At 35.4% G+C, this 105,685-nt stretch overlaps 1 long non-coding RNA gene across 9 annotated transcripts; it reads right to left on the bottom strand.

Annotated features, from left to right (window-relative positions):
- Positions 1-122: 122 nt before the first annotated feature.
- Positions 123-75,214, bottom strand: LOC309654084. 9 transcript variants are annotated; one of them, XR_014259818.1, is made up of 6 exons: positions 75,028-75,214; positions 54,581-54,651; positions 48,602-48,660; positions 42,471-42,533; positions 33,084-33,234; positions 123-221 (listed from the first exon to the last, which is right to left on the bottom strand). It is a non-coding gene; the product is annotated as an uncharacterized lncRNA (long non-coding RNA). The 9 variants fall into 9 exon arrangements; XR_014259816.1 differs by lacking the exon at positions 48,602-48,660; XR_014259817.1 differs by lacking the exon at positions 33,084-33,234.
- Between the last annotated feature and the right edge of the window lie 30,471 nt (positions 75,215-105,685).

Consider the following 105,685-nt stretch of genomic DNA (forward strand, 5'->3'; position numbering starts at 1 on the left):
ATACTCCAATAAAGATCTATTTAAAAATTACGTATGATTTAAGTGAAATTCATTAAGACTAAGTACTTAATGAAAATTAGCAAGGTGTTTCATCTCTCTTCAGAAACAAATATCCATTTTTACCTTTACTTGATATATCTGAAGTAACGTATATAGATTTGCCTTTGAATATTACATTTCTTCCATCTGGTCCACTACTATTTTGGAAAGCTTGGTCCTTTCTGAGTGAGAAACATAAGATTTGAAATGATTAAGGTCCATTTATAACATTACTATTTGCTTAAATTTTATATCATTATCTGTCATTATTGAGTAGAATGCATCACCCCTGAAGGAGGCATATGAGTCTAATGGTAAAAATATAAGGATGAGGCATATATTTAGGTCATGGATAACTCAGCAGGTAATGAAGAACGGAGGAGGCATTTAAAATCCCCTACATTTGAAAATCTTGTAAGCCAAAAGATGATTCTTAAACTACAGAAAATGTTATGTGTTTATCTAATTGCTTGATAGTGTTTCTTGTTTTCTTTCATAAAGATGCATGGTACTGCTATTGGGGAAATTAAATTTACTTAGACCGCATGAAATCGTAAAATAAAACAGTACTAATTATTACTAATACTAATACTATGAGAAGAAGAAGGAGAAGAAGGAGAGGAAGAGGGGAAAATTCAATTGTAATAATTTCCATTTTTAAGTATTTTATGTCCCAAGCTCTCTGCTATGTGGTATATGTGAATTAACTTATTAAATCATCTCACCAGACTTGTGGGTAAGTACTGCACTATATAAGATTCTTTTGCCTGAAAAAAATAGAAAATCCCAATTCAGTAAGAAAAATTTATTACCTCATATAGCAAAGACTCTAAAGGTCAGGCACCCCCAGGGTTGTTTAATTCAATGGCTGAATGATGTCATCAAGAACCCAGCTCTTTTCGTTATTTTCTGACCTGCCCTCCTCAGCACCTTTGTTCTCAGCCTTCCTCCCTTCATGAGAGTAAAATGGTTATGACTCTGTGTGTAAGCATGAGAACGTGTAGTAGAAAATGTGGGTAACTCTTCTTGCGTGAGTTTTCTTTTTTAAAGGGGAAACTTTCCCCAGACTCTTTCCAGCAGACTTCTCCAAATGTAAATGAAGATGAATACAAATTTAACCATGATTAAAATATATTTTTTATCTTTAGGGTAGGATCAAAGTTTCATAATCATCCCTACATCTATCACTGGCAAAGAGAATAAGATTTTAATGATCAGCTTAGAGTACGCAGGATTTAACAGTGAGTCCTATGGGAGAGAATTAAAAACATGAACAAAATAACCAAGTAGGGAGATTGAAAGTGAGGTAGGCAACCACTTATGTCTGCTACAGATATTATCTTTACTTTCTAGATAATCAAACAAGGGATAAAAGAAATGGTGAGATTAACATTATTGGGACAGGAAGTTGCAGAATATGAATTCAATGACACGTTGAAGGGTTGGAGAGATTTAGTAGCTTGTCCCAATAAGACAATGCACAGTAATGTGTTAGAGGAGGAAAAAATAAAAGAAAGACATTTCCCTGGACTTAAGAAGGTGATGCCTGTGCCAGAATTCATATCATTAAGTTATTTTCTGGACCAGACATTTATTTCAGAGATCTAACTAATATTTTTACTGTCTTTTTTTTTTTTTTCTATTTGAGGTAAGAGATTCTAGAGCATATTTGAATGTTGATGTGATGATCCAATACACAGGAAGAGATTAAGGAAACAGAGAAAATCAAGTAACGGCAGGAGAAATTTCTTTCATAAGTCACTAGTAGAGGATAACAAGAATAATTACTGAGAGATTTAAAAGAAAGAAAGCCCTTCCAATGTTTGAGAAGAATGAGAAAACATGGATATACTCAGTAAAGTCTGGAAAATTATTCATAGAAGACAATGCAGCCAGTGTTTTAGTTCACATCCTCATTATTATCCTCAATTTTTAATTTTTCATCTTTATTCACCTCTTTATTCTTCACATGTTTCTCCTCATATACTAACTATTAATTTTCAAGTTCCTTATAAAAATTAAAATACTATTCTGGGGAAAATGCTACTAGAAATCTTTATACACTTACACAAACCTTAGAACTCAAGCACATCATAATGAAAACATAAACTAAGACAAATATATAGTGTTTGAATGGCATCAAATTTTATTGTGTTAAACTGTGTAAAACTTTCCTATAAAAAAATGTAAAGGTTTATATTAAGAAGTCAGACTGCCATTGTACTTTAATCAGGCGCTCATCTAAATGGACATGAGCAAGACTAATTTTGTAGAATTTAGATGCTGAGCTGAACCAAACTTATTATAAAAGAACTGGTGAATCTATCACAGCAAAGGTAAGTAACTATCTTGTAAAGTAAATTCATCTATAATGCAATAAAAAGATGTATTAAATCCAAGGATGAGAGATTTGTTGCTGCCCTTGAATATACATTCAAATAGCTTTAAAAAAATCTGCCTGAAGGCCCCCCCAGGTGTGTGGTTAGACCAGGAGTATAGGGGGGAACTGAAGCCTTAAAGCCCACTTAAAGCCAACAAAAGATCAGAAAGAAAAATTAAGGAAACAATCCTATTTACCATCACATCAAAAGAAATGAAATACCTAAGAACAAACTTACCTAAGGAGACAAAAGAACTGTACTCTGAACACCATAAGATGCTGATTAAAGAAATTAAACATGACACAAACAGTTGGAATGATATACCATGTTCTTGGACTGGAAGAATCAATATTGTTAAAATGATCATATAACCCAAGACAATCCACAGATTCGACGCAATCCCTATCAAATGACCAATGGCATTTTTCACAGAACTAGAACAACAAATTTTTTAATTTGTATGAAAACACAAAGACCCCTATTAGCCACACCAACTTTAAGAAAGAAAAACGGAGCTGGAGGTAACAGACTTCCTGACTTCAGACCATACTACAAAGTTACAGTCATGAAAACAACATGGTACTGGCACAAAACAGAAATATAGATCAATGGAACAGGAAAGAGAGCCCCGAAGTAGACCCAGCCACCTATGGTCAATTAATCTATGACAACAAAGGCAAGAATATGCAGTAGAGAAAAGACAGCCTCTTCAATAAGTGGTGCTGGGAAAACTGGACAGCTACATGTAAAAGAATGAAATTGAACATTCTTTAACATCATATGCAAAAATAATCTTAAAATGAGTTAAAGACCTAAATGTAAGAATGGATACTATAAAACTCCTAGAGGAAAACATAGGCAGAAGACACTTTGACATAAATTGTAGCAAAATCTTTTTGGAACCACCTCCTAGAGCAATGAAAATAGAAACAAAAGTAAACAAATGGGACTTAGTTAAACTGAAAATCTTTTGCACAGCAAAGGAAACCATAAACAAAACGAAAAGAGCCTACAGAATGGGAGAAAATATTTGCAAACGATGTAACCCATGAGGGATTAAACTCTAAAATATACAAACAGCTCACACAGCTCAATATAAAAAGAAAAACTCAATGAAAAAAATTGCAGAAGATCTAAATAGACATTTCTCCCTAGAAGACATAGAGATGGCCAACAGGCACATGAAAAGATGCTCAAATCGCTAATTATTAGAGAAAGGTAAATCAAAACTACAATGAGGAACCACCTCGCACCAGTGAGAATGGCCATAATCAAAAGGTCTACAAACAATAAATGCTGGAGAGGGTGTGGAGAAAAGGGAACCCTCTTACACGGTTGGTGGGAATGTAAAATGGTACAGCCACTATGCAGAACAGTATGGAGGTTCCTTAAACAACTAAAAATAGAACTACCATATGATCCAGCAATCCCACTTCTGGGCACATATCTGGAGAAAACCATAATTCAAAAAGATGCATGCACCCCAGTGTTCACTGCAGCACTATTTACAATAGCCAGGACATGGAAGCAGCCTGAATATCTATCGACAGATGAAGGGACAAAGAAGATGTGGTATATATATATATGTATATATATAAAAATATATAAAATGGAACACTACTCAGACATGAAAAAGATGAAATAATGCCATTTTCAGCAACATGGATGGAACTAGAGTTAATCATACTAAGTGAAGTTAAGTCAGACAGAGAAAGACAAATACCATATGATATCACTAGAGTGTGGAACTTAAAAAAAGAAAAAATGATACACATGAACTGATTTACCAAACAGAAACCAACTCACAGATAAAGAAAACAAACTTATGGTTACCAAAGGGGAAAACAAACTTATGGTTACCAAAGGGGAAATGTGGGGGGCAGGAATAAATTATGAAGTTGGGAGTAACATATACATACTACTATATATAAAATAGATAAACAACAAGGACCTATGTATAGTACAAAGAACGATACTCAATATTTTGTAATAAACTGTATTACAAAAAAAATGTTACTTTGCTACACTTGTAACTCACACAACACTGTAAATTAACTATACTCCAATAAAATAAAAACTGCCTGAAATTAAAAATAGTAATAATACTTTAAAATCATCTGTAGCCATGATTCTTTATGAAATGTAAAAAGTGACCAATATTTTTGTATCATTGTTAATTACATATATATTTTTTGCTCTATTTCTTTGACGTGATTTGGAAACTTCAGACAAGGATATTCATCCCCTCAATGCTTAGTCTAATGTATAGATAGACCTACTATAATCAATCTTTCAGGTAACATAAACATACAGGTCTACTCGTGTATAATTAATTTTCAAAAATAACACTTTCTAAATACAGACATAGAGGAAATATTTACAGGGAATTTTCATTATAAAGAAAAACTCAAATTACAATTTTAAACAGACCACTGAGCAAATCATTTTGAAATACTTGATCAGGTATTTAGAGGTTACTATAACAATAATCAGATCTCCCTCAAATACAGTAGTATGTATGTGTCTATATATCTATACATATATATATATATATATATATATTATATTAAAAAACTTTAAAGTAATTTTTCCCACCCCAGTGGATAGTGTATATGTCCAACCCAGTTAAATCTTACCCTCTTTCAACAAAAATTAAACAAAAAAGTGTTTGTGGTTTCTAACACCTTGTCTTCAAAACAAAACAACAACCAAAACAACAGAAACAAAACAAAAAATAAAAGCAGCGTACCTACTAGTTATGTCAGGGTCATTAAAACCCCAGGGAGTCCAAAACCCCAAGGGGCACGTCTGGATGGAAGCTGCCTCCCTTTGCCGGAAGCTCCAAATTACAAAAATATCAGCTGCAAAAATTTTCCTTGACTGCTGGAAGATTGGAGCATTGTAAATTAGACCACAGAGTTCCAATAAACCTTAACTGGAAAAAAAATGTCTAGCACACTCTAGTGAATCTTGGTCTCTATTTTGATGATTCATCTAGTGAGTCATATTCCTGGAAAGATTCTCTAGGGTCCCACAAAGGCTCACGCTTATTGTCCAAGGCTAGAACTCTTATGCACAGTCACATCCAGTCTCTGTTTTGGGGGTCTGCCACTGTGCCTGGGTGGCTGGTGCTGCAAAGACTCAAAACATAACCACAGAGGAATAATCTAGACAAACCAACAGGTCCTGGAGATATTTCTGGATCTCAAATAAAGATGCCCTCTTGCTTCCTCGTGAGTTCCCCTCTGAGGTCTTTGGAGCCTTTAATGTGAGTGGACTTCATTCTGGACAATCTAGAAAGAGGTTCTAATCATGTTTTTCGTCCAAAGAGAAGATACCAGGTTCATAATCTGTGATAACATCATCCCCTCCTCTCAAGGAGTATCTGCAACAGGATGTAACACTATCTGTTCTAGCTATTGCCACCACTGTTGTAACTTTTCCTGGGGCAAAAAGATCCCTAATCCCTTTAAGCCAGCATCACTGAGAAGGGTCCAGGCCATGGAAAAGTCTGAAAAAGAATGGTAATCCAAAAGATAGTTTGCATTTTCTCCCAGACACAAAAATACTAGTGACTTCTCTACCAATTGATACAGGAATATTTTTTTCCTGTCTTCTAAATATTCCATTATACTTGAATAAATCAAACTCCCTGACTCTTCATTAGGGGCCCAGGGAATAACACCCCGTACTTCCCATTCTATAATAATGGTTTTGACATTTTTATTTCTATCTCTTTTCCATAGTCTACAAGCTTTAAGAGGAAGCACACAATGTACCTTATATTTACCATAATTTCATTGTATAGTACAGTGCCTGACCTGATATAGTATACACAAAAAATACTTCTTAGTTAAATGAATGTATCAAGATTTTCCCATCAGTAAGTTATGCCAACTAGCTAAAAGTTTAGGGTTTTGTCATTCCATACTTCTTCTTTTCCAAAGTGCATGAAGTAGAAATTAGCCCTTTCTAAATATTATTGCATGTCTTTACATAACAAGAAAAATAAATAATAAAAAGCGTAGATTGAATTTTTCTTCACGAAACAACAGTTCTCAGTATATGAAACAACAGGAATGGAATGCACAACTTGCTTTGGGGACCTCACCTGACTCTCCCTCAGATCATCTTGAAAAATGCACTGTGAATTATATCTTATCAGGTTAACTGACTACTCATTTTAGCTCTAAGTAAATGGCCAAACATAGCTGACATTTAACAGAGAACACAGAAGTAAAGACTGCAATCTTTTAAGTAAGTTTCAGACTTATCAAACATAGCATTTTTCTTGCATATTGCTGTCAGGAAAACTATGAGTAACACTTTTTTTTAAAAAAATCATCGTTGCCGTCAAAAACTGAAAAACTTTGTAAGTTAATTGGGAAGTAAATTAAGAATCAGCATGTGAAAAATATAAAATCAAAATATTCATTTCACACAAAACCTCTGTGTCATGATTAATAACACTATTTTATAATAATCATGATTTCTCACAGTTTGATCTTTATAGGTTACCATAAGAATGCAGTTGATTAGTGTTTGCATGTATCTTTCTTGGTTATTACCTCTTAATCTCCTTTCTACACAAACAAAGGCATAAGGATATTAAGAAGAAGGAGAAGGAGAAAGAAGAGAACAGAGAGAAGAGGAAGGAGAAAATGAAGACAGAAAAAATATTACATAAAGGAATAGTTACTTTTCTGTATCAATTTAGTTAGGCCACGGCAACCAGATATTTGGTCAAATATTATTCTAGATGTTTCTGTGAGGGTATTTTTTAGATGAGATTAACATTTAAATCGGTAAACTTTGAGTAAAACGGATTACCCTCTATAATATGGGTGGGCCATAGCTAATTAGCCTCTTAAGGGAATTCTGCCAGCAGACAGCCTTCAGAATCAAACTGTAGCTCTCTCCTTAATTTACTGTCACCTAAGGAAAAGGCCATATGTCTCTCTGCGGAAGAACTGAAGAAATCCTTGTCATATGTACTGACTGCATTGTTGCAAAAAACCCTTTGTTCTAGCTATCTGGCTCTTCACCAATAAATGAGCTATGGATCTTCAAATAGACACAGTTCCAGAAACTGAGTAGAGAATTATGACTTTTTACTGGAGTGACTACGGTTCTCTTTCTGCTCCGCCATGCGTGCCATTTTCTTGCTGTAAGACGTTAACAGCACCCAAGCTGGCTGCCTGTCTCTTTTGCCCTTTGGAACACGATGCTCACTATCTTTACCACCACCTTTAGGTCACATGAACCTTAGCTGCTTTTCTGACATTGGAGGTCACTCCTGTTATTTTGAGATCCATAGATTAACAATTCCAAGTTTGTTACTGCCTCCCTCGTCATCAACTCAGCCTTACGGAAGAGCGCTACCACTTAACCTGTTGTGTTGCCGATGCCGCTCATCAATGCAGTTTGGATGGCCCTGGCGAATGGTATGTATTCTGGCTCCTCCTGAAAACCTCTCCTCTGGTAGGTTTTCTGGACTCACGTAATTTATTCTATCCAGCTTTCTCTCTTCCTGTAGCCTCTTTATTCTGTCATGGCAACTCAGCTATGTCTGTTGCTCAACATGGGACATTTCTTTCTTCATTCTTCTAGAGTGTTGAGATAGCTCTATTTTCTGGGGCCCTTGCCTGAGTGTTAAATCCTCATGTCCTGAGAATTCTTGCTTATGCAGTCTTATATTCTGGCCTACTCAGCAAGTACCCCCAAAGTGCAATCCCTGGGTCATTCCTTGAACTCCTGCTAATATAAGCTAATTCTTATATCTCCTCTATAAGTGTGTATGCTCTTTCTTATCAACACATTCCAGTTGGATTAGGTTGCAATTTAATGTTAATTCCCAGCCTGTGACCCACGGGAGAAGAAATGAATCTCTCGAGGAAAGGTGTTCACCTGTTGCCCTTGTGAGAGAGGCTACTACAGTGTTCTCTGTCAGGCATAAACTGTTAGCTTTCACTAGGAAGGACTTGGTGAGTCACCTCTGTGAACTCTGAGGATTCCAGGGCTCCAGCACAGACAACTTCTTCAGGATCATCTGTCTAGAGAGTCTATCCAGATGTCCCCGTCCCCCAATTCAGCATCCTAGATTTTACCAACAATGGCCCTAGTTTCTTATAATCTCTCTGCTGGACATCAATACAGGTCATCAAAAACCAGTCAACTCCTCATTCCTTAAAGGCAGTATTGTCCCCCAAATCTTTCAAAAGCCTGAATCACTGTAAGTGTAATGGCAGTCCTCTTCACTGGACCATTTTCTCCAGTCACCACAAGTGAAATCATGAGCATTTGGGACTCCATCTTATACTGGAGACAATCCATAGCCCACTTACCACACAAAATGACATTTCCCTAGCTTGCCAGGCAGTAAGTAACCCAAGAATAATCTACCACCTTTTTCTTGAACCATTTCCTGCTACCTAAGTCAGTTAAGCTCTTCTAAAGGGAATTAAATGTGGTTTTATTGAGGAGATACCTGCAAAAGATAAAGGCGAAGAGGCAGGAGCAGGCAAGGAGAGGCTCCAGTCTTTCATGCAGGGATGTAACCCTTAAAATGAGACAGAGAAATAAGGGGAGTTGGGCAGGATGTGGCTCAGACTGTAGTTTAGATTTGAGGAAGCTTTGGCCAGGTCCATGGGAAATCTCAAACCATGCTTTTTAGAGTCAGGCGTGTCTTGGCTCTGCTGTATCTACCATCCTCAGTCATTGATTGGTGGGCAGTCTGGGAAGCACATCCTAGACATGGGTATGGTAATGCTTCCAGAAGTGTGAACCCACAGCAAGAGACCTGAGAATTTTCATGACCATGATATTGTTGAAACACTAATAAATATCCTTTCGGAGTATTATTTAAAACATGTAATTCTGAGGAATATATATAGCTCTTCCCATAGAATTGTGAGCAAGATCTAGAAACAGTAAATAGAATGACATAAAGGAAACAGTGAAATCATCAGCAATGCCACCAAAACCGTAGTTTTGGAGTTTGAAATTTGGTTATTTATTATAAATGAATATTTTAATTCTAGATTTTCTGCTGAACTTAACAAAATTCTTGAAAAACCACTGTTTGCTATGAAGAATAATTTGTACATTATAATTTTTTATATACATAAATTAGTAAAATTTAATTTCTAAAAATTTTTATATTTTTCTAGAAATTTTTAGTTTCTAAAATTTAATTTCTAAAATTAAATTTTAGAAATTAGTTTATAATTGTGTTATCACTGACCTGAATTTAGTTAGTCTGAGTCCCACATTTCTGTATAGATACAATGTGTAGCTTTTTGACATATTAGGTTAACAAAGTAATACTAACAATATCATATGGTTATTGTTTCAAATTTGGAAAATATTGAAACAGTTTACTATTAGCTATCCCTCTGTTATTTTTATATATTCTTGCACAATGAAAGCTGATAACTCTACTGATCTACCATGACAGGATCTTGAAGGAAAAAAGACACAAAACATAAGCTACAAATTTCAATACTAGGGGATGACAGTTGTCATCTCTCTCCATGGGAAAGCTATGGAATTCAAACATTCCTAGACTTAGGAAACAAAACAAAGTTAAATAGATTTCTTTCATTTCACTTTTATGTGCCAGTCATCTTACGTTAACTAAAAATAATTTAGTCCTATAAGATCTACATTCTGTAAATGTTCAAATCACGCACTTAAATTCTAGGTAACAGAATTTAAATAATTATAGTAGTCTTTAACAAAAGCCTTTTCTATGGAGGATGGAGTAGAGGCTGCGTGACATACATATCCTTTCAATTAAATAAATATAGTTTATAAAAGAAAACATAGCATTATTGTTCAGCTATAGAACTGCATATATTCCTTTTTTTTCTTTCTTTTTCAGTTTTATTGAGGCATAATTGACAATAGGTACAAATTTCAGTTATAAGATTAAAAAGTTCTGGGGCTCCAAGGTACAGCATGGTAATTATAGTTAATAATACTGTATTGTATACTTCAAATTTGCTGAGAGAAGATCTCAAGCATTCTCATCACAAACAAAGAGTTACTATACCTATTCTTTTAAAAGTAGTACAAACAAATCTATTCTTGGTTTTTTTGTGTGTGTTTTCTCTTATTACAGTCAGTATTTATATTTTATCCAATACTTGCTCGTCTCTTTTGTGAAGTAGGATTATATCTCCTTATCTATTGCAATTTGAAAACATGTTCTTTGAGGTAGGGCCTTGGGCATGTGACTTGCTTTGACCAAAGAGCTTTGAGTAGGCATGCCATGGGACAATTCTGAACTAAAGGTTTAACTTATTGCAAATTTTGCCAGCTTTCATGCTCTTTTCCTCTACAAAAAGAATGATACATCTCAAGTAGGGGATCACTTTAACTTCTATCCTGGAAGGTCAAAACAGTAGAAAATGCTACAACAGGTAGTACACAACCTTGGCATATAATGAGAACAATGTATGGATGTTTCTTGTAAGATATGGGATTTGGGGGGAATTACTTGCTACTGTAGAAAAATTCACTAACATATACTCTTTACCTTTTCATAATTTTTCTGAGAATTTTGCCTATTTTTCTATTTTTTTTGAATTGTGAAGTTGAGATTTTATGATTCACAGCTACTTTGCTTATGTCTGCCACCAAATATTGCATATTTTAATAACCAAATTTCAAATGATTAAAATGAAAAAGAATTGCAAAATTACATTTTTTTTTTTTTTTTTTTTTTACCAAATTGAATGCTACATACCATAAGGTAATTCCAAATTTGGAAAGAAATATGTCCTTTCTATTGATAAATTTATAAACTAATCTGAGATTCTAAGGACACACTTTTAGAATACATTACAATACACGCTAGATGAACAAAACATACAAATAAGTACAAACTAACACATTTCTTTGGAAGAGTGTACATTAAAAATTAAGTGCTGCTTTAAAATCCGATTGTATGAGTTCTAAAAAGTTGAAAATATTTCATTAGCTTATGTTTGAATTAGTGATTTTTTTAATGATAAGTGGTGTTTTATTTTACAGGAAAAATTTTTAAAATATCAGAATTTATATTGCTTCAAATAAATATGTAGATCTTTTTATATATGGTAATCACACTAATACTAATCCTAATCACTCCTAATATTATCTAACATATTTTGTTTGCTAGTAGGCAGTTGGCCACATACAAAGATAATTAAATGGGTTTGGTACTATATCTGGCAGAACAGACACTTTGATAAAATATTCTGCTTTTGAACACTAAGTCCTAAATAGTACATAATGTTGCCTTATTGCAAATCTGGTAAGAAATAAAAGGTGAGCTAAAACATGTGGTGTTAATTTTGAAGAAAATGCAAATATCAATATTATAAGTGGCAATGAAGATGAGGTGGGAGAGAAAAACTAGTCTATATTAGGAACCATAAATCAGTGAACAGAGATGAGTAGAACACTTTAGTTATAAAGAAGCAACTTCAAATTCAAACTAGGGCAAAAACAACATCCTTACTTAGTTTTTTCCAAGCTTTCACAAAGTAAATTCAAGCAAATGTAAGTTCTCCAGTGAAAGTCAGCAACACAGAGAGAAACAACACAAAAGAAGTGATAGCAGAAAAAGAAATAAAAAATGAAATTATTATTATAGAATTGAGAGTAATAATTATGGATTTTCAGAAAGATAAAATATAATTAAAATATTGCTCAAAGAATAAGATACAATCAAAAATAATCCAGGAGATTTTAAAAATAAGACAATATTTAAGTTGTTTAAATAACTCAGGTGAATGATAGCTGAATAGAGAGTAGTTAAACTGGAAGATATATCTGAAAAATTACTGAATGCCAAGTAGATAAAGAAAATAGGGAAGAAAGTTTAGAAATGGAATAAAAGGAAAAGAGGGCAAAGTGAGGTCCAAAATATCTAGTTCAAACTACAGAAGGAGGGAATGTAGAAAATATAGAAGTGAGCAACAATATGTGAAGTGAAAGTGGCTAAGAAGTGTCTAGAATTGGTGAAAGATATCTATAAAACAGGTTACACACTTGCAGCAAAAGAACATATGAGTGGAAATATATTTTAAAAATTAAACCTATAATTATCACAGAGAACAGATGAAATATATTTTGCAGTCCTGAGAGGAAATAACGATTAACCTAGAGTTATGTACCAATGAATCAGTAATCAGTTTTCTCAAGAAAGAAAAAACAAAGGCAAAGGAGAAAGAGAGTCAGGGAGATCAAAAAAGAGAGAGTACAAAAATACAAATATCTCCACAATGCTCGGGAAGTCCTAAAGGACAGAATCCAGAAAGAAGAAGGAAATGAACTCAGAAGGAATTCTGGAGATGTGAGAATAAATAGTAAGCAAAAGAGTAGGTAGTATGTAATAAATATTAGTAAATATTTATATTGAAATAAAAATAAAATCACCAGTAATAGCACAGATGATAATTTGTGGGGTTAAAAAAAGGGTAGAATTAAAATACTGGATCAGAGTGATCTACAATGCAATGTGGAGATTATTGGATTTATTGAATAATGAAGCTCTGATAAAATGAAAAATAAGGTAATTTTTATTAAATGGAAATAAAATCATATTTAAAAATTTGTAGTTGGAAAAAAGAATAAGAATTCAAACCCACAAAAATAGCTAAATACACTTTCTTAAAATTAAGGAAGTACAATGAAAAAGTTAGCTAAATATAGAAGAAATAAAAGTGTAAAATAGCCACCTTTTTATATGTACAAAGATAAAAATGAAACAGTAGTTGTAAGAAGACAAAATAGGAAAGGAATTGTTGAGTTCTGCCCTTGCTTCCTCTCCATTATTGTTTAAAACCACAGACCTCGCCCCCAACTCAGAACATAGCCCAGGTATACTAGAAGTGAGACAAATATGTGTGGACAAAGTGATAACTAGCAGTCACCCTTATAGTCCAATTATGGTCAACTGCCATTTAGTAAGTTTCACCTCATAAACTGTCTAACTTTGGGGTGCAGGGAGAAATTCTGAATTTAAGTTGTTTTATGAATTGAGATCTAATTAACTGTGATTTCCTCTTCAATTTTATGTATCTTCCACCCAAAGACTCATCTACTTTACTACAGACAGCTTTCTGGGGATGCTATGAACAGTACGATAGCTTTCCTTCCTGTATGTTGTTGACAGAGCAGTGTCTAACACAGTATTCTAGATTATCTATTTCATCAGCTGTAGCAACATTAGAATTAGTCAGCCAATAATTATAAATTAGCAAATAATCAGCTTTAGAATACATAATTGGAGAGGTAGAGCACACAATAAGTTGTCTGTATAGCAAACAGAGTTAAGATATAAGTGAATAAGAACACAAGATTGAGGAAACCACCCAGAATGAAGCACAGAAGAACAAACCAGGAAACTCAAAAGAAGTAAAATTTAAGACAGACAAGAAAATATTTGAAGAAAAGATGGGGATTAATTACATAATTTTTTAAAAGTAGCTGTTAGAATTAAAGGGCCCATAGACAATTAAAAAAAAAAAATCTAAGGAACAACCCACACAAAGGAATGTTATAAAGAAAACAAAATAAACAAAACAAAAACAAAAAAGAACACTAAAATTTTCTGTGGAGAATAAATGGATCACTTATGACAAATAAAAATTCTACCAACATTAGCTTTATGGTGAGTATAATTTGATTCAAACCCACAATAATATCGAAAAAGATGAAAATGTAATAACAGATTTAACAAATATGTATAAATATGTACACTGCAAATTACAAAACCATCCTGAGAAAAAATTAACAGGACCCAAATAAATGGAGACATGTACTGTGTTCATAGATTGGAAGACTCAGCATAGTAAGACTTCAATTCTCCCCAAGTGGATCTATAAACTCCTTGCATTTTCTATTTAAACACCACCCACTTTATGTGTGTGTGTGTACATGTGCACGCGCGCACACACACACACACACACACACACACACACATATATGTGATTCTAAAATTTATTTGACGATGCAAGGGACCTTGAATAGTTAATAACATTTTCATTAGGAAAAACCCAGTAGAAGAACTTATATTACCAAATTGCTATTTAATAAAAATCTCCATTAATCAAGATGGTGATTTTGTTAGGGGTAGGGGGATGGGGTGTATTAGGATGAACATAAAGGTACACAGAGAGGAACAGAGAGGCCAAAACAGATCCACATATATCTGGTCAACTTGTTTTCAACAAATGCTACCATACAATATAATTGGGAATGATTAGTCTTCTAAAAGAATATTGCCTTAACAACTTGATGGGAAAACACTAAACCTCAACCCAATAATCACACCATAAAACAAACAAATAAAACTCAAAATGGATTATAATGTGAATGTAAAAGCTAAAACTTATAAAACCCCTATAAGAAAAGATACAAGAAACTGAGAAAATCCTTGTGACTCTGGTTTGGACAATGTTTCTTATCACTGAGTCGGTTACTCTTCAAGCCCCACAGTTACTGCATATGTCAACAGGTCATTTGCCAAATGTACTGATCTCAATTAATAATAGTTGAGAATGATAATAATCATGACTCCACAGATGCCAGGGGTTAACTAAGACCAACTTGTTGCCATCAGGACCATGAGTAATGTAGTTCCAAAATTCCACCCTGAGGGTTTGGTTTTAAGAACACTCCTGGAACCAACTGTCTTGGCCTATATGCCCCCCAACAAGCAGAAATCACAGTAGAAGTTTATATACTACCATTCTATTAGGAACTATAATTCCAGGGAATAGAGGTAAGGTGAAAAAAAGCCAGTGAGGCAAGGGAAGTAGGAGAGCCAAAAGAAAAGCAAAGAATTAATTTGCTTGTCTCCAATTCTCATTTATCAAGAGTTCACCGCATGGTTAATAACTCACCTATAGTTTTGGTTGTGCAGTTATGGGTGGATCCCAGGGGATCTCGCATCTCAAATCTACAGAGAAGCACCAGTGAGAGAGCCAAATGCGGGGGGGTTATGAACATAAGGCAGAAGCATTTTGTATTTTACCAGTTGAAGCCAGTTAGAGTTCAAGCTGAGACTGCACCAGTGAGAGCTCAAGAACTTAAATTGTAGTGTAAGGAATGACTGATACAGTTAGACAGGAAACATTCTATATCACAGTATTGTTACTTCAGTCACCCACTTTATTTACTCAAAGTCAATCCAGTTATTAAATTTCTTGTGTCATTCTTGGTGATATTTTATGCAAGTGTGATTTTATAATGTACTGTCCACTTTATGTATGTATACATGTCTTAATATGTTTACATATATGTATATATGTATATGTGTACTCTGTGCATGTGTGTACACACATACATATTTTACAATCAACCTAATGTTTTATAAATAAAAATACAAATTTTGTCAATAGGCTTACATTTTTTACAACTAAAGCAAAAAAATTACAAATGCATAAAAGTCCATAATAATATTAATATTTTCTAGCATTCTAAGATGATTGTGCCATTTACATATTTATTCATATTTTTTTCATTCTTTATATGTCACCAATGTCCATACCATACTAATATATTTAGTTCATAATCATAATATGCTCTTCAATTTCATAAATAGTTGTGTTTAGTTATAATTGAATTGAATTCAGGCAATAGTTTACATTTCTTATCTATGTGAAACCATACTCTGTATATTTCAAATGTCTACTGAAAGAAAGGCATATCTGGAATCATACAAATTGAATAAAATATTTTGGCGTTTCACATAATTTTAAAATGCAAAACATAGTATATAAATATTTATAACGGAGAACAAACTGTTTTAACAAAATTTGTGAATATAAGGTGAGATCATTAGCAGTTAATGTTCACCGTCTTCCTCAAATGAGACAGACATATACTATACATACATATTTCCTATGTTTTCCGGACATAAGGATATGCTCCCCAAATTAGTATTGTTTTTCTATTTGGACAACCATCATGAAAATATTTCTCATAGCTTTCTTAAATATAAAGAGATTTCTTCCACCATTTTTCTTTATCCTTTGTTAAAGTTTTAACTTACTAATATATCTGTATTAACAAAAAATAGAAAAGCATCAGACATAAATCACCGAGATTTGCTTCTAAAATGTGTGTCCCTTACTTGACATTTAAGATAAATGTCTTCTAGCTTTTGAATATTTTATAGAAGCTGTTACTGAAAAGTCTAATTCTGAACCTAAATATATGGCTTTGATTCAAACTAAGATAATCATTTCCTTTTGAACTATGAGGCTATCTGAGAATATTGACCTTAAATCTAATTGATTAAATAACTTCTAAGAGCTTTATCTTGATTCTATAGAAATAAATATTCCAAATAAAATTATAAATGATTAATGTTAGAAAGTGGATTGTGTAAAGAAAGATTATTTATGCCCAATATTTTTATACCAAATATTTAGCTGGCTTTCTTTATTTTTCAGTTTCCTCATATTATGGTAAAACCCCCCCAAATTTATATTGACATATAGTAAAATAAAGCAATATTTTTTCTTGAACAGTACTTATTTTTTAAAAACTCACTATGTCAAACAGTAAACTAGTTATGCTCTCTAGTTTTTATTACTTCATCTTCATAACAATACTCCAAAATAATTTTTTTTTGTCTTTTTTTTTTTAACATCTTTATTGGAGTATAATCGCTTTACAATGGTGTATTAGTTTCTGCTTTATAACAAAGTGAATCAGTTATAAATATACATATGTTCCCATATCTCTTCCCTCTTGCATCTCCCTCCCTCCCACCCTCCCTATCCCACCCCTCTAGGTGGTCACGAAGCACAGAGCTGATCTCCCTGTGCTATGAGGTTGCTTCCCACTAGCTATCTATTTTACGTTTGGTAGTGTATATATGTCCATGCCACTCTCTCACTTTGTCACATCTTACCCTTCCCCCTCTCCATATCCTCAAGTCCATTCTCTAGTAGGTCTGTGTCTTTATTCCCGTCTTGCCACTAGGTTCTTCATGACCTTTAATATTATCCATTAAAAAAATATTTGAGGATAATTTACCAAATATCTCATTGCCAGAAACTGGAAAAATGACATTCAAAACCACTGTTTTTTTTCCACTAAGTTATCCTGGTTACCTCTTAATTACTTTAAATGAGTTAAGTACTACTTTAAATTATTTAAGTTCTTTAAGGAACTTTATACTTTTATGTTCCTGTTTGCATTTCTGCAAGTTCTTCATTACTCCATTCAACAAATGTATGTTAAAGTTGATGAAAATATTGACATTTGAACATTTTTTACCTTAAAAATGACAATTTAATATGATTTTCCTAGTATTTGCTGAGTATTTCCTCTATGGAGGGGATATAGCACTTCATTATTTATGCTCTGTGTACAAATACTACAAAACTTATTGGAGCAAAACAACATTTTTCTCACATTTTCTGAGAGTCAAGGGTCTTAGCATGGCTTACCCAGGTCCTCTACTTCAGAATCTCACACAGGCTACAATCAGAATGTCAACCAGGTAACCATAAGTTTCTTTTCTACATCTGTACATCTGTGACTCTACTTCTGTTGTGTAAATAAGTTCATTTGTACCATTTTTTTAGATTCCACATATAAGCGATATCATATGATATTGTCTTTCTGTGTCTGACTTACTTCACTCAATATGACAATCTCTAGGTCCATCCATGTTTCTGCAAATGTCATTATTTTGTTCTTTTTTATGGCTGAGTAATATTCCATTGTATATATGTACCACATCTTCCTTACCCATTCCTCTGTTGATGGACATTTATGTTGCTTCAATGTCCTGGCTATTGTAAATAGTGCTGCAATGAACATTGGGGTGCATGTATCTTTTTGAATTATGGTTTTCTCTGGGTATATGCCCAGGAGTGGGATTGCTGGGTCACATGGTAGTTCTTTTTTTGTTTTTTTAAGGAAAATCCATACTGTTCTCCATAGTGGCTGTACCAACTTACATTCCCACCAGCACTGTAGGAGGGTTCCCTTTTCACCACACCCTCTCCAGCATTTATTGTCTGTAGATTTTTTGATGATGGCCATTCTGACCACTGTGAGGTGATACCTCATGATAGCTTTGATTGCGAGATTGGGACTGACATATACACACTACTATATATAAAAGAGATAACTAATAAGAACCTGCTATATAGCACAGGGAACTCTACTCGATACTCTATAATGGCCTATATGAGAAAAGAATCTAAAAAAGAGTGGATATATGTATATGTATAACTGATTCACTTTGCTGTACACCTGAAACTAACACAGCATTGTAAATCAACTATACTCCAATAAAAAATTTTTTTAAATGTCAGCCAGGTCTTTGGTCTCTTTTGATGACTTCACTAGGAAAGGATCCAATTTTAAGCACATTCATGTGATTCAGGATTCAGTCCCTCAACGGTTGTTGAACAAAACTCTCAGTTTCTTATTAGTGATTGGCTAGAGTCCATCCTCAGTTCCTTGCCATATGGGTCCCTCCAGTTTGCTCTACTAGAGCAAGTACCCAAGAAGAACCAGAGAGAGAAAGAAACAGAAAGACAGAGAGAGAGAGCAATGTGGAAATCAACTGTCTTTTGCAACCTAATCTCAGAAGTAACATCCCATAACTCTTGTTACACTCTATTCATTACAAGCAAGTCACTAGGCCCAGTTTGCACTAATGAGAAGGGATTATACAGGACATGGAAACAAAGAGGTGGGTATCAGTGGGAGCCATCTTAGAATTCTGCCTACTATGAGCCCTGAATTACAGTGTTTGTTTTCATGGAGTTTGCATTTTACTGCTGGAGGAGAGGCATCAAAGAAATATATATATACATACATGCACACACACAAACACACAAGAACAATATACCAAGTGACCATACAGGCAATTTAAGAAATGGAGATCAAAAGCAAAATGGTATTTGACATAGGATATTGAGAAAAAATGTGAAGAAGTGAACCAGACATATTCTAGGAGAATAGCCCAGCAGAGAGAATAGCAAGTACTAAGTGCATGAGATAAATGCAAGTTTGGTATTCAAGGGAAATAAAGAAGCCCCTCCTGGCTGGGGCAGGATAAGGTAGGGAAATATGAAAAGAAATAGCTGGCTGTTCATGTAGGGCTTTTAGTCTGTGGAATGAATGACTTGGCTGCTCCTCTGAGTGAGATATGAACCATTTAGAGTGTTTGTTGCAGAGGAATAACACAACCTAACCTACAGCTTTTAAGGCCCATTTTGAATTCTGTATGAAGAATAAAGGGTAAAATTGGTAAAACATGGGGAGACAGTATAGGAAATTGTCTTGGTAATCCAGGCAAAGTTATTATGATTACTTGGGTCAAATTGCTAGCTGTGATTATAGTGACAGGTGGAGAGCCTCTGAATGAATTTAAACATAGATCCAGCAGCCTTTCCTGGCATATTTTCTATTAAGTATGAGAGAGAAAGAGATCAAGGATGACTCCAAATATTTTTGCCTGAACATGAGAAAATGTGGAAATACCATTTAGAAAGTTGGGTAGTTGTGGAAAGATCAAGTTGCTTCAAGCCCAATACATTTGAAATAATCATTAGATATACAAATATAGATGTTGAGGAGACATTTCTATATAAGTCTTAAATGTAAGGGGAAGAAGGTTTGGAGATATAAATTCGTGAATCATCAGAATAGAGATTGTGTTTAAAACCATGGGACTAAATGAGATTAGTTGAAGAGCAAGTAAAGACAAGGAAGAGAAGAGGTCTGAGAACTGCAACCGGGAAGGTCTCAGATATGTAGAGATTGCAATGATGAAAGTTATTCAGTGATGGATTATGTGAATTCATGAAGAGTGGAGGAAACAACAGAGTGTTACAGAAAGTTTCTACTCAAGGGTTCAGAGAGATGAGAACTAAAATTTCATCATTGTTTCTGGCAAAATGAAAGCCACTAGTGACTTTGACAAGAACCTGATCTGAAGAAAGGTGAGGGCGAAAGAGTAGGGATGACTCGTTGTGGATTGGGTCAAATAGAAAATTAGAGAAGAAATGGAGACAGGGAGTGTGTAAACTTTTCAGCTGCAGTAAAGAGTTGCATAGAAATGATGCAGTAAGGATGTGGAATCAAGACAGCAATTTTATAATTAGGGGTTTAGGATTTTGTGGCAGGAAATAGAAACACTACACAATGATTTTAAGACTAAAGAGACATGTAATTAGATATTGAAACAACAACATCAATCTAGTAGAAGACATCAGCTCTTGCCGAGCAGAGCTTCCCCGGGGTGGAGCTCTCCCAGGGCTACAGTAACACTTTGTATTCACCTTGCCTCCTCAGCTCAAGTGACATAACTAATGCTGGGCGCATCAACATCCCTTCTGTGATCCCTTACCCCTGCCCACACCTCTGTTATTAATCCATTTACAGTTGTTCATTTGAAATATTTGGGGTGAATTTTCTTCCCAGACAGTCCCCTCCCTAAATGCAGGGAATCCTTCCCAGACAGTCCCCTCCCTAAATGCAGGGAATCCTAAGTCCTACATTGGAACTACTGACTTCAAGGTAGCTGGTATTTAACGATTACGAAGCAACCACCACTCTTGCAATCACCACGTAACAGCAATGAAGCTAGTCTCCAGACTAAGCTAATGACGTGGTGGACACTTTGCTGTCAAATCCCTCCAATTTTTCTATGACTGTGCTTGCCTGACAGTAAAAGAGCTAGAAGACACACTCTTATCCCAGTGCTGCTTCCAAATCTCTCATGATGCAGCAAGGTGGTAGAACCTACCTGATATCCAAAACACTCATTACAAGGGCTCTGGGAAATAAAATGTTTAGTATCTCAGCCTCTCTAGTTTTGGAATTTACACTAGAAGGAGGTAAAGATTGATTCTGAGTGCTACCTCAGTCATTTACCATATGCACTGCAATATTTCATGGAGTTTCTAGGATAATTATTGTATAGAAAGGGAAGAAATGAAGAGTGAAGAGACAACTGCAGGAGAAAAGCCCTTTGGAAGGAATGGGACCAGTGCTCAAGTAAATATTCCGTGTATTATTATTATTACACCCAGTCATAGCTAGGAATACCATCAGATGCAAATTTAATGGGGATGGTAGCTTACATTATGGCCTCTGTATCTTCAAGTTTTCAAACAAGTCAGGACTACATGAAGTGAAAAAATAAAAGTTGGATGAAAGTTTGAATATATCTATAAATGTTCCTCTTTGTCAATTAAGATATTTAGCTTTAAATTTGATTAAAGTTGCTCTTCTTTGCAGTCATCTTTATCTACTGCATCTTTTTCCAGTTCTCTAAATATTTTGCCATTCTATATTTCCACATGTAACCATTAAAGTGTTTCATAGAAAATAAATTGCAGATCATGTTTGTAAGTTTTAAAAGTTATTTTTTGGTTTTGTTTATATTTGTTTGTTAATTATAGAACCTTCACCTATATTGTTGGGTATGTGAGTTAAGCACATTTATTATTGTGTTAAGTATTATAATGAGGGTGTATCTGCCATTTTATTTCATGGTTCTCTTTATTATCTTTTTTAAAAAATAGTATTTATTGTCTTATTTTCTGGCTTAGATACATTGATATTTTTAAAATGTAAAATGCATTTAGCTGAAAATTTTAAAAAATCTCTGCTACAGTGGCATAAACAGAGAGGAATTTATGTTCATCATGTAATAGTAAAACTGAAGGGAAGAATACAGAATAGTTCAGTGATAATAGCAGAACCCAGACACTTGCCATATTTTAATTATGTCGTACTTGTGAGTACATCTCACAAGTCCAACTCTTTGTTGCTCCCTAGTCTTAATATGACTGGCGAAATTTTCCCAATTTGCCTACATTTCAGGTGAAAACAGAACATTTGAATCAGGCAGGGGTTACTCTATTAGCAAAGTAAGGATCTTTCTGGATAAACCTCACCTTTCAACTCAATGGTCAGACATGTTTTCCAGCTACCCCCTCTCCCCCTCCCACCCAGGTAGGTAAGTCTGCATAGGCAAGCATTTTTAGTCATCTATATTCTATAAAATGGTACTTTAAAAAATCAAGAGGAGAGGCTGGGTTTTGAAAAGTTACTCTTTAAATGTCTTAATATTATCAACGTGTGTGTGTGTTTATAAATATTCTTGTTATTTTATTTTACTTTTGTGACTGGAAAATGAATCAATTATTTACTTTTCTCACAACTGCATTCTTGTAAATGCATTTCTTTTATGACTGATTTTCTCCAAGCTTTTCTATTTTCAAGAGGATCTTGTGTGACTTAGAATATCTTTTTATTATTTTCAGATTTAAATAATTATTTTGCATGATATAAAATTGAAGATGTTTTCCAGTATTACTTTGAAATTACTAGTCTACTGTCATCTTATATCCATTTTTGCAGTTGATTAATCTTATTTCAATCTGATTCTATTTACTTTATATGATCTATTTTTTCTTTAGAGGCTTAGTGATTTTTCTCCAATTTTTTTTATTATTAATTTTCACTGTAGTGTGGTTCAGTGATGTTTTATTATTACCTACTAGAAATACATTAGCTCTTTCATTTTGAGGGCTAATATCTTTACTAAGTATAGGCCATTTTTAGTCATTTCTTCAATTATTTCTTCTCTGTCATTAATATTTTACAATATATTAATGTTAAATCTAAACTCCAGTCACCTAAGCGTTCTGATGCATATTGCCTCTCTTTTTCTCTCCCTTATACTTTCTAGGATAGGTCTTCGGACTATTATTCCACTTCATTCCTTTATTCTGTGTGTCTATTCTGATATTGAACCCACCCATTACCTTCTTTGGTAATTCTTTGACTTCACTTTTTTCTTTTCTTATCCAGTACTTTCTCCTTCATCTTTTGGATGTTCTAATCCTACTTTCTAATTTTTCTAAACTCTGGGAATATATGAAAATTTATTCACAATACTAACTTGTCCTGGGTACATGATTCTGCTTCATTTGCTATAGGTTGTTTCATTTGTGATGTTTCTTTTAGGCCAGTTGAGTTGCTTGGTATTTTTAACCATTAGACTCATATTACTCTGGGGCTATATGCTCTCTCAGTGGGTTATGTATGAGGGCCTAGAGCTCAGGTCCTGGTTAGTATAGCTGCTGACAGAGCAGAGAATATTTTTGTGGGTTTTAGCTTGGTTTAGCTGCTCTTATTTTATAGTCTGGCTCAACCACTTGCTGTTTTTCCTCCCACCCACAAACCAAAGAATAAACTCTCCCTGTGCTCTGTGAGAGGAATTGCTCTTTCCAAAAGTTCTCTTGAGCTGCAGTACCCTAGAGGTAAGGAGAAAATGCATTTGGGCTGAGCAGTGGGCCTGTGTCTCTTATCAGCTCCCACGCCTGCCATGCTTTGTGAGTTGGCTTGGTGTGACGATTCCACTCCATCACATACGGTTGCTGCTGCATTTCTGCTTTGCGGTAGTGATGGGGTAGAAGCACAATGTAGAGAAAATAAAATATATAACTAAAATATTTCTCTTAATTTCTTATCATTGGGAGCTTTTCCTCTTACACTTTGAGCAACAGATCATGGAGTCTCATAATGGGCTCTGACTTTCTTTCCTTCCTTCCTTGTTTCCTTGTTTCCTTCCTTCACCCCCACCTCTGTCTCTCTCCCACCCCCTTCTTTCCCTCCCTGTCTCTCTCTTGCTTTCTTCTTTCCTTCCTCCGTCCCTTCCTTTCTTTCTTTTTCTTTTTTCTTTTTGGTTAAACTAAGCTCTCATATTAGTTGCTTTTTGGCGCCTATGACATCTTCAAATATTGGACTGTGGAAGAGAAAAAGCAGCAATAAGTTTCCTACCTTTTTAAGAGGTAGAAATCTGACTACCTGATAAAATTTTTATCATTTTTTTTAACTACTAAATGCAAATATAATATGTTAGGAATGTTTTAAACTCAAGGAGACTATATTTAAGTTGTTTTTTCTTTTCAGTGTATTCCAAGTGGGTTTTTTTAATGTATTGAATATATGCATGGTCAATAAACACTAAGACACTAATATTTTCTTAAACTTGAACATCTGTTATAGTTTTCTAATTTACAGTTATTGAATAACTGAAATGAGAATGAATCAACAAATAATTGAATAAAAATATTTTCAATTGATTTCTATCATTCGGTGTGCCCACCCCAAATTCTCACACCTTGTTCTTTGTGCATAATATTTTTATTCTTCCAAGCTTCCCTGTATCATAGATAATCTACTATCTTCCCCAGTCTAAGAACCAGAAAAGTAATATAGGATCTCAGCCATCATCATAACTTTGATGACTGCAATTACAGCTGATGCAACCTTAGTTCAGGTATCTGGTTGTTTATTTAATTGCTAAACACATCAAATTTATTCAGTCAAATCACAACCAGCTGCTCACTAGTCCATTATATGGAAGTCTTTTATATCATTAGTAGAAGTTGCAACTTCCAGTCTCAATACAACAGAGAAGAACAAACCTGACTCCATATTGGATCTATTACTTTAGCTCTAACCTTTGTGCTCTGTTGCCTGTGATTAGTCATGCAGGCTCAGCACCTTGGTCTCTTCAATCAGTCAAAGAATATTGCCTATAGCCTGAAGGATACATAATAGCCCTTTCTCAACGCTCTGCCTCCCAGGCTTGACCTTTAAAGCCATAAAACGTTTCATTCCTATAGAGATAAAAAGTGGCAGAACAGAAAATAACATTTGTCTTGTTGGAGGTTTACAGAAACATGATGACCAGATCTACATGGGCAGCTGCAAGAACAAAGGATTATCAGATCCACTCCAGGACCTGGCCGGCAACAAGAAGTCTGCAAGGACCAGCCACACTCCCTCCCCTTTTAGTATAAAAGAAGCCTGAATTCTAACTCTGGTGAGACAGTTCTTTGGGACACTAGTCCACCATCTTCTTGGTCTGCTGGCTTTCCAAATAAAGTCGCTATTCCTTACCTCAACACCTCGTCTCTCAGTTTATTGGCCTGTCATGCCATGAGTAGTATGAGCTTGGACTCAGTAACATAAATGTTCTTTTCATTATGCAACCAGAAATGAGAAAAATAAAAAATCCTATTGACTCAATAGTTGAGTCTTAAGACAAGTTAAATATAAAAACATTTGTCTAGCTTTGTTCTATTACAACATAAAATTATGATTAATTTTAATATTTAATTTGAAACAAAACCCACTATCTACACACTATACATAATTTTTTGTTTTTGGTGGATGAGTTTTTGTAGGCAGAGATGTGAGGTCATCTAAGAGATTTAATATAAATTATACAAAGTTATGCACTTTACATTTTTATCTCACTTTAAGGTTAAAAAATATCAGATAAGTTACTAATTATTTGTTAATATCATCTATATATCATACATATATTAGAAATTTAAGCATTCAATTATTAAACTCCCTTATAAAAAGTATGATGTGTCTCCAGCCACACTTGTGCTAAATGCTAGGAATCCAGGATTTAAAAACACATTATCTATCTTCCAGGTAGTGGCAGAGAAAACAAGTAAATATCAGCTACATTATAATTTATATATACGCATATAATTTATGCATATTTATGTATATATATAGCCAGATATATATGCATATCTATATGTGTGTATAATATATATATCTCTCTCTCCAGATATAGGAAAGAAAGATAAGATTTAGAAAATACTTCCAAGAGGATGAAGAGTTTAATTTGGGGTAAATGTAAAGAAATGTCAGAAACTGTGCCATTTACAGATGTTGAGGCATAAGAGGAAATGGCTCTAGAAGAACATTAATTTAGTTCATGTAGTAGGAGCTCTTGGTGAAGATATAGTTAAGGAAGGTTTAGAGATAAAGTAAATTGATGGGAGACAGAGACTTCTAGAGTGAATCGAGGAAAATCAAACTATATCAAAGAGAATATTATTTGCTTTAGAAAAGAATGTTAACAACAGAAAAATTATTGTGACTTAGAAACCCCAGTTTCCAGAATTTTGGAAATGATTTGAATAGTCAAAAGATCCAAGGCAAAGTCAGGAATTTGTCAAATTTTCATTAAGAAGTGATAACTGATAAACCAGTTTGTATTTAGAAGGAGGGTAAAGGAGCAGACTGATAAATATTGATTAAATGAAAAGAAGTTCTTATGTAGATGGAAAATGAGCTAATATTTTGGCATGCTGAAATTGTTGGCTTGCTCAAGAGACATCCAAATTGAGATATATTTAGGCAATTATATGTGGTTTAGAACTCAGGAAAAACTAAAAGGAATTAAATAGAAATATATGTGTACATTTTATCAGCTTATGGGTACTGTTGAAACAAAAATTATGTGGATGAAATCAGCCTGGGAGGACCAAAAAAAAAAAAAAGTTGAAAAGATAAGGTGACTGATGATTGAGGTCTGAAGAATACTAACATTTATGATGAACATGAGATATTGGTCTGAGATGGGCATATCTATCTTCACTCAATATCTAAACCTGATTTTTTTTTAAAAAACCTGAAATTCATCCAGGTATACAATGAGGAAAGCTAAAGATATCATGTAAATTATATCTGTGGTGTACAGTGAGAAGAGCTAAGAGAAATGTGTGAATTATGTCTGAAGACTAAATAAAAAGTTTGAAACATTTACCTTAATGTAGGATAAAAAAGGAAAAATAAACATACAAACAATCTGTTACTAAAGTGAACATTACAAGTGAAAGAATACATTATGCCAGAGAATTGCAGGAAGTAAATACTTATATTTTTTAAAAAATCTACTGAAGTATGAAATATAAAGATGACAAAAATTATACCTCATCTTCAATATTAAGTGACATTTACTGCAAAAAAGAACAGAGAGCTATCCAGAATAGAGAAACACTAAACTGAGAAATGAATACATTAAAAGCAAATTCAAAATCTAATAGAAACTCTTTTTTAAATAAAGGAAAATTTCTGTATAGTATTATTATTTTAATAGAGTTTCTTTTTTACCAGTATTATGTTCACAACAAAACTGAGGGGAAAGCACAGGATTCCTAACCACCCCTACCCTCACTCATGTATAGCTTCTCACATTATCAACATTCCCCACCAGATTTATACATTTGTTACAACTGATGACTCTACCTTGGCACATCATTATCGCTCAAAGTCCATAGTTTACATTACCTTTCACTCTTGCTGCTGTACATTCTATGGGTTAGGACCAAGGTATAATGATATGTGTCCATCATTATACTATGGTACAGACTATTTTCACTACTCTAAAATCCTCTGTCCTCCACCTATTCATCCTTCCCTTCTCCCCAGGCCCTGGCAATCACTGATCTTTTTACTGTCTCCATAGTTTTGCCTGTCCAGTGTGTCACAGAGTTGGATCATACAGTAGGTAGCCTTTTTAGAATGGCTTCTTTCACTTAGTAATGTGCATGTAAGATTACTTCATGTATCCTCATGGCTTGATAGCTCATTTCTTTTTAGTGCCGAAAGGGAAAAACAGCTTTTAAAATTAAATAGTTTAGGGATTTCCTCAAATGGAGTATTTTAGGAAGACATTCTGGTTAAAATAAGGATGAGGAGGAGACCTGGGTGCCACCTTACTTCTATGTCTAGAATCTCTGAGAAGGCCATTTAAATCAATGGGCTTAAAAAGAGGGGAAAAAAAGGAAGCAAAACTAAGTAATTGGGTATTAATATATTTTTCAAAATTTCTGAATAACACAAGCTTTAAAAATTAGAGTTGAAAGTGTCTGAAAAATAATTTCTTTTATATATTTATTAATTTATTGTCACTAATTCAAACTTTTATTCCACAAATGCACACGTTTTATTGTAGTCTTCCTCACTGCTCAACACTATTTTAGGTTCACAATCCCTGGGCATTTAAACTAATTAGAAATTTTGTTTTCAGACTCATATGTGAATGAACATTTAAGTTCTTGACAGATTGTACACACACACACACACACACACACACACGCACACACATAGTTAGACATTCTGATGAAAATATTTTCAAAATAATAAACATCTGAATGTCAAAATTTACACACATCATATTATAAAGAGAAGAAATAATTATTTCTATACATAAGTATGGCTCCAAAATTTTTCACAAAGAAGTCTATGTACTATGGTTGCTAATCTTATTCAATCTTTTCCTCATCATCAGAATTTAAGTTCCATCATATTTACCAATGTGTGTATCTTTGTTGCTGCTGACACAGTAAATGGAGTTGAGGCAGTGATTTACAGGAATTTATTAAGCTGTTCAAGGCTCTTCTTATATTTATTCATGATGGCTTGGTTTCTGCACTGTCAGGTGGATGTATTATAATCTATCATTTTGGATCAGCAGTGTTTCTGGGCTCATTTTGATTTTATGTGGTCTCTACTCTGAATTGCTATAAATTAATTTTTAATTTATTTCCTTAGAAAGACTTATGTGCATTCCTATACTGGTCAAATGCAAATCACTCAAGTATTTGTAATATTTTGACTTGAAACCATGTGAATAACAAATATAATTTAAAACTTGACAGTCAAAGATTTCGGTTCTAGTATTTATGGTACAACTCTAAGTTATAAAATTATTAACACTAATGAATGTAAAATTTTGTGTGGTGTGTAATATTAAATTCATTCATTTTTGTTTAACATCATTACTTTTTATCAATATCATGATGAGTTAAGTATAGGTATTTTTATTTGTCTGGTATCATCAGATAATTTTTTATTTCATATAGATAAATTAGATGGCAAGCTAAAAGTAATTCTTTATGTGCTAAAGCTTATGCTGTAATTGATATTTATGTTCACAATGTTAAAATTTAAAAGAACAATATTTTTACGCTTAGAGAAATATAGTAAACATACTCCAGTACTTTTTATAACTTTTTATGACTGAAATCATCTAATAAGTACCAGTTTTTGGCTTAAAAAACAAATTAGGTAATTTGATTTTAATTGAGCTTGCATATAAATTTATATAGGTCTTTTCTTAAAAGAAAGGGGTCCACCCTTTCTTATAAGCTGCCAGGGCTGCCCAGTGATTTTGAGTTTATTTTGTGAATATCGTGTATTATTTGTGGGTGAGTTTAGGTCTGAGAGCCATTCCATGAACCCATTAAAGCTCATGTGTTTTAAGACATTTACAATTTTTTCCTACGAAGATTCTTTTTAGTAAACCACTGAATTCACATTTCTGTTATATTTGATTGCATTATAAAAATATCTAAGGGGTTCCACATCACATGCCATCATGAAAATGCAAATTAAGTCAACAATGAGATAACATTATACATCTATTAGAATAACCAAAAATCCCAAACACTGACAACACCAAATGCTGGTTAGAATATGGAGCAATAGGAACTCTCATTTATTGCTCATGGGAATGTAAAATTGTACAGCTACTTTGGAAGACAATTCTTACAAAATAAACACACTCTTACCATACAATCCAGCAATAACTCCAAAAGTTAAAAACTTATATCCTTACAAAAATCTGCATATGAATGTTTATAACAGCTTTATTCTTAATTATCAAAATTTGAAAGCAATGAAGGTGCTCTTCAATAGGTGAATAGATAAATAAACTGTGATACATCCACCCACTAGAATATTACTCAGCACTGAAAAAGGCACTATCCAACCATTGGAAGACAGAGGAAATTTAAATGAATATTATTAAGAAAGAAGTCATTCTGAAAAGGTTACATACTGTATGATTCCAACTATATAACATACTGGCAAAGGCAAAACATTGGAGACAGTAAAAAGTTTAGTGGTTCCCAGGGTTTGAGGGGAGAGAGAGATGAATAAGTGGAGCACAGAGGATGTTCAGAGCGGTGAAAACAGTGTTCATAATGTTATAATGATGAATATATGTCATTAATTACACATTTGTCCAAATCCATAGAATGTACAACACCAAGAGTAAACCCTAATGTAAACTATGGACTTTGGGTGATAGAGATGTATTAATGTAGGTTCATCAACTGTAACAAATGTACCACTCTGGTGAATCTAAACCTGCTCTAAAAAATAAAGTCTTAAAATCTTAAGATTTTTTTATATGTGTGTATATATATTTATATACACATACACACACATATGTAAGTGTGTGTTTTGGAAAAATATTAATTTCAAAGGCAGCAAATAAAATCCCATTCACTAGGATGCCATAATCAGTGCATAATATTACTGCAGTGGATTGAAATTAAGAACAATAATTTAATCTACTACATGTGGTGATACATTATAATCAAAATGAAAACATCCCTTTACTAAAATGTAATTGATTTATGTCTTATAACCATGAAGATATTCATTAGGAGTATATGACAGGTACTCAAAAGCAGTTAGCAAACCTCAACTTTAGAAATATTATTGACTCAAAACTCATAAAAGTTAATTCAAATTGAACCTTTATATCACCATCATGTTACAAATTCTTTCAATGGAAACATTAGAATTTTGTAACAATTATAAAATTTTATAGCTAAAACATTATATAAGCAGGAAAATTTTTTAAAAACTATGTCTATGCTGAGAATTAGTTATAGAGTTGTGATAATATGTGATGTTGGAATTTTTGTAGCTAATTTCTGATATTGCATGAGATCCTTGTCCATGGTAATTATATTGCACATAGTTTGTTATACAAGATATTTTGGATCATCAAACCCCCAGGTGTCTGCACCATATGGCATGGCAGAAATGCAAGATTGCCATCTAGTGGCACATCCAAAACAAAACAAAACAGATGCCAAAACATCACTTCTCAAAATTCCAAGAAGCAAATGGTAGGAGTAAACCATATGGACTTCCTCTCATCAAGAGTGATCTAGCTACAACCAAGGAGTTGTGGGGAAAAGATACATGGATAGAGCTCTCAGGGTGTATATAATGAGTGATGATCTTTATGGCTCAAATCTAAGCCCACTAGAGAGTATGCACTGCAGAGGCTGCACACACCAAGCAGGTTTAAACCAGCAAGCCAGCCTCTCTTCTTGCCTATACCTGTGCTTGCTCTATAAGCCAAAGATAGAGTGTTTTGGATAAGTGGGCAAGGGGTCTGCGTGGGTTAAAGCATACAGGCTCCGTTTCACTGAGCTTGATCTACCTATTGCCATTGCCTGTGTGTGTGTGTGTGTGTGTGTGTGTGTGTGTGTGTGTAGTTTACCAACACTAAAATCTGGAGTCCTACAAAATGCCTTAAATACCAGCATGGTATGCTATACAATTTTCTCAGAACAAAAGCAAAATTTTATATTAAAGGAGCAGTAACAATAGACTTCTAACTATAGAGTTAACTTTCAATGCATACCAATAGGGAAACATCTGGCTAGATAGAGGAAGACTCAGATGAAGAGTATCTTAAGGAGTTTAAACATGTGCAGTCTTTTATATAGAATGAGATAGATGCACTGAACTAAAACAAACAATAAATTAGATTGTGTCTCCAACTGCTATTACACATGGTTTTCTAGACCAAAGAGTGTAAGAATGATTAGCTTATCTCACTGTCAAACTCAGTTTTCCATGTCTGGCATTTGTGCTCTCCATTCTTAAGAACTTGGGTCTGTTGGGTTACAAAAACTGTTCATGGAGGGGAGGCAACACCTTATAAGAGGACTGGCAAGTGATTCATTGATCTGGAATATGTGCAGTACTCTGCTACTTTGGGTTCCTCATGATAGTGGATAAGCAAAGGAAAAAAAAAATTACTTGCTAAAACAATCAATCCTCATTACCACGAAAAACTAAGGTTACTACCACATAATGAGGGTAAGAAGGACCACTCTGGAATCCAGAGAATTTACTTAGATGTCTTTTTGTGTCTCCCAGTCAAGTAATAACTGTCCCTGGGCACTATAAAAATCCAGACACTAGCAGGAATTAAAAAGTTCAGACACTTTGGAGACTGAAGACCTCAGTCTCTCCAACAGGTAAGCAAACTAAACCAGTCACAGCGTTGGCAGGAGGTGAGGGCTATTTAGAACGGTTTGGCGGAAGAAAGATGATACATATCTGTTACGTAACCTTGAGACCAGCTGAGTCAGCAGGGACTGTGCTTTTGTTTTTCTATATCCTTAAATTTTACAGGGGATTGTGACTTAGAACCACCTTGAAAGAGACTCTGTGATCTATCCTCTTAGGAAAATTGAGTATATTTTGTACTGACAAAAACTAGTGACACTAAGTTGTACTGTGGAAGCTTGTTATAATGCAGACAAACAACTGGATCTGAGTGGTACAAACAGTACATATGATCAGCCTCTTCAGATTGCCGAGGTCCCTCCAGTAAACCCTCAGCTGCCTACTGTGCCTCAGGTGATTTCACAGCTGATGGACTCTGCTTGCCCACTGGTGCTGAACCCTGCTTCTCAGGTGCAGCCAGATGACCAACCAATGCCCAGAGTCTTTGTTTTCCAAAGGAAACAATAAAGGAGATGGAAACTGACTTCCTGCCTGGTAAGGAGAGGAGCCAAACCATAAGACTTTAAATTGCAGTAAAGTTGTCAGTCCATAAGATGAATCTGGACCATGAGAATTAGGAGAGAGGAAAGAACTAGGTTAATAAATCCCTTCTCTTTTCTACCACCTGTGAACTGATCTGAGGCATAGATTATGAATCAAATTGTTTGATAACATCTTACTTGGCTGAATAGCCTAGAATACCTTGCTCTTCTGTGCAGGGAGAGTCTATCCCAGCATCCAACAGATCTCCTTCTTTCTCTATTTTTCCCCTCTTTTGTCCTCATTCTCAGTGTCTTGGGTTTGTCCTCACCAAATAAGAATGAGCACTTATCTTTACTTCAGGAATTGTTTTCTAAAAATCCCAAAATTGAAAGTCAAAGATGTTACAATTTTTTTCCATAGAAATTGTACCATTTTGTATTTTCAACAATAATTGGCTCTTTCTTCACAACAGAAGGGTTTTAAAATTACAGATTTTTTCAACCTGTAAAGTGTGAAAATATATCTCACTGTAATTTTGATTTACAGTCTCAGTTTTATAAGAAATCTGAACATACTTTCATTTATTTAAAAGGCAATTGTGTATATTTCTCTGTGAGCTATTGTGCATATATTGAGCCCATATTCTTCTGGGTTGTAGATCTTTTATTAATTGTAAATTTGGATCAGGGTATAAAAATGTTACCACACTGGTAAAATTTGACCTACATTGCATATGGAAAAATTGTATTATAAAAATTGAATTTCAATAATTTAGGCATATTTTGTTGAAGAGACATGCATTCTGTAGGGTATTATAATTTTTTTATTCTCTATTTTTATGCACTGTTTCTCGGAATGGAACACTACTGGAATCTGTAGACTATTTCACTATTATAAGATTTCTCCCTAGCTCTTGGGGCTTTGTAATTTTTTTTATTTTTAAATTTTCTTTGATTTTGTATAAATTGATACAGCAATTATGTTATTACTTAAAATAATAATAATTTTTTATTTTAGCATTTGTAACATAATCATATTTTGGGGCATAGAAACTTCAAATTTCATTAGTTCGTCAATAAAGCTCAATAAAGTTATCCTTATGCAAATTTTGCTGTATCAAAGCATAGTCACATTTTAGTACCTTGGCCTTTAAAACTGGAGTCTTAAATTTAGGAGTTTATACTGTTTTAAGTGCTATACATAAGGGCAAACCAGTTTTTAATACATGTTTTCCATATGATTTTTATGATTAATACTTCAGCAAAGATGGCATCTGTAAAAATGTCTAATTTTATAAACCTCTAGTCTGAAAGTCAGTTATTGTTTCTGAAATATATTTTATAGACTCTACTTTAGTTTGTTGCTTTGAAATTCTCTTGTTTTGTTTCTGGAACAGACAACAGGACCCTAGAAGTGATTTTATTCATTCACCCAATGCTTTCCTCCCTTAATCTAGAGGTATAAACATTTTGCTGCTCAGGACAGCAGTCAGAGATGGCTTCCTAGCAATTTAACCCTCTGCTGAAGTATTTTAGTATTTTTACAAACAGGACAGCTCCATCCGTGCACACAGGCTAAACATCTGCCCTGCACCGGAGACTTAGGCAGCTGAGGATGGAAAGACAGGGTGGAGTTAAATTGTGAAGGGCTTTGAATGCCAGGGGGTTTGGGATTCCCAAAACAAACATGACTGTCATTTATTTTTAGAGACAAACCTCAGGGAACTCCTCCCTCTATAAATATCTAATAATAAATGAGTAGTTAAATAAACAATAGTATATCTACATAATGGAATAGTCTGTAATTATTAATATCAAGTTTCTGAAGACCAGTTAATGACACAGAACAAGTGGAAAAAAAAACCTGTATAGAGTATAATACCAATTTAGTAACTACAAATATGAAGATAAGAATAGAAGAACCAACATCAAACTGTAAACTGTGGTTATTTTTGGATGGTAGTATTATACTTGATTTTTATTTTCATCATTACTTTTCTCTATGTTTTAACTTTTTCTATAATGAGCACATATTACTTTTATAATGAATACACAATAAATTTTATTTTTCAAAAAAAAAAGAAAATTTTATGAGTCTGTAATATTTTTTAAAATCTTTCAGATTGCTTTACTTTTTGTAATAATTTTTAAAATATATGATTCTTAATCTAAAATATTTAGTAGACTACCATGCATTAAATCAAAGTTCTGTAAAACATTCTGGTTTTAGATTGGAAATTTATTGGATTTGTTCTCTACACAGTTTACTTATATGATTCTTACAAATTATTTGAAAAAAGATATAACAAAATATTTTTATATTAAAGTTTTATTTTTATTTTTTTCAAAGTTTGCAATGCAGCCACATTATTCTCAGAAAAGGATATATTTAAATTATTTTTTGATCCCTATTTGAAAACGCATTGCAATGGATTTTATAATTTCAATGGCAAAATAAAGGTTTCTGTATGAAAAGAAATAAAAATTTTAAGTAGACAAAATTGATTTATTTACAATTTTGGAAAGGACTTGTTTATATAAGTTTGAACCATCATGTTTAGAAAAATGTGTTTTATTATTTTATTTACAGTTAATAAAGAAAACACAAAATCATAACCAAAATTTGTGACCCAGAGAATCATTTTGATACCCAAGCCCAGCAGGCAATAAATGCTTATGAGGCTTTTTTAGTACAGAGTGATAAATTATTAGAGTGAAATACTATTAACTTCAAGTTCACACATAGCAATTAAATGCCATGAAGCTCTTTCTGGTGCTTTGCCCATGTTAAAAAAGCAATTGCTATTTCTTTACTCAGTCTGAGGTTAGTTCTGATTTTTAATTAACATGAAAACAAGGACCTTCCTTTAAAACACTCTATTCCCAGGAGTGTGTTCTTCCAATCTCTAATGAAAAAATAAACACCAGGTCTACTAAGCCTCATGCTAGGTTTAATTGGGACTCATTTAATTTTTCTTTTCACAAACTCCTGGACCAAATATGTGATTTCACCTCTACTATGGAGGGTTTCCTGTCTTATTTTTACACACTTATGTTAACTGCTTACTATATTTATTCTATCAATCTTGCCTTATTTTTCCAACTTCATTCAAAATGTAAGAGAGGAAGGAGAAGGGAAAAGTGTTACAAATTAAGAAGATAAATCTACCAGTAGATTAACTAGATAATTTTATTAATGCCTAAGAAAGCGAGTTAAGGTGATACATTTCTCTGATGGGAGAGAGGGGGAAAAAACCCATACGAATAAATAAAACATATGTCATTACAGTTTTAAAATATTTTCTTATGAAAAATTGTAACCATACAGAGAAGGTGAAATAATGCACCTATATATTTAGCTCCTTGATTCTAGAATGAACATATAATTTTATCATCTATCTATCTGTCCACTAATACTTCTGTTCATTTGTCAATCTATCTCAGTTTTCTGATGCATTTCAAATGAAGTTGCAGACATAATCCATTTCAACCCTAAAGAGTTCAGCATGCACAAAAGTAACTAGAATTCAATATTTGTTTACATGTTTTTTCATCTGTTTTTAGGTAAACTTTATACACAGAGATATGTACAAATCTTGGGTATACTCTTCATGAGAGGTTTGAGAAATGCATATATTATATAATTGAAACTTCTATCATGATAAATCATTACCATTTCCTTGGAAAGTTCCTTCAATCTCTTTCCCAGGCTCCTTGACCCTATTTCCTCAAAGGCAACCACTAATCCAATTTTTTTCACTGCAGATTAGTTTTGCCTATTCCAGAAAGTCAAAAATAGAACCATTTATCTTTTTACATTCTGTGAATTGTTTACAGGTGCTTTGCATTACCCACTTTACAGAATAGAAAAAAATTGGCCAGAATTATTATATTATAAAATATGTTCATAATACTATCTTCCTTAAGTGTTTTGGTTTTATAAAAGTTATTATTGTTGATTTAATTTTTTAAAATTTCCCCAAAACATTCAAGCTTAACTAATGCCCTGGGCTAATTTTAGTAAGTAATATTTTTCTAGGAATTTGTCTAAATTGATGATTTCAAATAAGTTTTCAAATCTGTAAGTTTATAGTAGTTTATAATTTTTCTCTTATATGTTAATTGCTGATGTAAATGCCATTGTATTCCCTTTACATTTATGAATTGTTTGTGCTTTCAGTATTTTTTTCTATATGTCTATTATTCTGTACAAAATAGGTTAGAGTAGCTTTAACTTCACAATTTTAAAAGTTCTTTTCTTTATTTACTAATTGCTATTTTTAACTTTAAATCTTCCCTTTCAAGTGATTTAGGTTTTTTTTTTTTTCTAATTTATAAATTTGATGTTGAACTTATTATTATTACCCCGTCTGATGCAGAATGTAAGGCTATCAATATCCATGAATGTGTTTTGACTTAATTCTAGACATTTTGTTATCTAGAATTACATTATTATTTTCTGTGGATGTTCAGGTCTTCATTATGATCTAATTGTATCATGAATTATTAAAATTACTTTTATTAATTTTAAAAGTTGATGTATTCTTAAATTTTTAAAGTTTTCATGTTTGTTTTGTTTTACTTATTGATTTCTCAACTGTTTTGTAGTCAAATAATATGGTCTGATGATAACAGTTACTAGAGAGTTGTTATCAATCCAGAGATTATCATCTTGAGCAATCTGAGTTTGAGATATTGGATACAGGACATGCATTTAGGACCATGAGTGCATCTTCCAAACAGTTTCAAGTGGTTTCCCCCTGAGTAAGATCTGTCCCTTCTTAACTTCAATGTTAACTCACTCACTGCTTTAGGGACTTCCCACATAATCCAAGGCTCTGGCCAACTGAAAATACAGTCACTGTTTCCAAATATTAGATTTAAAAATTTTGCTTTATAATTATTATAATAATGATATCATATATCATAATTATATATGATATATCATCATATATGCCAATTTCTTATAAATTGACTCTGGTCTATTTTAGATAAACATATAGACCCTGGTCAATTTATAATCTCAATTATTTTTAAGTTCTGATCTTTAAAAAATAGAATATTGTGTTTCTCAGTTTTAGTTTTTATGTTACTCTATTTTCAGCGGTGTCTGTTTTCCTATGTATTGCCTCTTACATGGGGTCATTTTCTATAATCATTTCCACTTCTCTTCTATATATTTCTTGAACTTTGTTAGCTTATTTTTCACCCTCTTCTGTTGTCAATCAGGAGTCTTTTATATCTGTTTTGAGACCATTCTTACTTTTTTTACAAAAAATTCTTTCAATCAATATTGATATTTTTGACAATTTTCACCTGCTTGGGAGCAACATTTGTAGAGATTAGAAGGTGGGACTAGTTTTCCTTACCTGCAAATTTTCCATGTTCTTTTATATTTTTGTATTCATCCACTACTGCTTGTGTAACTGTTATTTCTGTGGTGAGGTATTGTTTTGTTTTATTTTTGGTAGTGCAGGATTTTAACTTTGATTCCTAGCAGGAGATGCCTTTGGATACATTCTTAAGATGGAGTGGGAGATCTCCAGTAGCTTAAAGTCATCTATTTGGATGTGCTTATCTAAATATACATTGCCCATTTATTCAGTGATCCAACGTAGTGGTTTTGCCAATTGGTAAGCATCACTATTCTGAGTATAAACTCAATTACAAAGAAAGTAAGCACAAGATGCAGTCTTTTTTTTTTCTAGGCTTTCTTTGGGACGTATTCATGTCAAAACCGTCTATGTAATCAGTCCACTATAAACCCCACCTCTCACCAATATATCAGGTGACTTATTGAGTCCACAGGTATTAACGTCACTTCACAAATAATGTCCTATAATTCTATGGCCAGGTCAGATCCTTTTGTTTTAGTGCAAAGCTACCATGGACTGAAATTCCCTTGAGAGAAAGCGAAAAGGAAGATATACATCTAATATTTGTATGGTTCTCTTCAAGAAAATCTAGCCTTGCTTTTTGCAATACCCTATACCCAGTTTCCCTTATTGTTAATCTCTTACATTACTATGGTACGTTTGTAACAACTAATGAACCAATATTGATGCATCATTATTATTAGAGTCCTTAATTTATTTGTATATCACTAGTTTTTACTTATATCCTTTTTTATTTCTGTTCCAGGATGCCAATGAGTATACCTCATTACATCGCCTTGTCATGTTTCCTTAGGCTCCTCTAGCCTCTGAACTTTATCAGCAGAAATATCTTCTGAGTAGTAATATTGGCTATATATAACAAGTAAATGTCACTCAAGAAGTAAAATCCCCAAAAGGCTTACAGTTTCTTCATCTAAATTATACTAAAGAATTTCCAGCACTGCCACTTAATTTATTATGTATAGCTACTGAGGCCAGGTCTTAGTCAATTAGCCTAAGAAATAATTAAAACCATTCAAAGCTGCTAGACCTACCACACTGTTATCTAGTTGCTTGTACATATTTAAATAAGTTTTTTCATGTATATTCACGTTCTTTACTTTTTAGTGGACCACCCTCAGGATCTGTTAATATGGTATCTAGTACCACACATTTTCCAGATCCCCACTCCCAGTATTTTTATCTAAATACTATAATTCTCTTGGTGGGAAAACTTTGTGCTTTCAGGTTTGTTTGTTAATTCACTTAATGAAGTAGCCAGTATACCCACAAAGCTCTTGCATTTCTACCGTCCCTTAAGTGAAAGTAAAAAAGCTTCCTGCAAAAACCTGCTTTCACTGCACTGCATGTTACAACATTCCAGGTGTCTCCAAGTAATAATAAAAATATTTCCTTTGCCAGTGTTTTTTGTGGGATACTGAAGTCCCATACCTAAATATGAATTGAATTTTCAGTGCTGTCACTTTCAACTAACCCAGTTAAACAAGGACAGATTTCTCCCAGTGACAGCAAACAACTGGCCAAGATTGGTCATGTACCTAGGCCTTAGTTGCCAGCCTGTAGTTTTTTGGTGATCTATTATTGTGTTACCTACTTTTCTAGAACTTAGTGGCTTAATAAAAACCATAATTACATTATTCCTTATAATTCTGTTGTTTGACTGGGGCCCAACTGGGTGTCCTTATGCCCTTCTGTTTGGAGTCTCTTATGTAACTAAGGTCAGATGGTTGCTCCAAGATGGCTTCGTGTATGTATCTTGTGTTGCTGGGGAAGGCTGGTTTTGGGGCTCCGTAAGACACTGAATTCCTGAGTCCCAGTCTCAGTGCAGCTTTGCTGTGTCCAGATGGCCTCTTTTTGGGGCCTTTCCATGTGTTCTCCCAGTAGTGTTTCTTAATTTTTATATAATAACTCAGGGTTTCCAGGAGTGAAAAGTGGAAACTATTATGGCTTCATAAGGCAAACTGTGCAACTGGCACAAGGTTGCCTCTGCCACATTTAGTTAAAGTGAATCACAGGGCCTGACTAATTTAATAGGTGAGGGGACCACACTAAGATGTGAGTATTGAGAGGTGTGATGATTCATCAGGACCATGTCTGAGAACTAACTAAGACAAGTGGAGAGAAAGACAGTTTCCCTCCTTAGAGATTTCACCAGACTTACAACATGGAGGACTTGCTAAAAACGTAGTTTCAATTTTGAGAAAGCAAGATGTGGCAACTGTCTACCACATGATGGAATCCTACTCCTAAGAAGTGCAGTTGCCTCTTCTGCATGGTGTGTTGACAAAATGATCCTCTGAGTGCAAGAACGGTATTTTAAAAAAAAATAGCTGCTCTCTACTTTTGTTATCCAGGTGATCTTTTCTAACTCCAAGAGTTAACCCGTTTCTTGCTAGTGTCTGTGGCATAATGGAAATTTCCAATTATTAGGGAAAGTATTTTACCAATTCTAGAGCTATTTATGCCAAAATGATACTCGAATCTCCAGATTCTTGTCCTGTCACATATTCGTTTTTCTGCTCTGACAGTACAGATATATTTGATAAGGATAGGGTTTCAATATGAATTTGACAAAAATGATAATACAGGAATTCTTCCTGAACTATCACCTGTTCTTCTGTAAGATGCTTGAAGGAACATGAAATATTTAATTATTATCTAGAAAGTATATATCTCATATCTTTCTGCAGGTGTCAGTGCTAAGCTCTGCAAAAATTTCAGCCAAGACCTTGACATATTCCTTTTTTTTAAATTAATTTTTATTGGAGTAAAGTTGATTCACAATGTTGTGTTAGTTTCTACTGTACAGCAAAGTGAATCAGTTATACATATACATATATCCACTCTTTTTTAAGATTCTTTTTCCATACAGGTCATTACAGAGTATTGAGTAGAGTTCCCTGTGCTATACAGTAGGTTATTAGTTATCTATTTTAAATATAGTAGAGTGTATATGTCAATCCCGATCTCCCAATTTATCTATCCCTCCCCCCTTTTCCCCCTTGGTAACCATAAGTTTGTTTTCTATACCTGTGACTCTATTTCAGTTTTGTAAATAAGTTCATTTGTACCATTTTTTTTTTAATTCCACATGTAAGCAATATCATATGATATTTGTCTTTCTCTGTCTGACTTACTTCACTCAGTGTGACAGTCTCTAGGTCCATCCATGTTGCTGCAAATGGCATTATTTTGTTCTTTTTTATGGTTGAGTAATATTCCATTGTATATATGTCCCACCTCTTCTTTATCCATTCCTCTGTTGATGGACATTAGGTTGCTTCCATGTCCTGGCTATTGTAAATAGTGCTGCAATGAACATTGGGGTGCATGTATCTTTTCGAATTATGGTTTTCTCCAGGTATATGCCCAGGGGTGGGACTGATGGATCATATGGTAGCTCTATTTTTAGTTTTCTAAGGAACCTCCATACTGTTCTCCGTAGTGGCTATACCGATTTACATTCCCACCAGCAGTGTAGGAGGGTTCCCTTTTCTCCACACCCTCTCTAGCATTTATTGTTTGCAGACTTTTTGATGATGGCCATTCTGACTGGTGTGAGGTGATACCTCACTGTAGTTTTGATTTGCATTTTTCTAATAATTAGTGATGTTGAGCATCTTTTCATGTGCCTCTTGGCCATCTGTATGTCTTCTTTGGAGAAACATCTATTTAGATCTTCCACCCATTTTTTGATTGTGTTGTTTGTTTTTCTGATATTGAGCTGCATGAGCTGTTTGTATGTTTTGAAGATTAATTCCTTGTCAGTTGCTTCATTTGCACATCTTTTCTCCCATTCTGTGGGCTGTCTTTTTGTTTGTTTATGGTTCCCTTTGTTGTGCAAAGGTTTTTAGGTTTTATTATGTCTTGTTTGTTTTTTTTTGTTTGTTTTTATTTTTATTACTCTGGGAGGTAGACCAAAAAAGATCTTGCTACAGTTTATGCCAGAGAGTTTCTGCCTATGTTTTCCTCTAAGAGTTGACATATTCCTAATTTCTAATACTCTCTAATTTTCAGTTGGTCACGAACCCAAAGTGAATAGAATATCAAAGAACGTAATATCTTGTAGAAGAAAAAAAAAGGAAGTAAGCAAGAATACTAATTTACCATATAGATCCAGGAATCGCCTTATATTTTATATCATTGCTTAAGAAGCATAAATTAGAAGGGACAAAAGAAAGCCCTTGACTTTTCAACACAGAGAACTGTACCTTGATAAACATGATCCAATCAGGGTCAGGAATCTCCTCACTTAGGTGGACTTTGCCTCTTTTCTGGGTTGAAGGTGTAATGAAACAGGGAAATAGAAAGTGGATACAGAGACACAGAGATAGACATATTTGTTAGGTTAACGCTTTTTAACACCACAATCAGCTATGCAAAGGCAATTTAGTTTCTTTTTTTAATCCCAAATTCATCTGTTTTTCCTTCTAAGTCTCTACCAACATAGTAACGAGAAATGCAATCAATATAGATTCCACTCAGGTAAACAATCCAAAGCAACAAAAGGGAATTCAGTGAAAACAGTCACTGTATTTAAGTAAAATCTATTTTTCATAACTTTGGGAATTAACATGTATAATTACTTGTAGCAAAATTAATGAAAAACTGAAAGGATCACCCATAAATATATAAATTATACTGCTGGATTTCTATGTTTCCTCCATACTCATATTTAATCTGTTATAAAATATACTTTACAGTTTCCATCCTCAACCTGTCTCATGTTTAAACTTCCATTTGAATATGTCTCATACAAATATTCCAACTAAGACATTCATCTATAGAATGAATGACAGTGAACCTGAGAAGGAGTATTATAAAGCTAAAATTAAACCTAGTTACAGATTCAAAATGTCAGCATAATAAACAAAACGAAGGTGTTCTGAGCCAAACCTACTTTATTTCAATATGGGAAATGTGTTTTACAAATGCACAATATTTAACATGCCCAATAAATATAATTGCAAAATGAACATTTGAAAGGTGAAGCCTAACAATTGATGACTAATGCAATTGTCAATGGGAAAAATGGTGATATATTGAGAAAGATATGTACACAATTAATGACAATAATTAAACTGGTAGGTAGTCATTAGCAGCAAAGAGGAGACAGTGGCGAGAAAGACAAGAAGAAATCGATTCACACCCAGCCATCTGGGAACTCTCCCTTGACCACACCCAGAATGGGCGAAACTATGGTTGTGTGGTGGGCAGTTTATCCTGATAAAGAGTGAGCACAGTAACATGAGGGGACTTCCCCGGGCTGCGCATGCCCAGACCAGACAGGCGTATAACCTATAGTAAACCCAAACTCATTATATCATAATTATAATAAAATCTACATGTGGTTTTGCCCCCGAGTGGGCGTTTCTTAGCGATTCAAGGGTGAGAGCATGCGCAGCAGTAAACTTGTTACATACCTCGCGACTGTCAATCAAATAATGATCCCTTGTCACTCAACCCCTCCTCCCTGCAAAATGCTCCTTAAAGGTGCCCTTAAGCCTGTACGGGAATGCTGCTTTCAATTCGCAGAAACAGCCCGCGCTCTCTCTCTATGAGAGTGTACCCTTTGCTTTGATAAACTTTGCTTTGGGCTTGCTTCACTTCGCTGACATAGCCCGCTCTCTTTCTCTCTCTCCCGCTCTGAGAGTGTACCTATGCTTCAATAAACTTTGCTTTGTGCTTAAGCTTAACATGGTACTTTGCAATTCTTTGCTTACTATCTTGGAACCGATTGCTGGTGAGGGTCTTCCGTTGACCTCCTCGGTTGAAGCTGTTTTGTTACAACGCCATGTCCACCCAGACAAAACCAAACAAAATCATAATACCTGTCTATCTGTACTCAAAGAATCAAGAAAATTGAAGCCATCAGAAATTTAATTAGGCTAAAGATTTTTTTTTTAAAGGCATTTTAAAAAGAGATGAGGATTTAAAGTATTTTAACCAGTTCTGAGTAGGGTATCAGACAAGCAATGCAGTGCATTTCTCAGTCATTTCCTGATCCTTTTGAAAGCAGATCTTTTGCCCCTTTCCTGTTTGCCCACTTCTGTTCCCCTCTAACCTTAAAATAACCTAATTATAGGAATGAGATCACTGGGCAATTTAACCTAACTCCTGATTTATGCTCTCCTGAATGCACACCATGCCTTGTCTAACCTGTTGATTCTTTTCCTAGATAAAAAGTAAGAATGAAGAATTAAGTAAAGAATAATTAGCTCTCTACCCCCAACAGCCCCCTAAGCAATCCTGCAGGCAGATCATGAGGGCAAGATAACATCTGAAGAGAGAGTCAACCAGTCTGCATGCAATGGAGATTGCTGCAGAACCCAACCTCCTGCCTGGATAATTCACTGAGATTCTTCCCCCCATGTTTTCCTTTAAGAATTGTCATGGTTGAGCAGAATCTTTGGAGTTGGTCCCTAGACACAAGTCCAACATCTCCCCAGATTGCTGGATTTCCTAACTAAAGCAGCTTTCCTTTCTATTGAGACTTGCCTCTTGAATTATTGGCTTATGAGTGGTAAGGAGCCAAACCTGAGTTCGGTAACACTTTGAGGCCAGTTTTAATAGTGTGTACTTGAATTCCTTGGTTCCAGTTGTGTTCCTAAATCCCTAGAGAGGCAGTTTTGTGGTTTTCTGGAAGCCATTTCTAGATTTACAACCTAGAGCTGGTGTATCCTACCTGTTGTGGACTGAATTGCATCCTCCCAAAATTTGTATGACAAAGTCCTAACCCCAGGGACCACAGAATGGGACTATGTTTGAAGATAAGGTATTTAAGAGGTAATTAATTTAAAATGAGGCCATTAGGCTGGGCCCCAATGCAATCTAACTATTGTCCTTATAAGAAGAGATTAGTACATACAGAAATGCACCAGCGCCACACATGCACTGAGTGACGACCATGTGAAGAGGCAGCAAGGGGGCAGACATTTGTAAGCCAGGGAAAGAGGCCTCAGAGGAAACCAACCCTGTCAGAAACTTGATCTTGACTCCAAGACTCCAGAGCTGTGAGAAAATAAATCTGTGTTTTAAGCCATCTGATTTGTGGTATTTTTGTTGTGGCAGCCCTAGCAAACTAACACACTGCCATTTCTAAGATTATTTACCTAAATATTTGTACTTAATTCTTTCTGGTAAAATGATAGATAGTTTATCTTCCCTGGATTGAACAGTGATAGACATAATGTTTAACAATAAAGTTAAGTAACAGATCCTCAAAACTGGAAATCTGGGATTGCTTATCTGAACTGTTTGGCTTTGAATGCAAAGATGATTCTAGTCTTCTTGGAAATGGAAATCAATAGTGCATGACACACAATGGCAAAACAGTTACATTATCACAAAAGTAGCCTACTAGAAACAAGACGTCAGCAGAGGGAGCAGGTATGTTTGACTAGTATAATTTGAATGAGGAGTTCAAGTGATGCGGGAACCATGGTGGTGTCTTAAAGTACAGAGAGTTGCAAAATAGAAAAGATGACAACCTCGGGGCTTAAAACATCATTTAAAGGAATGAATAAAAGTTAAAGAGGTAAATAACAAAAGAGAATATTTGAATGCCCTATAAGATGAAAAGTTGCTCAGCATCATTTTTCATTTGGAAAATATATTTTAGGAGCATTTTAAAATAAAATAAACACTTTAATTCTAGTAAAAGTAAAGAAAACGATACCAGACTAGCCCTACCACCATAAATAATTTTTTAAAAATGAATAATATACATTAAATAACTGTTTCTGGCTAGTGAATGGCAGGCATCACAAGGCTACAATCCCAGAGAGAAGCAAAATTAAAAAGATGAGCCCCGGGCTTCCCGGGTGGCGCAGGGGTTGAGAATCTGCCTGCTAATGCAGGGGACACGGGTTCGAGCCCTGGTCTGGGAAGATCCCACATGCCGCGGAGCAACTAAGCCCGTGCGCCGCAACTACTGAGCCTGCGCGTCTGGAGCCTGTGCCCCGCAACAAGAGAGGCCACGATAGTGAGAGGCCCGCGCACCGCGATGAAGAGTGGCCCCCGCTTGCCACAACTAGAGAAAGCCCTCGCACAGAAACGAAGACCAAACACAGCCATAAATACACAAATAAATAAATAAATAAATAAATAAATAAAATTAAAAAAAAAAAAAAAAAAAAAAGATGAGCCCCCTGAGAGCCATGGCTCTTGGCCTGTGGCAATTTTACCACTGAGGAGCTGGTTGCTGAAGTCTGTCCAGAGCTGGGAATCCTTACTGATCTAAGCACTTTCTATTCCTTCTTATTCTAAATGGTGCTTTTGTATTAATGTCTTTTTACTCTTTCCAGAGAATCCTTTGTTGTCCTTTCTTAGCACTCCTCACAATCATTAATCCCTAGGTGAAATCGGTCTTCCCTTCTAGTCTAAGTTGGGCATCTTTTCATCATTTTCACTGAGAAAAATTAGTGCACTAACTCTGGCTCAAGAAAAAGTTGCTTAAACAGAAATGGTAAAGCAGTTAAAAAATTTCAACCAATCTTGGCCCCAAAACACAAAAAAGAACCCCAAATGAGTAATTATCCCATAAGTAAATGAACATTAACTGTTTCTCAATTTTTATGAAAGACATATATCATATACTTGGAAAAGATAAAACTATTTGTATACTTCTCAAGGTTTTAATTTGAAAAATATATGCAGAAAATATTTAATGGCAAAAATCAATTGCTATGAAAGGTGATATTTGTTGCCTGATTCATATGAAGTAGCAAATGCTTTTTGTTTTGTTTTGTTTTTTAACTTTATTGGAATATAATTGCTTTACAATGGTGTGTTAGTTTCTGCTTTATAACAAAGTGAATCAGCTATACATATACATATATCTCCATATCTCCTCCCTCTTGTGTCTCCCTCCCACCCTCCCTATCCCACCCCTCTAGGTGGTCACAAAGCACCGAGCTGATCTCCCTGTACTATGCAGCTGCTTCCCACTGGCTATCTATTTTACATTTGGTAGTGTATATATGTCCATGCCACTCTTTCACTTTGTCCCAGCTTATCCTTCCCCCTCCCCATGTCCTCAAGTCCATGCTCTATGTCTGCGTCTTTATTCCTGTCCTGCCCCTAGGTTCTTTGGAACCATTTATTTTTTTTTTTTAGATTCCATATATATGTTTTAGCATACATATTTGTTTTTCTCTTTCTGACTTACTTCACTCTGTATGACAGACTCTAGGTCCATCCACCTCACTACAAATAACTCAATTTCGTTTCTTTTTATGGTTCAGTAATATTCCATTGTCTATATGTGCCACATCTTCTTTATCCATTCATCTGTTGATGGACACTTAGGTTGCCTCCATGTCCTGGCTATTGTAAATAGAGCTGCAATGAACACTGTGGTACATGACTCTTTTTGAATTATGGTTTTCTCAGGGTATATGTCCAGTAGTCCCGCTGGGTCGTATGGTAGTTCCATTTTTAGTTTTTAAAGGAACCTCCACACTGCTCTCCATAGTGGCTGTATCAATTTACATTCCTACCAACAGTGCAGGAGGGTTCCCTTTTCTCCATACCCTCTCCAGCATTTATTGTTGGAGCAAATGTTTTGAGTTGATTTATTCATGCTATAAATACTTATGTGAAAGCATATCACATCAGCTTTCATCAGGATTTACATTCCAAAAATGATCAAACACCCTTCCACTTCTGAGAGATGTTAATGTTCTAGAAAGCCTGATTAATTTCACCCTGTATATGTAGCTACGACTTAAACATCTTGAACTTGCGTAAAGAGTACTAATAGATAAAACCCACAAATGTAAGGCATCTTTAACGATTTCCCATACAGTTGAAATCATCTGCCATAAATTCATGATTTTAAAGAAATAATAAAATGAGTAAGTTGTGCTAGAAAGAATCCCAAGTTTAGTCTGCTGAGCAAACATGCAATGAATTAACTAAGACTCGGTTAATTCTTAAAAGCTAATCTTAAAAAATAAAGTCGGGGGCTTCCCTGGTGGTGCAGTGGTTGAGAGTCTGCCTGCCAATGCAGGGGACGCGGGTTTGAGCCCTGGTCCAGGAAGATCCCACATGCCCTGGAGCAGCTGTGCCAGTGCGCCACAGCTGCTGAGGCTGCGCTCTGGAGCCCGCGAGCCACAACTACTGAGCCCACACGCTACAACTACTGAAGCCCAAGTGCCTAGAGCCCATGCTCTGCAACAAGAAGCCACCGCAATGAGAAGCCTGTGCACCGCAATGAGGAGTGGCCCCCACTCGCTGCAACTACAGAAAGCCCTCACACAGCAACGAAGACCCAACGCAGCCAAAAATAAGTAAATACAATAAATAAATTTATTTTTTAAAAAAAACTTGGTTTGATTACCTCTCTGTGGCAATACTGGTGGTTTCACCTGTCTTCACTACTTTGCAGCAGAATCCAAGCTAGAAAATTAAAAAGTACAGCACTGAAAATATCCAGATTCTCCCTCAAGTTCTGTGTGTATTTCACATAATTAATGCATTAAGAATATGTATATGCTAAGTGAATATCAATTGCTCAGTGGTAAAGGAGCTTATTTTGTGTCCTTGTATTTAATTCAGTTTAATGAAATTAAATATAACAAACTTTTTTTTTTGGTTAAATTCTCTACTAGGTGCCAGGCTATTAGGTGCAGAGAGAAGGAAAAGAAAATAACACATTACCGTGTCCTTGAGAACTCACTCTCCAGAGAGATTGTTAGACTACTCCTTCCCAAAACAAAAGCCAATGTGTACTTTGCCATCTACATTTGATTTTATTTCTCAGATATTATGGACTGACTTGTGTCCATCTCCCAAATTCATATGTTGAAGCTCTAATACCTAGTACATTGATAAGGTCTTTAAAGAAATGATTAAGTTAAAATAAAGCCACTAGGGTGGACCCTAATCCATTATGACTGGTGTCTTTGTAAGAAGAGGAATTCTGGACACAAAAGAGATACCAGGGATATACACACACACAGAGAAAGGCAGACATCTTCACGTCAAGGAGAATGGCCCTAGGAGAAACCAACACTGCCATTTCTTGAAATTCTAGCCTCCAGAACTGTGAGAAAATAAATTTCTGTTGTACATGGCACCCAGTCTCTGATATTTTGTTATGGTAGCCCTAGCAAACTAATTTACCAGATTACAACTGATATTTAAAAATGTATACATTTAATATATATTTCAGAATCTACTTTTCACTAGGTTCTCCACAATATAAAAGCAATAAACAAGAAAGTCACCATCTCTGACTTTAACATACACTCAGAGTGGGAATAACTAATACTGCATATGTAATGATAGGTTTGATGAGTGTGAAAAACTTTTGTACAGTTCATTATGAGAACAGACAACAGGAGTCCTAAGTAAAGTTTATCATGAGAGTTTTTCCTTATGGAGTTATTTCAAATCTATTCAAAGTTGTGTTTGGGCTAGCTAAGGAAGATGGCAGAGAAGGAGGAACAGAGGAGAAACCACTGAGTCTTTATTAAACTGAAACCACTGAATCTTTATTAAACTGAAACCTTTATTAAAGTGAAACAGTTGATGCAGACAAACAGGAATCAACTGGTGGGAGACAAAACTGATAGAAAGGTAGGAGTCGAAATAAGAAGAGTTGTGTAGGTCATGTTACCTACATGATAGTCAAATGTCAGAAAAATGTTTTTCAATAGAGCAGAGTCGATTGATTTTTTTCTATTTGGTTATATTTTGTTTGTTTTCACAGTTTTGTTGAGGTATGGTTTATATATCAAAAAAATCTCCCTGTAAGGTATTCAGTTTGATGAGTTTTGGCAATTTTATAGAGTCATAAAACCACCACCATAATTGAGATATTTAATGTACCAGATACTCCAAAGAATTCCATCCAGGCCCGTTGTGGTTAATTTTCTCTTCTATTCCTGCACAACCATCTATATCATTTGCTTTGTTTTATCACTATAGGGTTTTTTTTCCCCCTAGAATGTCATATAAATGGAATCATGTAATTTATACATAGTCTATTGTATTTAAATGTTTTCCACATAGTCTGTTTTAAGTATGGATCCAAATTTTGTTTGTTTTCTGATTAACCCACTATGGGATATGTATAGTATACATACAATTAGTATGTCAGTTTACCAAATGATGAGTAGTTAGTTGATTGTTTCCAAGTTTTGGCTACCATGAATAATGCTGCTATGAATATTAATGTGTAGTTCTTGATCTGGGCATATGTTTTATTTTCTCTTGGATAGCTATGATTTCTTTTCCCTTGGATAACTATCTAGGTGCATATTTATATTATAATTAGGTAAAATAATTGACACAAGTTTAAAACTGATTTGATGTAAGAGATTATGACAAGGAAGAAGTCAAATGTAGCTCATAATTTTCTGTCTTGAAAGAATGATTTAAGATAATATTGGCATTTTCTGAGATGAAAGAAATTTTTGAAATAGAAAATTATGACTATAGTTTGAAATCCTGAATTTGAGATTCTGTGATGCAGCCAAATGGGGATATCAAATAATGGGTTAAACAAAAACTCTACCGGTAACAAAAGTGTTCTTGGCTAGAAAGTACATATATTGTAATAGTACAGAGACAAATAAAATTCACAAGACTGAACAAGATCAGTGGCCAGTAAAGTATGGTCCAAGGGCCAAACTACCTATTTTTGTAAATTAAATGCTGCTTTTTAATTGCTACACCATTGGTTTACACATTGTCTATGCTACTTTCACACTACAATTCAGAACTAAGTAATTATGACAAAGACCAGATGATCCACAAAGCCATATTCACTCTCTGGTCATATTTACTCTCTGGTCCTTTACTGAGTAAAGTTTGCTGAGTCCCCGACATAATTATCAAGAGAATATAGAGTTATAAGAAAAGACTGTAAGACAGTGTAGACTAGAGGGATAAGAATATTCTGCATTTAAAAATAAGGCGGAGGGCACAGAAATCTAAACAGAAGATCCAGAAAGTATTCAGATTGTAAGGAAAAAAAAAATAGGGACGTGTTCTGCTGTAAAGTCCATGGACACAGAGTTTTAAAGAAGAATGAGAGATCGACTGAAATCAAGAAATATGAGGTGAATAGAGGGGTGGGATAGGGAGAGTGGGAGGGAGAGAGTCGCAAGAGGGAAGAGATATGGGGATATGTGTATATGTATAACTGATTCACTTTGTTATAAAGCAGAAACTAACACACCATTGTAAAGCAGTTATACTCCAATAAAGATGTTAAAAACAAAGAAATATGAGGACTGAAAAATAAGTATACGGAAGTCATTGATAAACTTACAAGGGCAATTGTGGTAAAACAATATAAATCCAATGACGGTGGATAGAACTGGGAAACGGGTATTAGAGCAGGGTATTAAATGTATTCAATTTCTTATGGCAGTGGGAAGAAAGATGATTGAGTTGAGGTCTAGAAACTTTTTGCCTATTACCCAGCAGGAGATCAGGGACCATTTGCTGCATTTGCTGTTGTCTAAATGAACCCGAGGATAATGATAATTGCCAACCAGTGCACAATGTACTGCAATACCTGATGGAGAATGTGAGGGGGTTATCAGTAAGCCAAATGTAGATCTTGGTGGGTGAAGTGATGCTGTAGTGGAGGACACTGAGACTATAGTGAAATAACAAAGTGGAAAACAAGAAAGAAAAGTAGACCTTATAGTGTCATCACTCATTCATAAATGCATGATTGGGATAGGACTGAGGTGCAGAGGGCTTTGACATTTATTACCTATGGTTGGATTTTGGGCAAGTGTCCCCTTTGCCCGGTTTTAATTGGTCATACTACATGAGAATACTTAAAACTTCCCAAAACCTTACTTTATAGTGAATATTAAGTAGTATCACATTTTACAAGGACAAGAAATATCAGCTTTAAATAAGAAATGTTGAAAGAAAGGGCACTAATCCCCACCAAGTTGCAATACATCTGTCTTGAGTGCCCTGTGAAAAATTAAATGGCTCATAAGAGTAACTATTGATTATTGTGGTTAGAATAAATTCATGCATTTTACCCTACACAGTATCAGACATGATAAAAGTTAATCAGGAAGTCCCACAGTCTAAAGGAATCGATATTCTCACACAAACTTGGTGAATGCTTCCTATTTTATTCTAACTTTGAAAGGAAACGAAGTAAAATTCACTTTTTTATACTACTGTACATCACCATCCTCCCATTCATGCAGGGTATCTGAATTTGCAAGCATATTGAATCCAGAAACCAAATTTCAATTTCATCACTATTAAAATAAAATGGATTCATTATAGAAATAATAGGTTGATGTATTTCTTTCCTTTTTTTTATTACTGGAGTAAAATTGCTTTACAATGTTGTGTTAGTTTCTGCTACACAATAAAGTGAATCGGCTATATGTATACCTATATCCCTTCCTTCTTGGACTTCCCTCCCCACCCCCCCACATCCAACCCATCTAGGTCATCACAGAGCACCGCGCTGAGTTCCCTGTGCTATACAGCAGGTTCCCACTAGCTATCTACTTTACACATGGTAGTGTATTTATGTCAAACCTGAACTCCCAATTCATCCCACACTCCCCTTCCCGCCCTGTGTCCACATGTCCGTTCTTCTCAGAGAAAAAAGTCAAAGAAGAATTTAAAACTGTGACAGTATACACATATTACTAGCTGAGGATGGTTAATTAATATGGCGTAATAGAGGATCCAGTACGATGACTAAATTTAGGGAATAACTGGATCTGAGACTTTAGATACTTAATGGTAAGATACTTAATATTGAGATATTTACCATCACTTAATGATGAGATACTTAATGGTGAGAAACTGGATGATAATTCCCTAACATTTTCTACAAATGGTTCTGGAACAATATGTTCCATTGCCAACTCATAGTGTTACATCTGGATCAATGAAACTGACAAAGTACGACAGTCCATAAGAGGCTTGAACACAAGACCTCCTGGGTCTTCTAGAAAAGAACTTATTGGCCTATGGGACATCTTTTCCTGGTTTGGTAACGACTGAGGCTCTTGGCTATGTTCACTTCTCTAGGCAGCCTGTCATCCTGTTTGGAATAATTTCTACTATAATCTTGGTTTGCTGTTGCCTCAGACAGATTAACCAGTTATTCTCACAGCCTCTTAATGTTGCAGTCATTTGAGTACATGATGGGTAGCCTACATTACTCACTCAGGTCCTAAAGGATCAAGGGTTAGAGTTCCTCAACTCTTCAGTTCTGGTTCTAGCCCCAAATCCTAGCTCTTTCAGATGTGACCATAGGCAATTATAAGATTTTGCCTGATGGTCTTCACAAGGCCAAGGGAGGAAGATAATTTGCCCTTCCCACACCAGTACATTGCAGTTTCTAGGAGGAGTTGCAGTCAAGAACTCACATCCTTCAGGCCAGCCATGCTCATACACATATCAGCACTCCTAGAGTAAGAATCCCATTCAGAGAACACTTTATACAGTGTCTTGTCTAAGGCACTTTCTCCACTCTGACTCAGTAATCTGTCAATAATGACATTACAAGAAAAAAAAAAAAAAAAACCCTCAGAACAACAGTAGTCAGGAACATAGACAAAAATTAAAAGAAAAAAAAAACTCTAACAAGGTATTAAAAAATGGACCGCAACGATCCATACCCATGTGCAGATCGAGAGAGAGAGGGAGTGTATATGTGTACAGGTTAGTACCTATACATGTACTCCTGCGCCCTGCTGGCTGAGAAAACCTAGAAGCAGTGACACCCCAGGATCAATGAGCACACTTAGCAGAAGATACCAGTTTCTAGTACCATTCGCCAATAAAAGAAATCAGTCAGTGTCCTTGGAGAAATGGCTGACTCTAGGACTGGGGCAGAAAATAAATGAGTTTGGAGCATCTTTCATTGCCAAAGTAAGGAAGTACTTATAAGCGAAAAAGAAACAATGATGGCAGTATGTCAAAGGGACAGAGAAGCCAACCAAAAGAGTTCCAAATAATTAAAACCAGAAATTTTGAGCCACAAAATAAAATAGTATTGCATTATAAACTTTAATATAAAATATATATACCCAGGTGTCCTAAGTGTTATAAATAAATGATTCAATAAATAAATAAATGGGGTACAATAAAAAATTTTCCATATAGAAAATTTCCAAATAATTTGTGTAAATTCTTCACTCTCAAGGAGGTGAAGCATAACTCCTTAAGTGTAGACTGGGAAAATGACTTTATTCCAAAGAGTATAGTATGAAAAGTATGGAGGGGGGCAAAAAGATTAATTTAACAGTGGAGAAACCTGACAAACTCCACGTTAACATCAGTGGTAATAAGCCATGTTTATGATACATACCTTTGATATAATGTGATAAACAATGATGATTTACTTCTGTGGTTTTCCTCTGTAAGACCCACAACTGCAGTCTATAATGAGAAAAACATCAACAAATCCAAATTGAGGACCACTCCACAAAATACCTGACCAGCTTTCTTGAAAACTGTTAAGGTCAAGGAAAACAGTGAAAGTCTTTGTCACCATTATAACCGAGAGGATCCTAGGGAGACAGGACTACAAATTCAATATGGTATCTTGGATGGGCTCTTGGAATTGAAAAAGGTAATTAAGTAAAAACTAAGTCAATCTGAATAAATACTGAATTTTAGTTAATAATATATCAATATTAGTTAATTAATGGTAACACATGGACTATTCTAATGTAAGACATTAATACGAGAATCTGGGTGTGGAGTATATGGAAACTCTTTGTACTATTCCACATTGCCTTTTTGTAATTCTAAATCTATTCTAAATCTATTCCTTCTTCCTGGAAATATGTACAATGCAAGCTATGCTAAGGCTATCCCTGTGGGTTTTCATTATCACTATCAGGGATACAAAATCTAGGTTAACAGATGGTACACCGGGGTGGAGGTAGGAAGAAACTGTGATTGATTGAAAGGAAGTTTATAGATGGATAAGGAAACCAGAAAAGGAAATTATCACTCCATATCTAACTTAGCTTCCCAAAGCAAGATAATGATTTTCTTGGCCATTTCTGTTTGATGTAGTGCTGACTTATGTTCAAAGTTGGAAGAAGCCCAAGATGTCTTTTCCACTGAAAAGGAGAATGTAACTGAAGCCAAATCCTAAGATTTACCCCAAAACAACTTGAATCGTTTGAAGAAAAGACATCAGCCAGTATTTCTTGTTGAATATCCTGATTAACAGCAGTTGAATTTATCACATCTGTAGCATTTCCTTGGTTGTGTTATCATATAGTTTCTTTTATAATCTTAAAAGAAATACTACCTTAGGACTAGACTGTATGCTTTATGCCTGGCAGAGAGCAGCTGGTGCACCATGTGGCCGTGAACCAGGATGGCATTTTTTTAGACAACTGCATGGGTACAAAGCAAAGGGATTTTTACTGCCTGCTCCTCTATCAGATTCTGCTTTGTTCTTAGACCACATATGAGTATGGAGGGATCATTATAAAAGTGGCTATTGAAACAGCATAACGTCCGAAATGATGAATGTTGGTGATGTTAACAGTTAAAGATCAGTGATAATTTGTTTCTGAAACTTCAGAAAAGATATTTATGCAAAGTCATTTTTGCATATTGATTGAAATGCACCTTGAAACACATCTCTGAATATGATCAGCTAACAATTGCCCAGATGACATATTTGTTGAGGGTGCATATAATTTACTTGAATTTCACCATTACCACAAGTACTCAGCACTTTGATGACTCAGCTATCACTTGCCCCAATGTAGTAAGATGTTCTTAGGGCTTTGGAAACTGGATTTGGTATGGACTGGACATGGAAAGGATTTTTCTGGAGGCTCACCTTGGGTATGATAAGACTTGTTAACTTAGATAGGAACACAAGAGGGAGCTATTTTCAAGGAAACTGGCCATGTTCCAACAGTGCACCTTAAGAGGAAGAAAAAGTCTGATCAAATTAAAAGACAGTTACCAGGTGAACTGGTGTCTCAGGCTATATGACCAGCTTAAAATTGGCAAGTCATCACTGATAAATGTGGGTAAACATTCAACCATTATCATCATGACCACATGTTGAACTGCTAAATTAGGGCAATGGGAATTTGTGCCTCCGAGTCTCGAAAGTTAAGTTATGCTGTTGCTTTGCATGCTACACTGTTGCCTGTCATGAATTCTTTCTTAGTTCTTGAAACTAAGCCACCTTAAAACAGGGTGATGCCTGTTTTGTGCTGTGAGATGAATTGTAAATCTGAACCCAAACCACTGCAACAGGTTGAACAGGGTGGAGACTATTGCTCCATTAATGGAAATATATCCATGGTCTGTGGATCCAGTAATATCATCAAATATGATCACTTAGACCTTAATTCATATTGAAGTCTTCCTTTTTTATTTAAGCAAAACCTTTTGAGAACAGTAATATGTATGCTAAAATGTGTATAAATCATAAACGTATACGTGAATTACATGAATGAATTTCATGAATTAAACTTTCTGTGCAACCAGCATCCAAATCAAGAAATGCCATCTTGGGCTTCCCTGGTGGAGCAGTGGTTGAGAGTCTGCCTGCCAATGCAGGGGACACGGGTTCGAGCCCTGGTCTGGGAGGATCCCACATGCCGTGGAGCAACTGGGCCCGTGAGCCACAACTACTGAGCCTGCGCGTCTGGAGCCTGTGCTCCGCAACAGGAGAGGCTGCGACAGTGAGAGGCCCGCGCACCATGATGAAGAGTGGCCCCCGCTTGCCGCAACTAGAGAAAGCCCTGGCACAGAAACGAAGACCCAACACAGCCAAAAATAAATAAATAAATAAATAAATTTATTAAAAAAGAATCTAGAAAATTACTGACCATTGTGTGTGACTTTTGTAACTTGTAAAGACAAAATAGACAGTTTTAATGGACCCGTAAAACATTTAAAATGATTACATTGAAACACAATACTTATAAAATTCTATCCAACCAATGTGGAGGTTTTTTCATGCTGTATTTTCTGGCCAGTGTTTAATTAAATTCAAGTTCATTATACTTATATTTCTATCACAGGACTGTAAGTTCCCAGAGCCGATCTGTCTGTCATAAGCTTTTGGTCATTCCAAGATTAGTCTGAATTTATGATCCTAGTAATGATCATTTAATAGTAGGGACAAACAACTATAGGTAATTGTAGTGACACAAAGGAATAGATGTGTTTTAACACAGCTGCATAAATTGCAAACTATAGAAAATTCATAATTTTAAAAAGTTTCAACTCAGAGTCATTTTTAAAAGTGTTAAATATCTAATCTAGAAAATAATCGGGGAATAATGTTAATGACTGAAATGTTATGACCTTTATGTCATATCCCTGAAATATTTTTAACCATGATTTTCTTCTGTAGATGGATGCACGAACTCTGTCATTGAAAATATTGAATGAAACTGACAAGTATACAGGAGGGAACATATTATAAAAATACAACAAAACTACTTTACTGAATAATACTGAGTTGAAACATTGAAACGATTATTGTCTCTGAGAGCTAAAATCCAGATGATTTGCAGTATCCTATAAATGTATGATGTTGTTGGTTCTATTTATATAATGTACCATTTGACTTACTCTCTTTATGATATTTATATCTCCTTATGGCCAGACTTTTATAAAGCAATTTTTATCAAAGCTGTGAAGAGGTCTTTAACTTTTTCTTTTCAATCATAAACTTTTAAAAGGTGGCAGCACATACAGCGTTGAGTTTTATAAAAGAATCCACATAGAAAACTGTAATTTTCTCCTATTCGATATATTGTGATAAATTCCAAGGAAAGATATATTCATTCATATTTTTAAAAACTGGCTTATTTTCATTTTTAAGCATTTTTAATGTTACATATACACATTGATTTTAGAAATAAAACAGTGACCAAAATGGTTTTCCATACTAAGTAGATGTTATTTTACATACAGCTTTCTGTTTTTATTGAGATCTCCTGAAATTCAACACTGATAAAGTAAATTACAATCAAAGAAAAAAATATGTAATTAGCACTGTGCAATTTTTCTACCTCTCATTTGTTTATATACAGCATAACCCTTTTCTTTTTCTTTTGGACACAAAGGGAGAAAATTCTTCCTTCAACTCCTTTCACCAACATTTCAGGTATAGTCAAAACTTTCATAAAGAGAAGTGTTTTTTCTAACAACTCTTTTTATAAAAGAATAATAACAAGAGACAAGTTTGGCTAGGTACCTATGATAATTTAAATAACCCTTTCTCATCTTGGGTACTTTATTACAATGAATGCCTACAACTGTGAATCAATTTCCCAATTGGAAGGAAAATTTTAAAAAAAAACCTAACTGAAAAGGATATTAACAACAAAACCAAACAAAACTAAAACAATCTGGGAAAACATGTTGAAGGCTTTCTTCTAATCCATTCTCAGTCAAGAGCATACATCACACTTCTTAGGGAAAAAGGAGGATCCAAGTTATACTATACAATTTTTCTGACTATTCCCACCCTAAAAGGAAAGACAATGGGTATTTCATCCTACAAACAAATTAGGGTTATATAAAGAAATTCAAAATACCAAAAATCTATGTTTGAATATCATCGTTTAAGAGACGATATTCTGTCGGTTTCAAAATGACAGCTTCATTTTCTTTCACTCAAATAAATGTGAGTCCATATATAGCTCTGTCTTTAGGCATCTTGAAGCTAAACATTTACGCAGTTTTTCTTAAGTTATGGAGAGAGATAATTAAAATCTTTGGAGAATTTAATAAAATATTTTGGAAGGATACAGCTACCAAGATGTTTTTCTAAGCTATAATTTCTGATGCAGCAGTTATGAAGGTCTCTTTTTATAAATCTGAGAGGGTGTTTGTTTTCTTGCTTTTATTTTTTTAAAATAATAAGTGATTAATTATTTAAAGTCATTTGGTATTTAAGAAAAATGCTACCCTGTAGGCAAAAATAACAACAGGACTTATATCTAAAAGACCAAGAAAACATAGCCAAATTCTTCCTTCCCAAACAATAACAACAGCAAAATCCCAAGGTTCACCCTAATGGTCCAGCTTTACCATAACTATTCGTGATGCACTTCCTCTACTGAAATGAATATTTCCATCTATTTATTACAGATACTAAATGTTTAAGAATCTGGGGTCTTTATTCTAGGATTAAGCTATATGATCATAATTTTTTAAAATATATATTTAAAAAGAAATTGACATGCAGTTATTTAACATTTAAAAACAATAAAACTACAGTATCAGATAGAACATAGCGCCACATCCCCCAAAATATTTTAAATATTCTCATTTTAACATAAGTTCAGTTTATATTATTTTATATAATGCTTTTAAAATATTTTTAGGAAGTAGCACAATTCACTAGAGAAATCAGGTAATGCAACATAATCATCTCAGTGGAAAGTGTAGTTATTTGTATATAAGTTTCCAAATATTTCTTTCCTGGTTGCACCATGTTCCAGTTTTAGTCACAGTTCATTGAAACTGTAGTGAATGCTGCATTTGTTACAAATGAAACAAAACCAACAAATTTTGGATAATTAAAAACAGTGTCAAAGTTTTATTACAAACATGTTGCCGAAAAGATAACTCTAGAAGTCAATTACAAGATTCTTTTTTCGTAAGGATGTTTACAAAAGAGAAACTTTAGATAATGACTGTTAGATTAAAAACAAGGGGAAAATATGTTTGAATAAAATAATAATACATATGGTTGACAGTTACTTGGGTTTGTTGGGTACTAGATTCCCAGAAGTCTTCTTCATACCATTAAATTTATCACAAAATTGCTTAGACATTTTATCAGGAATGCAAAATTCTCCCCCAAAGGAAGTTGTGAATACTGTGAAACATACTATTTCTCAGATCTGATTTGGAAAAAATTTTGTTTGTTTCCAACCTGTAAAGAGAGATTTATAAAATGGCAGGAATCATTAAAGAACTATAGACATCTAAAAGATACATGCAGCCCTATGTTCATAGCAGCCCTAGTCACAATAGCCAAGACGTGGAAACAATCTAAATGTCCATAGGCAGATGAATGGATAAAGAAGATATGGTACATATATACAATGGAATACTACTCAGCCATAAAAAAGAATGAAATAATGCCATTTGCAGCAACATAGATGCAACTGGAGATTATCATACTAAGTGAAGTAAGTCAGAAAGAGGAAAACAAATACCATATGATTTCACTTATATGTGGAATCTAAAATATGACACAAACGAACCTATCTATGAAACAGAAACAGAATCACAGACATAGAGAACAGACTGGTGGTTGCCAAGGGAGAGGAGAGTGGGGGAGGGATAGAGTGGGAGGTTGGGGTTAGCATATGTAAGCTTTTATATATAGAATGCATAAACAACAAGGTGCTACTGTATAGCACAGAGAACTATATTCAATATCCTATGATAAGCCATAATGGAAAAGAACATTAAAAAAAAAGAATATATATATATATATATATATATATATATATATGTATAACTGAATCACTTAGCAGTACAGCAGTAATTAACACAACATTGTAAATCAACTATCCTTCAAAAAATCAAAAAAAAAAGAACTATAGACATCTAAACTCAGATTAAAATTCCTTCTATGTGAACACAGCCCTACTGCTGCATGAGGGACCCTGGAATAGAATGAATTCTGGTACTTACTCCAGTTGCTGCAAATACAAAATCTTCTACAGTAGGAAAAGTGTATTTCAGTTTTACAACTCTGTTCAAATGTCTCTGATAAACCATGAATAAGAAATTATCTTCGCATTTTTAATAATTATACCTCTAGGTATACTGTAATCAAATTGTACAAGCAGCTTTTGATTATTTGGGAATATGATATATACGCCCATCTTTAAAAATTCCAATTTCAAGTTTAAAAGAATAAGGCTCACACTTGAAAGGGCTACAATAAATGTTTTTATTTATGTATTTTTTGTGTGCCAAAATATTAATATTTTGATTTAGATATATTTTGTTGGCCTTCCAATCCAGAGTTATAGTATCCCACTTATTACATTTTGAGGTCAGTTTCCTTTTCTAACATGGCACAAGAAAATTGGGAAAGGGGAACAATATTTTCCATTCCATTATGATGATTACTGAGATTTCATCGTTGACATGTGAGTGATATGTTGAAAGACAAGTGGGTTCAACCTCGTCAATGCTGGATTTTTTTTTTCCCTTGGCCATGACAGATAGTTCAGCCTATCAAGACATTCAAACTCTCAAACTGGTTGCAAACTTCTACCCTTGATTTTCCATCAAACCCTCCCTATCTTCAACTAACTTCAATATTTCTCTCTTGAATTATTCCAGCTCTATCTCCTTCAAACCCTTGAACCTCTTTCCCTTGATTAGCCTAAACACGCATGGTTCTTCTTCAGGATATCACTGAAATACAAACACCTCATATTCCCCATTCCAACTCTGCCCTGGGCGATGGTCCATATCTCACAACTCAGAGGCTCCACTAGAATTTTCAGATGGGAAATGAATAATGCATCTCTCACTCTTCAACATTTACCAGAGCAAGAACAAAACATATAAATATTTTAAAGATTCACCTAAACAAAAATTCTGTTTAGCACATATATGCTTTCACTCTATTTTTGAAACACTGGTGACAATCCTAGTTTCTAGTAAATCACAGATTAGAATATGGATTTCTGTACATATGCAAATAGAAGCTTGTCATACTAACATAAAAGAGTGATCACATTCCTTTGAAATTTCTCTATCTATACACATTGTACACATGTACTTGTAAGCTGGGCACAAAAAGAATAGGAGTAGCTGCAATCATATATTTGTTTTATTATTTTCACCCTCAACATTGACCTAATGTATTTTTAATTTTTTTCCTTATGTACACAGAATTCTAATCTGAAGATGATCTTTTGAATGATAGAATTTGGATTATGGTATAAAATAATAGTGTTATTAAAGTTGACAGTGTTTTATGACTTCCCTTAACTCATCATTTTCTGAGCATCCTTAATAAAACAAAAACAAAAACTGGTATATTTATGCCACTGAATTACATAATGCAGGTCATTTCTAATGTTATTTAATAGTGACATTTCTAAAACAAAACAAAGCAAAACCACTGAATTTTATTTTCCAATTTGTACCATTTGAAGTTCTATTTTAAGCTATTAGAATAAATCATAGCTAGAATACACACAACTCTATTTTTATTAGTTCAACCATCTTTCTAACAATCTTTCCAACATTGTAGACTCCACACCTGTATTTCCATGATGATACTGGAAAATATAGATTTCCCACAGACCTCAAAACCTTAATGTTTTTCCCTCCCAAACCTTTTCCTCTTCCACTGTTTCTTTTCTATGTAAATCATATCTACCCTACTCAGTAGAGTTCTAAACCTACCTTGCCTGTATTAGCAAACCAATTTCCTTTGTAAACCATTCAATTTAATTGGATCCCCACTCTGTAGCCAGAGAGATCTTTCTAAAATAAAAACCTGATATTATTACTTCTCTGGTTATCTCTTTATACTTTGCAAAGTCTAGCCCAAGGCTTGTAAGAATTGCTTGTAATAATTATGGTAGAGTCTATGATACTGTATTAAATAGACCCCCAAAACAAAAAAGCAAACAGTAGTTGAAAAGATAGAAGTATATATCACTAGGTTCTGGTCTAGTCCTTTTTAAGGGAACTTGGTCCCTTTCATTATTCTGTCCAAATATTTCTCAAAGTTTTCCGTTATCTGTATGATTCAAGCAAGTTTCAGAGAGATGTTCCTATTCCAGACTGTGAAAAGTGAAGAAAAGGAATTCTAGGGCCAACAAGTTTGGGTTTAAGGACAATCCGAAATTGTCCATGGACAATCTGAAACTGTCCATCTCTCCTTTCACATTCCATTGACCCAAACTTAGTCTGCAACTGATAGTAAATGAAATGAAAACAATGAAATAGAGTGTGTAAATGGAAAGTCTAGCTAACAGCTGGGAAATTCTCTATAAGGAAGAAGCAGAAAATGGATATTCGAGGATTGTTAGCACTCTTTACCACACCATCAAATTCAGCTCATCCCTGTTTCTCTCATATTCTGTGTTTCAGCCATTGTGATTCATATGAATTTGCCCTAATTATCTTCACCTTTTTGATTCCTCATGTTGGTCCTCAGAACAATCCTGTTTCCAACTATCAGTTTCTGTTACTTGTAACCAGGGAACACTTTCTAAACCATAGTGTCTCAGAAGGAAAAGCTATGGTCTTTTTTGATTTATGATTTGCTTATGTTTGTTTATTTCTTTATTCAAAAGCCCTTTCTTTTTAAATATTTTCCCTTTCAATAATTGAAGTATTTGTAGTTATTGATAATTTTACAAATTATTATCAGAATTAATACATGTGAATGACTTTTATTTTTTCTCAAAGCTAATGAGAATTTTGGTCTATGTTATTCAGTCTCCTATAAGGGCTGGAACATTTTACTTATATCCCTAGATAACCTCTGTTCCAGTTATTCTGGTATTTTGATGTTGTCATGGAGACCCTACCCCAGTTCTATGCTGTCTTTCTCTGGACTTACTATATGAGAGAAACTCCTTTTCCTTGAAGGTATGTTAAGTCAATTTGTAGTAGATCACACTCCTTCCTAATAAAATGTGCCTATGCTTATGCTATATTTAAAGTTTCTGCTATTGGTGAGCATTAAGTTATATGCCTGTGAATATACGCTGCATAACCTACTTCAAAAACAGATTCCAACAACAGGATAGTAAAATAACAATCATAGCATTGGGTTAATAAGTTATCTTTTGAAACATTAACTACTAGAGCAAAAGAGTATGAAAATGCCTTTTGGTCTCTAAGCAGATTTGGTGAACAAGCATACCAAAATATTATGTTAGAACCTATAAGGAGCTATTAGGAGCTTCTGGGACTAGTCATTCTTCTTTTCTTTAAGTGGAAATTAAGCCAGAACAATATTGTTTCTCCTTTCATTTCATTTATTTTTAACCTTCTACTGTCATTGTACTGCATTTACCAGCAGTGTATATCCAAAAGAATTTTAAAAGTTCAGCAGTACCAAAAGAGTTCCAGTTAAATATGAGAAAAATTAAGATATGACCTTATTACCTAAGGAAAACTAAAAACAATTTCTCAGAATCTAAAATTTTTCACATTGCAGCTTTGCTTAATAGCAGAAAAGAAAATATTGTGAGCAAATAATTCAATTTCAAAATATCTAGGAAATTAGAACATAACCCCCAAAACACTGTTTTGTTTATTATACAGATAATATGGGCCATGATATTTTGTTTCTTAATTATAAAATATTTTGCTTGAGAGTATATTTCATAAAGTTTGTGAAGTCTAGAACAATTTATTAAAATCAGAGCACAAATCATGAAGACAGTAACATTCACCAGCTTCTGAGAAAATATCGTCTCCATTACAGTCACATTCATTAAAGGAATTTCTTTTGATTAGGCTTTGTCATCTTCAATGGAAATTTTCAGGGCCATTGAAAAATTGCACACTTTTTTTTCTGTGTCATTCTAAATTCTTTAGAGAACAAATAAGGAAAGTGAATGGCTCTGTTACATGTTTCTCAATCATCTTTAAATGGGTCATGGTTTTAAATAGGCTGTGTCAAATTGGAATGATGTGAACTAAATTATACCTAAGTTTCTCGGTATCATCTGCTTAATGAATTCTTTGCAGGGGGTCAATGTATCATCAGATACGAATTGCAATTCATCTTTGAAAGAGTCAGAATCAATGTATATTTCTTCACTGAAGTGAAGGTGAAAAACCAGCCCTCAAGAAATATTGAAAAATAGGTAACTGAACAATAGCCATAGGTATTCAGTGTCTATAGCAAATAAAAAATCTAGTTACTAATGCCTGACATAATTTATTGCTAAATTCAGTTCCTTTTTGATTTAGTTCCATACCTGGACTTAGAACAAGGATACATAATTAAAATAATCAAGCCATTGAAATATCTTTGACCTTTCAAATGTCCCATGATATGTGCATAAAACCTGTATTTCGTATAGTTATATTATTACAGTGTTGAACTTTTCTTATTTTGATTGAGATTATCAATTACTTTTGGTTTTCCATTTCTCTTTTACTCTTTATCAGTTTGAAATTGCACATTCTATTTTAAATGTTCAGTTTCTTAGTTAACAATTTTACGTGTACATTTGACTGATCAAATTCCATAAAAATAGATCTCTGTTCTCCTTGTGAGCAATATAAAATATTATTAATATTTCATGCCTTCTGAGACATTTTTCTTCTAAAATGACATTGTCTGTATTTTAATTACATCTTTTCTAACCCCCAAATATCCAGCATCAAATATTTGTTTATTGTTAACACTTTAGATTCACCACCCTTTTTTACCATTTCTGATATCACAATAGGATCTATGCGTACTTTCTGAAAGCTATCACTTAAAAAAAAATACAACAACTTCAGTGAAAGTCTGTTAATGTTAAGTTCTCTGCTCTTGTTTATTTAATAATATTTTTATTTTTCCCTCAGGTTTGATCTATGGTTAGTTGTGTGTACAGTTCTAAGCTGAGAATTATTTTCTTCCAGCCTTCTTTCTAGGCAGTTGTCTAGCTTCAATTTTTGTTGTTGAAAATTCTGTTGTCATTTAATTGCTATTTCTTAGGAAATCTGAATGAATGTTACATTTTCAAATCTCTTCTTTATATTTCATTCTTCGTAGTTTTACCTGAATGTGTTTAGATTTATTCAACAAATGTTTATTGAGTGTCTGCTAAGTGCCAGTCACTCACTCGTCTAGGACTGTAGGATGCAACAGTTTTGGAATCATGCTGCCTCAATCTGGGGAAAGACATCATGTCCTTCATCAATTCTGGAAAAATCTCAGTTGGTATCCCTTAAGTAGGATTCCCTCTTTCACACTCCATGGCTTCCTAGCCTTTTGCTAGATATGTGTTAGACATTCTCATTCTGCATACACATCTCTCAAACTCTCTTTCAGATTCTCCCTTGCCTTGCCTCTCTGTGGTAATACTTAAGTACGCCTTTTTGCTGCTATGAATTTTCTCTCAGGCTGAACCTGAAATATTCTTTTATAATGTTAACTTTAGACATCTCTTCTTTTTTTTAATACCGTTATTTAGAGCTATAAATTTCCATCAGAGAACTGCTTTTGTTACATCATGTAAATTTTGCTATAACTTTTTCATTTTCATTCATCTTTAAATATTTTCAAATTTGCATTTTAATTTCTTATTTGATCCACTGGCATTTAAGAGTATGTTGTTTAATTTCCATATATTTATAAGTTTCCTCCTGATAAAGACTTCTAATTTTGTAGAGGTTGGGGAATATACTTCGTATGATTTCAATGCTTCTGATTTTATTGAGGCTTTTTTTATGGCCTCACATACGATTTATCATGGAGAATGTTCCCTGTGCACTTGAAAAGAATATGTACTCTGCTTTTGCTGAGTGGAGTGTTCTGTAGATGTCTGTTTGGTTTAGTTGGTTTATTAGTGTTGTTATAGCCTCCTGTTTCCCTGTTAATCTGCCTAGTTGTTCCATCCTTATTGAAAGAGGAATATTAAAAACTCAAAACTGTAAACTCTTTTCTTATTTGCAGCCTTTTGATATTTTCCTTTTTTGGTTGATGGAGAACATGCCTGACAGTCAGGCCCCGCCACGGCTTGTAGGCTCAGATCAGACTTTATCTTCAGTCACAGGCCTGCACCATTGTGCTCACATGTAGCTAACTATTCCACCTGTGTACATACCTGACTTTGGTCTGACCCCTGTCATCTGCACCCACTGCCATGAGACTATGGCAAGACCCAGCAGCCACAGTAACATACTTGGGCAACCAGCGCCCCCATAGCTACAAAGGTCCCCAGAGCTGGCCCAGGCCCTTGCTGTCTGCCCTGGTACACCACTATGTGTGTGTCTGTACGTAGCACCTGCCACTACTCAGACACCTGTAGCTGGGCCCTGCAATCACACGTGTGCACAGGACCAGCTCTGGCCGCCACCAATACCTGCCCTTGTTCCTAGCTGCTGCCCTTGGAGGTGCTTCTGAGAACCCCACAGCCACGATGGATGCTCCTCAGCGCTTATCAAGGACCACACATTTGCTGACACTGCGGAACCCAGCAGCCTGAGCTGAAGAGACATCATGCCACCCTGGGTTGTATGCCGGCACATGGGCCCACACTTGGTGCCCTGCACCAGTAGACCCAGGGTAATGGCACACTCCAGCACTTCCCCTGCCCCATGCAGGTAACAGTCTTCCCATAGCAAAGTCAGTCCATAAGGTTTGGAGAGGTTTCTGCCTCTTCAAATGTGCAGACACCTATGCAAGCCTACAGGGATCAGGAAGAGTCAGGGAAACATGACTCCACAAAAGGAATACAAGAAACTTCCAATAGCTGGCCCCCCAAAAATGGAGAGCCAAAAATTACCTGACAAAGAATTCCAAACAATTGTTCTAAAGATGCTCAGCAAACCCACTACTGTGTATATATCCAAAGGAAATGAAATCAGCATTTTGAAGAGATAGCTTCAGTCCCGTGTTTAATGCAGCTTGGTTCACAATAGCCAAGATATAGAGATAAAATAATACCCTTCAATGGGTAAATGGATAATGAAGTTGTGGGATGTATATATCCCACTGGAATATTTTTCAGCCATGAGAAAGAAGGGAATCCTGCCATTTGTGACAACATGGATGGACCTTACAGGCATTATGCTAAGTGAAATAATTCAGAGACAGAAAGACAGATACTGTATGATACCACTTATATGTGGAATCTAAAAAGCTAATCTCATAGAAACAGAGAATATAATAGTTGTTTCCAGGGGCTTGGTGGGGGGGGGGGGGTGGAAGGAAAGGGGAGATGTTAGCCACAGAGTATAAGCTTTAAAAAGAAAAAAGAAAACAAAAGGGAAGCAAGGGAAGGGAAGGGAAGGGAAGGGAAGGGAAGGGAAGGGAAGGGAAGGGAAGGGAAGGGAAGGGAGGGGAGGGAAAGGAAGGGAAGGGAAGGGAAAGGAGGGGAGGGGAGGAGAGGGGAGGTGAGGGGAGGGAAGGGAAGGGGAGGGCAGGGAAGAAATACTAAGTAACACTGAATGGAGCACTTCCTGGGTCACTGGATTTCAGAAAAAGAATCAGGAAATACACATTATATGAAAGTCATGAGCCTTAATCTTAAGTCAATCAGGGGGTATTTTTAATGGTGAAATTGTTAATTTATCAATCACAAGTGTGAAAGGCTTCTCTCTTGCAAGTTTTTCGTGCCACATGGAGTTGATAAATTTCAGTTCCAATACTGCTATATTAACATCTTTATTATGTCTCTCAATCTCTCTATGGCTTCTGTTTTTGCGTGTGTGCTTTTTATGCCAAGAAATAAAGTGACTGAAGAAAATAACCTCTAATATCCATTACAGTGTTATATTATTTAAGTGTTTATAGCTTAGAACAATAAAAACATGAAGGTCCATTTAAAGAACTGGATTATATTTTGTCTACAAACTATTAATCAGATTACAGCTAATGATGATTCCCCAGAATTAAAAGTTGTAGTGGAAGAAAACTGTGCTTACTTAATTACTTATGTCAAGGAATATCACAGAAAATATATTTGTATGTATGTTAATGAAACCTGATATATACTTTCAATTGTCTGTCAAATAAAACATTTGCAAATGGTGGGTTAAACACACTTACTGTACAAAGATAAAAACAACATGGATAATTAAGCATGTGAAATAAGATCATGTGTTTAGCTGTCTGGAAATTTTATATGAAAGGGACAAAGGAAGATTCAATTTTATATAAAAAGGGAAAACCACCTTCAATACATATTCCCAACACTAAACAGAGCTTTCCTGACAAGAGTTAAATTTATAAACACAAGAGATTAAATTATTCTTTTGTATAATGTTTTTTGAAAAATGCAGCTTGATTATTTAAAATCAATTATTCTTTGACAATGCATTTTATTTTCTAGTTCACCAAATAGAATTGCCATAATGGCATGTATTTTCCATGTACTTTCATAAAAATGTATATTTTTAAACTTTCATTTGAATCTGTTTTTCACTGGAAATATTCCTTTTACCTAGAACATGTGAATTTCAAAAAAAAAAATTTTATTTGAGGAATTTATGGATTTTTCTTAAAACAAATAACAAAAATTCAGTCATACGGGTGATTCCCATGGCTTAGGTTTACTATATTTCTCTCTTTCAGTTATTCTTTTATTTGGTGCTGAAGATAAGATCTAAGCTACTTAGAAAGCATGGCTTACTAGGTAATTTTGGCCACAAAATTTCAGATTAGTCAAGGCTTAGATCAATCACTTAAAATTTCAATGACATTAGTAGTTGCAAGCTTCAAGGATACGTACGTTCAAGAAGATATCATATTTAATAAATCACAAACTCATTGTTTCACAATCAGCTACTCTGCCATTCATGTTGGTAATGGCATCACTAAACTTCTGTAGTGACACTTCACCAAAGTTACCATTGAGGGCAATGGCCTACTGTCACATCACCTTGATGCATCTCCATCAAGGTGTTGACCTTGACAGGGTAGATCTTTATAACCACTTAGCACCACAAGCTTGCAAGCCAGTCAGTGAGATCACACATGGTAAAGCAAATGATTTATGGCAAGAATCACACACTGAAATGCCTTGCAGAAGCAGGTTAGGTAGTATAGATGAGGGAACGTGGCTGGCAATGATGTCACAAAATATCTTGCTTTAACAAATTAGTGTAAATAACATAGGAATATTCTCTATTTAGACTAAGAGATATACTCTTTCATTTTTCACTTAAAATGTATGGCTCTCTATATTTGCTCTTACTTTTGCACTTTTAACAGTGAATGACAACAGAGAAGAAATATTTATTTTTCCTCTTAATGCTACTCAACTGCAACTGTTTTACCATATGGTGAGTAATCCAACTCAGAGCTTAAGAAGTAGAACCCCTGACTCTTCTGTGAAATCTCAAGTTTTTAAAATGTTGGTAAATTATCCTATTTTTGAGAATTTGTCAATAATTTCTCTTTTCACTGCACTAATACCGTAAGCCAAACAAAATTCAACTTTGTGACCCCTAATGCAAAAACTAATTATTAAAATAAAACTATCCAAACAAAAAATCATACAATGTAGTCCCATCAATTCTACAATTTTACTAACATTTATCCCTTTGTGACAAATGTTGACAACTTTTACTGAGCCGCTCGTTCATTAATGTCAAAATTTGCAATTCTTTTGAAATTTTTAAACAGCTTCCTGGAAAAAAAATTTTCTTAAAAATTTTGGGATTTTAAAAAAATTCTTGAAGATAATTCTTTAAAGGTTTAAGTATATGAAAAATAGGGAAAGTATAATGATTATTTTCTAGTATATTTTACAAATAACTCAAAAGTAAATCTAAACTTCAAAAGGCTGACTTGAAAATACAGTGGAAAGGTTATCCCCCGACAGTGAAAGTTTTAGGTAAACTCATAATGGAGCCGAGAATAGCTCAGCAACCCCTTCAAGAACAGAGAGCTCCCAGGCCAGCAGGACTTGACATTAGCCTGATTACAACTATTAACACATCTAAAAAAAGAATGTGTTACTCAGAAGGCTCAGCCAAATACAGAAAAACAAAATAGATAGGATTGCAATATTAAATATTATATAAGCACAGGACAGCAGGTGCTTAGATGCTGATCACTGACTATATTATTAGCGATCCTAATTTTAAGACTATGACTAGCGCGAGGATAAATGCATTCGAGGACAAAATTGACGTCTTGTTATTTGATGCGCTGTGGCTGATGTCTATTTGGTGAGTTGTCATCTTACTGGGGTCTACTACTAATGCATGAGCTTCTGCAATACAAAGTTTGTTCTTTGGTTTGAGGAAGGCCCAGTGGTGCCCCTGTTCATTTACCTCCACCTGATACCCAGCAGCGATAATCTACCTATCCTCAGGCCAGGCTGAGGATCTTCCAGATTTCAGCTAAAGAACCATAGTACTGCTCTCCACGTCTCTCACCTTTGCAAACCTTCTTCTGATCAGCTTGCCTTCCAGCCCTAGACACCCACCCTCCATCTCCCCACAGGGCAGGCAGGGACAGCTGAATTCCTTTATAGTACAATTGCTGAGTGGTTGAGAAGTGCTAACTCTGTCACCCTCTGTAGCTTGAGGTTGTTAATGGAACACCCCACAAGGTTATCTTCTCCCATTATCCCAAACAGAAACTGAGACAAATGACCCTTTTCCATCTGTATTTACCTACTATTGTTTCATATTCTAACAAGACTTAATTTTCTGATCTTCCCTACATGTTCCCACCATTTTCTTCCCAAAATCCCTCAGTCTGGATGGAGTGGATGTCCCACTACTTTTAAAACATAAAATAATAAAAATACCTAAAATAATAAAAACACTATGATCTAGGCCACCATCTTTGGCTCTTGATATACAAAATGGGAGCTAAAAGTGTCTAAAATAAAATATTTCCTCTTGGAAAATCTTTGATTCTAAATACTGGCAAAAACATGAAAAGGTTTTTTTTTTTTTTCTTTTTATTCCTAGTAAAACAGTACTCATCTACTACCCTCCAATCACTAGGGAGAAGATCAGATACATAAAAGTGCAGAAGAAAACACATATTTAAAAAGTAGTATTTCCATTTTATTAATTATTTGATGCATTTTTGCTATATGCATGTTCTCTACATGTTATTTAATTTGAATTGACAAGGAATTGAATGTATAGATAACTGCCCCAATGTGAGCTACCAAGCAGCTTGAAAATTCAATTAGCAAATGTCATTTGTAAATGTTCACAGAGATCTGAACTAAAGTAGAAGAAAGCATAATAATAAACACACAGGATTAACCCGTAAGACATTTTATGAGCCTAAAATTTTCCTGGAGAAGAGCAAGCCTTCTAGTCTTCACTGTTTATTTATAATAATAAGTCCTGAATCTAGCTCTTAAGATGCTATCTTTGATGAAGCAATAGAATTATAAAATACTTTCAATATTATTCAAGAAGTACACCTAAATATTAAAACAACCTAGCATATCTTTTTTATCTTACATAATTTCCAATTAATGATAAAAGCATATGTAGACCAACATGTTAAGGACTGATTATTCAGAAGGAATTGATTTTTGTTGAGTGAAATAAATTGTCATGTGGCTTATGCTATGTTCCAGGATTGTTTTTAGCCAAGTAAACAAAAATTTGAGTCACCCTGACCTTTTGTAATAAGGGGCAAACTATGCCAGACACACAACTGCTCCATCTTTTTCCACATTCAGTTTTAATCAGAGCTCCATTTAAGTTTTTGTGTCTTGGCAATCATTGCATTGCAAGGCAAAGAAACAGCAGAAACAAATGAGATGTTGCTTTGCCCCGGCCGATTAAATCATGATTCAAGGTAACATTCAGGTGACATTGCAAATTGTCAGAACAGCAGGGAGCCATACTTCAGGAAAGAAAAAAATGTGTGAAGGATGTTTATTTCCCTATCCAATATAAGTGACAAGGTTGAAATGAGGATGGTGGTGTGTCTATAAAAATATATCACCGTTTAAGGAATCCTATTACTAGACACGGTAGAAGCTCTGTCTTAGAGAAGCCTCCATACTGTGGGTAATTATCACAATCCAGAATGCTAATTGCTTTTCGATCTGCAGGCTGTGCTTTCAATGAGTCTTGTTGAGCACTGCTGGGCTGTACCTAGTCTGCTACTTCATGAGAACAGCCCTTATCAAAGGACAGCATCATCTCTGACTATCAAATCGATAGGAAAGCATTAGCCCAGGCTTTAAAGTTTGGAAACATGTTGGTCAATAGATTTTTGCTCAAATACTGAATATTTCAGGATCATTCCTAGAAGCCATCCCATTCCCCAAGTCTATGAATAATCAGCATATGAAACACATGGGAAGGTAAGGAGCAAGGGTCAGCCAGGGTCTTCTTTCTGCTGAAAGTTAATGTAAATGCAGTTATACACCAGATGCTATTTGGAGCTTCAATGTGCAATGAGATATTTTCCCATGACACTGTGGACATTTCAGACAACTGGGCCTGGATATTAAGACAGTATGAATTTATTTACTTATGTATGTATAAATGCAAATATATATGCATTTCATCTTCACTGTGTGTGAAACTTTGTGCTTTTTACTGTGTGTGAATCTAATTTAATACAGCAATCTTACAAGTGTGTGATTCTTTCTTATTTCTAGAATAAGTAAACATATGGGAAAAATTTTTTAAAAACAAATCTTCTAAGGTTACCTACTAAGTGACAATGTCAAGGTTTAAATGCACACCTCTATGGCTTCAGAACTCATATTAAGTATGTATTTAAAAATTACTATAATATATATGTGTACATATACGTATATATATTTTATATACATATAATGACATTCAACAAATAGAGAATTATATAGAAGAGTGGTGCTTAAATTTACCAGATTCAATGTATTATTTAAAAATAGATATTTTGAGTGTTCTCTTTAACATGCCAAAATTCAATTTAGAGAGAATAATCTGACTTTACAATTTACTAATAAAAGCAATTTAATGCTGCCTTTGAAAGATAAGGAGAAATTAAAGCATGCTATATAATAATACCTATTTTTTAGAAAACTTTAGGCACAGGGAGGCATGAGCCATAATGAAGTAAACATACACCACATATAAAATGAGCGTAAGCACAACAACTTAAATGGATAACGAATTTGAGTAAAGTTGGAATAAACAAAGTACAGTCTTACCTTGAATGTTCAGGTAGTTGCATACCTAAAAAAGACTCAGTCTATATGAAAACCTCATGTTCACATGAAGATGTTGTATTTATATTTTTTAAAAAGAATCAAATTTCAAGATTAGACACTAACAGACTTTTCATCTACACAAATGCAGAGAAGAATATTTTGCTAATTGCGGTGCTCAAAATATTATCTTCTGTGCCCAACTGCTCAGTAACTACTGGCATCAAATAATTCCACCTAAAAATGCCCTTGGTAACTCCCATTCATTAGGACAAATAAACCTCTTCAACTTCCAAAACATTCTGTAAAGGGTAGTGCATTATTTTATTTACATACATACATATGTATGTATATGTGTATATTTTATATATATATGTACATACAGTTTACAATATAGACGGAGTCAATGTATTCCAATTTCTTTGTGGCAAACTTTTTGCCTAATACGTCTTAAAGAACTTCCCAATGTTGTAACACTTATAACCCAGCCTCACTAGTTTTAACACCTGGATAGTATTTTTGGGATGTATTGCCATAATTAGCCATTTTCCTATTGACACATATACTATTTCCATCTTTCTATTATTTTTTCTATTTATTTTCTGTCTTTCTAATAATTTTTCTTATTTTTTTTCTTTCTCATCTTACCCTCAGTTTAAGATTGTTTTTCCAAGTTCCTGTATCTAACTTACTTAGATTATTATCAAATTAATGTGATACCTGACTTTTTATTTTCTAAGCATTAGAATCCGTCGCCCTCGCACCGCCCAGTCGGCGCCCCGCGGTTCCCGGGGCGCAACGAGGCCAAGCCGCCGCCCGCCGCCCCCGCCAGCGCAGGCCCCCGCCAGCGCAGACCCCCGCCCTCGGGGCCTCGAGCACGCCGGGCACGCCGGAGAGCGCGGACGGCCGCGTGGGTATGGAGAGGCGGCGGCTCCGGGGAGCCGGCCGCCTGACGTACCTGCGGCGGCCTCACGCTTGGGTCCGCCCGGCCCGGGATAACGGCGCCTCCGCGGCGAACACGCCTCAGAGCTCCATGCGGGGTGTTTACTCCCAACGCTCGAGATACTGCGCGATCCGGGCGGGGAGACCAACGGCCTGGAGCGCCGGCCCCGCCGGCCGTGCGTGCCCTGCGTGCGCGCTCTGGACGCCGGTGCGTGCCCTGCGTGCGCGCTCTGGACGCCGGGGGCCCAACTTAACTCTTAATTGGCCAAGACGGGGCTCTTTTGACATTCCTAAACTGTTTTTTTTTTTTGCATACACAGCTAGGAAAAAAAAAAAGCTGGCTTGATGAAATATCTTTTCAAAATTCTGACCCTAAGGGAACAAAAGTACTCCTAGGAGAAAGCTTAAGGTTATAACTCTTATTATGTCCTTGAAACGTAAACACAGACCACATTGCCTGAGACTACATCCTTTGCTCAATCAGTAGAACCCAAAACTGAAAAAAAAAAACCCGGGGGTGGGGGGTGGGAAAGAGGCATTTTTAACCTCAAGCAAGTAAATTTAACTTATTCCAACTTTTATTTACAAACTAGTGAGTTTACATTGTAATACCTGATTCACGACTAAGTTTTAAAATGAAGCTATGAGATCTCTGATTGTGTCTGTTTACATGTCTGTGCGTACATTAGAGACATGATATATCATTACCTTCAAATGATCTTATCAAAATTAGTTTGTAAAAGAGCTCTATTTAATTGACTTAAAATAAGTGCTTAAAAATTAAGTATGTCTAAATGTAATGGAAACCAAACTGAATTTTTTAAAGGATCAAGTGATCTAAGATTATTCTTTAATGAATGAAAACAAGTTTACATTTACTGGTTTAATTAAATAGGTCTATCTTCACAGTTAACAACCTGAAGTATAGAACTTTTATTGTACCTAAGTTTACTAAACGTCAAATAAGTTCACATTATCTCTGTTACAGATTTGTCAGCAAGAAAGCCAAAATTTGGTATAATGATTTATTTGTAAATTAAGTAATATAAATGAGATAAAAGCTTTCAGATGAACTCTAAGAATAATTATGTTTTATGGTATGTCTACTTCAATTAGTTTCTCCAAATCTTTTTGATAACTTGAAATTTTAGCTTTGCTATGTTAAGTTAAATGATAGGGATTCATTGAATATCCAGATCATTTTCAAATTAGATGAAATATTGAAACATTAATTGCTAAGTAAGTCAAAGTTTACCTATTTTGTCTTATTAAAGAAAAACTAAAGATGCTTTGGTTTATTGGACACACATCTTGTACCACATTGAGGAAAGTAATTATGTTGTTAGAAAATGTATGTTTCTAGAGGTTATGGAATATACTTATAAATTTACCAATCAGGAAATGCTGGTATGACAGACAGTTCACAATTGCTTGCTTCTTGGTTTGTGCTAGAGATTGGGGTTTCAAGGGTTAAGAATTCTGACTAATGAATGTGATTGGAACTACTAAAGATAATAAGAGAAATATTTCCATGAAAGGAAAGTAGGGTGTGTGTTTTCCATAAAAGATGGTAGGAGGAATGGAAATGTATTTTTGGTGAGGGAAAATAAAGTAATTTTGTCCCAAAGCTGGTTATTTCCAAATTCAAAAGAAAATAAGTGACAAACTAATGCGGATATAGAAAGTTGTAGAAGGTCTGTGGAAAAGGAACCCTGAGAAAAGAGTTCTCGGGACTGACTAATATTGGAATGGATTTAATTAAGTGAATTTTGATATTAAAAGTCAGTTGGTGCAAAATTTGAATTAGATTTTCTCTCTGTTAGGTGACAGAGTTTTCCTGAGGTATTGATCTGCTTTTGATAACAAATTGTAAAGTTTCTTTACTTTTTAAGCAGTCTGTTGTAACTTTCTGTATTTGCCCTTGAAATCATTTATTGTCACTTTGGTTGAGTGCATAAGTATTGTTTCATACTGACTTATGATCCTACTTAGCCAAGTGTTTTTAAAACCTTTTGATGTCTTTGACAAACTTCCTCAAATCAAATTCTAAATGAAGTTTTTTTGACCTTTAGGTAACTTTGGGATGCTTCAGAAGGCACCTGAAGCATCTCAAAGATAGAAATTAAACTTAATTAAATCCATTCCAATATTAGTAACCAACAAGGACCTACTGTATAGCACAGGGAACTCTGCTCAATATTATGTAACAAACTAAATGGGAAGAAATTTTGAAAAAGGATAGATACATGTATATGTATAACTGAATCACTTTGCTGTACACCTGAAACTATCACAACATTGTTAATCAACTATACTCCAATATAAAATACAAAGTTAAAAAAATAAACTTAGTTAGGCTTATTTGGTATGTTAAATCACATGGGAAACATTGTCAAATGAGTGACGGTAAATCTTCTTAGGTTCTATAGTATGGGTAAATGATATAAACATATGTTGTAGAGATTATATGAAATTGCTAAAATTTGGATATATTCTGGTTTAATGTTATTAGTCATAATTTTAGTTATTATTTTACAATTGTTGTATGTCACAAAAATAACCTTAACCCTGCAACTTTGCTTCCAGAACCACAAGAAGAAAATGACCACAGCTGCATTTTAGAAACAGATTATCTTCTTACTCCTAGGAATAATTTACAAGAAAATTCTATTGATAATGCTGGTCTACTTTGGTTTACAGATGGGTCCTACTTAAAAAATGACTGAGGGCATTACCAAGATGGATATGCAGAAACATCCACAATGGACATAACTGAAAGTTCTTTTTTACCAAAAAACAAAGTCAGCACAAGCAGAATTAATTGCTTTAACTTGAGCTCATCAACTCATCAATGAGCTAAAGGTCAGGTAGCAAATGTTTATGCTGACAGTCATTATGCCTTTGAAGTGGCACATGACTTTGGAATGCTATGGAAACATCAAGAGTTTATTAAAGCTTGATGCTATAATCAGGAAAGCTTATTAAAAAATATTAAAAAATGGAAAACAGGTTGCAGGACTATTAAGTGGTATACAACTACCAAAACAGTTGGCAATTATTAAAATACCAGTGCATTCCAAATCTGACAGTATGGAAGCTAAAGGAAATCAGCTTATTGATGAGGCAGCCAAACAGGCAGCTTTAAATACCCATTCTGTCTAGCCTTGAGAATGGTCAGCGCTCTCTGTTAACCCTGCCAACCCAGTGAAAGATTTCCATCTGCCGGCTCAAGAAATATGCCATTGAAGAAGAGAAATAAATAGGGCAACAATAAGGGGGAATTTTGGACCTGTCACACAAATATAATTTGGAAATAATTAAACAAACAAACTATAGTGCCTGTTGGAGCTCAAATGCCATTACCCCAGCATGTACATTCTTTAACTCATTGGACACCTGAGAAAATGGTTTTATGGGGAAAACACTATGTTTGGAAACTTTCTCCCATGATGGCTCATAAAGTATATGCTTGTTTTAGTATCTACACTAAATATAATCCCAGAAAATCACTTCATGGGTCACAAGGCCACTTTCTCTTCCTAAGGGTCCCTTCGAGGTATAGCAATTGGACTTGGTCTGAATGTCACCGTCTCAAGAATATAAATATATCTTGGTAATGATCTGTATGTTTTCACACTGAGTTGAAGCTTTTCCTTGAAGAAGAGCCATGGCTATAAGGTTACATTGCTATTTGAAAGGATAATTCTTGTTTGGGGAATTCCTTCCAAGTTACACAGTTACCAGGGAAATTATTTTACTGGACAAATAATTAAATCTATTTGTGACATATGGCCAATAATGCAGCATTTTCACTGCACTTATCACCCCCAATCTTTGGGACTGGTGGAAAGAATTAATGTCACTATCAAAACTCAATTGGCAAAACCTTCAGAAGCATTTCATCTCTCATGAGCAAAAGCTCTTCTGCTAGTGCTTCTCAAACTTAGGTCTATACACTTTGCTAAACATCAGCTGTCTCCTTTTGAAATAATAACAGGACACCCTATGTAATTAGATGAGGGAATATGTGAACCAACCTTACTCAAGGGAGATATATTACATTGTTGTCAGGGTCTTATTGAGGCACTTAAAAGAAATGCAGAGTTGGTAGCTAATTCCTTTCACAGTGAGCTCCCCAGAAACAAAGACCTTGAGGATCATGGATTACAATCTGGAGATTTTGTTAATTAGAAAACACATCAAATCAAAGACTTTTTGTAGCCATGTCAGAAAGGACCTTATTAGGTATTATTAACTACTCCATGCACTGCCAAAGTAAAAGCCATAGACTGAGGGATTCACATCCCTCATTTCAAAAAGGGTTTTTGCATTGGACTGGTCTGTAGAGAGGAATGCTGACCTCAGACTTAAATCAGTGCTCAAACAGAGGAGAAAGAACACCCACACCAGGAGGAGAAGATGACAGCAGTGGTAGACAGCTGACCCAAGAATCAGAACCAGGACTGTATGACCCATCCTACTAGTTCAAATGAACTGGTTTCTAAACATCTGTCTCACTATGAAAATTGAAAGATTTTTTTTTTTAAATGAAAGTTATTGTTTTACTTCTAGCTATACTTTTGCCTCAATGCTCATTATGGAAAGAAAATTATCTGGTAAAGTTGTCACAAAGTATAGCTACTGGGGGCAATCTAACCGATTGGTTGGATCTCTCATCAAATTCCTCAGTCAATAAAAATACTGATATAAGCCCTTCATAATTCCTGTCACCGACTTTTCAGATGTTCCTAAAATTACCACTCAACTAGACTAACCTCTGTCTGGCCTTCAGGTTCAAATTCTTCAACATATTAATGGATCCATCCCTTGTCTGATACTATCCTCAGTTCTGAGAGACTGAGCACAGATTACCCCAAGGCTCCTTTGCCCCATCTCTTACTTGATGAACAAATGTCTTAAAGAGAAAAAACATGAGTAAGTTATGCCAGTAACTCCCATATGTTAAATACAGTACAGATGGCTTTTGGAAAGCCTGCAGGAAAAATGATTCATGGGTTAACATTGTGTTAACTAAACTTCCAGTTAATGAGACTATCAATGAGAGCACTCTGGGAGGAATCACTTGTGCTCCCCCAGGTTTTGTCTTAGTATTGGAATTGACCCACCTTCTCAAGGATGTGCACAGAAATATCTTAATAGCTGGCAAATAGAAGGTTTATGTCTATTAGGATATTATGTTATCCCATTGTCTATACATATGGAAATAGAAGAACCTTCTTTCTCTCTTTATTACAGAGGCAATAAATCCATGTTAGCAGGATATCAAGATACTTGGTAGCAAAGTCTTTTGGGAATCTTGGTTCCTAGTGCAAGAGTATATGTAAACAGAGATATGATCAGAAATCTATCAGCTACCATCAAATAGCTGAGGGCTCTATAAAAATCATTTCAGAACAGACAAAAAGTATAAGATAACAGGGTTGCCTTAGATTTTCTACTGGCTAAACAAGGAAGTATTTGTGCTACTGCTCACACGACTTGTTGCCCTTATATCAATACCTCTGCAGAAGAGATATACCTGGAAAAACATTCCCAAAAGATAAAATGGTTACAAGATGTAAGGCAAACTGACTCTAAGTGATCTGTTCAGTTGGCTCATCTCAGAAATAAGAATTTTTTTCCCACTCTGCTTTACAGATGCTTATCATTGTCATAGTAGGTATCACTATTCTTTTCCTAGTTATAAATCTACGCATGACATGTATCACTGCTTGCTTTAAATCTACTGCTAAAAGTACAAATACAATGTTTGTTCAACAGTTTGACATCACTGATAATATGTGTAGCCTATAAAATGTTTCCCTGTCAGCATATACCTCTGTGCTTGTTCACTACATCTGATTAGTTTTCCCCCCAAAATGGATAACTAGGAAAAAATACATATATATATATGTATGAAAAAGCCTGTCACTGAGGGACACGATGCACCCACTGCAGGCAGGTAGTACCACCCTGGCATCGAGGAACAAATATTTTGATCATCAAAGCTTTATATCAAAAGATTTGCAATCAAAACATGGAAATAATGAAAGAAAATTTCACCTATTAAGGTACAGGGAAGTCATTTTGGCTTTAACCATTAAAGGGTGCATTGTCCAGAAGTAAAGAACGTCTATTTTGAAGATAGAGATGAATGCCTCCATTCCTGGGATGCAATTGCCATTATTCCTTCAATGGTAAGACTCCCTTCCCAGGTGTCAAGGCCACACTGATCCACTGTGTACATACTATTCTGTCTTTTTTTTCCCCCTTAAACCTGGAAGGAATGTACCTTCCTTGCTTTTTTTGTTCTGACAAGATATAAAACTATACTGAAAACCATGCTTCTATAGAGAAGTTCCTCACAGCTATCTGAGAGGCTGTCTTCCAGGCTGTAGTCCTCATTTTGGCTGGAATAAAACATTTCTCTATTATTATTATAGATGTTTTATTATTTCTGTCAACAGTGGGAAGGCTGAGAATACAATGTTACAGATGTCAACAGGGTTCAAATGCCAAATGTTAAGTAGCTTTCCCTTCCCTAAGGGAAATGGGAAACTATTAAGAGTTTTCACTGAACAGGTAATAAAGTATGGTTTATATTTTTAAGATTTATATTTAAAAATAAATTTTAAATTTTGACTGCAGTATAGATTGGAAGTAGACAGGCAAACAGATTAAGATGTCATTGCAATCATTCAGGTTAAGAGGACTAACTGACCTGGAATTGTGACAATTTGGGTAGAATGTAAATATAGAATCCAAAATTATCTAGGAGGTGGAGTTGACTGGAATTGGTAAGTGAATGGATGTTGGAAGAGATGAAGATGCTTAGGATAGCTGTTGGTGCCATTTAATGAAGTAAAAACCACCATAAAATAAGTTGATTTAATGAAGAAATTTGATGAATTTTATTTTGGACTGTTGAGTTTGACTTGCTTTCATGATAACCATTGGGAGGCGGCCCTAGTAAAAGAAAGATAAAGGAAGGAAAGAGAGAAGGAAGGAAGGCAAGCCAAATTCAGGTGAATATAGTTTATGACCAGTGATCAGTAAGAGATCAAGAGGTGAGATATTATGACTGGATGAATTAGAGCACTACAACAGAAAATATGGTTTAAAAATTGGGATTTAATTATTTATCATTTCAAATTCATCAATCTTGTGGATTGACAAAGGCAACCTTACCAGGATTATAAAAGAGGGTAGCATAAGTGGAGGAGAGAAGTAAGGTTTTTCTTGTAAGCCTAGGTAGGCTAGATTGTAAGTGGTGATATAGAAATTTAAGTAAATAAGAGAATTCCTCTTCAAGCCATGATAAAATAACAAAGAATAGACTTAACTTTTGACTTCAAACAACAGGAGAACTGGGCAAAATCAAACTATTGACTCCAAAACGTTGGGAACGTGATGTGATACTCCTTGGCAGAAAGGAAATAAACATTATTAGCTCTACAATCACCTAAACTTTCTGGCTGGAACAATTTTCAGAAGCAGAAGAATGTGAGCAGACCCCACTCACTTTACTGAGTTAAGGAGGAAGAGATTACAGCTCCAGAGGCTGAGACAGTAGGAAATTATGGGGCAGAATTTGAATAAATGCTAGAGCTTGCTCTGAATCCAGTCTGTCTGGTTCCAGGCAGAGCCTGTGCTCTAGTTACTCTGCTCTGCTCTCTTTCTCTAGGTTACACAATATAGACCAATCTGTCATTTGTCAGTTATTTCACCACAGAAGGCCATACTTACTGCTTTCTGGTCTATTGCTCACCTCCCAAATCCAGCCGCTCATTACATCCAAATGTTTACAATTATGCACATCTTAAGCCCATTTTGGGTCAAGAGGTCTAATTTCTTATTAGGTCCACACTTCAATGATATCAAAGATTAACATCTCCAGAAGCATCCAGCTGTACCCTGCCATTAATTTACTAAAAAAGTGCATGCAAGAGAAAGGAAATTTAAGGAAACGAATATATATGATAGACCCCACAGTTCCTGAGCTCTCCTACTGGAGAGTTATTTGTGTACATCTTGGAAATGCTGCCAATAATAAGCAATTTTAGAAGGTAAGGAAGAATATGGAAACTTAGTAGTTATTGAGGAAGGGTTAAAATCAATTTAGAATTTTAATTCCATGAGTTTCATTATATATTTTATAAACTTAGGGTGTGAGATGTGGAGGAAAAACATATATTCAATGGTGTAAAGAGAAAACAATGCATTAATACAGGAACTGTGAATAACTTATTTCTAATATTTTTTATTAAAGTAGACAGGACAGAGAATTTTTATTTCATAGATAATTTCCTCGTATTTTAGAGAACTTAAAATTGAATTAGAACGGTTGACACTGCGTGAGACTCATCTTGAAGACTATTCAAAGCTTCACTTGTTACGTAATGAAAGGACAACTTCATATGATTTGAGCAGAGCTAGTCATTTAAATCCTTCCCTACTGTTCAACTTGGCTAGTCTCCATTGATATTAACCATTGACATTAATGTGTGATGGACAAAACTGAACCACAGACAGAACTAAAGACTGAGCCTGTCAAAGGATGCTCCTGAAAACTGGACATTTATGTCAGAAATGTGCTGAGAATTTTGTTCAATTGTACCACAAATGTTACTTTTACCTTATAAGGGGAGTAAAGCACAAAGTCAGAGTCTCCAGAAAAGTGAGGCAGAGCTGGGTAAGGATAGAAAACTCTCACAATCCAGGGAAGGGAGCTTTTCCTCTCCAGTGAAATCCTTACTCAGGCTGGATGAAGTCACACACAGGTGACAGTTCCAATAAGGAGCTATGGGAATCTGAGGAGTATATGCTTTGCCATGTCCTTATTTATGTAATGTTCTCAGTAAATTTACTTATCATTTTGTACAGAAGAAAATGTGCTTGTTATCTTTTGGGTACCACTTCATTGCCTCATTTTGAAAAATACTAATTGTTTCAGTAAGGCAGGCAGCATATGCATTTATGTTCTGCTATCAAAAATTGAATTTAATATTTGTTTAATTCATTTTTATGTCTTTTTTTTTTTTTTTTTTTAATTTTTTTATTTATTTATTTATTTATGGTTGTGTTGGGTCTTCGTTTATGTGCGAGGGCTTTCTCTAGTTGCAGCTAGTGGGGGCCACTCTTCATCGCGGTGCGCAGGCCTCTCACTATTGCGGCCTCTCTTGTTGCGGAGCACAGGCTCCAGACGCGCAGGCTCAGTAATTGTGGCTCACGGGCCTAGTCGCTCCGCGGCATGTGGGATCTTCCCAGACCAGGGCTTGAACTCGTGTCCCCTGCATTGGCAGGTAGATTCTCAACCACTGCGCCACCAGGGAAGGCCCCATTTTTATGTCTTAAATGCACATGTTCATGTTTTCTACATGTGACTATTGTGTGGCAGAAAAAGATCTGCAAACTGAATGGCTCTGGGAGATTATGAAATTTTAATGCTCTAAAATTAAGATTGGGTACATTTAGTTAAGATTGGGTGCATTTAGTTAAGTACTTTCATGAAATTACTTTTTAAAAATTAAGGTAAGTTAGATTGTTATTAACATATAAAAATAACAGAGGGGTCATAATTTTAACAAATGCTCTGTTAACTTGTGAAAACTATGCTATTATATCAGTCAACATAGCTAGTTAAATAACATGAAATATACTACATCACTAAAATTTTTTTAAACTGTTTTAAGAATGATAGAATGACTTTGTACATTTTAAATAGGAAATACAGGTGTATTTAAACGCTTATTTAATAGACTTTTGGTAAATTTAAAAAGCCTGTCATATGAAAAGAGTATCACATAAAAACTAAAAGCATATAAATTGTAATTGGACTCATTTCTGTGAATACTAGTGACAAAATCAAGCAGCTTTGTTAATTTTAGCAAACGACTTTAGTCAATAAAATGGCAATAATATTAACATATATTCAGAACATTGTCATAAAGAGAAAATAAATCAATACAAGTAAGATGTTTAACATGGAGACTAAAATAATAACATAGTTATTAAGACTAGTAAAACTACAACTAAAAACTAATTATACAACTACCATAATTATTAGTATCATTTTTATAAAAATCGCTAACATGTTTGTAGTTTACTGTATGCCAGTCATTGTTTTTGTGGTTTTCATATATTAATTCATTTTGTTACTATTACCTTTACTTTTCTTATCATAATATTCTGAAATTTATGGTATATTAGCAGTTTTGAAAGTTACCATAAATACAAGAAGGAAATTCTTAAAATCCCAGAGAAATAGCAGAGTCAGTAAATAATTTTCCTAATTTTGTGAAAATAAAATTTACAAAACTATGTTAAACTCTATCCTATTTTTAAAGATAATGCATCATATCATTCTAAAAATAAGTTAATCTAAATAACATTCATATTTTAGTCTATTAAATTCATTTTCCCAGTTATCTTAAGTTTTACAACACTTTAAAAAATAAAATTTTATGAAAGATGCTGAATGTTTAGTCTCCAAAGCTATAAAATTTAGCTTCACTACCAACTTATGTGACATGTGCCATTTAGTCTTTTATTTTTATACATATTATATTTCCCCAGATGTTTTGCAATTTGCCTCTTTTCTTGAAATCAACATCATGTTTTTCTATAATAAACATGTTTATTATCATTTTAGAAAACTTGAAATAAAGTCATAATACTGAACATTAAAATTACCCAATATATCAATCCACAACCCAGGGTTAACACTGTCAGTGTGGTAGCATTATTCCTTCCAATCTTTTTTCTATGCATCTTTACCTATATTTATATTTTTTTATGTATTATATTTGCTCTACATTACATTAATAGGACTTTTTCACGTAGAATATTTGCTACAGATAAATTAAGAAATCCTATCCATATTTCCCAGATATCAATATAGTATGGCAGAAAAAAACCCTACAAACTGAATGACAATGGAAAAAAAGATATAGCTTGTCTATCTTTACTTTTAAATCATACTACTAATAAAATTAAGTTGATAATATCTACCATGTAAAGGTGAAGGGCTCAGTTTCTGAAGGCACACTGCCTGGGTTTGAATCCTGGGTCTCCCATTTACCAATGTGTGACTTTGGACGAGTTACTCATAAGCCTCATTTCAAATGGGTAGAAGCATTTCAAAAACTTGTCAGATTGATGCGACAGTAAGTGAAATGATGTACGTGAAAATGGTTGGCATATTTCCTGGCATAGAGTTAAGTGTTCCATAAATGTTTTCTACTATTTTTATTACTATCATTTACAATCTAAACAGAATCAGGCTTTTTTTTTTTTTTTTCTTTCTCTTTACATCACACAGAGGCAGGCAGACTTCATGTAACACTGACACTTGGTCTAATTTACATTAACCAACTCATGCAATTCCTTACTGACCAGACCAAGGGAGTGCCTTACCTACTGTACTATGCAGACTTCTATTGGGAAGCTTTACAATGCCTGCTGCTCTACTGGGAAGCTTTACAATGCCTGCTGCCCTGCTGCACCCCTCTTTTTAGAACTCTACAGAATAGCTCCAGATGGTCCCTGTATATTTTCGACAACCTTGGTCAACGTTACAGGTTTGGGAGCCTCCTTGCCTGTTTTAGATCAACGTTCAATCCATTCTGAGCCTCTATTAGTAGGCCTGTCTTCCTCCTTTCCTAGTAGATCTTCAGACTCAATGATGTTTCAAGTAACCCAGCTTAGTTCTCCTCCCTGCACCTGAAAGAGGCTAAAATGTACTCCAAACATGGATATACAAAATGCCTTTCATCTATTCACCACTGTCAGTGTATTAGTGAAAGTCCAATTTTTCATTAATATAATAAATCTGACATAAACACGGTCAATAAAAGTCTATTTCAAAACAGATTCCTTGAAGTGAAATAAATGTAAACCTCTTGCTATATACGGTAAAATTGAGTTAAAAAAAAATCTGTTGTGATACTGTATATCCACACATCAGCAGCACATGATAAAATCTCAGTGTTCTCTCAAAGACAAGGAAAGAACTGCTTTTTTTTCATATGTCATTATGATGGGAAACATCACATCTCATTGTGTCTCACTTTAGCTTATTTTTTCTCTTCACAGAAGTAAAAATACATACACTTATATTTAAAATAATGATGAGAAAAATAATCACATATTTATGAGTCTTACTATTAAGAATTAATATCAGCATTTGGGTGTATAACTTTCTGGAATTATTTGCACATATAGTTTTTGTTTGTTTTCCTTGTTCATAATATTGCTATGGTATTACAAACATTATTAAATGACATGAATTTTATTTCTATTAACAATTTGATTCTTTTTCCATGTCAATGTTCTTTAATTGGATTAAAGGTAACAAAAATATAGCATTTCATGCATTTCATTCATTTTTATAATCAATTTGTATTGTCCTTGTTAAGCATTTAGGGAGTTTTCAACTTACTGTTTAGACGTCACCATGATGGTCATTCTTAAAGCAATTTTGTTCATGCTCCAATGTACCCTAAGAAAAAAATTTTAAATACAATTGAAAAATTTAATAGACATTCATATTTATAAGGAAATACAAATTGCTCTCAGAAAAAAAAAAATAATTGCACCAATTTAATCTCCCAACACAATCTGAGCATTCAATTTTCATGTCTACTACAACAGCAGCATAATGACTCATTTTTATAGGTTCTAGTTTTGGGTTAAATTAAGTGCTTTATGCTGGTTGGGTATTTTTCCATTTAATTAGTGGGGTAGAACTTTACAAAAATTTAATAACAATCTAATCTCTTCAGTTTATTCTCTGTTGCTACAATTTGTTGGCTGTTGTTCTTCTACTTTCGTTCATTCCACCCTCTGTTGGGATAACAGACTTTTAATTGATTTGCTTACATTCTTTAGATATTAAAAACATTAATCTGGACTTCCCTGGTGGCACAGTGGTTAAGAATCCGCCTGCCAATGCAGGCGACAAGGGTTCGAGCCCTGGTCCGGGAAGATTCCCCATGCCATGGAGCAAATAAGCCCGTGCACCACAACTACTGAGCCTGTGCTCTAAAGCCCACGAGCCACAACTAACGAGCCCACGTGCCACAACTACTGAAGCTTCGCAGGCCTAGAGCCTGTGCTCCGCAAAAAGAGAAGCCACCGTGATGAGAAGCCCACGCACCACAACGAAGAGTAGCCCCCACTCGCCACAACTAGACAAAGCCCGGGCACAGCAACAAAGACCTAATGCAGCCAAAAATAAATTTTTTAAAAATTAATCTTTCTTCTATTACTTTGTTACATATATTCACAACTTATAATTTTCTATGTAATTGTTTTTGTAATTGACACATACTTTTAAAAAACTGAGGTAGCCAAATCTAGTTTTAAATATGTATATGCATGGATGGATAAAAATATATAATTATATATTTACATATATGCATATACACACATAATTATATGTAATTTATAAAGATATATATTTAATTATATGTACGTTTGAATTATTTTATGTAGCAGGTTCATAAATATTCAACTGCCAGTTAAATATTTGCTCTATATTTTTCTATTAAAATGTTATTGAATTGATCAAGGTTGACATCACTAGTGAAAATCATGTTGATACCATTCATTCCCAAAATATTTCGATAAGAAGGACGCTTGACTGCTACGGTATTCTTCATAAAAGACCATAAACTCAGTGTAACCATGAGGAAAGATCAGAAACACTCAGATTAAGAGATATTCTACAAAATACCTGAGCAGTGCTCTTTAAACCTGTCGAAACCATGAAAAACAAGGGAAGACTGTCACAGATCATAGGAGACCAAGGAGACAAGATGACTGAATAAAATGTGGTGCCCTGAGTAGACTCCTGGGAAGAAAAATGTTAGTGGAAAAACTGCAGAAATTCAAATATCATCTGTAGTTTACTTAAGAACACTGTACCAATGTTAATTTCTTATTTTTGAAAAATTTACCATGGTTGTATAACATTAAGAAAATTGAGTGAAGTGTGTATGGAAACTTTCTGCATTATCTCTGCATGTTTTCTGTAAATCTAAAATTATTCCAAAGTATATTTATTTATAAATTATGATTATGTATCTATACAATGATACACCTAAAATTTACTTTGTTTTATTTTAATGTAAGAGTAATGCATGGTTTTTTCCTAAATGGTTAATATTCTCAATGGCAAATATATTTCTATTGGCTTCTTAAAGATTTTATATACATTTTTATATTATTATTAATTTCAGCAAGCCTTTTTATTTGTCAAGTTATATCTGCCTATTTTCTATTTATGATTCCCCTCTCTTAGCTAATAGATTTCACACCACATTTTATCTGAGTATTTTCTTACTTGTTTTTATCTCCGATCAGAAGTATTTTTAGAAATATGATCATGTATACATTGAGCTTTTTTCTTGTCCTTAAGCTGCCATACTTTCTTCATTCAACTTTGTTTGGTTTTGTGTTTGTTATTTATTCATCTTTGTGTTGTAAGTATAAATTCAAGGCTCAAGTTGCAATCTTCCTCTCCTGTATCATATGTGAGGACAGGGAAATACATATTTTTCCTAGGTGAATTCTGAGGTCCTAATATTCAACTTTGCATAGCAGTGGTCTGCTTTTCTGAACTTGAACCCTCTTTTCGCACTAGACGTTTCCTGACTAATACATTTAATTGCACATCTGTGCTGTATCCTTGATCATGTTGAACTTCTCCTTGTCCTAGAACTAATCCTGTGTTATTTCTTGTGCATACGGAGACAGGTTAATTTCCATACTAAATTAAATATAGTGAGAAAGTCTCCTGTCAAAGGAATTATGAATTCCAAGTTATAGTCTGATTTAAAAAGAGATTAGTTTATGGGTGAGGCACATAAGTATTGAGCTTTAGGTGATTCAAAGAAATTTCCTCTCAAATTGATGGATATTTTTTCTGTTTTCTAGTGAATCCAACAAATAGGTCTAGAATTTAGGGATAAAGAATGCATGTGAATCAAAATCTTCTTTAGCTTTTGGAAAATATATTTGTTTAGGTGCCACTGAAGTTGCTTTAGTGTAGGGTATGCAATGGAAAAAATGTAGTCCAGGAACGTACTTAAAATCTTTCTCACTGATATTGGTTATATCAAATCTCTTCCTCTTTGCAATAACCAATTTCTAGATCTTGGCATAGTGTTTTCTCTCCTCTATAACTCAAAAGACATAGTCACATTCTACCTTTTTGTTGTATCTTCATAAGCAATTAAAGCAGATTTTTCAGGCACTGTAGTTGGTTGTTCAAACTCATCAAATTATATTTTGTATCAACAGTATTTGTTTCCATTAAATCTTTGCTCTTTTTATCAGATGACATTAGCTACATTATACAGTAAGTCCCCTACATACAAACGTGTTCCATTCCAAGAGCATGTTTGTAAGTCCAACTTGTTTGTAAGTCCAACAAATTTAGTCTAGGTATCCAACTAACACAATCGGCTATGTAGTACTGTACTGTAATAGGTTTATAATACTTTTCACACAAATAATATATAAAAAACAAACACAATAAAGAAAACATTTTTAATCTTACAGTACTGTACCTTGAAAAGTACAGTAGCACAGTACAACAGCTGGCATACAGGGGCTGGCATCGAGTGAACAGGCAAGAAGAGTTACTGATTGGAGGAGGGAGAAGAGGTGGGAGATGGTAGAGCTGAATGATCATCAGGAAGAGGAGACGGAGGGCAAGCTGCAATTTCACTCACGCCTGACATTGATGGCACAGGTTCTGGTTCCCTGCTGGATTCAATTCTATTTACTCTTTTGAAAAAATGATCCAGTGATGTCTGGGTAGTAGCTCTTTTTTTCTCATCATAGATAATACGGTAGCCCTAGAATGTATTCTGTACAGCTGCTGCAACCTTCGTGTACTATTATATGTTCAGGTTCTGTGTTTCAAAAACTAACAATGCCTCCTCAAATAAAGAAAATCCCCTTGCCATTTCCTGTGTCATGAATCTCTCTGGTCCTTCAGTTATTTCTTCTTTCTCTTGTCTCTCTTCAGCCTTTCTCTGGGCCTCCAATTCCTGGCGCTTCTTATCAGTACCAGCTACATTACTGCTGCTTTTACGCTTGCTTCCAGATATCCTGGGCTTGAAATAAAGATAGTGTACTACTGTACTCTATACAGTACTGTAAAGTACACAAAAGCACAACCACTTGTAAAGGATGCATGCACGTAACGATGTACGCCAGACACGTGAACTAGTTTACGTGACGGGACATGCAAATGCACATTCGCATCTATGAAAGTTTGCAACTTGACAGTTCATATGTAGGGGACTTACTGTATTCATAATGGAAGAAAAATATTTATACAATATCATTTTAAACAAATCAAATGGAATTGACATGCAAATAAACTTTATTCAGCAAAATCAGCTAGCAAATAAATAAAGTATGGCTATGACTTCTTCCTGACAACTTCAGAGAAATTGCACTATCCTAAATTTACAAAGGTGCTTTATTTTACTTAATTTTCCTTTCTATATTATGTCAGCATTTGACAAGTAATTTAAAGAATATAAAGAGTTTGTTGCCAACGATAGCTGGCTTTTAAGGGTAATTAGGAAAAAAAAATCCTTCACTTTAATAATAAAGTACCTTGCTGTAATACGGAAACAACCTGTTCTATAACCTATGATAATTTGATTAGTGAAAATTGTACATAATTTGGAGAAGTAAATGAGCTGTAAAGGGTAGAAGTAAAACTACAAGCCACTTCCCAATTAAAATGTACACATGCATAAGAATCTGTGTTTGTTTTAAAAATAGTTAACTGTTATAATTTGTTTCCATCTAGGATATTTGTTCTATATTTCTCCAACATTCACGATAGATAGTTTCTTAAAAACTTTGAGATTATTGTTGATTTTCTCCTTAGCAAGCACACATAAACACAACTAAAATTACATGAAATATGTCCTACAGTATCATATTGGAGATAAATTAAAATTAGAAATAGCTGAGTTACAATCTTCTAATTCAGGCCAAGTCCACAGAACTTGACAGTTTCAGGTTAATGATTGCTAGAAAAATACTCCTGCTAGATAACACAGAATAAGTTTTACATTAATTCTTGCCTGGCCAGCTCTGCACCTTGTTACTTAATTCTTGAATGTTCCATCTCCTCAGCAGCAAAAACACTCCGGAATCCAGGCTTGAGTTAATTTTTATTTTTTCAGTTACTTTTGAATCAGTATCACAAGTCATCAGTACAAATTGCTACCCTACAATACTACTAAGATTTGCCTTGTTTGCTTCTCCTTTTTATTTTTCATTTTTAGAAGTTAAAGTGAACCAAATATCCAACCTTAATTTAAACTGAGAACAAAGGAAAAAATAAACTAGTTCACAATTGATTCTAAATGTCAGAAGATTTACACTGGATTTTGGGAATGCTACATGATGTTTTGTAATTGCTCTGTCATATCACATCGCTTTTTCCTTCACACCCAAATTCTCGCTTTATTGATTATATCGACTCTCTTGGATTTCCATGTACAGCAGAAGTCCTTTGGGGAATACACTCTTCCATACAAATAGACTATGAAAATGCTTTGTTTCCCATATTTGTTTCCCCTTAGAAACAAAATAAGTAGACTTTTTTATTGCACTTTGAAAATTCAAGTCTACCTTTGCCAGAATAGCTTAGTTCTTGAACTACTCTTTATCTTAAGAAAATTGGTGAAAGGAACCAAGATCTATCTTCCACCATTTTTACTGACCCCCCTGAGTCAGTCCCCAGAAAGGGTCCTCCTGTCCGGTGTCCTTTGAGCCAGCAGAGTGAGCCCAAGTTTGCTTCAGTTTGGAATCAAAGAAAAGCCTTATTCTTTGATCAAAAAATGGAGAAATGTGAGCTTGTGCTCTAGGACACAAACTCTCTCGGAGAGTCTGAGGGTGGGGCTGCTTTATAGGGTTTTTGTCACTGGGGAGGGGGACAGAGTTCTTGCAGAGAGGGTACTGTTTTCTACTGGGCCATGTATGTCCAGGTTTTAGATGGACTATCAGGGGACTGACTCCTACAGCTCGTCCCACTGGTCCCTGGGCCAAGACCTTGGAATTTACTCTGAGGAGATCGACTTGCTCTGTCCAGGGAGGTCTGTCCACAGCCATTAACATCATCTTTTGCTCTTTGTCTAAGGGGACAGCAGTCTCCAATCTGTCTCCCGTTTAGGGGGATAGTAGCTCCCAATTTATCGAAGATCTCTCTTCCTGGCAGGGGTGTAGTGTATTCAGGACATACAGGAAAGAATGGGTGAGTGTGTGTTCATCCAATTTACATTCGAATGGCTCTATCAATGCCTGTTCTTGGGCCTTACTTGATAACCCCATAATTTTACAACTCTTGTGACCAAGTTTGCCTGATCTGGTATTCAGAACCAGTAAGGGGCATCAGTGTCGACTAAGAATTGGATAGGGATAGGCTTCCCCTTATTCCCAAAGTCAGCCAGGGCTCCTCGGGGGTCAATTGCAGTGCCAGCTTAGAAGCCCCTTGGCCCTGTCATTCTTCATCTATTTGGACCATCTGCCATTGAGGGTAGTGGCTGGGATATGCCATATCTGTCCCCCTTCGGGGTCAGCAAGGGCATTTTCCCTTCCAGTGTCCCTCTTGTTTACATATGGCATGCTGATTGTGTCCTAGTTTCCTTGGCTTGCTATCCCTCAGTGGGGGGCAGGGGTCACTCACTGGAGTCAGGAATCTCCTTGGGCGGTTAGTCCAGATTCCCCTGCTGACTGGCTGACATTGAAGGGCTTGCCTCCGGGTCTTTTCGTCCTCTGACTTTTCTTGGTTGTTAAACACCCAGTAGGCAAACTCAACCAGGGGAGAGATAGGGGTATCTAATTCTATTTCCAGTTTCTGAAGCTTAGGACTAATGTCAGGGGCACTTTGAAATGAAATATGACCTCAGGCTTGCATTCCCTTCCAACAACTCAGGGTCGGTGGTGGTACAGATTCAGAGGCATTCCTTGAGGTGCACTAGCCATGCTGAGGGGTTTTGTCTTGGAACCTGATTGATTTCCTTTATCTCATTCCAATTGACAGATTTCTTTCCTACTGCCTGGATTCCCTCTAGGATCATATTTTTACAACGGGTCAGACTGTCTTCCACTCCACTCTCCAATGTCTTGTTGGTCCCATTTGGCTTTGTTATCTGGGATCCCTTGATTCCTCAGTCTGAAAATAGCATGAAATAGCATATTTCTGTTTTCTTTGCTTCTTCTTGGGCTTTTGAAAAGACCATGGCCTTTCCTTCCCTTGTTAGGAGTACACTGAGGAGGCTCTGGATGTCAGCCCAGGTGGGGTCATGGGCTTGAAAGATTCCCCTAATCAGATTCAGGAAGCTCTCTGGATCTTCTCTCAATCCCTTACTATGACTTCTGCAGTTATACCAATCAAAAGTGGTAAATGGGATGCACACCTGGATGAGCCCTCCTTCTCCGTCCCAGACCTGCCTCAAAAGGAGTACTTTTTCTGGCGGGTTGTTGGATCCTGGCTGGTAATTAGCCTCACTTCGTGTACTTGCTGGACTGTGTTCTGGGGGAGGGGGTTGGTCTGAAGAGGGACCCTCAAGCCTGTGGCCGAAATCGGAACACATGAAGGAAGGGTGTAGGGAGGGAGCAGTAGAAGGAGGGTGAGGGAGGAGCTTAAGAAGGTCCTCAGGGGGAGGGTCTAGGACTGGTATTACCTCAGTGGAGGAGTGCCCACATCCCTTTTGAGGGTTTTTGTTCAGATAAAAGGCCATAAAAAACTGGACATAGGGAATTTCATTCCATTTCTTTTGTCTCTGGCATAGCAAGTCCCGCTGTAAAAGGTTGCTGTAATTTAGAGACCCACTGATGGGCCAACTTTCCCCATCTCCCAGCCGGTATTGGAGCCTGTCTGCATTACATAGGAAGATGAAGTGTTTTGGGGTCAGGGGTGATACCCGAAAATCTTCCCGTTCTGCAGGATGCACCCTAATGGGCTATCCTTCTGTATGGTGGACATTTGGCTCCCCATTCCTTAGAGATTCTGTTTTAGATTTGTTTCCAATTTCCAAGGGGGGGGGGAGTTAGAGTTATTTGTTGGTATGAAAATTCCACAAGATTTGACCCAAATAAGATTTCTGGTTCTGGAAATTTTGAACCAGCACCAAATTGTTAATGGACTCCTCAAAAGTCCAAAACAGGAGGTGGTCAAATGGCGTGGACTCTGATTTAACTGGGGGGTGCCACGTGAATGTGTAATGACCCACTCGTCCCTCCTCAGTCAGAATGTGCCACAGGAGGTTAAACGGAACTACCTCTGAGCCAGAGCCACTTAGCCACCTTAGTTCCTGACCTATGTGGTCCCTTAGCGGGGGGGCACAGCTGTCTGAGGCAGCGGCCTTCTCTTTCCCCCTTTCAGCCAAAAAGGAGGAGTTTTCAGACCTCCAGCCAGTTGAGAGCTAAAATTATGAGGAATCCCCATGGAGTACTTACCAGATTGCCGGGTCAGCTGGTATCCTGTGCTGATCCCAGAGGAGAGCCCGTGGAAACTTGGCTGATGAAGAATCACCCAAGGTTTGCCTCACAAGCAGAGGGGGAGGAGAGGTGGGGCGGTGGGGCGGTGGGTGTTTCCTGTTCTCGCCAGCAGCTCACGGTCCCGCGAGTGGCTCACAGGGCCCCCAGCCCACTTCAGGAACTCAGAGATGCATCCTTATCCATTTTGTCAGGCGGTCCTCACTACCTGGATCTTCCCGGGTCTCGCCTCCTGGCTCATGGGCTGCCCAGTTCCTCTACCAAACTGCAAGTGATGAGGGAGAATATACCGTTGACCCAGGTCAGCAAGGAGGGCAAAAAGTCCTGGTGCAGCCGTTACTGCCTTGTACAGGGGTCAGGCAGGCAGCACTGCTGGCGAGACAGCGGGTCAGACTGCTGCGGCTTTTTCTCGTCCACAGGACCCCGCCGTCCCCGGGCATCTGGCACCAAGGGAAGGACAGCCACAAGCAGCTGGAAGATACGCATGAGTATCAGTCTCCAAGCCCCAGTGACAGCCGGCACGGTGTGATCCCCTCGAGGGGGCCAAGTGCAGATGCCCCTAGGGGCTACACTGTGTGCGCACCACACCCGGGTATCGGGTTCCTGGGCAGAGTTGCTCTGAATTCTGCTGAAGGCTACCGCCATTGTAACCTTTCGGTGAACTCAGAAACCAGAGCCAGTCATCCTCACACAAACCTCCCAAAGCCTCCGCCATCCTCTCGCTGAAGCCAGGGCGAGCCGAAATTGTCAGGCCCCCAAAAGTGTCCTCCTGGTGTCACCCGTGTCGATAAAACAAAATTGAGTTCAATTCTGGAGAGGTCCGACCTCACGTTCTAAAGTTCACACTCTTCCCAACGGATCCTCAACGGCGCGGCTGGCTGGCGTTCTCGTCAGTTACGCGAGAAGAGGGCGGAGTCTCGCGAGGCAGACGCAGCTGCGTGGCTCAGGCTCCAAATCTCGCGGAGTCTCTGCGCATGGCTTGCCGCTGCCATCTTGGATTGAGAGGCGTGTCCTTCTGCCCACGGTCCCTGAGCTGAGGTGTGGGGAGCAGCGGTTTCGCACAAGAAACTCTGGTCTGAGGTGCCGGGTTCGAGGCCTCTGCACGCGTCCCCCTGTGAGTAAGTGAGACTATACTAAATACAGAGAAAAAGAAGAAAGGTTAGACTATATTTTATTACCCAGATTCTATTATTTGTTTCCTAGGAATTGTTATTATGCTTTGCAGGTGACACCACCACAATTTTTTTTTAATATACATAGAGCAACAGAATTATACCTAAGAGATATCTAATGTTTTCTCTGAATAAACTATTTTCTTTCAGAATTCTATCTTAAGGCAGATAAAGGGTTAATGTAAGCTGTAGTAGAGACTTTTCATAAAGGGAGGAATGGAGAATGGAAAACTACTTTGGCTACCTCGAGTTTGTATCCCAAATAATGCAACCAAAAATCACTTAGTGAACCTTTTCACTGACGAACGTGAACTAAAAGACCATTAATAAATGAGACAAACCAGCTATTAAGTTTCTAAATCATTAATTCCCGGTAAAGATGTTTTCAACATTCCTAAAGATAATGTATGTTTCACGGGGACTGTAGTAGACTGAATGATGGATTCTCAAAGATGTCCATGTCAGGCAGACTGAAGACAAGGGGAAAGAAAAGAAAAAGAAAAAAAGGAGAGGTGGTAACAGAACCAGAGGTTGGAGTGGTGCAGGATGAGCCAGGGAAGGCAGGCAGCCTCTGAAAGCTGGAAAAGGCACGGAAATGGATTACTCCCTAAGCCTCCAGAAGGAATCCAGCTCCTTCCAACATCCTGATTTTTGAATTCTGACCTCCAGAGTTGTAAGAAAATAAATCTGTGTTATTTTAAGCCACTAAGTTCGTGGTTTGTTATAGCAGCAATAGGAAACTAATACAAGGACAGAGATTTTAACTGACTTGCTCTCTGTGGTTTTCCCAGCAGCAAGAACATTACTTGGAATATAATAGGGGGTCCATATATACTTGGTGAATGAATGAATTTATGAGTGAATAGTTGTAATAATTAACTAATTAAGTGGTCATGGTAAGGCATGGGGTATAGACTAGTATATGGGCAAAGCTCTGTGTTTCCCAAACCTCTGACAGCAGGAGGCAGGCTATAAAAGCTTCAATCTTATTCTACCACTACGTTTGAGCCCTCAAAATTCAATGTTTTCAATAAGATAAATACTTGTTTCTCACTCCTAATTATCAAGAGCAGGGAAAGTAATCCAAAATAGGCATCTCTGCTCCACAGTCATCCAGTGTTCAGATTCCCTTCTTTCATATTCCGACATTGCCTTGTGAGAGACTTGAATTATCTGAAGTTTGGTTCATTTTCGTATCTTGCAATTGATACAGACTATTCTCTGACAACTTGGCTAGGGTTATGGAAAAGAACATCAATGCATGGTCTCCCCATGTGGCCTGAACTTCCTTACAGCATAGTGGCTAGATTCCAAAGTTGAATATCCAGAAACAGAAATAAGCCAAATGGAAGCAATTTCTTTTTTTATGAACTGGACTCAGAATTCCTATTCCATCACTTTTAACATACTCCATTTGTCAGAATGATCACGAGTCTCCAGTAAAACTGACAAGGTGAAAACATAGAATCCAACAAACATTGGGAATGCCTAATTGTAAGAAGAACATGAGGGATGGGACATATATCTATGTGCCATGTGTAAAAGATGCAATCTAACAGCTTCACCATAAAGGGGAGAAGAGAATTTGAAGAGAAAGCAGCTTTTACTTTTTCCCCAAAGATGTGACATGGAGGTTGCATGCATCACTTCTGTGCATATCCCTTTGACTAAAATTGAGTAAAGTATCCACTCCTAGGTGACACATGCCAGCTAAGACTCTAGTGGAGGGGTAGTTATTACTAATGGGAGGAAAAGAGAACAGTATGTGCCATGATCTGCCACAGGAGTATCTATGCATACCCTTTTTCTGAATTGTATCACTCCCTTCACAAGGAAAACAACCTATGACCCTATTCATTACGTCCAGATCAAACACTAGGATATCTGGGAGCAGTCTTCACCGTAAGATAAATTATCTACCTATTATTCACACCAAATACCTAACTTACTTGGAGTAAGAATATTAAAATTATAATAAAATTTCCCATTTGGAAAAGGAAGGAATGACCAGGCAGTCACTGGTCAGAGCAATACTATCAATATTTTGCTAGAAAAGAACTGCAGAGATTCTCTGTCCTATCACTGGAGTAAGTTTCTTGCTTAGAATTCATTTCTGCTTATTGGAAAAAAGTTCTTGTGCTCTGTCCTTTGTGGCCCTGGCGTTCCCTTTGAAAAAATGTGTTCTTGTGGTAGATCTTCCCTAGCCATATCTGCATAGATATTAAAGAGATTGCTTTTCTCAGGAGCACAGCAGTGTTTATGGCCTGCTTCTGCTCCCACTGATTTGGGAGCTAGAGAATTTTTGAAGGCTAACTATGTGGTTTTCTTGGTAAAAAAATTCCTTAAAAAAACTCACTGAGCTTCTGGTGCAATTGTTTCCAGCTATTTCCATGTGCTTGAAACCACCTCCAAGGCTCTTTTCTGGAAATAATTATTAAACCTGCTCTTATGGAACGGTTCTCTTGTACAGCCAGTGAGTGTCATGGGCTATCATTTTAATGATGGCTCTATTGAAAATGTAAAACTGTATAAAGCAATAGGCTTGTTTGGAAGGTAACTCCCTTAATCTGATCATGGCACAGATCATCTATGGATTCATTTGCTGTGCTGAGAATTCTTAATGGGCACTGTCAGAAAGGCTCTGAGCAGCAGGGTTATCTCCTACTGTTGGGATGATAAAACAGTTGGCTTTTCCGGCCCTATCAGATCCCTCATTTCTGAACTCCTTCTATTCCCTTCGATCTCTGCTTGAAAATTGTCTACTTCTTGCTTGAGCTCATTAATTCTTGAAATAAGCTAGCTAAATGAAGCAATAAACAGCTAACACATGGCAACATTCTGGCTCTTTCCAATAGCTTCTTTTAGAACGTCAGGTTCCTCAGGCAAGCTCTGTGCTCTTCCAGTTACCAGAGGTGACATTTTAAATAAATGCACTGCTTTCACCCTGACTACAATATCAAGGCCACATTTTGTTTTTTAGGTTTTTGTGGTAGGCAGCAAGCTTTCCAATACACAATTCTTTATTGGCCAGAGTAAAGGGTAAGTTGCTAAAGAAATAAACCTCACCATTTCTGTGTCTAAACACACACATGTGTATTTCCCTGTTTGGATTATGGGTCCAGGAATTCTGTGCTCCATGAAACAGTCCAGGCACTCAACAAATTGGCTTTGTTATCCACACCACACAGCTATAAAAGTTGTTCTGGTCATTACCATTTCCATTTGGGAGCAAGGTAAAGAAAGAGTGAGTTATGGGTAGTTGTATTTAAGAAGATGTATTTGATGTCGTTGTGTCCCATTAGTAAGAATTTAGGCACTTGGAACACCTAGGCACAAGGGAGATTGAGAAGTTCAGTCTCAAGCTTGATGGCCATGAACCTAAGCCATGAACGTAACTGATTTGGATGAAAGCCAGTAGGTTGCGACTGGTGTGAATTCAACATATTATATGTCATCTTTGCCACTGAACTCTATCACATTACCTATCTGAGAACATTTAATGGGAAGTTCTTGAAAAGGGCACTGAATAATCATTGCTTCTCCTATTATTTGGAGTACAGCAATAGTTGAATTTTCCAACCTTACAAGTCCTGAAATTACTGAAAACTCAGGCAATTTAGATTACAGACTATAGACAGACAGAGCTTTTGCTACCAGAGCTATATTTCTTTTCATCTCTGTTTGCAAACTACTTCCAAACCATATTATAAACCTTTTATACACTTTTACTGAAGGAACTGAGGAGCATCCAAACACACCAGTATTCTTGTATATTAAAATTACTTTCCCTAAAGCTATAGGTTTTTGCCAAATGGCCTACTTATCAGATGTTTTTGCAGTGAAAGAAAATGCGCAGTACCTTTCTAACCTGTAGTATCTCCCATACTGCTGGGAGCAGCCAGATGATACAACTCTGTGCAATGAAGAGTAAGTGGAAATCTCCTAGTTTTGCTTTTCTAATGACAACTTGACTCTCAAAACTATTTTGTTCCATTTATAGCTTTTCCACCTGCAATAACGTCTTGATACATGGATATAAATCGGCCTCATGGCAATCATTAGGCAGGGTGGATGAAGATGAAAGTCAGCCTGCTGAGAATCAGAGGATGGAAAGATGGAAAGAAACAGTGCCCATAGTATGATCATCGAGAGTCTACACAAAGCATGCGTTCTCTCCCTCTGGCCTTTCCTTGTCATGTAAGGTAAATTTCTTTTAGTTTAACTGCTGTTACTTGATTTTTAGTAGATCACATTCCTTCCCAATACAATGTGGCTGTAGTGTATTCTATTTAAACCTCCCAGAACTGGTGAACATTAGAGTATGCCAGTCTGTTGCCTGTGATTTTTACCTAAATTAACCACATGTCCTGGTATTTGTGCTTTGTTTAGTTCCTTCTGCCCGAATGTGGCCTGGCCCCAAGACTTGTGTTAGCCAATAGAATGTGATGGAAATGGTATTGTGCCAGTTCCTGGCCTGGCACCTTCTGTGTTTGTGCTTTTTGGGAATCAGAACCATCGTGTAAGAGATCCTCCAACCCTAATGGAAGATCCCCAGGGAGCAATCAGTTAGGACACTGGTGAGGAAATGGAGACAACCTGAGATTACACGGAAAGAGAAAACCTAATCCCTGGCATCTGGCAAGAGAAATGCAGATACACGAGTGACCACTGGCAAGACAAGAAGAATAAATGTCCAGATGGGCCCAATCAGTATTGCACAACTGTGAAAAATTATAAAATGGATGTTAAGTCACCAAATTTTGAATAGTGAATTTCATTATAAGAAATAATCACAATAGAAATTGATACACAAGAGGGAGAGGCTTCTGTAACAGAAACCTAAAATTAAGCGGCATTGGTTTTGAAACTGGAGAGTAGACAAAGATCTGAAGGGCTTCATGGTAACTGCTAATAAATTCTGAAAGGACAGTGAGAAAATTTCTATCACAAACCTTAATTAAGTAGAGCTGAGGTAAGTGCAGAATAATCAGCAAAACTGTTGCCTGCGTTAATGTGGAAGATAGAAAGTCCTCATATTGAACTAGTGGATATGGTTATGAAATTTCCAGACAGAATGTTGAAAGTACCAGTTGGCTTCTATTAGCTGCCTAGAATAAAATAGTGTAAGAGTGAGATGAGCTACAGAAGGAGTTGTTCACGTTTAAAGCATAATTTAGAGGAAATATGAAAAAGCCAGTGGTTACTGGGTTCAAAAATAAACTGGTTCTAATTCCCAGTCCCTCTTGGCAAAAGTCTCAAAGTAAGAAATGTTATTAAGACAAATACTAAATACAGGGTCCTACCATTAAAAGCAGCCTTAAGTCAGGGTGTGGTTCTTAGAGTCTTTGATGACACTCGGAAAATGTAAAATGGATGCCTCACACTCAATGAGAAAAAAACGACTTTTGAAAATCTTATATGCATTCCTCCTAGACAGTCCCTGCTAGATCATCGTTATTCTAAGAATCCTGATGGCATTGTACCACAGCACCCTAATTCTCAGTCCAAAGAAGAAGGGCATGACTCAGAAAGAGATGTTATGTGATCTTGCCTTTGTGTAATGGAGTGATTATTGAGACCTGAGAGATACACAGTTTTGCAAAAGAATTATATAAGCTTAAGAAAAAAAAAATAGTAACATGAAACAACAAATTAAAAGAGTCTTCAGTATTCACAAATTTCTCAGGCAAGAAACAGGCCAAAAAGACACTTAGATGAAGAAGAAGAACTTTTCTTATGGAAAAGGAAAGATGACTCAGAGAGTGCTCAAGAAACATGGAGCAGAACTGGGCCCTAATCAAGTAACTGGCAACATGAACCTGATTGGATTTCAGAATTATAAACTACTACTTCCTGCTCTGTGCCTCTTACTTTCTCTCTTTGTGAAAGTTAACTGTCTGTTTTGTTTTCCCGTCCTAGTCTCAACATTGCATACTGGGTGTGTGTGTGTGTGTGTGTGTGTGTGTGCAAGTTTACTTGTCTACTTAGTTTAAAGGATTTCAGATAAGTGTTCTGACAGCTGAAAATCCTTATGCACAGGTGGACCTCATGATATTCCACATCTCAAGCCTGACTTCCTGACTCTGTGATGCAAAGAAACATCTGCTGTTCTGGGGTGGGGACTAGGGAAGATGAGTGTATTTTAAATGGGGGAGAAATGTGAATCCTTAGGAGCCAGATGACGTACTACAGTTATCTGTTAAATGATAGCTCCAAATGAACTATGCTTTCAGGTATCAGATTCTTGCATAGTCTTCTCCTTTTGAATCTGGGATGGGCCTAAGGGTTACTTTTAGGAGTAGAAGGTGGCCAAAATGATACCAAGCCAAATCTCTTAGAAGGCCTAGCTATTATAGCATTTGGGCTCTTGGAGGACGTGACCACATAAGCGTTTTTTTCTGGCAGACAGAAGAGATAAAGTAGTTGGGTCAATAGATTGAGAGAGAGAGAAAGAGAGAAAGATCATCTGGGTAAGTCTCCAGCTAATCCTCCAGCTTTCAAGATCAATAGATCATTTCAGGTGAGCATAGCACAGATTTCAGCATCTGTGAAATAAGCCATTATTTTTAATAATAATCAAAATATAAAAACTTTTTATTCAGGTATTAAATTTGAGTTAATTTATTATGCAGCAATACATAATCATGATATCTTGTCCCTTTCATCCTTTTCTCTCTGGAGCCTGGGCATGATACCTGGTGGTACAACAGCCTTGTGGTAGCTAGGAGGCCGCAGGAGTGAGGATAAAGGTCCACATGATGAGAATTAGAGGAGGACAAGCGAGAGAGAACCCGGCTCTGTGATGTTGTCATGGAGACCCTACCCCAGTTCTATGCTGTCTTTCTCTGGACTTACTATATGAGAGAAACTCCTTTTCCTTGAAGGCATGTTAAGTCAATTTGTAGTAGATCACACTCCTTCCTAATAAAATGTGCCTATGCTTATGCTATATTTAAAGTTTCTGCTATTGGTGAGCATTAAGTTATATGCCTGTGAATATACGCTGCATAACCTACTTCAAAAACAGATTCCAACAACAGGATAGTAAAATAACAATCATAGCATTGGGTTAATAAGTTATCTTTTGAAACATTAACTACTAGAGCAAAAGAGTATGAAAATGCCTTTTGGTCTCTAAGCAGATTTGGTGAACAAGCATACCAAAATATTATGTTAGAACCTATAAGGAGCTATTAGGAGCTTCTGGGACTAGTCATTCTTCTTTTCTTTAAGTGGAAATTAAGCCAGAACAATATTGTTTCTCCTTTCATTTCATTTATTTTTAACCTTCTACTGTCATTGTACTGCATTTACCAGCAGTGTATATCCAAAAGAATTTTAAAAGTTCAGCAGTACCAAAAGAGTTCCAGTTAAATATGAGAAAAATTAAGATATGACCTTATTACCTAAGGAAAACTAAAAACAATTTCTCAGAATCTAAAATTTTTCACATTGCAGCTTTGCTTAATAGCAGAAAAGAAAATATTGTGAGCAAATAATTCAATTTCAAAATATCTAGGAAATTAGAACATAACCCCCAAAACACTGTTTTGTTTATTATACAGATAATATGGGCCATGATATTTTGTTTCTTAATTATAAAATATTTTGCTTGAGAGTATATTTCATAAAGTTTGTGAAGTCTAGAACAATTTATTAAAATCAGAGCACAAATCATGAAGACAGTAACATTCACCAGCTTCTGAGAAAATATCGTCTCCATTACAGTCACATTCATTAAAGGAATTTCTTTTGATTAGGCTTTGTCATCTTCAATGGAAATTTTCAGGGCCATTGAAAAATTGCACACTTTTTTTTCTGTGTCATTCTAAATTCTTTAGAGAACAAATAAGGAAAGTGAATGGCTCTGTTACATGTTTCTCAATCATCTTTAAATGGGTCATGGTTTTAAATAGGCTGTGTCAAATTGGAATGATGTGAACTAAATTATACCTAAGTTTCTCGGTATCATCTGCTTAATGAATTCTTTGCAGGGGGTCAATGTATCATCAGATACGAATTGCAATTCATCTTTGAAAGAGTCAGAATCAATGTATATTTCTTCACTGAAGTGAAGGTGAAAAACCAGCCCTCAAGAAATATTGAAAAATAGGTAACTGAACAATAGCCATAGGTATTCAGTGTCTATAGCAAATAAAAAATCTAGTTACTAATGCCTGACATAATTTATTGCTAAATTCAGTTCCTTTTTGATTTAGTTCCATACCTGGACTTAGAACAAGGATACATAATTAAAATAATCAAGCCATTGAAATATCTTTGACCTTTCAAATGTCCCATGATATGTGCATAAAACCTGTATTTCGTATAGTTATATTATTACAGTGTTGAACTTTTCTTATTTTGATTGAGATTATCAATTACTTTTGGTTTTCCATTTCTCTTTTACTCTTTATCAGTTTGAAATTGCACATTCTATTTTAAATGTTCAGTTTCTTAGTTAACAATTTTACGTGTACATTTGACTGATCAAATTCCATAAAAATAGATCTCTGTTCTCCTTGTGAGCAATATAAAATATTATTAATATTTCATGCCTTCTGAGACATTTTTCTTCTAAAATGACATTGTGTCTGTATTTTAATTACATCTTTTCTAACCCCCAAATATCCAGCATCAAATATTTGTTTATTGTTAACACTTTAGATTCACCACCCTTTTTTACCATTTCTGATATCACAATAGGATCTATGCGTACTTTCTGAAAGCTATCACTTAAAAAAAAATACAACAACTTCAGTGAAAGTCTGTTAATGTTAAGTTCTCTGCTCTTGTTTATTTAATAATATTTTTATTTTTCCCTCAGGTTTGATCTATGGTTAGTTGTGTGTACAGTTCTAAGCTGAGAATTATTTTCTTCCAGCCTTCTTTCTAGGAAGTTGTCTAGCTTCAATTTTTGTTGTTGAAAATTCTGTTGTCATTTAATTGCTATTTCTTAGGAAATCT

This window comes from Balaenoptera physalus (genome assembly GCF_965194825.1).
Source record: "Balaenoptera physalus genome assembly, contig: HAP1_SCAFFOLD_1923, whole genome shotgun sequence".
Classification (NCBI taxonomy): Eukaryota; Metazoa; Chordata; class Mammalia; order Artiodactyla; family Balaenopteridae; genus Balaenoptera; species Balaenoptera physalus.